This window comes from Callionymus lyra, chromosome 18 (genome assembly GCF_982586985.1).
Source record: "Callionymus lyra chromosome 18, fCalLyr1.hap1.1, whole genome shotgun sequence".
NCBI lineage: Eukaryota > Metazoa > Chordata > Actinopteri > Syngnathiformes > Callionymidae > Callionymus > Callionymus lyra.
This window is the reverse complement of record NC_141835.1, coordinates 14416782-14560960: the sequence shown is the minus strand read 5'-3', so window position 1 is coordinate 14560960 and position 144179 is coordinate 14416782. Positions and strand designations below refer to the sequence as shown.

Genomic DNA, 144179 nt, shown 5'->3' with positions numbered 1-144179 from the left:
AACACCATGAGATCATCCATATTCGCATCCCTCACCTTGGGTGGCTTCGGCCTCGGAGACTCGCAGCTCCACAGAACCGACGCTTTTAGTTTCATTCTTCGACGATGTGTGAGTTTTTGCGGCTCGCGAGCTCTCGTTCAGGCTGAGTCAACACGTCTCCGGAACCTGGTGTAAGTCCAGACATAAGCAGCCTTCATCCTCCAACTGTTGTTCTTTATGATCCGAACCTCCGCTCCGGCTCAAGTGCTCCCCCGGGACCCGGTGTCCCGGTCGGCCCCTCGGCTCCTTCGCAGGGTTGACGTCCACTCGTACGACTTTGTGAGAATGTTTGAATCTTTTTTTCTGTATTTTAACCCGGAAACATCAGGGGGCAAATCGAGCCCATTTACTATTTCCATGGTCTCGGGACAAGAGTCTATCCCAGCTACCTAGGGGTGCGAAAGGGACGATGCTAGATAGTTAAACTACACAAATTGTTCTTCAGTTACAAAAAGGGAATATTTGTGAACTCTGGGAGGAAACGCACGAAAAAACATTTAAACATATAAAGCTAGGTTTTGAAAACAAATTTGAATCAAAAGTAAAAGTTTTTACTTTGAATCTTGTTCGCAATTTAATGTTTTTGATTCAAAGACAAAGTTTTGGTGCAAAGGAAAATACATTTCGTAAAATTGAACAACAATGAAAATAATATGTTTACAATTGTGCAACTTCATTAAAAATTGTCTTTCATGCTGATCTACTTTTAGATCATTTTGTGGTCATCGATGATTCTCATAATATTGGGGAAACTTTGGGAGGAAGCCTCGAGGAAAAGGATTATCTTTTGGCCAGAAAATAAAGTTAGTTAAGGATTCAAGCTTTTTTAAAGGCTTTGAAATTGGAAAGATGTATTCAAATCAATTTTCTTTGAATAAAAACAAATAAATATTCAGAAAACTAACTTTTTTTTACACCAGAAATAAAGAAAATAATGCGGTTTTCTTTAAGGTTTTTCATAATTGTATTTCTTAATACTAAACTTTCACTTTTCTTTCAAACAAATCTATTTACAGACAATGTAGAGCCATTAAAAAACCTCACAATGCTTGTGGTATTTGAGAGGAAAACTTAAAGTAGGTTAAAAAAGAAAAAAAGAAATCTGAAATAAGTTTTTAATCTAAAGGAAAATTATTAAATCTGAAACAAGAAAGTTCTCAAAGAAGTCGGTTTAAGTAAACGAAAAACTGTTTTACCCCAGAAGCAAAGACAATAATAACATATATTTTTAAATGTATTCAGTAGAAAAATGTTTTCTTGGAGTTCAAAACTCATTTTTGGGAATGATAATAACCTGCATCTGGATTCTAATGATCATTCAATTTAAGGATTTGTTTGTTCATGACTCTATAATTTAAACGTCAATACGAGCCAGACACAGTCAAACATATGTGAGACAAAACAACAACACAGTAATAAAGAAGACCTCAGTGAGAGAAACATCTACCATGTTGTCTGGATGGAAACCTAAAGCTTCATGTCAATGAACAGAATTCCCTCTGGAAGCTAAGAAACGTCACCAGCCTGTAGCATCGCTGAGCTAATACTTGATACAAAAGCACTTCCTAGCATCTCCCTACAGTCTCTTAACTTGGACCGTGAGTCATGAGCGCATCGTAAAACTATACAACCCTGTGTCATCGTCGTTTACTGTAACAAGTACTGAAGCTAGACGTCCATAAAGTAGGTCGTCTGCAAATGTGTTCTGGTCCGGCTTGTGAGCGGAACTAACACCAGAGGTGCTATAAGAGACTCTACAAAGACGGAGTGATTCCAAAAAGGATGAGTAACTTGTTCTTGTAGAAGGTTCCGGGGCCACTGGGGACAAATGTGGTTGATATTCCTGAAATACAAATGTTCTTTTGGATTTATTTGACCGGAACTATTTTGATTCCCGTCTCTTGATGTTTCTTTCCTCACAGGATGTGTTTGTTACCCCCCGACTCTGAACCCTGATTTGAACCTTTAGCATCTCTGGGGTGGTAACTACAGTAGTATTACCATTTTGAAAGGGCGTACGTTAATGGCTACAATAAAAATGTTGTTCACGGGAAAAATAAACCTAAGAGATAAAAGTATTATTAAAAAAATTAAAGGTTGTTTTGGGCATTAGCTCCGTAACTTTAGCTTCATAACTCTATGAGAGTTTAAAGTCTGTTGTTCAAAACCTAATCATTTTCTTGCTAATGCTAATAACCGCCATATTTTATCAGAGTTACTTTGTGCATCACGACCTGTATTTAAATTAACTTTTGCTAAATGTTTGAATATCAAAACATCGTAAAAATCTCTTAATGAAAGTGTAAAAAGACATTTTGCTTTATTTATGTTTTTCGATTAAACTCTTATTGCGTAATTAAGATTTTTGGAATCTCTGAGGCCTCAAGTGTTGAAAGTTCTCTTTAGTTGATGGTTCTTAAATTTGCTGGTTGCAAAGAATTCCGAACTTTCTCAAGTTGTTCTGTTTATGGCTCGGACTTTTGATTGTTATAATTTCGAGGAGGGTTTTGCGATTTGTTTTGGATTCACTTCTGCAGCCAAATTAAAAAGCAAACAAATGGTAATTTTTGTTGTCTTTTGTTTTAAGGACTGGAGAGAAGTACGTCGAGGGCAAGCTAAGACGCTACGCTGTACATTAACACGATCAAGTTGAGTATCAAAGGTAAGTCCAAGATTTCAATCACATCAAGCATTTCTAGCAACTTAAAGTAAGCCAAACATGCTATTTTACACCTGCCAGTTAATTCCTACCCCAAATATCAGCCATTGACGTCCGTCCCTCGCGTCAGGTTGGGATTCATTTTCAAGCCAAATATTAGTTTTAATCAAGTCCCGCTCAGACGGAGCGTCTTAAATTGAGTTAAAGTTATCCTCGTTATCTGCTGCACTTTCTCACAGTCGGCCATGAGATATGGCTCCGCTGGGCTCCTCCGCTGTTATCCTGTTCCTTGAGAAAACATACAGAGCGGTAATCTGATTTATTTCCATCCCCTTTTCAAAACAAGTGTCTTGCGTCTTGGAGATTTGTGCCTATTAAAGATGCGCCAGAGGTTTCTTGTGTCGGCGTCTGATTCATGGGCCGTTGGCGACCGGTTATTTACACGGTAGATCATCATATCTTGGTTTTTAAATACACTTAAGTGTGATTCATGAAATGATAACACGCTGATGGGATTTAGTTTTAAGATACGGTAATGCTTCGAGAGATCCCTGGTGGCTTAGAAGGGGGTTTTCAAGTAGCGTTTCTAAAGCCCATAGACCAACCTATGTTTTCTATTTTATCGCTTCACTCTAAGTGGGACACGAGGTCTCCATCGACTAAAATCAATCAAACTTACTGACAAATTGGCAGAGAAAAGATGTCCTACCTTTATCTTTATCTTTAGACTTAGATAATGTCATCTTGTTCTTTCTCTTTATGTTCTTGTTCTTATTTTATTTTGATTTATTTTTTATGAAAAATTGCTGTATTTTCAGTTGGCTATTGGAAAAAAACAATTTCCCGAAAGAGACCTCCTGAGGGATCAATAAAGTTTTACCTTACCTTACCTTACCTTACCTTTAGTTCCCTTGGTGCTGCTGGTCCGGTTCACAAGAACACTGACCCTTAAATCAAAGTCGCCATTCACTCAAACCGACTCAACACGGATCACTTCCTCTTCCACTTCTTGACATTAATTGTTTCGTGGAAATAAATCCTTGGAACGGAAACTCCTTCCAAACAATCGCGCTCAGTCATAATGAGTTGCGTAATTGTTGATCAAAAGCAGGGTTACCTGACATGTGTGTTGCGTGTTGTCGTCTCCCCCCGAAGAACGGACCGGTCAAAAAAAAGGACCAGAATAGACGGGACCGAACCAAACGGCGTCACAGGTTGATTATGATGTCAAGTGGAACGACATTATACGCTCTGTTAAATGTTTATGTCTAGGAAATAATTCCATGTGTGCGAAAGAGAGGAAACGTTTGTTGAGCCAATCGACGAGCATGGAACGTGTTACACCGTATTAGAGCACAGAAAGCTTCTCTTTCAGCCCCGTCTTCACCACAAATAACAAATAATTCCAGTATTTGTCCTATTCGGATTCTGTTTCCCCATGTGTTTGAGTCGCGGCCAGGATATCTGCTCAGTATAACTCGCACGTTGTCGAGATGGTTGCTCAAGACGTTTTTGTTTTGAGTGCAATGAAGCTGATTATTGTAAGATTAACCAACACTTTTTTGAGTTGTTTTATCTTTAATTATTTAATAATTATATATTATATAATAATAATAACTTTCTTTAGCTATATTAGTAAGTAAGTAAGTAAGTAAGTAATTTATATTTATAGAGCCTTTTTCTAGAACAGGGTCACTAAGGGCTTAAACAATCAAAACAATACCCAATAAAATATATACTTAAAAGATCAGGATAACGCAGAGAAAAAACACCCATAGTCCCAGAAAATCAAGGAAAAGCCTGCACAAATAAAAACGTCTTAAGATGTTTCTTAAAGGAGTCAGTAGATCATCAAACACAGAGGGAGAGGAAGATCGTTCCAAAGCTTAAGAGCAACAGCCTGGAAGAATTTCTCTCCTCTGGTCCTGAAGCGTGTTCAGGAACCATCAGAAGATTCTGATCCACAGACCTCAGAGCCCGAGCTGGGGTGTAAGTCTGGATCAGATCAGTGATGTAAGGAGGAGTCTGACCATGAATAGATCTGAAAGTAAGAACCAAGATTTTAAAGTTGATCCTGAAAGAAACTGGCAGCCAGTGAAGAGTTTTAAGGATCGGAGAAATGTGAGTTCTTCTACTAGAGCAGGCCAGAATTTTATATCTATTCAATATTTTCCCCTTCCTTTTCAAGTACAACGTAAAGAAAACTGAAAATGGTATAGTAGTACAATTGCCCACCTGTATGTACATTAGAAGAAGGTCATGAATACATCTTTCTTATACACTGAAATATAAAGATACCTGGAGACATGCAAGTAGTCAGCTGCCCGCGGTTCATCCAAGAGCATGTTGGATTTGTGGTTCTTTGCTCATTGAACAGATGACAATAGTGATAGTCATTTAGGATCTCTCAGATTGTGGACCAGGTTTTGACTAGGTGGCGTTTCCAGAAGACCTTTAACAGGACTGACTCTGTCTATGTGTAGGCGAGCTAAAAGGCCTTCTACTATAGATCATGTTAAATGAAACTTCAAGGCCAAAAAGTAAAGGCATTCTCCAGGTTGGGACTGATTCTGAAACATTCAAATACCTCTGAGGGACAGACCCGAGGAGTCGTGCTGTATCTTTAGCAACGAGGACTGTCAGTCCGTCGTAAGAAAACAAACTACAACGTTAGCGTTAGCAATTTCCTGCCTATCCTTCTCGGAGCCTCCACCAGAGGAAAGGTTCCCACCGCAGCATAAATGAAGTGTAAAATATTTATTTTCACTAGTCATGTTAACTCGAGACTCCAGTTTGCACAACATAAAACTTTTGGGCTGTATCAAGTTCAGTTCCCTTGTGGGAGGTCAGTGTGTCTCTGCGTACGTGCAGAATGTGAGCTGGAAAACGTTCAGCCAGGACAGATTTTGTTTTCCTTAAAGGGGTAATAACCCAGGAGGCAACAAGTGAGTAGCTGAATGTGAAAGGGAGTCATTGAGCTGGACAGATTTCACGACTGTTTTGGGAAGCGAAGATGGGAACCGAGGCAATCGAAATCCCCCCCCTCTTGGGTCCTTGTGGTGGTAAAGCAAAGAGAGGGATGGAGGCCGACTGCAGACAGCCGGCTCTGTGTGAATCCTGGTCCCGAACAAGTCCTCCTCACAGCAGCTGGATCACGCAAGGTCTGTCCACGGTGTCTGGACGGATCCCACTGGGCTCCGCGGCCCCCGAAAACCCACACTGAAGCTAATATTTACTCAGTGTACCGTAAACACCAGTCTGCTTTTCTTGAATTAAGCAAAGTGGTGGCGAAGCTGTTAGCACCTCGGCTGATGAAGGAGGTTCGAAATTTTATTAAGAAATGTGACTCTTGGTAAAAAAAAAAACTTGGAAGATCGTGGATGATATAATTTACCTCTCAAAGTAAACAATCATCTGGAACGTACAGTATATTACTGTAAAAACAAATATGATAAATCAATTTAAGGAGCCTGTTTAAAACAACCCAACTTTTGGAAAATGATGGAGGGTGTATCGAGTGACACACCACATCTCTGGACACTCAGAAGTCCTTGTAACCCATAATAATAGCAAAAACCTCCTGATCGGCATATACAACAACATGCTGCCGAACCACATACAGGCCCGGGAGAACTTCTTTGAAATAGGTCAGATAGAAAAACATATTTTGTGTGGAAGACGTAGACAGTCTAGAGATACTGTATTGGATCTGGAAGTTGAAAGGTGAAAAACTGGACCCACTGGACATTTTTTGAGTGGAAGTTTTGTCTGCGTGGTGGTCGACAAAGCTGCTATATACTGGATCAATTGCCAAATCTATTTCAACTGGAGGGCCGCCTCGTATCCTGACTTGACATGCAGGAAAAGCATAACTGTTTCAAGTCCTGCCAGGCACCAGTTTGAAGGCCCCTGTTGTGGAACTACATTGTGGGTTGAAGGGCCCCTGTTGTGGAACTACATGGTTTGACACCTCTCTGGAGGAGCTGGTTCTTGCATAATGTAAGGAATTGGACTTGGTTTTTATTGATATTTTTAACTTGTTGTCGGCCACAAGTCTTGGAAGCTCTTGAGGCCCAAAATAACTTAAGGGTTGTGGTGGCTTGGGATTTGTCCCGGACACCTTGATAAGATGGACAGGGGTCACAGGAAGACCGCTGTGGAAAGGTGTCAGTATTCTGTTGTGTCTGTGATAGAAGTCAAGGACCCTTTTTTCCCCCCCGAAACCCGGCGTAACCTGGACAGTAAACCATCCACAAAACAAGCTCTTTAAACATGAAACACGATCAATGCTGCTTCACTCATGCTGTGGTCTGAAGTCCAGAGTGACTCATGTTAAACATTGATGAGCTAGCTTGCTAACACGATGAGTCACAGTCCACCAGCCACGGGGGTCAGACCAGAGCAGAGGGTCCGGGTTACCCAAATGATCCTGTCACAACAACAGTGACCGCAGAAGCTTCCGCGAATCCCAGAGATTCAGACTCGGACTCTGATTTTTGCATTTGATTTATTACAACGTTTTAGGTCATTTTCAAGGGAGACAGTATTCGAGTGATCCAAAAAAAACAACAGAGCCACTTGAACAACATAATACGAATACATGTATGCGAAAACACTGGCACTTTAAAATTGAGTTTTAATGTTTCATTTGTTTTCAATGCTCACATTTTTTTTTTATATACATTTGATCGACACACTGAGGTTTTATCCTTTTTTATCCTATTTTTTTGTCTATAGTCTTTTCTATAGTATAGTTTTAAATCAAATTCATATTAAAGATTGACTGACTTCACATCATTTACAAAAACAAATATCATATTTTACAAATATTTGATCAACTGGTAATATAAGTGACATCATTATTAAATATCAAGTTTTTATTCTTTCAAATCTATTTAGAAATATGTCAAAATAGTTTAATTATAAGAACGTTTTCAAATTATAACTGTTTTAAGTGCAATAAAAACCTCAATAATGACATCTTTATTAACATATATATCAGAAAAACAGTAAAATAAATTTGATTTTAAGGATTAAATGTCCTCATATTAGCTTCACTTTGGTGTTTTCAGACTCTTCCCCACATTAACAAAAAGTGCAGTTGGTGAAATATTCCTATTTTTCAGCATAAACTCAAATTTCATAAGTTATCAGCCCCTGACGTTGACTCTGATCTTGTTGTCAAAAGGCTTCAGAGTCAGACCATACGTGTAGTCCAGAGTCAGATCTTCCTCCGGACTTTTCTCGAAACTGCACTGGTGAAGCAAAATAGCAAAGAACAAAAACAGCTCCACCTTGGCGATCTGTTCCCCGATGCATCTCCGTTTCCCGGCGGAGAAGAGCATCACGTTGTTGGTGACGTCCCGGTCCAGGCGGCCGTTCCCGTCCAGGAAGCGTGACGGGTCGAAGACCTGCGGGTCCTTCCACTTCAAGGGGTCATGATTGATAGACCACTGATTGATGAAGACCACCATGTCTTTTGGAATGTGGAAGCCCTCGACGGTGACGTCCGAGGTGGTCGCGTGGGGGATGGTGACCGGGACGAAGCTGATGAAGCGCATGATTTCGTAGATGAAGGCGTCCAGATAGGCCAGGTTGGGTCGGTCCTCCACGGACGGCAGCCGCTCCCGCCCCACCACTTTGTCGATCAGACATTGCAGCTTGGTTTGGATGTCGGTGTGTTTAGCCAGGAGAAGGATCCCCCAGTGAAGGCCTGTGGAGACGGTATCAAAACCAGCCCCGATCAGATCGGCCACAGTCGATTCCGTGTAGCTCTTGCCGAGTCCCCTTTCATCATGCTCGTTCTCGGTCACCCCGATGATGGCGTCACTCATGTCTCTGGTCACGTTAGGGTCGAACGTTCCTCTACGCTCCTCCACCTTAGTGCAGACGAACCCGAAGAAATCCTTATTCAGCTCTTTGAAGTTCTCGAACACGCTGCGCACCGGGTTGGGGAAGGACTGGAGCCACGGCATCACGTCCACCAGACTCCCGGCGCCGACCGTCTGCCCGAACTGATCGACTCTATGCAGCAGATCCCGGAACTCGGCGTCCTCGTGTCCGTAACGTTTCCCGAAACACAGGGCGCAGATGACGTTGGCGGCCGCGACGGTCAGCGGGTGGGCGGGGATGAAATATCCTTTCTCGGCGCTGGCCTCGACGATGACCTTCACCAGGTCTTTGGCTTCGCCCACGATGTGCTGCTCTAAGGCTTCCTTGGTCTCAGTGTTGGCGGCAGAAAAAGCTCTGAGAGTTGACTGAGCAATCTTCCGGTGTACCTTCCACTCTTTACTGTAGGTGGAGAATGACAAGCTGTGGCCCCCAGAGACTGTCCTGAAGGATACAAAGTCCGGTCTCCCTGCAAACTCGGTGCTGCGCTCCACCAGAGCCTGGCGGATCGCCATGGTTCCATTCAGGACGACAATATCGCTGCCGCCCAGTCGTATCTGGTAGACGTTGCCGTACTTCTTAGCCATGTTGGCGAAAGAAATGTGCGGCATTTGGCCGAGCTGCATGGCGTTGCCCACCACAGGCCAGGGGATCGGTCCGGGCAGTTTTCTCCTCAGGGCCACGTTTCTGACCCAAAGACAAGCTTCTAGAAAAATCAGGCAAATAACAAAAGCGACCAGAAGCGGCTGAATCTGTCCACTCCATCCCCTCGCTTCGAACTCCAGTTGCGCCATCGGGTCCCCCCCACAAAAAATGAATCAAATTCACTGAGCTTAAAAACGCCTGCACTGGACAAGCTGCAGCGTTTGAGCGTTAACACTTATATATCTACTTGGTGGGAGGGAACTCACCATCCCTCCCCTCACTTTTTGACCAAGAGACCATTTTTAGATCGCCGTCCTTGTCAGATAAATCGAGCCAAAACTCACATGAAGTTGCAAACTGTGACCAGACTAGATTTTTAGAGCCGTCCTCGGCAACATTGATTTTCTTATCTTCACTAATCATTAGAAGAATGTTAAACTGTAGAAGAGTCAATGTACTATTTATAGATTTGTTCCTAAACTGAACTTAACTTGATGAGTTCAAAAGTCAATTTACTGCAAACAATGTTTGTTTGACATATGAATACTTTAAGAAATATACAATTTTACTCCATTTTAATCTAAATATTTCATTATTACTCCACTATTAATATTGAACATATTAAGTTTTCATTTTTTACTATTAATATCAACTTGTTTACATTTTATTGCATGATATAACATATTTTTCAATTTCTTTATGATAGGTTTTAAGCTAAATCCGTTAAATAGAAAAGCACAAAATTGCTTAAAGAAGAGTCTTGTTCTCAATTCCATTCTAATATATATTATTACATAAATATATATATATATATATATATATATATATATATAAAAATCGATATATATATATATATATATATATATATATATATATATATATATATATATATATATATATATATATACATATATACATATAGATAGATATATATATATACTAAAATGTTATTTATAAATGATGAATTTATTGCAAGAAAAACTGTATTTCATCATATTATTTTCCTTAGTTATCATTATATTAACACTATATTGTTAAATTCCTCGGTTACATATATAGTGTGTAAATTAAAAATATATATATTATTTGTATAATGTCCATAAAAGTTATTACGCAATATCAGTGAAAATTAAATGAGCATTTTACATGTCGTAGCAAAGCGCTTAATAATAGAAAAAATGCAACTTTATTATCTTTTTATTGTTAGTAATTGTATTTTTTATGGACTTCTAGAAAGATTTTAATTTTAATTAAAGTGTTATACAAAGAAATGTACTATAATAATCAGCATAGTCCCTATAATGTTGTTTGTTTTTTTACTTAAGAAAGGATCAGGATGAGAAAACATTAACGACAGATTAAACTTTGACTTTAGTTCAACCAAGACTCAAGAAAAACAAATACAAGCGTAAAAGAAAAACAGAAACAGTGATTTTATTAAAGTACTTTATTTCACATCCAATTTCAACTTGTAGCGTCACTTCAGATTTACAACCGAGATGAAACGACACACTTTTACACACTCTTTATTCATATACATATATATATATATATATTTTCATAGCTTATTTTCCCGTCACGGAGAGCCAACACGCCACTTCTTGACAGCTAAAGAATGCCCAAACATTCATTCAAGAGCGAGTAGTTTCTTGGCACAGTGAGGCGAACATGAGCGAGGGAGCGCAGTGGCATCTGTGTAGCTTTGAAGATGCTACTTGTAAACAAATATGCTTCTAATAATGCCTCGTGAGCGACTGCACATCTGCACTGTGTGTATTGTTGAGGCTTGTGTTTGCCACGGGGGACACGGGAGGGGAGGCGGGTGAGGTCGGTGGGGGGGGAGGCAGTGCTCAAACAGTAACAGGGGCCACTTGTGTAAATGAAACAGTTCCTCTTCGTATTATTCATATGCTTTGGATACAGTAGATAGTAGAAAGTTTATTATCTAACCTGAAACATAACATTCATATATAGGAAACAGATTAAATACACAGATGAACAATAGTGGACTCAGATATTAAGAAACACAATCAAGTATTTTATGGACACGGATTCTTATTTAGAGACATTTCCGAAGCTCTTTTCGTAGCTGAACCCCTCATGGGTTGAATCATCGTTCATTAGCAGCCGCACACATTTTTTATAGGTTTTATATTCTTGTAAAATGTCATAGAAAGAGTTGTTTTTAATTGTATAACACGTGGGTTCTTGCACTGAAAATTAAGATTATGGTCCAAGCTGACTTTAAGGTTCTGCCTCCTAGTTCAGTAGACACCTATAGGACCCCCACACCCGGGTCCACCAGGACTTAAGTGGTACATACAAAAAGACCCTTTTTTTTCAGTACTCACTGGTCATTGTCTCTGCTGAGGAAGTGACTTCTGGCCTCGAGTCAAAGAAGATCTTCACGCCGGGGAAGCCAGTAGTTTCCCCCGGAGCTTGGCGCTCACATAGAATTTGAGGGGCTTCAGCGTGAGCCCGTAGGAGCAGTCCAGGCTGAGGGGCTCCGAGGGGTCGCTGTGGATGCTGCACTGGTGCAGCAGCGTCGCCGTGAACAGAAACACTTCCACTTTGGCGATCTGGTCGCCGATGCATCGCCGCTTGCCCGTGGAGAAGACCATGACGTTGTTGATGACGTCCTTGTCCAGAGCGCCGTGTTCGTCGAGGAAGCGCAAGGGGTTGAAGACGTGCGGGTCCTTCCATTTCAACGGGTCGTGGTTGACCGACCACTGGTTGATGAAGACCACGGTGTCCTTGGGGATGTGGAAGCCGTCGATGGTGACGTCCGAGGTAGTGGAGTGAGGGATGGTGACCGGGACGAAGCTGGTGAAGCGCATCGTCTCGTAGATGAAGGCGTCCAGGTACGCCAGGTCGCCTCGGTCGCTGACCGACGGGAGGCGGTCCCGACCCACGACCTTGTCGATCAGGAGGTGGAGTTTCACCTGCATGTCCTGGTGTTTGACCAGCAGCAGGAAGATCCACTGGATGATGGTGGACACGGTGTCCTGGCCTGCCCCGATTAGATCTGTGACGGTCGACTCCACGAACTCCCCGGAGAGTCCACTCTCCTTCCGGTGTTCGATCTCGCTGATGATGGCGTCGCTCATGTCTCGGGTCACATCGGGGTCGAACGACTCGCGGTGCTGCTTCACCTTGTGCCGCACGAACGAGAAGAACTCCTCGTTGAGGTTTTTGAAATTCTCGTAGACGCTCCTCACCGGGTTGGGGAAGTTCTGCAGCCAGGGCATGACGTCCACCAGGCTGCCGGCCCCCACCGTCTCCCCGAACTTGTCCAGGCGCTTGAGCAGGGTCCTGAACTCCAGGTCATCGTGGCCGTATCGCGTCCCGAAGCAAAGGGCGCACATTATGTTAGCAGCTGCGACCGTGAATTCGTGGGAAGGGTCGAAATAGCGTCCGTCCGCACTGTTGCGCAGGAAAACCTGCACCAGTTCCATGGCCTCGGCCAGGATGTGCTGCTCGAAGACTCTTTTCGTAAGACTGTTTGCAGAGGAAAAGGCTCTGAGGGTGGACTGGGCAATCTTCCTGTGAGCTTTCCATTGTTTGCTGTAATTAGTAAATGTCAAGCTCCTGCCTCCAGAGATCATCTGGAACGAGACAAAGTTGGGTCTGCCTGCGAACTCCTTGCTGTGCTGCACCAGAGCCTCACGTATGGCCCGGTCCCCGTTCAGCACCACGATGTCGTTGCACCCGAGCCGTATCTGGTAGACTTTACCGTACTTCTCGGCCAACCTGGCGAAGGTGATGTGGGGCATCTGGCCCAGCTGCATGGCGTTGCCCACGAGAGGCCAGGCGAAGGGTCCCGGCAGCCGTCGCTTCTGCCTCAGGTTCCGGACCCACAGGCAGGCTTCCAGGCAGAAGAGGAAAACAAACGAGGCGACCAGAGCCGGCTGGACCTGACCGCTCCACTCTCGGATGATGCTGCTGCCCTGCACCCCGAACTCAGAGTCCAGTGCCATCCTTTGCCTTGTTCTGTCTTGAACAAAAAAAAAAAAAGCTAGTGAAGTATCTCCATCACCTGTGATGTCACTGCCTTCTAAGCAGAGAATGATTTCATGAAGATTTTGGGGGTTTAAGTGGCTGATTCCTGCGCCTCTCCCTCCTCTTATATGTTTTCAGTGGGTGGGCAGGGCCGAGGATAACTTTCATACTCCTCCCATCGTGGGAGCCCCGCGGACCCCTCTATATCATCCTGCACTCGCTCTCGCAGCAGCTCGGTCGGGAGCTCGCGTCGGAGGAGCAACTGGTGATCGAGGAGTCGACGTGTGGAGCCAATTTGTTCACTAATTGGAGGAGCAGCAGCGTTCGCACTTTGCTGAGTGTTTCATTCATGGTTTCTGGCTGTGGAGGAGGCAGCAGTGGCCGCACTGTTTACATAAGAACTGCTCCTTTCATGGGGGGGTCAACACTCCGGACTTATATCTGTCAGTGAGAGGCTGCGCTAAAAATACTTTTAATTTAAAATGAATACTATTGTGAAACCTTTTTCAATAGAATCACATCAAAACAAGATACATTTCTTCAATTAAAAACTGTTTGTTTTACATTTTTCTTTATATATTTATACAGGTAAGTGAAGAAAAAGTAAGTTTTTTTACCATTTATATTATGTAATAAAAAGTCGTTTTTAAACCTCTAAACTTTCAATGGTTTATAAACGTTTGAATAACCAGCATTTATTAGACTTCAGTTACATTTGAATAATCAATCCAAGTTGTTTGTTAAGATTTAGCTTTATTTTTTAAAAATAAATCTGTTAAATTGTTAAGACTTTATAGACGCCCTGTATTTAGTAGTATTCACCTGCATAACTCAAAACAAGAATATACTAATTTTAATCATATAAAAACACGTAGTAGTGATAAACTATATTTATTATAATGTGTTATTGAAGTATAATTTAATCAGGGCAATGAGGGGGCAGAGGCCCATCCCAGCTAGTTAGGAGGAGAGCTGGGGGTGCCCCTTAAATCTATCTGAGCCACAAGACTTTGAGTTTTTCCATTAACCTAACCACTTCTTCACTGTTCTCTCTAATAAATAATACTTTAATTTATTCCATAGTTTAAATGATGTAAATACTAAAAAAAAATATAAAAATATATATAATTATGTTTCTTTTAAGATGGCAAAAAATTACAAAAACAGTTTAATTGCTCTCATACCAGATTTATAAACAAGAGAACGAAGGAACAAATCATTAAAAAGAAAAAAACAAGGCCTGGTTAACTGTTGAGGAAAGTTTGTAAATAATTTTGCGAGAACTTGTTGACAAACTAGATTAAAAACTGTTTAAATATATTTTTTTAAGCTTGAGTTTAAGCTGCTCTTTAATATGTCTCTGTAGAGAAGTTTCCAATTTTGTAATGAACTGGTTGACGATATACACACTTTATAATTGATTTTCTCATTTGGCCCCTAGTTTCATCAACTGTGGCCCTCTTCGAAATAAAGTTGTGACCCCTCTGATGTATAGGGTCCCCCCTAAACTCACGTGTTTTCCCAATAGTCCCTTTCTTTTAAGTCACCGCTTCTTCAGCTCTGCTCGCACTAATACCGAGCAATTATTGGCATTTGTTTTTCATGTTCGTCAGTAGAAGGTCGGGCTTGAATTAACACCCGCGGGTTTGAAAGTCACGAACGCTCCGACTTGTCACGACTTCGAACTTTCAAACTTCCTTAAAAAGATCGCTTTCCCTCGCGGGACGAACGATTGTTTAACAGAGAGGGGGGGACCCTTGGTCGCGTTTTTTGTTAGTGTTGTCTAATAAAGACAAACATTTCTTTGGAAGGGCAACTTTGTTGAAAAACAAACAATAAAAAGTGAGTCACTACACGATGTTGTGTGTTCTTCGGGAAAGGAACCGTAATCAGTCCTGTGGAGTTTTTTTTTGCCTCAGAGCTGTTTGTCTTGAGAAAACGCACTGTGGCTGAAAACCAAAGCCTCCAGAATGATTCCTCGGTTAACCAGAGACATAGCAACGTCTTTGGATACGTCGCCTGCACCGACTGTTTCTTCTTTCCTCCTATAGGGGGAACCCCCCAACCCCTCATCTCCTGACCCCCATCCTCGCCCGTGTCTACTGCTCGCACACATGTGGCCACTCGCATCCCCATCATGCTAATTAGAGCCAGGTTTGTGGCCGAGGAAGGGGGTCGGTTTGAGGGGGGCTATAGGTTTTTTTTCTTGCATGCGTGCGGGGCCCGGTTCCTGCGGTAACTGGGTGTTGCGTGTGCATCTTGCGTGTGGCTGCCGTGTTTGGCTGTGATTACCTCTCGTAACCTGGCTGTGAAAGGTCGGCCCTGACCTGCAGTTGACTCTTAAGCTTAAGGGGGGCCGGCGGGCCTAACGTGTGAGGGGTCTCTTTTTTTTTCCCTTTACCCCAGCAGGGGGGCCCCCGCTTACCGCTATGGAGACGGAAACCAAATGGCCAATCGAGGCAGACCCCGGCTCTGGAGCTAATCATTGTTTACTAGTCTCATTTCCACTTCTCAGTGAGCTACTGTCACGCACAGCACCGACGGGGGAGGAAGGAAGCGAGGGAGGGAGGGAGGGAGGGAGGTCGGGGTGTGAGAAGGGGTCGCAGCCTTATTGGGGGGACGAAAAGGAATAACCAGGGGGTCCGACCTTTGAGCAGACGTAAACGCTCGGAGAGAACCGTGTCTCTGAGCCGAGGGTTTTACTGACTGGCAACGATGTTGTTTGTGTCAGAAGGTCTTAAGAAAAAGCCACAGTTTTCTCTCCATTTCTCGTTCGTGGACAATTATCGCGAAAAAAATGGCCTCTCGGCGGTAACCGGAGTCCGCACGATGGCGGGAGCGGAGACCGTGAGTTTCCCCCCCGAGGGATTTGAAACTCATCCCGTGTCAAGTCCCGCAGAAGCTCTGTTTTCTTTGGGTTGGCGAGCGACGGAGAGTTTGGGTGAGAAGTTAATCCTGGGAAGTGTTGCTTGTGCTGGGTTTTCTTCGCTGGACTGTCAAAACAAGACTTTCCATCCCAGTGTGATCACAGGATCCATTTATCTTCAGAGCAAGTTTCTGTGCGGATTCTTTACAGAGAAACATTTCACACCTAACTGAGTTTTGGTCGTAAAGTACGTGAAGATGCACTCAAATGACCGTTTTCAAAAAAAATAATTCAAAACTTATGACTTATATATATACTGTATATATATATATATATATATATATATATATATATACAGTATATATATATATATATATATATATATATATATATGCATACAATGTAGCTCACTGTGGGTTAGAGGTGCACCAGAACAGAACATACATTGGAAAACACAATAGTACACAACACAACAGTACGCAACACAATGGTTACCAACACAACACTAAAAGACACAATCGTCTCAGCACATCCATACGCAACACAACGGTAAGCAACTCAACGGTATGCAAAACAACGGGACACAAAACAATATTGAGCAACACAATTGTTTGCAACACAACGGTACCAAAACACAACGGTACCAAACCCAACGGTATCAAAACACAACGGTACTAAAACACAACGGTACCCAACACAACGGTATCAAAACACAACGATACCCAACACAACGGTACCCAACACAACGGTATCAAAACACAACGGTACTAAAACACAACGGTACCCAACACAACGGTATCAAAACACAACGATACCCAACACAACGGTACCCAATACAACGGTATCAAAACACAATGATACCCAACACAACGGTACCCAACACAACGGTATAAAAACACAACGATACCCAACACAACGGTACCCAACACAACGGTATCAAAACACAACGGTACCAAACACAACGGTATCAAAACACAACGGTACCAAACACAACGGTGCCCAACACAACGGTACCATAACACAAATGGTAGGCAAAACAACGGCACCCAACACAACGATAAGCAACCCAATGGTACGCAACAAAAAAGTTTACAACACAATGGTACACAACGCTACGCAACACAACACTAAGCAACACAAGGCTACGTAACACAACACTAAGCAACACAACGCTACGCAACACAGTGATACCCTGCACAAGGGTATGCAACACAAGGGTACACAACACACTGGTTCACAACAGTACACAACTGTTTGCAACGCAACAGTACGCAACACAACTGTACGCAACACAATGGAACGCAAACCAGTGGTATACAACTTAACAAAACTGTTAACAAACTGTACTCTCAAAGCGAAAAAACTCTAAACATATTTTTAAGCCACACAATACTAAGGAACACAAAGCTTGGATTTATTATTCAAAGCTTAACATGTTTTTGGGCTTTAAAGTAAATTAATAGAGAAAAGAAAGTTAGTTTAAGTGTCTCAGAATATACGTAGGTTAAGTAAAAGTTAAAGTAATGACGTTTTTATTTCAAAAGTCTAGACGCAGCGTTACCCTCGTGTGCGCCGCACAACTGTTCGACCAGGACATTGCTACACAATAGTGGTACAAATGTACTTGTTTGTGTGACATACATTGTCCCACGAAAAAACAACACACCCTGGTGTCTTCTTGACTTTAGAAGCGTTGGTTTGAGTCACTGCCATCCTTGTAAGCGGAGCCACTTCTACAAACTGGAGGAGCGGTTTCAGCGGTCGACCCGGGAACATTTCTGGACCTGAGCCGGGAACAGGAACAGCCCCACATGGGACATGTTAAATGTGAAGGCATGCAAGCAAGAGTTGCACATGGTCTTGATTTTATGAAATTGTTAAATATTGTTACGCTTTCAGGCGAAACACATCCCTTTGCCACCGGGGTCTAAAAAACACTGCCGGGATATCGCTTTCCAACGACTTGAGGGTTCAGGCCGGGTACAGTCGTGGGTCACGTTGATGCTGGTCCCCGAGAGTTGTTTTGACGAGCGACGCACGACTCTTGACTTTAACCGAGACGGATACTTTCCAGTCGCTAACGCAGCATAAATGACCCATAATTTGATGTTTGAAAAAAACGTTCAAATTAAGGCTGTAAGTTGAATTAACATGCTTCATTACATGGTATATGATGAATTACGGAGCTCGGAAAATGTAATGACGCGTGCAGAAGAAAGAGTTTGAGCTTCAGCTTTGACTCTTGAGAGAATAAAGTTGAACCAGTTTTTCTTCATTTAACAGCTTTGCTTGGTTACGATTAGTTAATTAATAATTACTGTTTATTTAACCTTTTTTTGTAATGCATTTTTATAATTGATAAATAAAGTTCTCTCTCCGTCTACATCCATTTACGCCTTTTAAAACTGACGCGTATTCAAGGTTGTTTACTTTTAGAAAACTATATTTTTACTTCTTTTTTTTCTTGTAAATTCCTACACATGTGAGTAACCTGTCACTGGCAGTTGATGGACACGGTGTGTTCTCGTGTCAGATCACTTTAGAATAATGAAATAGAAAGTTGCTGAATGGAACACATCTGAGTGGAGTTATATACACGGAACCCGCCGAGGTCAAGTGAGTCCCCTTGCCAAGATGCGATTAACTGGAACCTCTAAACCCACATATCTGTGTGGGTCACTGCCAAGTAGACAGAAACAGTGAGTGGCTAAGAATCACTGAATCCCACAAGGTCAAATGAGTCCCTTTGGCAAGATGCGATTAACTCATAGAACTACTAAACCCCTATATCTTTGTGAGTCAGTGTCAAGTAGACAGAAACAGGATGTGGCTAAGAATCACTGAATCCCACAAGTCCAAGTGAGTCCCTGTTCAAGGAGGCACCAAACGACTAACCTTCTAAATCTTTGTGGGTGACTGTCAAGTAGACCGAAGAAGGATGTGGTCAAGAATCACTGAATCCCACAAGTCCAAGTGAGTCCCTCTACAAAGAGGCACCAAACCACTAACCTTCTAAATGTTTGTGGGTCACTGTCAAGTTAACAGAAACAAAATGTAGTTCAGAATCACCGAATCCCACAAGTCCATGTGAGTCCCTGTGCGAAGAGGCCATTAACTCATAGAACTACTAAACCCACATATCTTTTTGAGTCACTGTCAAGTAGACCGAAGAAGGACTTGTGGGATTCAGAAAGAGGATGTGGCATAGAATCACTGAATCCCACAAGTCCAGGCGAGCCCCTCTAAAAAGAGGCGCCAAACCACTTACCTTCTAAATCTTTGTGGGTCACTGTCAAGTAGACCGAAGAAGGACTTGTGGGATTCAGAAAGAGGATGTGGTCAAGAATCACTGAATCCCACAAGTCCAGGTGAGTCCCTGTGCCAAGTGGCACTAAACCACTGACCTTCTAAATCTTTGTGGGTCACTGTCAAGTAGACCGAAGAAGGACTTGTGGGATTCAGAAAGAGGATGTGGCATAGAATCACTGAATCCCACAAGTCCAGGTGAGTCCCTGTGCCAAGAGCACATAAACCACTCACCTTCTAAATCTTTATGGGTCACTGTCAAGTAGGTGGAACTATGATGATAAGAATGACTGAATCCCACAAATCTGAGTGAGTCCCTGTTATGTAAATGGCCATACAAGACTTGAATTGTCAGAGTGAACAGATCAATGTGAACAAAATCCTTGTAAAACTGAAAAGTCATGTAATAAATTCTTCCCCAGAGTTGATGGATGAAGTTCACTTGAGGTCAAAACGTTCCCTCAGAAGTTGAGACTCTCAGAGGTTACAGACAAAACTTTGCTCATTTATTCTTAATGAAGTTATTGATTTGAATCGTAGCCTGGAGCTGCGTGATAGAACCCACCCCCGGACCGGAGCCATGTATTATGAACGTAATCGGGGGATATTTGTTTGTAATGGCGGCGTCTTTGCGTGCTGTGTGGAGCGGAGCGTGGATGAGCTTGCGTGCCATGCTGGCCTGGCGTGCGCGGCGCTCGGTCACTGAACTCCGGCCTCCCTGGGGAGGCGGCGAGGGAGGGAACAGGGGGTGAGGTGTAGCGCGAGATTAAAATGACACGGGGGAGAAAGCACAAGTAGAAATGTCTTCCAGATGACCCCGACTCTCTGAGTTCATCAAAGCTGAGACACCAACCGTTCGCTGCCAGAAATCAGAGCAACATTAGCGTGTTTGTTTAAAACTCCAGCAGCAGCTACGAGGCTCTGACTTTGACCTAAATCAACTTTGTCTAGTTTAGGGAAACTTTGTCCATCATTTACTGCACGATAAGCATCGGTTTGTTCTTTTACTAGTTAGTGAGTTTCATGAGCTGGAACTATGAATCATTGATTTTTTTCATATTTCTGGAGTTTTGTACAAAGTGACAACTTAGAGACATAGATGGTCAATAGTAATAGAATATTACAATTAAAATTTGAGCCAAGAAAAAATATGAATCTAATTAATTATTTTAATAAATAAATCAATAAAATACAGTATATATATATTAAAAACTATCTTAAAGTTGTGAAACAAACAAAATTAAAGATTTTAAAAAATGTTAAAAATCAAAAATCAAAAATGAAAATGTAATTTGTATTTTTTTGGACAAAAAAACGGAAGATATTCACTTCTATAAAAGAAAGGATTGAATATAAAAATAATAATATAAAATCTGAAAACAGAAGGGAAATAAATGTATAATTAATTTAAAAGTATTGATTTGCAACAGAAACCTGACCTGTTCCATCTGGTCATACCTCTCATATTATTATTATATTTTAATATTTTTCTTTTTCAATCGTGCTGATTTTATGCGACGGCTTATTTACAATTATTGTATTATTTTTTGTAATATGTCATTTTATTGTTTCCATTTTGTCTGTCGTGAAAGGTGCTTCCTAAATAAAATGAATCATAGTTATGATTGTTAAAAAAAAATTTTGGAAAGTAGTTTTTTTTACTAAAAAATAATAAATATATTATGTAAAGAGTTTGTAAATCCTTATTTGTGTACCCAAAATTATTTATTTCAAAATTATTTTCTTCAGAGCACACAAATTTCTCCAAAAGTCACAAAATATGAATTACTTTTCTTATTCTTGCTTTACTAGCGCTTGTCCCAGCTACATAGGGCAAGGGGTGGAGGACTCTATCTATCCTGAGCTGTGAGTGTTTGTCTTGTGGTCGAGGATACTTTTTAAAGTTATTATTTAGAAGAAAAAGATGTGTGACGGTAAATCTTTTTATTTAAGCGACTGATTTTTCAAGTCCTACTTGAGCATCAGAGCGAGCAGATGAAGTGTTTACACTCGGATACGGAGAGAGTGATTACAGCTCTTGGATCAGGGCGTCGGTGAATAACTCTTCAGAAAAGACTTCAATAGTCTCTCAGGTCCACTTCAGAAGAAAGAATGAAGTAAATCTTCTGCTCCCAACAGAACTTATTATCATGTTTTACATTCAAACTCCAAGTAAACACCAGAGACTCGTGGGGAAACGATTGCACGTTTAACCGCTTGCACGAAATCTCTCGACTTCCAAGTCTGAGTTTTTATAGTTCACGTGGAAGGAAATGTTTAATGTCTCGCCACAGGACCATGTTCTTCCCTTATGTCATACGAAAAAAAAAACAAGAAAGTCGGTCCTCCTAGCGCGCTCACGCTAATCCCGGGATTTAGGGAAAATCCTCCTTGAAAAGGAACACAAATTAGCTGAAAGTTGTGTTTGGTTACGTAAACACGAGGTGGATTTGTTCGGCCCCGCAGACCAGAGTCTGCTGTAATCCGAGTCCCGCCATCCCCGAGCTTCCCATGGTGGTGGACTCTGACACAAACAACCCTAAACATTGACCTTCCTACCCCGGCTCGCTCCGTCCCCGGCGCAGCCTCCCCTGAAGGTGATACATTTCCAAGCACAACAGTTTCTGTTGCGGGTGAACTTGGAGGCAGGGAGCGTTAGACAGACGGTCTCGGAGGAGTCGCCGGCTCCGATCTGTTCCACATGCTCTCGGAGAGAGGCACCCGGACCCTCACATCTGGACCGGACCACCTATGCTAGGTGACATGTCAGGAAGGCTGATGTGGGAGCTCATTTGTTGTGTGGTTGCTACACTAGAAGAGAGCGATGAGTGTTTTATGGTTCAGTGTAAATGTATTGTTCCCTCAAAATAACTCAATAAACAGACATTAATGTCTAAACCACCGGCAACCGAAGTGAGTTCACCCCCTAGTGGAACTTCCTGTAAATGCGACTTGACCATGCAGCGTCGACTATATCATAAATGGACGTCGTATCTAAGACTTCTCCCGTTTTTTCTGGACCAAAACAGTCTTCTGGACCAGCTAGACCCCAACAAGTTTGTCTCGAGGTTCTATTAAGGACCGAACACCTTTCCAGTGTGTCCTTCACCTCTTGCCCATACATTGAACATCATGTAGTTTTCAGGTGTGAGGTCCCAAAAGTGTTTGTTCAGTAATGAAAACAGTAACATACGTACAGTAAAAGTATAAAGACCCTTTTAAGAGGGGAAGGTGTCCAAAGTAATCCCACAGCCCCCCATACTTGACTCGACTTGTTGTGTTGTGTTTCTACTATCCCTGCTACCAACTCGCAGTAGGCCCGGGCTGTCATAACATAGCGCCGTTAAACTTGGAGGTCTTGACCGTGTCAATGGAACAACTTTTCGGACAGTACAGTAATCTTGCATTGAAAGTTTTGTTTCTTGTGTTGAGCGTCGCACTGATGACATCACACATCTGACCAATCAGTGGCCAGCAGTCAGTTGACGTCACCCTTTTATTGCTGGCTTGTCGCCCTTAGAACCAGAGCAGGGCAGGTACTTTAAAAAAAAGTATCTGCTTCTAAGTACTGAGCTGTTGAAAACGAAATACAAAGTGATGAGTCGAGTAGGGTAGAGTAGCTCTATCAGTTTTGTCCACATTTAGCTGCAAAGTGTTTTCACTCAGCCATTGTTTGATTTCTAGCAAACAATTGACTAAGCTGTTCAGCCTCTGGGGCTCAGTTGGATCAAAAGAGCAGTAGAGCTGGATGTCATCAGCAAAAATGTGATAAGAAACATCAGGAAATCTCTGAATGATTTTACCGAGGGGAATCAAGTACAGCAAAAACAATAAAGGACCCAGAACAGTACCTTGAGGCTTTTCCTTGATTTTCTGGAACTCCTGTTGTGTTATCAGTTTTATCTTGACCTTTAAAGTATATACTTTATTGAGTATTGTTTTGATTGTTTAAGCGCTTTGTGACCCTGGTCTGGAAAAGCGCTATACAAATAAAAATTACTTACTTACTTACTTACTTACTTACTTTAAAGTATATACTTTATTGAATATTGTTTTGATTGTTTAAGCACCTTGTGACCCTGGTCTGGAAAAGCGCTATACAAATAAAAATTACTTACTTACTTACTAAGACGTGGAAAAGGGGCGTTTTTTTCTGTGTCTCCAGGTTCTCGAATGGCATTGGAACCACTTTTTTTTTTTTAAACCTGGTCTCAAAATGGAAATATTTGACGTTGCTGTCTTTAAAACAACGTCGTCATTTCACAGCAAAGACCATTTTTTTTGCTAATGAACAAAAAGTCTTCACTCCCTTCTTTTAAAATAATGAGCAGCAAACAAGCGTCGAACAACACAGACCAACATTTTCTTTTCTAAACCAGAACAAAATGACGCAAATAAACGTCATGCTAGCATAACTTCATCACCAACTCCTCTATGAACTTTTGTCAAGTCCTCTTTTGAAGGATCACATCTTTATCGGAAAAACCCTCTTCTAAGGAAAACCGATATTCAAGAGGTTTTTTCATTACTCCGCGAGGTTGGCCCGAGGTGCCCCGAGGTGAGCCGAGTTCCCCCTGCGCCGAGTCTCCTAAGGTGAAGACTACATGCTCCCTCTCACTTTCCTGCGCGAGGTCTCTCCTCCCCGTCCGCCTTATTACCCCCGTCAGCCCTAATTCGGGTTGACGGGTCGGCTGTTGCATGACAAGACACATGTCTGGGCCCCTGCGTGAGAAGGCTAGCCTTCTCTTGCTGCGTTTGTTTTCTTTGCGTGACCATGTCCCTCCCTCTGTCACTCCTGGCACCTCCCGGCAGGGCCCCCCCCCTGACCCGGTCCGTGCCCTCATTATCTGGCATGTTGCTGGTTTATTTGCTTTGGCCAGCCACCCGTGTAAAAGGCACATTCTGACCACGCTCAGGAAGGGTCATCCTGGTGGAGTGATGTCAGAGGTGTGAGCGAAGGAAGGGGTGGGATTTGTAGGGGGGGCGGCGAGGGGGGTTCTAAAAAAGACTCGGAGACGGGCGGAATGCGGGACCCCCCGCCCCGACTCCAGCATCACCTTTTTTTGGAGGAACGAACCGAAGAAAGTTTCCCCGACGAGGACAAAAGGATCGTGGCAGTGACTGATTCCGTCTCCTGCTCCCATTGATTTAATCCAACAAGTGCTCATTCATGTCTCCGCTCATCCTCCCTTCCTGCCAACTCTCCTCCATTGTACTTTTAGTTTTGTACACAAAAATAGACAACAGTGTTGGGGACGAGACTAACACGAATCCGCAGCGGTAGTTCACGCAAGGTGAACTTTCTCGTTTGAACCTGTGCAGACTCCATCAGCACCTCCACAAAGACTCCACAAAGTGGGTCAGACACACTGGGACGATAACAGTTGAACCACCATGAAGGTCTACAGGGTGCTTGGATGACATCTACCTTTATATGGGATAGAATGAAAAATTTAAAAAGGAGGGGAAACTAAGGTCAAAACAGACTCGGTCATATTCAATTAAAACTCTTGGGATCGGTTTGTTTTTGTAACTGAGGTCTGGTCACGGTGGCAGTTTGTGGTCCTGCGTCTGCCCCGGGACTTCCTCCTAGTTGGATAAAGATGAAAAAAAAAGTTTGCTTAATGCCAATAGAGGAGGACTTTGACAATATAAGAGATTCCAGATGCAAAAGTTATAAATAAATACCGGATTTTCCGGACTATAAGTCGCAGTTTTTTTATATATTTTGGCAGGGGGTGTGACTTATACTCTGGAGCGACTTATGTGTTATTAACACATTATTACCATTATATATTTTCACATGTTATTTTCACACTAAACCGCGAGAGGGCGCTCTTGGCCTGCGTTGATAATTTCGACGTAGAAGAGGAAGCGCCGCATCTTCTACCTCCGGAGTTAGCGGAGTTGTTTAAAAGTGACACAGAGGATGAAGATTTCATCAGATTTTAGTTATTTGCAGTTACACGGATGGTTTGGTAAACTTCTTAGCATGTTATTTATGCTATAGTTATCTGAATAACTCTTAATATGTTATGTTAACATACCAGGCACGTTCTCAGTTGTGTAACGTAAGCATACCGTACAATTATTCAGCCTGTTGTTGCCTATTTTTATTTTAAATTGCCTTTCAAGATGAAACTGAAAACCAAGATGTTCTTGGTGTTGGATTTTATCAAATAAATTTCCCCAAAAATGCGACTTTTACTCCAGTGCGACTTATATATGGTTTTTTCCTTCTTTATTATGCATTTTTTGGCTGGTGCGACTTGTACTCCGGAGCGACTTATAGTCCGGAAATAAAATAAAAAGTAAATAAAATCCTACTATTTCCAGACCAGCAATACAAAAATTGACATTTACTTACTTTTTTTTAGTGACACAAGGGTCACAGGTCGCCAGTAAATCCAAATGGACTCTCTAATTCTAGCCACATAATTATTTGTCTACACGTTCAAAAAAAAATATGCACACAATCGCATATCCAGGTATAAAACTGACGCAATGACATCCTGCATGAGGACGAGAGCAACTTTAAAAGCTGATAAATAGTTTCTCATACTTTAACTATGACCCAGAGCTTGAGAGTTGGACAATCCACCAGAAAACTTTTTTTTATATATTCTGGCTCGGTTTTTTCATTATTGCAACAGACCAAACCAATCGATTTCCATCCTTCCCTCTCTTGTGAAAGAGACTGACAGCTGTGATCATAGTTGCTATGATGGAAGAGATGCATTTCATGCGTTGAAAAATAAGTCAAGTTGTTCATTTTTGTGTGACTATAGCGTCAGATTGATCAACTGCCGTCTTCCACGGAGTGTTTGTGTTGACAATCTTTCCATCTGATCTTATGAATGAGTGAATGTTCTGATTGGACGCCCGGCACAGATGGAGGCTGTTGCTGCTGGTAAACAGGAAGATGGTAAAACTGACTTGTTAGTTGTTGTTTCCGCGTGTAATTGTTCTGGCTCAGCTGTTCATTTACAGAACAAGTCAGATCCACGATGAATGATGCGCCTCGATCTGGCCCGATGAGTTAGTGTTCTCACACAAACCTGCCCAAGTCCTGTTGAAAGAGTGGATCAGATTTCCTCCAGGTGTTGCTGTGAGAGAAAGTGGTCGTAAGATGAGGCGACGATGATTCAGCAGCTTTGGTTCTGGTTTCACCTTTTGGTTTTTCTGTAAACAAAAATAGTCTTAAACGTCTTTGAGCTGTATTTGCTGTTAAACTTTCTATTGAAGGTGATTTAAGAATTCTAAATTATTTTTTTTTTAAAGATTATTTTATCTTTCTTTTCGTCCTCACTTTTTCTTAACTTTCAAAACGGTTGTATTCAGTTGCAGATATAGGTAATTATGTTGGGGTTATTTGTTTGTGATTAAAATTTAAATATGTATATATTTATGTATATATTATCAAATTTAAGAATATGCACTATAGTATATGTATTATTTTTATTATTAAAATGTTGTTTTTTTACAAATTCAATTAAAAAACGTTTTTGTTTGTTTATTTTATTTGTCTTTAATTCAGAATTTTTTAAAACATTTTATTGACTTTCAAAATCCTTGTATTTAGATACATTTTTTTGTAGATGCAGAAATAATTTAATTGGTCTTTTACTTCAAAAGTGTTTTCATTTTTTATTGAAGTAGATGCAAATACATTGTTTAAAAAACCAACAAACACACTGTTTTCTTTCCCAATTTCACATTTCAAAACAGTAATGAATAAAAATAATTGTTTAATTTATATTTGATATATACAATTTATATTTATTTATTTGTTTCTATATTAATAGTATTCAAAAGACCCTGATTTAGTTTTATAAACATGTTTCAAGAACAACAAAATATCTACGACTTACATGACAGGAGCAGTAATTTGTGCACTTGATGTCTTTATTCACCTAGTATTTGCACCAACAACCCAGGGGTCCAATTACATTTTTACACAACAAGACAAACATTAATAGGGGTGATAGAAAATGTACATACAGCGATATATCACAATATTGTTTCCTATGATACAGTTTCTATTTTTGTAGTTTTTTTAAAAATCACTATTTGTTTATAATAATAACTTATATGGTTTATAGTCCAATTAAGGGTGTTTTGAATAAAATAATTATTTAATTTACAATTAACATCCAAATATCCACAGCATTTGTTTATTTTTGTGTTGCAATTAACCTTCTGGCCACTAGATGGCAGCAGTCATTACATATTCCACAGCTAAAGGAACAATGAAATCCCGCTTGATTCCACTGTTGACTGAGGACGAGAGGATACTTTCATTCGACTCCAGCAGATTTTAAAGCTGATTTTGGGACATATTTTGGTTTCAAAACTAATGAAAGCAGTTAAAACTTCGTCAAGAATCATGTGGTCTATATATTCTGCAGCTACAAAGTCAAGTACTCGAACAATACTAGAATTATATCCTTTCTTCTACAGTATCAGAAAATATCGTGGTATCAACAGATTCTTGACAATACACACCGCTAGTTTATGAAACAACTGTGGCGTAATCACTCAAAGCTCTTCAACAACTGGTGTGTTCTCAGGGTTGTGTAATCGCTTCAATTTGTTTGCTGCAAATTATGACCATTAATAAAAGATCACACACTTGGACTGACTCGCGAGTCTTCAGCTCGCTAACGCTGAACGACAAACAAGAAACATTAACAATGAGCCGTGAAGGTTTTGAAAAAGTCCGCTGGTGTTTCCGGGAACAGACGGTTCGGGTGGTCCGGTCCGTTTTACTGCCACACATACAAACACCAGCTCTGGCACGACAGGACGCTTTGGCTAATTAGCTCGTGTGCGTAGCACGAAGGAATCTATATGTTGACACAGGAAGTGTAGAAACAACATTTGGATGTGAAGCAGATGATTTTGAAGAGTTCTGCTAATAAGAGCCACTCGACACGCGCTTGTGTAAAGATATTGACCGGATCGACTAGGAATATCTTTAGCTGAGTCAGCAGTTCTACCAAGAATGTCATTTTTTTTTTTAAAGCTGTGGCTACCCATACATATTGTGAAAGCGAATAAAACAAAAAATAACCAATTATAATGATAATAAATGTTTACATTGCTATAATTTTAATGTTTTATCAAAATAATTTTCCTAAATATATAGATTAAATTGCTAAGGTAAAACTTTAAAAGACTCATTCATTCCTTTTAGATCACTAAGACATTTGTTAATGGCTCCAATCGAGTGAAAAATAATATTATTTTGTCTGTAATTAATTTTGCTTCTGTAATACTCGAGCAAAATATGTATATACTTTGTTTTTAATATTTGTTTGATTGTTTCTCTGTCATGTTCATACGTATTAAAGCCCCAATACGTAGTTTTAAAATTGCGTTTCTGACTCCCCCTTCTGTCACAACAGTGTAACAGCAAATCCTCGTTTGTTGTGTTTTTCGCCATTGCAAATTTTATCCATGTACATTTGTTTAAAAAGTGATAGAAAAACATATAACTTATTAATTTTTGTGTTTCTGTAAAGTATTTGTCATGTCATTTTTGCACAGTAACAATTCAAACAAAATATACTTTATTTGTTTTGTTTTTTTAGCTTTTGTTTGGCCCGATATCAAATGCATCGTCGCCCAGAACCATTGATCTAATAAAGTCCTATTAAACCCAAAACCTCTGGGCCCAAATCCTGCCCATCATCAGATTGTATGTGGCCCCCCAAGAGTTACAAGTCGAACTGGTTAGTACTTTAAAGTGTATCAAAAACTCCATCACCTCTTTCCTCAGTTGGTAATCTGTAAAGATCTAACAGGCTCCAGAGGCTCACAAATAAGGCCCTTAAAAAGTCCAGAATTAATCTGGAAAATGTTAAATTCATCAAGAAAATATGCAGAATGAAGGAGAAAAGATTTAGGACCTAATTTATTTTTTATTAATCTGTTATTTTCTTGCTTTTCCTTTGCTCGTGTTAATTGTAAGTGACGGGAAATATGTATGAAGTGAAACTATCGATAATAAACTATAGAAAATAAATTATATATATTATTATAATTATATATATTGTTTTTAATAACATCATGGTGTAATTTTTATTTATAAAATTGTCTTCTTCGATCTTTCTTTTGGCTCGACGGCCCCTAACAAAAGTGTATAATCTGGCCCTTCCTATTATTCAGTTGATGAAAGTGCTCTTATGAGTAAGACTGGATTTTTTTTAAAAAACACAGATGTTCTCCTGGGTCACATGACGTCGTTCACTTGCTTTCTTGGTACCGAGAGACGTCCTGGTGATCCAGAACTCTGCAGTCACGCGAGGCTGCTCTCGTCTGGACCCATCATTTAAAAAAAAAAAAAGCTCCAGAGAGAAGAGCAGAGTAACTCGTGTGAAGGATTCATTAGAGGGTTTTTCGATCGTACGTATCTCTTCACGTGTCGTCTTGAGGGGGTTTTTTTTCCAACTCTTTCCTCCGAGATGGAATCAACACCAGCTCTCGCTTTACGGGTTCGTTACATTCGACTAATCATATTTCCTCCAGACACGCAAGCTTCCAGAAACCAGCCTTCGGGGGTTTGTAGGTCACTGGAGATCAGCGATTTGGCTTTTTACAGGCCAGGATTGGGTCCAGACTCGGTTTAATAAAATCCATCCAAAGCCCTCGATTCCTGCACCTGAAATACGCTTCCTATAAAAACCCTTCACACTTGGCCCGCGATGAGGACCAGAGTTGTTAATATTGTTGCGTTCAGAATATGGGGGGGTGGGGGGGAACTTTATTAAAAGATTGTTTTTTTTTTTAAACGATTAATTCGCTTTTAACAAACTTTCTAAACAAAAATTTGATCTTCACCTCGCATCTGTTTAGCTCGCGTGACGTTGGCCACGTTTTCGACGATCAAAGACGCTTTTACGAGATGGTGTAAAAACTGTTCGTCCTGTTCCTTTTGGAAATAACTCATCTTTGACGTATTTATTAAAATGTTGTCAGGGGTTCAACCACGGGGCGTCCCACACTCAATACTTCTACAGACCTACCAGGGACTAGAACAGAGATGGAGAGTTCAAATACTTTGATACTGTACTTTTTTCTTGAGTAAGTATTTAGTACTTTACTCTGATACAGTTGGCAGTTAGTACTTTTACTCTACTTTACTATAAAGTGGATTATGAATCGGTGATGATATATTTCCAGGAAAATAAAAATAGATGTGAAGGAGTCTAAACCCCCCCCCCCCCCACCTAGTGGTCAACGCTGGTATCGGTTCAGTTTTTCGTAAAAAAGTAAATTTTAATCATAAATAAATGGAAAACGTTAAAAATACTACAGCACGTACTTACTGACTTAAGTAGATACCAACAACGAAATAGCTAGCGGTCCACAGAACCAGCGTAGAACTTGTGGTTCTTATAAGCCGAAGTCCTCATCCCAAAAGCTCTTAAATGAAGAATTTTAAGAATATTTTTAAGAGATTTTTTTAGGGATTTTTTTATAGAATTTTAAGATTATTTTTAAGAGAATTTTTTTTAGAGAATTTCTGATGTTATTGTTCGGAAACCAATTGTTAAACTCTTTAAAACACAAGAGCACAAGATCTAACAGTCATTCTAGCAACTGTACTTTCGTCCATTTTCTAAGTACATTTAAATCGTTAATAAATAGAAAACGCTGAAAACTCCTACTGCACGTACTTCCTTTAAAGTAGATGCCGACAAAAAAAATAGCTAGCGGTTCTTAACTCGCTAGTCTTTTTAACAGTTACGTCGCCTCTTTGTTACTGAAGTTTTGAAAGCCAATCCAATATCTCGGCCATCTTGAAAAATCAGTCGTTCACCAGAAGAGCCAAATTTATAAACGGGAATATAAAAGGATAATCTTGGAGAAATAATTAACCCTCTGAAAAGTTTCTACCAATACTGAAATTAGGGTTCAAGGCCAGGCTGTAAATAGTTTTTTTTTAATTCAATAAAGGTCTGTTACCTTTGGCTGCTTGCACTTCTAGTCTTTCTGTAGACAGCCTCAAGTGGACACTCGAGGAACTGCAGTTCAACGTTGTCTCCCCTTTTTAAACTTGAATAGTTTAGAGCAGGTGTGAGCTGTTGCATTTCTTCAGGGGCCACATTGTATGCTGTGAGTGTTATGTTCGTCTTACAGGCCAAATTAAAGAAGGAACAAAACCTAAAAAATAAATTACACAATTATGTCATTGTGACTGTCAAGAAAAGCACCTTCATTATTATTATTGTTATTATTATTATTATTATTATTATTATTATTATTATTATTATTATCATTATTATTATTATTATTATTATTATTATTATTATTATGATCACATTTTATAAGTTAAGCTACTGTAGATATAATTTATAATTTATATATTTATATAAAATGTTAAAAAGAATAAACGCCGTGCTTCCTGCAATCCTCAATTGTTTTCTAGACTCTTTTTGGGGGAAAAATAAATACTGACAAAATGAAAAATAAAGCAGGAAAAATAACACCGGAACCAAAAAACAACAACAATGAAGTCATTTGTTATGTTAAACAAATGATTCACTCGATGTTAAAATGTATGTTAATATGATGTTAATATGATGTTAAAATTAATAATAAAAATAAATTATAAAACACAATTATTAGTAAACTATCAGTTGCATTCTTACTTTGACCTCTTGAGGGCCACGTGAATACAGTCAAAGGGTTGTGAAAAAGTTCTACTCAATCAATATTTTCCTTTTGACCTCTGGAAGTGTAAATGCAAGATATCAAATGAAAAAGAAAAATATTTAACTTTCTCATGACGCTTGATTTATTGCTCCTAAATAAGTACATTAAAGTTCTCCACACCTGCAGTTGCTGGTTCAGTCACCAGTGATATGTAGTTAATGTTTGCTCAGGGAACTCAAATGTAGCAAAGCTTCACACATGTACACAAGTGTGTTGTATGAGGAGGGCAAACATAAATCACATGTGTATGGCAGTCATTACCTCGCGTCCTGGCTGGCATGCTGCGGTCATTTAGAAGATTAATCAGTTAGAGATAAATAAACAAACGTGGATGTCACTTTCCGACTCCAAAGTTCAGCTGAAGGAAATAGTGTCCGCTCGGGATGAGACTCCACACGACTACGTGGAGTCAAACTTAAAGTGATAGTTCGCCCTGAATTATAATTACACTTATTTTCTACTCACCCTCATGTCGAGGTTTGTGATTATTTTCATTGTTATCCGTTCTATTTTGAGAGTTATAGGCTAAAATGTGTGTTTATTTTAATGTAGCGACTGGAGCTCGTGAGTTTTAGCATGTTAGCATTTAAGCTACTGCTACAAACAAGCTTAAAATATAGACTTTTAAATTATTTTTTGGAACTATTCCTCATGTCGAGGCTTCAATACAAAAGGGACGTCACAGACACGCAGTATTTGGATGTTTTTAAGTGTCTTTTTGGGTGAAGATAAAGAAAAATATGAACGAAATTGAGGTCCAGGCGCAACATTAGCACAGACATCTCTTTTTTTCCTATAACTCCAAAATTGAACAGATTACAGAAAATATTCCTTAAAAATAAACCCTGAGTCGATATAAGGGTGAGTAGAAAAAGAGTGGAATTTGAATTGTGGGTGAACTTACACTTTAAGCTTAGTCGATCAGAGTTTTCTGCTAGCTTAGCATGCTATCCCTTTCTCATAGCTCAAATTGGACAAAAGATAAACGAAAATTATTATTTTTATACTTCTACTTCTTCTATATTTACTTATCTTATCTACTTATCTTAATTTTTTTTCTTAAAACACACTATTATTCCCTGGCTTTTAACACAGCATTAGGGTCGGTTGCTGTTTTTAGCGCTTTTACTCGTTTTATTTGGTATTGTATTATCTATAAGTGTTTTTTAACTGTTCTAATTTTAGTGACATTTTTATGTTCTTGTAAAGCACTTTGTATCAACTGCTGTTGTTTTTAAAGTGCTTTATAGATAAAGTTGAGTTGATTTAGTTTTTGTTTGCTAGCTTTTTGTTAGCTAGCTTTTTTTTAGCCCTCAACTAGCATTGAGACCAAAAAAAAATTAATTAACAATAGCATTCACACACCCGGTCGACGATATGAGTTGAGTTAGTGTCGAGTTTATCACGAAAATGGCCGAAATTACAGTTGCTAGCAGGACTGTTAGCTCTTAGTGTTTGTTTTTATCATTTTCTTAAGAGTTTAACAACAAGTTTTCAAGAAAAAACATCAAATTAAATAAGTAGGAAATCAAATTGGTTCCAAAAGAAACTTTATTGTACAACCAAACTACCATTAGCGTTCCTAGCTATTAGCTTCCAATTAGCTTATCAGTCACTTCGTTAGCGTTTTATGGTAAATTTAAGAGCTCTTGGATTCAGGACCTCAGGTTATAAGACTCCCATAAGTTCTATGTTGGTTTTCTGAGCACGGCTGTTGAGCCTTTGGGCACCGTCTCAAAACCGCTGGCTGAGCTTTTAACGGGAAAAACAAGTCATAAATAAGGTGTTTTCCTCTGAGGTTCTTTATTGGACAAACAACATGAACAATGAGAGCACATCGTTGTCGTCATCGACTGCACGCTCTATTTCACGCAAGTCATCTGAGAGTTGTTAAATGTTTTCGGGGTCGGCTCGCACGCATCGCATCGCTATAGGTAGTCGTGAGCTCACTGCTCGGCGGCGGCTGTTTTCGAGGAGCTAATGGCCCGCAGGCGGCGTGCTAGCTGGCTAGCGCCGCGACCGCCTCCAAAAAAGGTGTTTGATTTATCAGTTAGTGCGGCCGACTCTGGAAAACATCTTCCGGCTGCTGTCGTGCTTCGCTCCAAACCACAGAAATATCTACAAACAGTATCGAAGGAAGGTTGTTTTGTTTTTTTTAGTTCCCGCGAATGTTTTGTCTCCATCTTACACAAACACGCCATTATATTCGTCCCCTTTTGTCCGTCCGGTGGTTTTTTCACAGATTTGTTTTTTTTATCCCGTCGTGCCACAGAGCAGACAGTTTTGCTACAACGACAAGTTGTGGTGTTTCTTGTTTACCGATGGGATGGAAAAACAACATGATGTCACCGACTGTATAGAACCTTCCATAACTGAGGATCGTTCACAGTTTGGTTGGTTTTCGTCCTCTTTTCTCTCTTTTCCCTCCAAAATCAGTCTCTAAGTTCTTTCTGTAGTTGACAGGCCTTAAAAGATTTTTAAAACTAAATAAAACCGATCTAGAAATATTCTTCTAGTATTCATCAACTTTATTTTGTACTTTTTTGATTAAATAATAATTGTTTAAAATGTTTTTTTTTCAAGTTTAAATCACTATATCATCCACGAACATCATCATCGTCTCATCTATGATTCTGTTTATCGCTATTATCTTTATCATTTGATGGGTGATTACATTTTTTTCAGGGGCCACATGTTGTGAGGGCCCATTGAGTAAAAATAAAAGGAGACAAAAGTTAAAAATCGAGTTATAGAATCAAGATAATATGTGTTTTTTTTTAATGATTTATTATATTTTATATAATATCTGATTTAAAAGCACTTTTTTATTAAAGAAAACCTGATTCAAAAGAAATTAAATCGGTTTAAGGGTCAATAAATAGTCAAAAAATGACATAAGTGAAGGACAAAGTGTCGTAGTCAAATGTAAAGACCACTAATGAATAATATAAATAAATACAAATTAATATTGTTATTTTCTCCGTTATCTTTGAACGCGTGAGGGCCACATAAACAGACTTAAATGTTTAAGTTAATATTCCTCCTCGTTGCCGAGTTGACGTGACAGCAGTTTTCTCTGTAAATAAATTCCAGTCTTAATGGAGAAAACGTGACATACATTCAGACTGAATCACTGAATGACTTTCACGTTGTTTCTCTGTGACTCAGTCCAGTCATCGGCTCAACACGACCTCCTCGAACTGCTGGATATTTGTTTTATGAATGGGAGAGAAACAAATGAATGATGAGGTCTGTTGCTGATGTTCATTCATCCTCTCTCTGGACCAGAGGATGAGTCAAAGCAGAGGAACGTGAGACTCAAAATAGGATGGGAGATGCTGCCCTCTAGTGGCCGGAATAGAGACGCCCAGACTCATCCGTTTTCTTTTTATATTTCCTTTCGTCTTGTGCGTTTACTTCTCTTCCTTTCTAGGCTTTAATTCCTTCTTCTTTTAGATAATTTCTCCTTTTCTCATCTCACTTTCACCATTTCCCTCTTATCTTCCCTTTTCTCTGTATTTCTCTCGTTGACCACACTTTGACTTTTTTTCTTTATTTGTCCAAATATTAAACTCTTATTTGAGCTCTCCTATTATTATTCTGTAGTTCACTTTTGATTCTGATTTTCACCACCATTTCCCGTTTTAATTTCTTCTTTTTTTCCTCCTAAAAATATCTCTTTTTTGTAATTAGGTGAAAAAACGGACTACATTAGACGCACACGATAATATCTAATCGATAATATAACCTTTAATTTAAAATCATTTTACATTTCTTTTTAAATAGAATTATTATTTTATTTTTTCTTCGGTTTTCTTAAAACTTTTCTTCCCAATTCATGACTTTTAATCGCCTCTAGAGGGAGACATTTCACTGCTTTCACTGAGGCCCTCGACAGAGAAAAGTTACATTTCACATATACAACTTGTAGCTGTTTTAAAATGAAAGGAATCATCATATAACAAATACAAAAATAAACACAGTTTATTTAAGTTTTGTATTAATATAGTTGACATTTTAATCATTAAAGAAGGATTTATGTCTTTCTATTGACTCACCTACACGTTTCACCTAAAGCTAAAGCTAGATACGCCTTACGCGGCGGTTGCTAACAGGATGCTAATGTGGTCATGGCGGGCCTGCGGAGAACATTAGCGCCAGCAGCCGTAAACCCCGTTTAAGACCCGGTCGCCGTCTTGTTACGCTCATTAATGGACTGTTTTATTGACGGCACGAGTTAACTGGAGGTCTTGTGGTTCCGTCCCATGATGTCATCCTCATTATTGTTTTAATAACGCAGCTCAACCCTAAGACCGTCATCATGAAGACGATAATGGTGCGGTTTTCGTGATGGTTTTTCTCCGATTGTTTTTTTGATAGTTTGAAGCAACGGTTCGTGAGAAAACCACGTGTTGCTGCAAAAAGAGAAACAGAATTAATAATGATGATCCTATTTGTATAGTTATGTGGAATATATATATATATATATATAATTGTCTCAAATATTTAATTGACACCAATATTGTTTAGTTACACACAAATAACGTGATTTAGAGGAGAATTGTGTACTGTATGTATGACTATGACAAAAATAAATAATAGTTAAATAGTCAGAACTGTGACAATAAATAATAGTTAAATGTTGTGAATTCATCTGTTATATTGTATATGGGAAAATAAATGACAATTTAATATAATATACAATATAATTAAAATATAAAATTATAATCCGTTTCTTTAATATATTATTAATTAAAAAAAGAAAAATTAATTAATTAAATTATAATTTTCAGTCAGAGATAAAAAACTCCATGCCGAAAAGACAAAGTATGTTTTAACACAAAATTCACCAAAGTAATAATAACAAAAGGCTTTAATATTTGTAATTTTATTTATAAACGCCTTTCAAGAAATTACTCCACCAAGATGCTCCAAATAAAAAAAATTGAAAAACTTGAATAAATCAAATTAAAAAATTAAAAAAACTATTTAAAATTGGCACGAATATTATAAAAAAAAAACAATATGATAAAATATCAATTCAATTTAGTAACGAAAATAGCATATTACAGTAGAACACATTGAAATAGTGAATGAAAAAGTGTGTTAACAGGGATTTTAATAGTTTTTTATATTAAATATTTAGTATATATATATATATATATATAATTAGAAAAATAGAATATATATCTATGTAAACAAAAAACAACCTTTAAAATGTTTGTATGTAGTAAATAAAATAAAAATGGAAAACAGTTGTTTGTGGTGTTGTAAAAATGATTCTAAATAATGTTTTAAGGTTTTATTTTCGGAATAATAAGTGACAATAACATAAAAGGTGGAGAATTTAGAAAGTAGAGCATCAGAGCAGGAGGTTCAGACATAGTTTTGTTGTTCTCCACGTTTGACAGCTCGATGGCGAACGACAAATGAATATTTGATGACGCTTAATGGATCTTTCCCACCAACATCAGCCTCTCCTCCTCCCCGGTGGTTTGGTTTCTACCTTCGTCCACAGCTGCTCGCCAGTCGTGCACCGGCAGCTGGCGTAACCCCAAAACTGACGCCCGTGAACTTGTCACGGTGAGGGTCAGCCGACCCCTGACGGAGCGACGACCTCACGGGGTAAATAAACACGAGGATCTCCTCGGAGCAGATTAAGATCTTGAGCTCGAGGAGATCCGAGCCGAGCCGTCGCTCCAATTAGACGAGCGACAGTGACACAGAACAACTCTCGCGATGACCTCATGCACTTCAGAGCAGACCCTGGAGTCCCACAGAGGGTCCTCCCTCCATGAGGGTGGATGGTTCCGAGGGGGGGGGTGTTGGACGAGGTTGTGTGTTCGCACCTGTTTTACACACACCGAGCGTGTTTAGGCCTGTAAAGTGTCGCAGCTGCCATCACGGCTATTTCTGGTTTTCTCTTTCTCAACATCGTACTCCTCGACACATGTGGGGAGTTCAAAGGTCAGATCGGAATATTTTTCACGTTAAAATGTGGGTTTGTTGTTGTCATGCTGGTTGATTCGAGATACCTACTTCCTGATTGGTCAAAGTGTGTCACGTGATGATGCTAATCACAATTAGCATTTGTGTAGCTTTGACGAAGCTAACCTGGTTCAACTGTGTTTGTGTTGACTGGGTTTATACGGCCCTCAAGAGGTCAAAGTACCAGTGCATCTGATAGTTAACAAACTATTTATTTACTAGTTTTATTTGATAGTTAACAAAGTTAGTTTACAAATATCAATTTATTGAATATTGAATATTGTTTTGATTGTTTAAGTGCTTCGTGACCCTGGCGCTATTCAAATAGAAATTACTTACTTACTTACTATTTTATATATATATATATATATATATATATATATATATATATATATATATATATATATATATTGTATTATTCATTTGTACATATAACAACACCATCACAGTTAAATAATTGTTGTCTAAGGACTTTTTTTAACATGGCTTTTATCACATTTTTAATTTTATGTACATTTAATTTACCTTATTTAGTTTGATGTTTAGTTAATGACATATGTGTCTATTGACTTGACGGCCCCTTGAAACACAGTATGTAATGTGGCCCCTGAGGAAATGGAATTGCTCACCACTGCGTTAAACAGTTAAATAGTCTTATTATTTATAAACATTTTTGAGGAAAATACCATTAACTTCAGTTATTTTCACCAAACTTGAAATGTCACTGCTGTTAAATGTTTATTCTTATCTGTTTTTACCCCAATATCTGTGGGTTTATTTCTAAATAACTGCGAGGAAAATATCAATTTGTTCTTGGTTTACAAACAAAACCTTCTTAGTCCATAATAATAAAAATAATGTGTTCCTCAGTTTTTTATTTTTCTGTTTTAGCTTCTGGAACATGTTAGAATCATAAAACTATCCTAATAACTCTCTGAATCAATTTTAATAAATAATATATGGTCAATAGAAAACAATTTGTGGTTTTAATTTAAATTACTAATGCTTTGCTAAAACACATTTGGCATTACTTTAGCTGACCTAGCTTAATGCTATGCGCATGTTAGCTTTTAAAATCTCTTTTTTGAAGCAGTAGTAGTATTTGTTTTAGTAAGAATTGCACACTCTACTTCCTGTCCCTGCTTTTTGTAGCACATGTATAAATAATGTGTTTACTAACATGTAGCATTTAGCACGATGATGTTGCATAGCTAAGTGGTTAGCTAGCTTGTCTAGGTCTTGTCTTTTCATTTCTGAACTGATGTTCTTCAACACTCACTAAGCTATTTTTAGCTTCTCGTATTCCACAGATGTTTCTGAAAATGTTCTCCTCCTCGACTGTTGGTGTCGGTTTGCCGATGACGAACGTGGAGCTGATGGTTTTACTGCCCGATTGTAAAACTCGATCAGCGAGCGGCTGGACTAGTTGACACGAGCGACATAAATCAGCCGCGGCGCGAGATTAGCTTACCTGTCAGCTGATGATATAACAGCTGATTGAAGCGCAAGACGTTATCTAAGACGTGGATTCACAGGAGTGTTTGTCGACTTCTCTGCTGTTGTGTGATGAATAAACAGAGGGAATTTCAAAATATATTAAATAAAAAATCATCAAATAATCATTAATATTTAAAAGCACGTTTCATTTGAATATAAAAAGAGAAACTTTTTTTTTAAGTACGATTTTTGAAGAAGATAATAACAAATAATAAAAAGTAATATTAACATAAGAAATACATCTAGTTAATACAATATTTAAAATATTATCTATTCATAAAAATGAGGTAAAACTTTAAATTAAAACATAGTTTATTTTAAAAAAAACACCTTAATCTTTGTTCATGTTTTGGTTCTTTTATTTGTTTTTTTCTCGAATAACAACAAAAGGGATACCACAAACACATTTGTTTTCAAACCTCTGGGTCACTTTGACCCTGAGAATACACTAGGGTTAATGAATGTGAGAAATGTAATTCAAAATACAGATCAGACAGAAGGCCATCTAATAAAAGTATATTAAATATATATATTATACAATAAAATTAAACAATATTTAAACAAATTTCTAACAATTATTGTCTGTTCATAAAAATGAGGGTAAGTTATAAATTAAAAGGTCATCTTCGCAATTCTTCTAATCTTTGTTTTAAAAAAAACTTTTTGAAATTTAATTCAAAATACATCAGAGTTCACTTTGCATTTGAATATAAAAAGAAAAACTGCTAGAAAATAAAATGTTTTAAGCTAAATTATCCTTATTAACAAAGAAATCATTTTTATTTAAAAAATATATATATATTATGGAAGGAAGATAATATGAAAAAATAATAATAAACAAAAAGAAAGTCATCTATTTAATCCAGAATATAAGTTGTTATATTGTTATAAATTGTAACAATTTTTTAACAATTCACTATTAAAAGGTTTGGGAAAATTATGATTCATTTTTTTTAAAACTTAAATCATTGTTTTTGGCCTATGAAGTACTTTTCGATGTCAAAATACATCTTAGTTCAGGTTTAAAATCCCAAATAAAGCGTCTACTTGGATACGTACGACATCAGCGATGACATCACTGCGATCACAGAGCCTTGTTTGTTTACTTAGGGACCGTCCACCTGTGACGACCGGGGTCGAATATTATCAACGCTCACGTCGAATCCCTCAATAGAAAACAGGCGCTCAGATTTCCTCCGTCAATTATTCATCAACCTCTCTCTCTTACAAGGTCGCGGCTCTCAGGCCTCCCTGGACGAACACAGCAGATAAACAGTCGCTAGGGTTTCAGCACCGGGGTGTGAATGGCCCGGCGGGGAGTCCAGAGATGAGGCCTCCAACAAAGGAGGTGCGAGAAGGTGTGAGTGGCGTGAAAGACAGGAATGTAGGGGAGCAGGTGATGGATGAGAGGTTGCTTACTTTGACGCGGAGGTGAGAACAGCACTGGTGGCCGTTTAGAGGCGCAATGAAGGAGGTCGTCAGGTTAATCTCCGCAGGATTTCCCGTGGACACACATTACACTAAGATCAGCAAACACTTAAATAATAATGATGTGCAGATGCGATCTCCACGGCGCCTTGTTATTCTTAACTCTTTATATTATTCATAACCGCCTTCATTATTCATAGTAAAGTCAATTATTCTTTTATAATTTAGCACGTGTTTTTTTTCTTTCTTTTTCTTCTGTCTTCACAGCGACTCGTGGAATCAACAACACATTTAATCCCTCAATTTGTTTGTGGACGGTGGGAGGAAACCAGAGTTCTTGTGGGCGAAAAGATCATACTTATACAAATAAAAATAGTTAACAGTATTCAAGACTGTATTTATGTGGCCACTATGAGGTCAAAGGTCATATAGAAAGTAACACTTTTATTTTATATTTTGTTTTCATTACTCATTACTAGTTCAACTCCAAGATTTAGGTGAATATAAAAAGAACATTTGGGGAATGTAAAGCTTTTATATCAGCAAAATAAGGATATATAAAATACAATAAAATCATAATTGTATCATATTTAGATTTATTTTTATTAGATTATTACTGGATTAACTCTTTTGTAAACTCACGTTGGCCCGGAGGCTTGAAAACAAATGTGTTTGTGGTATCCCTTATGTCGTCTCTGGGTCAAGGTGAACGACCTCCCTGGTTTCCATAAATACATATGGAGGTTCGGGACAACAGAAGGGATACCAAAAACACATTAGTTTTGGGCCTCCGGGTCAACTTGACCCTGAGATAAAACAAGGGTTAATTTTTTTTTATATTATAAATTATATAAAATTATAATATATTTTTTTCTCCTTTGTATTTGCTTGATAGCCCCTCATAACAGTCACTGTATAAAAATATTGCTAGTTTGATGCTACAGGTCCAGGATATTTGATGGTATTTGAAAGAAGAATTATTACGCTTAGCTATTGGTTTATGTTTTAAATCTATATAAGAGTCAAATGTAAGAATGACTTAAAAGTTTTTAGTTGAGTTTAGTCCAGACAAAATGGAAAATGCACCAATTGAGCTAGCACTGTTTTTTTATTAGCAGATGCTAGCTAGCGACTTGGCTGCGGCCAAGTAGTACTAGTACTAGTATTAGTACTAGTATTAATAAGAGCTGCAAGGATGACTAAACATAATTTGAAGCTCTTTGCTCCAATTTAAATACAACATTAGCAAACAAATACATTTAAATGAAATCAATAGAATCCTGGCTACAACAAACCAGCGCTAGCTAGCATCAGCTAATTCACAGCTCAAATGTTCCTACCTTTATATTTCCGGATAAAACAATAAATAAAACGTATAACATCCTTTTCAACTTTCTATGGTGGAATATTTAGGTAAAAATAGTGAGTTTTGATTTCCAGAATGACAGATTTTTTAAAAATGTTCTAAGCGTCTTGTCACTGTAGCTTAGTACGAGAGAAAGATGCTAACAACGCTAACTCATCCACATGTTAAAGAGAGGAAGTGTGTGAGAAAACTTAACAAATAAAAGTTTGATTTCTACTTTAATTAATAGAGGGATTAGTTTATATATTTTAAAAATAGGGAAAATAGTTTTAAAAATACATTTTGAAGTTGAAATCCTTGAATTAAGTAATAAGTTTGAAGGTTAAATGTCCAGGATTCTTCTTTCTTTTCTGTCATTTTGAAAAAAAAATGTCCTTCAGTCCTGCTTGAGTGAGAACAAGAGGATGATGTCACCAATAAAATCTCGCACTCACACGATGAATTTCATGGCGAGGCGGTTGAAGGCTGACGTGTTGAAACGATCGATGGAAATGTTCGTCCGTGTGATTACGAGTTCCGATCCATCCATCCGTCTCCGGCAGTGAAAGGGAAGTGGAATGACATCACTGTCTTTGTTATGGAGAGGGTCTGAAGAGCAGCTTGATTTGTGGCCCTGAAGCCTGGCTCGCTGCCCTGTGGTGAAGTGGAATCCTCGGGTCCAGACTCCACAGACCAGACGCACTTGTTGGACTCAACCAACGGGATGATGTCAAATAAATATGTCTGGATGTTGTTATCCTTGATTTGATGCAGGAGCAAAAAAAAAAAAAAAAGTCTGTCCAAGACCTTGACGACACGAAAGTGCTTTTTTTTTCGTCTTCAATCTTGATCCCAGTTGTTTTTTTTTTTAAGAGCTCTTTGAAATATCAGATGTAGTACATATGCCGGGCCTGTAGGTGTCGTGGTTTAGCTCTTGTGGCAAACAGTTGTGGAGCTTACAGAGAAGCCATTTGTATCTGACGATACGTACAGGGGCCAAAATATATTGTGATACTGTAGTAACAAAGATATATATGTAGTATTGTCGAGTACTTGACTCTGGTGTTGCAGAATATACAGACTACATGACTCTTGACGAAGTCGTAACTGCTTTCATTTGTTTTGAAACCAAAATATGTCCAAACATCAGCTTTAAAAGCTGCTGGAGTCGACTGTATCCTCTCGTCCCCAGACTATGGACCAGGATCTTACAGGATTTCAAAGTTTATTTAGCTGCTGATGACAGAATGACTGCTGCCAACTAGTGGCTGGAAGTTTAATTGCGACAGATAAATTAACAAACAGCTGTGTTAATTGTAAAAGAAATTGAATTTCAAACACACTTTACTGAACCATAACCCCACAAAAAACTATAGTATCACATAAATTTGGATTTGCAAGCCAAAAATGGAAGAATTTTTTTTTATATATCAGTTATTTGGTTAAATAAACGATACAGTGTTACGGAAAAGATGTCAATTGTCAAGATTTATAACCATATTGTTATTTTCTAACACCAATAGTACTGAGTATTCACCAACAAATAGAAATTAATTTTAGAATTTTGATATTTCCATTCATTTAAATAGGAGAACACACTGTTGTTGTTGTTGTTGTTACAGGATAATAGAAAATATGAACACATTTTAAACTGTTTTTATTAATGTTTACTTTAAATATCGGGCACAAGTATTATTGCATTACTATTTTTTTTTTATTCTTGGAGGTTCAATATATCTGAACTATCTCTTTGTTTGTCCTTTTTAATCAAACACTCACAGAGCAAATTCCTTAAACATCATTTGTACCATCATTAAAAGCCTCTTTCTTTTCTTATATTAAACACTGGCATCTTCAAAGGTCACAATATAATATATATAATATAAATACTAATAACTTGTCAGCCTTGAGTTCGACACATGTGAATTACACGTTGGCGCTTGTGTACACGATGATGTCATCGCGAGTCATTCAGTGAAAATGCAAAACTAACTTCATGCAAAAAAGATGAACTCAATCCACGCTCGGGTTGATATGCATGTTTTCTCTCTCACATGATAATCCAGACGTCCAAGATACACGTGAAAATCCATCCTCCGACGGAAAAAATAATTAAAGTAAGTATTAAATCACGTTTGAAAAGCCAGTAATCCATGAAGATGAACTGAGACTCGTCTTTGTGGGACAATTTGTGAAATTAAAAGTGTGTTCATTGAGAAGTTAATATGGAAAATGACAAATAAACAAATGAGGAAACACACATTTTGAAGAAAATAATGAAATTAATAACTCAATTTTATTTGTTTTATTAACAACACTATTCTATAATAGTTAAGTCGTCACATGATCATTCATTTTCATTGCGAGAATCATGTGAAAATGTTTATTATTGTAGATTTATTTAGTGTATTTCTGAAGTGGAACCTTTACTGATATGTTGTCAATTCAAAAAGTATTTTTTTAACTGTCGCTGAGTTCTTTACCAAGTTGTACACGATGACAATTTAAAATAAATATCATAATAAGAGGCGAAACCTCGCGGGTGACAGTTTACCATGTTTACCGTCACACTTCGCGACGAAAACAAACCTGAAATTCCTGCTGTCAATCACCCGCCGCCGCTTCTTTTCTTCTGCTAAATGAGAGGTTCTGAACGTCGGCCTTTCATCCGGACCTCAGTGTGAGCGAGACAATGGTCCAATCATCCCTGACTATGGGTCGGCTGCAGGTGGTCAGGAGCGTCCTGCTGAGTCAGCACATTAGCTTGTCAAAAGGAGCAGATTAGGAACCCCCCCCCCGCCCTCACCCCTCTTTTTCTTTGAAGCCCAGCTGAGCTTCGACTTTTACCTCCTCTCGCAACGTATCCACTCGTCTCTCTCTCCGACCTCAAGATAATCACCGAAGGTCGAGAAGTTCATGAAGCGAGGATATAAACAACTAGTTCATCAGAAATAAACCAACTCGACCCTTCGAGGACCGGAGAGACAACTCGATACGACTCTCAAACTTCATGCGAGTGACCCTGAAAATATTGTCTCAGGTAAAATAATGATCCGACTTTGTTGTTGTTTTTCTCCTTTATGCTCCAACCGGGTGCGAATCGCCTGTGGGTAGAGCAGGAGGGCAACAATACAAGAGGATTCACATAAAAAATGCATCTTTAATCTATACGTGGAAGCATGAATATTTGATAAACAGCCACGTATAGATAAGTGTTTTACAGGTGATTATTACAGACACAGGGTGGAATACAATGGGGATCAAAACAAGGTGTTTGACAGACATCTGATTTAAAATATGAAAGACGAGAGCCACGCCGGGGGATCATCGATCGGGCGCCACAGAGGAGGCCGGTGGCAGCGATGCCAGATGTTGTGGGGTCGCGTGGAGGCGAGGGGTGAGAAGTTCAGCTGCAGATGTGCTGAGAGCAGAGTTTGATTTCATAACCAGAGTCTCATTTACAGGAGTGTATGAACGGTGATGTAAATAATGATTACTTACATCCATTGTCTACATTTGTATCAGTAAAGAATATGCTAGTTACCATTTTTTTCCATGCTTAATTCTAGCTACATTTGTATCAGTAAAGTATGCGCTAGCTATACTTGTTTCTCTATGCTAAATTGTAGCTAGATTTGTATCAGTAAAGTATGCGCTAGCTACACTTGTTTCTCTATGCTAAATTCTAGCTACATGTGTATCAATAAAGTATGCGCTAGCTACACTTGTTTCTCTATGCTAAATTCTAGCTACATGTGTATCAATAAAGTATGCGCTAGCTACACTTGTTTCTCTATGCTAAATTCTAGCTACATTTGTATCAATAAAGTATGCGCTAGCTACACTTGTTTCTCTATGCTAAATTCTAGCTACATTTGTATCAATAAAGTATGCGCTAGCTACACTTGTTTCTCTATGCTTAATTCTAGCTACATTTGTATCAGTAAAGTATGCGCTAGCTATACTTGTTTCTCTATGCTAAATTGTAGCTAGATTTGTATCAGTAAAGTATGCGCTAGCTACACTTGTTTCTCTATGCTAAATTCTAGCTACATGTGTATCAATAAAGTATGCGCTAGCTACACTTGTTTCTCTATGCTAAATTCTAGCTACATGTGTATCAATAAAGTATGCGCTAGCTACACTTGTTTCTCTATGCTAAATTCTAGCTACATTTGTATCAATAAAGTATGCGCTAGCTACACTTGTTTCTCTATGCTAAATTCTAGCTACATTTGTATCAGTAAAGTATGCGCTAGCTACACTTGTTTCTCTATGCTAAATTATAGCTACATTTGTATCAGTAGAGAATATGCTAGCTACGATTGTTTCTCTATGCTAAATTCTAGCTAGATTTGTATCAGTAAAGTATGCGCTAGCTACACTTGTTTCTCTATGCTAAATTCTAGTTACATTTGTATCAATAAAGTATGCGCTAGCTACACTTGTTTCTCTATGCTAAATTCTAGTTACATTTGTATCAATAAAGTATGCGCTAGCTACACTTGTTTCTCTATGCTAAATTCTAGCTACATTTGTATCAGTAAAGTATGCGCTAGCTACACTTGTTTCTCTATGCTAAATTCTAGCTAGATTTGTATCAGTAGAGAATATGCTAGCTACGATTGTTTCTCTATGCTAAATCCTAGCTAGATTTGTATCAGTAAAGTATGCGCTAGCTACAATTGTTTCTCTATGCTAAATTCTAACTACATTTGTATCAGTAAAGTATGTGCTAGCTACAATTGTTTCTCTATGCTAAATTCAAACTACATTTGTATCAGTAAAGTATGTGCTAGCTACAATTGTTTCTCTATGCTAAATTCTAGCTACATTTGTATCAGTAAAGTATGCGCTAGCTACAATTGATTATGTTAGCTATAAGCTAGCTACATTTGTTTCATTATACTATAGACTAACCACACTTTTTTCTGTAAGTTATATGCTAACTACGCTTGATAATGTTTGCTTTATGCTAGCTAAACTTGTTTCTTTATGCTATAGGCGAACCACACTTGTGTCTGTAAGTTATATGCTAGCTACACTTGATTCCTTATGCAAAAGGCTAACCACACTTGTTTCTGTTAGCGATATGCTAGCTATACTTGATTCCATTAGCGATATGCTAGCTACGCTTGTTTCAGTTAGTTATATGCTAGCTATACTTGATTCTGTTAGCAATATGCTAGCTACACTTGTTTCATTATACTCTAGGCTAATCACACTTGTTTCTGTAAATTCTATTCTAGCTACACTTGATTCTGTTAGCGATATGCTAGCTACACTTGTTTCTCCAAGTTATATTCTAGAAAACTGTGCAAACAACATGCTAGCTATACTTTATATATACTTTACTGTGAGTATAACTTAGCTAGTAGTGTAATACTTTCGCAAATTTGCTAACCCCAAACTATACTCACTTTTTTGTGAGCTAGCAACTACTTGAAAGCATTTTTCACAAGGTTTTGAAAAATGAGTAGTTTTTTTTTTGTTTGTTTATTATCTGCTAGCTCTGCTCATTTCTCTTAACTATCAACTTGTTAAAATCGTTTCTGTAAACTACCTATGAGTCAAAAGATTATTTTGAACTACCTACCTGCTCTTTGTTAGCAATCTACAACCTGAAACTTTATTTGCCTTCTAACCACAATGATACGTTTAAACTGAGAGAACAATAAGGTAGATGGCTACACATAAAAAAAAAACCACAACACCTTTTATTGTTTGCATAAACCGATAATTAAACATAAATATAACAACATATAAAGTGTTCTGAATAATGTCTACATTTGCGATGCATCGCGTCTCTCAACCCCAGTAAACATGCTTTAGCGACGCTAACGTTTCACAACAACAGCCTTTTATTACGACTATATAGGTCGGCGGTGATTTAATATTCATCATATACATGTAAGAACAGCCATTAAACAAATGTATTGCGTGAATAATTTTGCGTTTATTCCTTGCCTGGCTCTGTTTTAAAACGGCAGTAGATCAGTCCGGACGGCAGTAAACGTTCATTCCCTCACAATTACCAGCGTTTGTTGATCCCAACGCTCCGCGGATGAATAAAACGAGTCCGTCATGAGGTATTACTTTAATAAACAACATGATCTCTCTTATTGATTCATTTTATAGCTCAATATGCTTTTTTTCAAATTAAATACAAATATATAGGTTTTTTTTAAACTGGCCCTTTAAAAGAAAACAATGAGATTTTACTTTTGGAAACAACTTCTAGTAAGACTTTAATGCCTCCAGGATATTATTTGTGCTGATGGATTTTCATTTTCCAAATTGTCTCCCCACTTGAAAGGAGACCCCCGTCACCTCCATTAATAATTGACACTTTAATACATTCCCTTCTCCTCGTGGCGGAGCGGATTCTTTGATGTGCGCCGTGTTGTTTTTTATCAGCGGCGTGCGGCGAATCGATTGGCGAGCTGATAGCAGCACAATCAAAGGGAATCCCGTCGGGGGGGGCAGTCAGCAGCCGGTCATGCATCATACTCCTGGAATGTGGTCAAGTGCTCGTCCGACTCGCCACATCTGGCTTGTCTTTCCTTCGCCGCTGCTTATCTGGGTTAAATATTCACACAAAGCTGTCGGGATGACATCATTGGCGGGCGCCGCGGCAGGAGGGGGGAAACCACCGCGGGGGCTTCTAACAAAGGAAATATAACGTTGTGCCGCTTCCATCTCTTTGTCAAGTCGAGGAGATCAGATCTTTCTAAATATTTAAAGGGATTTATTACTGTTTAATTAAGCCTTTCAGGGAGGATCTTGGAGATCGATTCCCAAATCCATATCTCGACGCTGTTGCACTCAACGCTGGTTGAAACTAAACAAAACTAGTTCAGAAGTTCAGTTTGTACTATAACAATTATTTGATTTAAGTAAACGTTGTGACCTGTTGTTATTCTTTGTATCCCCCATCTTTGACATTCTTCGTCCAATACTCACACACAGAATAAAATATAGAAACCTTAAAAAGCATCTGGAAGAAAGAACAACAAAAGGGAGGTCAACGTTGCCACAACAGGAGAGACGATCTGACACCACGGACTGGAACCAGGGAGCTTAAGTAGTTACAGTCGGTCCTGATTGTAGATTGGGTCCGGCTCGATGTCATGATCTGTGAATGGGAGTGAGCACGGAGAGGAAGTCCAACAAAATAAAAGCAGTATAAAAACAGAACATTATTAATCTTTTGTTCGGTAATAGCGATGACGACTGTTACAGTAACAAAACATTTCTCGGGGTTTGAGATGTTAAAAAGCTTCAACTATTTTTTTTTAAAGTTGCGCAAAATAAAAATAAAAAAAGTATTTATATTTGTCGTTTTACTTGTTTCTTAATAGCATTAATAGCGCAAAAGCTACTACTGTAATAGTAACATTTCTACTAATGTTACTATTAGATATTTGACTTGTATAGCAGAAATAATTGGCCTGAACTGATCATGTAACTGGGTATTCGTGGCGATTGCGTAAAAACTATATATGAGTAATCAAGGCACGGAAGTATATCAGTGAAATATTAAATGATTGAATTTCAAACTTCAAACGTTGAAACTTTGAATTCCTTTTTTTAGATTTGGATTTCATTTCAGGCGTTTCATTTAAAAATATATATATATATCATTCAATCCAAAAGTTTAAAAATATTGTCTTTTTTTTATTTGTAAACTTTTAAATTCGATTAAAAAATGTTGTTATAATGACATCAATTACCAAAATAGTATTGACCTACTTCATCGAACTTTTAGCCAATCATGAGACGCTCAGACAGTCATGTGACCGTTCAATCAGGTATTACTTCATTTAAAAGGCTAAGAAGGAAAAAATATAGAATTTAGAAAATGTATTTTTGAATGGTTGGCATTAGAATATCATACTTTATGTTTGAGAAAATATATTCATTATGAAATTATTGAATTTTCGTTTTTTAATCAAAACATATTCAGCCTTTAATATATAAATGATTTAATTCAGTTATTCAATAAAATTCAATTAGATATACAAATAATATAAAAAAATTGTGTCTATAAATGTTATATTTGAAAAATACTACCTTCAAAAGTATTTTTCGTCATCTCATCGATAAGGGTTGTCGGTGTTAAAGTCTTTGTCTATAGTCTTGACGAACCGAACAAAAGGTGAACACAACGTCATTAAAATTCCGATCTTCTATTTGTATCGGATTTGTGTCTCGGGCTCGTTACGAAAGAAGCCAGACGCTGTCAGACACATTTCTGAATTCATCTCGTACGTTCGAGTCGAGCCAGAGGACGGCATCGATTGCCACTCGACACCGATCGTGGAAAGCACTCACCAAGAAAAACGCGACGCTCGCTCATATCCTATTTACCCGCTCGAATAATGGCCGTCGGAGCCAGAAGACGAACTCCATTTTCACTTAGAGACCATTAGACTCTTTCCATCATCAATATCTCATAAGTGGGTCTCGCTCGCTCATGACCGGTCCAGGACGATGATGATGATGATGATGATGATGATGACGACTCGTCCAGTGTGACTGACGGCACTTTTGTTTTCCGTGGATTAAGCAATCTGACTTCATCGCCGTCCACCAGGGGGTTCACGTAACGCCGGCTGGAGGTCACTCCCGTGACCCCGCCTCGTCCAGAACCAGGTCTTCTTGACCAGAGCGTAAATTTTTAATGAAATATACATTAAGAGGAAAAATCAGCTGATATCTCAGCAGCTTCACGTCGAACCATTGATTCACTGCTGGATTCATTGTTGACATAAATCCTGGATTATTTGTCAACAGGATGATGTGTTTATTCCATGAGATTAAGAGGTAACTACATCTCCTGGATGACTGGCAGGTAATGACTTGTGTACGTGACGGCGGACGACTTTCTCTCTGCGGGCCCGTCTGTGACGAGAAAGGAGACCCGAGCGTGTCTGAGATCACAGGACGATCACTCACCCCGGGCTCAAATGACACCCAAATGCTTTGTTTACACATCCACAGCCGAGCCGGTGGCCCTGCAGCAGCAGACCGTCGCTTCCGTCACTGAGAAAACGCCGTCAACGCAGAGTCAGCATGACTTTTTATTTCATGCTTGTGTCGTCTGATATGATGTCACCGTTTTTTTGACCGATTTGAGTTAAAAATCTGAGCGTTTTTCTGTCTTTTTTGTGCCTCAGTTTGTTTTTTATTGTAAAGAAATCCGAAATATTTTATCGGACTCCTGAAGAGAAGTGGAAGATGAAGAAAAATAAATTGAGAGGTTAAAACGCATCTTAAGAAGTTAAAAAAAAGATCTTAAGAAGTTGAAAAAGATCTTAAGAAGTTGAAACAGATCATAAGGAGTTAAAAAAAAAGAAAGATTAAGAAGTTTAAAAAGATCTTAAGAAGTTAAAAAATATATATCTTAAGAAGTTAAAAAATATATATCTTAAGAAGTTTAAAAAGATCTTAAGAAGTTAAAAAAATATATCTTAAGAAGTTAAAAAATAGATCTTAAGTAGTTGAAAAAGATCATAAGGAATTAAAAAAATATCTTAAGAAGTTTGAAAAATATCTTAAGAAGTTGAAACAGATCATAAGGAGTTAAAAAAAAAAAATATTAAGAAGTTTAAAAAGATCTTAAGAAGTTAAAAAAATATATCTTAAGAAGTTAAAAAAATATATATCTTGAGAAGTTTAAAAAGATCTTGAGAAGTTAAAAAAATATATCTTAAGAAGTTTGAAAAATATCTTAAGAAGTTGAAACAGATCATAAGGAGTTAAAAAAATAAATATTAAGATGTTAAAAAAGATCTTAAGAAGTTTGAAAAATATCTTAAGAAGTTGAAACAGATCATAAGGAGTTAAAAAATATATCTTAAGAAGTTTAAAAAGATCTTAAGAAGTTAAAAAAAATATATCTTAAGAATTTTAAAAAGATCATAAGGAGTTAAAAAAAATATCTTAAGAAGTTTGAAAAATATCTTAAGAAGTTGAAACAGATCATAAGGAGTTAAAACAAATAAATATTAAGAAGTTTAAAAGATCTTAAGAAGTTAAAAAATATATATCTTAAGAAGTTAAAAAATATATATCTTAAGAAGTTTAAAAAGATCTTAAGAAGTTAAAAAATATATATCTTAAGAAGTTTAAAAAGATCTTGAGAAGTTAAAAAAATATATCTTAAGAATTTTAAAAAGATCATAAGGAGTTAAAAAAAATATCTTGAGAAGTTTGAAAAATATCTTAAGAAGTTGAAACAGATCATAAGGAGTTAAAAAATATATATATTAAGAAGTTTAAAAAGATCTTAAGAAGTTAAAAAAATATATCTTAAGAAGTTAAAAAAATATATATATCTTGAGAAGTTTAAAAAGATCTTGAGAAGTTAAAAAAATATATCTTAAGAATTTTAAAAAGATCATAAGGAGTTAAAAAAAATATCTTAAGAAGTTTGAAAAATATCTTAAGAAGTTGAAACAGATCATAAGGAGTTAAAAAAATAAATATTAAGATGTTTAAAAATATCTTAAGAACTTTGAAAAATATCTTAAGAAGTTGAAACAGATCATAAGGAGTTAAAAAAATAAATATTAAGAAGTTTAAAAAGATCTTAAGAAGTTAAAAAATATATATCTTAAGAAGTTTAAAAATATATATCTTAAGAAGTTTAAAAAGATCTTAAGAAGTTAAAAAAATATATCTTAAGAATTTTAAAAAGATCATAAGGAGTTAAAAAAAATATCTTAAGAAGTTTGAAAAATATCTTAAGAAGTTGAAACAGATCATAAGGAGTTAAAAAAATAAATATTAAGAAGTTAAAAAAGATCTTAAGAAGTTAAAAAAATATATCTTAAGAAGTTAAAAAATGTATATCTTAAGAAGTTTAAAAAGATCCTAAGAAGTTAAAAAATATATATCTTAAGAAGTTTAAAAAGATCTTAAGAAGTTAAAAAAATATATCTTAAGAAGTTTAAAAAGATCTTGAGAAGTTAAAAAAATATATCTTAAGAAGTTTGAAAAATATCTTAAGAAGTTGAAACAGATCATAAGGAGTTAAAAAAATAAATATTAAGAAGTTTAAAAAGATCTTAAGAAGTTAAAAAAATATATCTTAAGAAGTTAAAAAAATATATCTTAAGAAGTTTAAAAAGATCTTAAGAAGTTAAAAAAGATCTTAAGATGTTATTACAAGTTTCAAGATGTTATAAAACAACTTGAGAAGTTAAAAATGGCCTTGAGAAGTAAAAGAAAACCTCAAGAAGTTTAAAAGATCTTAATATGTTTAAAAAAAGATCTTAAGAAGTTGAAAAAGATCTTACGAAGTTATTACCAGTTTCAAGATGTTATAAAATATCTTAAGAAGTTGAAAAAGATCATAAGGAGTTGAAAAAAATATTAAGAAGTTTGAAAAAGATCTTAATAAGTTGAAACAGATCAGAAGGAGTTAAAAAAAATCTTAAGAAGTTGAAAAATATCTTAAGAAGTTAAAAAAGATCTTAAGATGTTAAAAAAAAATTCTTAAGAAGTTGAAAAAGATCTTAAGAAGTTATTACAAGTTTCAAGATGTTATAAAACAACTTGAGAAGTTAAAAATGGCCTTGAGAAGTAAAAGAAAACCTCAAGAAGTTTAAAAGATCTTAATATGTTAAAAAAGGTCTTAAGAAGTTTGAAAAATATCTTAAGAAGTTGAAACAGATCATAAGGAGTTAAAAAAATTAATATTAAGAAGATTAAAAAGATCTTAAGAAGTTAAAAAAATATATCTTAAGAAGTTTAAAAACATCTTAAGAAGTTAAAAAATATATATCTTAAGAAGTTAAAAAAGAATCTTAAAAAGTTGAAAAAGATGTTAAGAAGATGAAAAAGATCTTAACAAGTTATAACAAGTATCAAGATTTTACAAAACATCTTGCGAAGTTAAAAATGGCCTTGAGAAGTAAAAAAAAACCTCAAGAAGTTTAAAAGCTCTTAAGATGTTAAAAAAAGAGGTGAAGAATATCTTGAGAAATTCAAAAAACTACATCTTAAGAAGTTAAAAAAACATCGTAAGAACTTAAAAAAGATCTTAAGAGATCAAGAATATCTTGAGAAATTCAAAAACCATCTCAAGAAGTTAAAAATAGATCTTAAGAAGTTAAAACAACTTTAAAGATGTTGTTAAACATCTTATGAAGTTAAAAATGGCCTTGAGAAGTAAAAAATATATAGTATAAATCCCAAGAAGTTTTAAAGATCTTAAGATGTTAAAAAGATCTTAAGAGGTGGAGAATATCTTAAGAAATTCAAAAAACATCTTAAGAAGTAAAGAAAAATTCTTGAGATTTGAAAAAAGTCTCTAGAAGTTTAAAAAGATATAAGGATGTTAAAAACACCTTGAGAACTTGCAGAAGATCCTAAGAAAAAAAAAAAACATCTCAAGAAGTTAAAAAAGATCTCAAGAAGTTTAAAAAGATCTGAAAAAGTAAAAAAGATCTAAGGATGTTAAAAAGATCTCAAGAAGTTAAAAAAGACCTAAGGATGCTAAAAAACACCTTGAGAACTTTAGAGTTTAAAAATATCTTGAGAAATTCAAAAGAACATCTCAAGAAGTTAAAAAACATCTTAATAAGTTAAAAAACATCTGAAGAAGTCAAATATGTTTTTGGCAGCCTACATAGTCAAAAGAATCTTGCAAAATACGACTTGTCAGTGAAACTACTAGTAAAACATCTTGCCCTCAAGATCAATTCTCGATGAGGAAACATCGCGAATGAAACATCGATTCAGAAAAGGATTTGCAACAAACATGTCGTCTTGCAACTGTTATCTGCTCGAGGTGTCTCTCAATCATGCAATATTCATATATTCTCTCAAGAACCGATCGTGTTTCCTTGTACTTGAGGCCGAGCTCGAAGTAAAAGTCAATGAACCGCTCCATTGCTGAACACATTGATCCAGAATTTCTGAAGATATTTTTTACTTCACCAGATCTTTTTTTCTGTCTTCCATGTCCTCACCATGAACTTTCAGACTGTAGGCAACACTCAAAGACAGCAGAATATAATAATAACAGAAGAATAACATGTACTTTATGGCGCATTCTTTGCTTTTTAATCTTTTGTTCTTCCATTAATTAATTAATATAAATTGAAAAAGAAAAGTCAAATTCAATTGATTACTTATAGATATAACTGAGCCCCAGAGGATGAACTTCTTAGTCAATTGTTTGCCAGAAATCAAACAATAGATGGAGAGAAAACACTTTTCAGGCCAGTCTGTCAAACTGAGCCTGAGAAACCTGGGTGTTGTATTTGATAAAGACATGTCTCTAGTTCAACACTGCAGAAAACTGACCAGAAACTATTTCCTTCAACTGAGAAAACTCTCTAAACTTAGGAAAATGTTGTCACAACACGATCTGGAGCTTATAATCCATGCGTTTGTATCTTCTGGTGTATACTATTGTAACAGTTTATTTTGGAGTCTAAACAAGAAGGAGCTGTCTCGCAAGAAGTTAATACAAAACACAGCGAGAATTCTGAGCCGCTCTAGTAGAAGAACTCACATTTCCCCGATCCTTAAAACTCTTCACTGGCTGCCAGTTTCTTTCAGGATTCATTTTAAATTCTGGTTCTTACTTTCAGATCTATTCATGGTCAGACTCCTCCTTACATCAATGATCTGATCCAGACTCCTGTGTTTATCTTGTGTTGTCTTCGCCTTTTAGAGTTTTTGAATTTTATGTGTTTTTAACTGTGTAATGCTTTTGATTGTTCAAGCGCTTTGTGACCCTGGTCTAGAAATGCGCTTTACAAATAACTATTACTTACTTACTTACTTACTTATAGTTTATTAGTGTCAACAATTATTGTAAACTTATCACTTATAAATGTTTTTTTCTTTTCATTATAATGATTATGTTTTAAGTTTTTTAAATACAGAACAGAAATCCTTATTTTCCTTTATTGACAACAAAACTGTCAAATTAACCCTTTATTCCAAAATAGCAATGAAAGAAAAGAAAAATAACGTGAAAATAAAAATGCAACTATATAAAAAGTAGCATTGAAAGCTATTATAAACCCTAATACATTATTGTGATAATAAGAATATTCAAAATAATTCAGCGTAATTAAATATATGAATTGATCATTTTTACATAAATTAAATCAAATTATAACATATATATAGATATATATTTTTTACCTTAAAAAATGTGTCTATTTTCTCCAAATATTAAGGAATTTGTTGGATTGTGAGAATGTTTTTCTTTTCCATTGAAAATATATCGTTTTTTTAAAGCATTCTTCTAGAATAAAAGAATAATAGAGAATTAATGTTGACTGAAAATGTTATATAACCACTGCTACGCATGTGCATTAAAAGCATCATTTGACTTTCCTCGTGACACGTTTTTACACGGCGCTAAAAATACACCGAAGCTCTATTGAATTACGGGCTTTCCGGTTTTCCCCAAAGTCTGCCGAGGGTTTGTTGGATGAGTCACTGGTGGCGCTGGTCCGACACCAGGCCCTGGTACTTTCCTCGCAACTGACTAGTGTGGATTCCAAGTACGTGCCTCTTTCTAGGATAACTTCCTGTTCAATAATAATCAATAATCAAAGCATAAAGTTCAGTGTGACGTGTTGATTGACATCTCTAAAGAGATGTGGACGGTGATGTGTTTTTTGTTTAATGGCTCCTGCATCTTTCAGCAGCTCCTCCGGTTTCAGCTGGCGGCCGTCCTGGAACTGGACGAACAAGTGTCGTGATAATTATCCACGTTGTTAAGTACAAATCATAAGCGGAGGAATTCAACCGTCGACCCTTCTCTCGCGCGCAAACAAGGTGAAAACCCGACACTGTTCACAAGTCGAAAAGCATGACTCAGCCGATCCAGTTTCACCTGCATGGCGAGAACACGAAAGTCATATTTGGAGATCAGACGGCGCTGTGACATCATCGCCGCCGTGACCCGACAACAAACCTGCACTCGTTTGCAGGATAAAGGATTAACTTCCTCTTTGCTCTTCGTGCTCTTTGAACCGGAAAAGACTTGAAAGAGTTGCTGAGAAAGCATGAATTCGGGGGGTTCTCATCAAAGAGTTCTTCACCCCCTTTTAAACTCTTCATGCTTTGTTTGGGACTTTCTTATCAGACTTGTCTCTTGGTTGGTGGACAGAAAAACGAAAGTGACATTGAGAGAAGATGAGTCGTTTGCTCTGGTTTGAAGAGGTTGCCGTGGTAACTACTATGACACATGAGAGGTGTTAATAAAGTTGTGAAAGTACAAAAAAGCACCCGGAATTTAACTCAACACTTCAATTTGAATACATCTTAACGTTTTTAAGTTATTATTAATCATTTTCAATTAAAAAAATAAATGTTTTCTTCATTTATTTTAGCTGTTTTAACAAGTCAGTTAACAAAAAAAAGTGTTAAATCATGGAATTTAAAAATAAAAATCCATCAATATGTATTCTTTCTTTGGAATTGGGAACAATTTAACTTCCTCAGGGGCCACTTTATAAATGTGACTTTAAGTGGCCCTCAGGCCAATAGAAAAATGGAATAGAGCATAAAAATAAACGGACAAAAAAGATCCTAATGATAAAAAAACAAGCTAAATAAGCTAAACAGATGAAATATAATAAAGTCATTTTTATTTGTGAAGGCTTTTCCTTGGAACTCCTGTGTTGTTCTCAGTATTTCTTGACCTTTAAAGTATATATTTTATTGAGAATTGTTTTGATTGTTTAAGCGCTTTGTGACCCTGGTCTGGAAAAGTGCTATATAAATACAAATGACTTACTTACTTTTCTAAGAATTGACTAAACCATTTTTTTGAGGAAAAACAAGTACTCGCAAAAATGACAAGTAAAGAAAAAGGAAAGTGGAGCAAAGAAAAGGTAATTTTCTTGTTATATGATGAAATGATTAATACAAAGTTGTCAAATATCTATCAGAGAACCTGGTCATATTTGGCGTCCGGTGGTGCAGCAGGAGCAAAGAAGCCCAGACATTCCTTTGTCTCGACAACTCCGCTAGCTTGTTAGAATACAAGGGGATTCCCAGGTCAGGTCCTGGGTCTGCCCCGGGGAAATATCCCCAGGATGCAACACAAAAATATTTTTTCAACCAATTGAACAATGTGAGATAAAAAAAAATATTGTTTCAAACAATATTCATGCAACTGAGATTAATTCATTTTCTACAGTTTATAAATAAATAAACACAATCTTTGCAACAAGTATGTTTTATAAAATGTGGAAAATGGTTGATGATGATGTAAAAACTATAATTTTACTATTTTAATTCCTATAGTTTAATTATAAATATGATTGATGGCTTTTTCTCTCCCATTTTTATAATATTACAAAGATAAATTAAGGCTATGAGACTTTATTTTATTAGCTTTGTTTTCGGAACTTATATTTAGCTTTTACACTCCTTAATGTTTTTGTATTATGGCCCCTAAATGCAGTCACTTTTAAAAATGTGGCCCCAGAAGGAATGGAAAAATTTGAATTTAAATGTATGTATGTTTGAATGTATTATTTTCAATTTATTCCAACAAAAAAAAATGAAAAGTAAAATTATAAACAATATAAAGTTACCAGATTTCTAATAGATTTAAACACACAAAATTGGCACATGCTCAAAAGCACTAAAGCATCTTAAGAGGAAAGCGTAACGAAGATTATCAGTGACATCAGAATATTGTGAATTTGAAAGGTTGAATTTTGTTATATTTGAATAACATTTTTTAATTTTTTTATTTTTTATTTGAAGCCTTTTTAATTCAATGTAAACATTTTTTATGTTTATGCATGATTGGCTGAAAGTGGCTCGGTACTCGTTTGCGTTTATGTTGAATTCGATTTTTATTATTAAATTTAAGACTTTCTTTTTAAATATTTAATTTTAAAGGCTTTGAATTTTTTAATATTTAATTTAAAAGGCTTCGATTTTTTTTTAAATATTGAATTTAAAAGGCTTCGGGTTTTTTTTATATTGAATTAAAAAATATTAGATTTTTTTTTATATTTAATTAAAAAGTCTTCAATTTTTTAAAATATGTAATTTAAAAGGCTACATTTTTTTATATTTAATTAAAAAGTCTTCAATTTTTTTAAATATTTAATTTAAAAGGCTACATTTTTTTATATTTAATTTAAAAGTCTTCAAATCTTTTAATATTGAATTAAAAAGGCTTAGATTAATTTACATAGAATTAAAATGGCTTTGAATTTTTTTATATTGAATTTAAAAGTCTGCAATTTTTTTAAATATTTAATTTAAAAGGCTACTTTTTTTATATTGAATTAAAAAGGCTTCAAATCTTTTAATATTGAATTAAAAAGGCTTAGATTAACTTATATAGAATTAAAAAGGCTTTGAATTTTTTTTATATTGAATTTAAAAAGGCTTCGAATTTTTTAAACATGTAATTAAAAAAGGCTTCGATTTAAAAATAAATAAATATTGAATTTAAAAGGCTACGAATTAAAAAATATTGAAAAATTGAAATTAAAATTAAAATATAACAAATTCAACCTTTCAATATTTATAACATCAATAATTCAAACAATATTCTGATGTCACTGATTTACTTCCATAAAAACCGACATTTTGAGTCTAAAGAAAAGTGAATAGAGAATGAAATAATACAAATTAAATAAAAAAGAGAATAAAATATCAGGATATAGAGAAACCAACTTATATTTTTGACCAAAGGTTCTCTATGGAGAGTTTCCTCTTGGTTCTCCTGACTCTCCATCAGTCGTTACCTAAGAGCGTCATATCAGGTGAGCTCTGTCTCTTCCTACATTGTCGCAGGATAATGAAGAGCGATTAAATATGAATGCTAAGTTCATGGTAACATATTATATCTATTTATTTCATTTGTATTAATCCAGTTATTTATTCTCTAATGGAACCACCACAAATTCCTGTGTTGAGTTCACAGCTCTGGTGAGTACAATTATCTTCAGGTTTTGTTCACGAGTAACGGTGAAGTCTGAAATTGACTTGAATTGAATTTAAAATTGTGTTGGTTCTGACATGAGTGGTGCTTTTTGGTTGTTTTTTTAATATTGAATTTAAAAGGCTTCACATTTTTTAAATATGTAATTTAAAAGGCTACATTTTTTTTATATTGAATTAAAAAGGCTTCAAATCTTTTAATATTGAATTGAAAAGGCTTTGAATTATTTAATATTGAATTGAAAAATGCTTCAATTCTTTTCAATATTGAATTTAAAAGGCTTTTAATTTTTTAATATTGAATTTAAAAAGGCTTCGAATTTTTTTTTAACATGTAATTAAAAAAAGGCTTCGATTTAAAAATATATAAATATTGAATTTAAAAGGCTACGAATTAAAAAATATTGAACAGTTGAAATTAAAATATAACAAATTCAACCTTTCAATAGTTGAAACATTAAATTCAACCATTCAATATTCTGATGTCACTGATGTACTTCCATAAAAGCGACATTTTGAGTCAAAAGAAAAGTGAATAGAGAATGAAATAATACAAATTAAATAAAAAAGAGAATAAAATATCAGGATATAGAGAAACCAACTTATATTTTTGACCAAAGGTTCTCTATGGAGAGTTTCCTCTTGGTTCTCCTGACTCTCCATCAGTCGTTACCTAAGAGCGTCATATCAGGTGAGCTCCGTCTCTTCCTACATTGTCGCAGGATAATGAAGAGCGATTAAATATGAATGCTAAGTGTTGCAGCTCAAAGCTGAAACAGGATCTATTCTGGTCCAGGGGCAGCATGATTAGTAGCTGCTGATGGATGCCATTACCAGCCCCTGAAGCCGGACCCCCTCACAGCAGGACGCCTCTGAGCCATGGACAGTTAATTAAGTTTCAGATGAATCAATGCCTGTACAGCTGTGACGCCATTGTTGTCACACATGGTCGCGTCTGACACACACACAGGGAACAAAGAAGACAAACGTAATTAAATAAATGAACCTTTTTTATTACCTTAAAGTCGACAAATGCTTTATAACGTCAAAGATAAAAACAAACGATAGGTTCCACCTTAACTTTGTTTAGAACACAACTTGCCAGATGAGGATTTGCTGTTTGCTAAGTGTTTGAGTCATTAATATTATTTAATTGAATTGATGTTTTTATTTAAATTAAATGTATTGTTTATTTTTATCATTAATATTATTTTTATTTTTATTTTATGTATGTATTTTTTTTATTTAATTATGTTTGTGCCAGTTCATGGTAATATTTTTTATTTTATGAATCACTATTTATTTCATTAGTATTATTTCAGTTATTTATTCTCTAATGCAACCACAACAAATTCCCGTGTTGAGTTCACAGCTCTGGTAATCGTTTGTGATGTTCTCAGTATTATCTTGATCTTTAAAGTATGTACTTTTTTGAGTATTGTTTTGGTTGTTTAAGCGCTTTGTGACCCTGGTCTCGAAAAGCGCTATATAAATAAATATTACTTACTTACTATGATGGCGATGAGTGAGTACAATTATCTTCGGGTTTTGTTCACGAGTGACGGTGAAATCTGAAATTGTGTTGGTTCTGACATGAGTTGTGCTTTTTGGTTGTTTTTTGGGTGGGAGATTATGCAAAAAATGTAGGTGGAATATATTTTTATTTTTTAATTATAATAATTAATAATTAATTTAGATGTTTTGTATTTATTTGACTTGATTTTTATTCATTTATTTATATTAATTATATATTGGAATTTTTTACTTTATTTGTTTTCATTCATTTTATTTATTTTATCATTTTAAGGTAATGTATATTATTTTATGAATCTCTTTTTATAGCATTTTATTTTGTTTAATTGCTGTCCAAGTATCTTGGGCTCTTGCTCACGAGTGAGGATGAAGTGGTAATTGAACTGTTTTAGAAAGAGCTGAGCCAAAAGGTAAAAGCTCTTGATTTGTTTCCATTTGCAAAACAATTTTAAACTTTTATTGCTAGTGACATAAGTGGTGAGTTTTTTTGGTGCTTCATTTTCATGTTAAAATCTTCATCTAAATCTTTATTTGTTGTCTCTTGATAATTGAACTCTAAGCTAATGGCTACGGCAAACATTTTACCTGAAAAAAAAAAAAAAAATTAAGTAAAAAATTGGGTAAGCAAAAGTTAGCAACAATAACTTATAAAACCTGAATGATATCATTACTTTGACGCTGGCTTGGGCATCTTACTTGGCTGCTTCCTCGACAGCGCCTTCACTTCAATCCAACAAGTATCAAAAGAAAATCTTCCTCCCTGTTTTCTGATGGAAGTTTTTTGTGACAGCCTCGGGCGCCGCCGTGAAACGACACCTCATCTTTCTTTTTGGTTATAATTGTTTAATGATCGCCGCCATTAAATATTTACTCTCAGGTTATTTGATGTATTTTCTGAAGACAGCCACCGGGGGAGCCGCTGTTGAAATCATGATGAAAATCCTGCAGAAAAAAAAAAACAAGCATATCCACATTTTCAAAGAGCAGTGTGACGCCCGCTCCGAGGGTTTGTTTTCTCCTTTGAGGCGTCACAACTCGGGCGCTTTCATGACCACATCTTTCCGAGGCTTCATCCCTTCTTTTTTCTCTCTCTCTCTACTTCAGGCCCAGTGGTGTCCACAGCTGTTAGAACAGCCAGATTATCTTCCTTTGTGTCGAAGCTGTTGCTACACACTCTTTAAAGCTGAGGGAAGAACCAGCGTGATGCACCAGTTACACTCATTAATGGAAGCCTTTCGGATCTTTTCAGATTCCATCGATTGTTCCGGTGAAAGCATCACCTGCAGTCTGTGAACCCGTGAACTTGAAGGAAGAGCCTGAACCCAGAACCGCTGTCACGGAGACGTGTCCTGCTGGGAAGATGAAACGAAGGAGTCCCTAAAGCGAGGGTCAGTGTACACAAGCTTCTCGTTTGAGCGGGGACCCCCGCCTGCAGGAATTAATGAAGCCATGAATTAAACATGTCCGGCAATTAAACAAAACTTGGGCTGGTTTCAGTTAAAACACTGAAATATTAAGTAAACAGGATTTTTTGCCAGCAGCGGGAGAAAAACACAAAGAAACCAGAGAAATCAAAAGAAACCACTGCAGTATTGGTTTCTTTAAACATTAAAAAAAACATCAAAGGTCCCCAAACTACTACATGAACATTACCAGAGACACGTTTTATATACAACCTTTATTGTCATATTTACAAGTATATAAACCCAAAAGAGAAGCTTATTTAATTGGCTACTGGTTAATATCTCATCAGTATTCTTCACACACATGTGAAGTTTAAAATATATATGATTTAATTAATAATTTCTTTGGGAAATTTACCGTAAAGTTTAGCGAGAACTCTCCAGATTTAAGTTTGGCTCAAGAGTGGTGCTGTTATGACGCCTTTTGTGGCTTCTGATTGGTTCATGTTGTTTTAGGCCTTCCGTGATTGGCTAGATTCACGCAAAACCGGAACAATGTTTATTATGGCGAAAAGTAAGTAAGTCATTTATATTTATAGAGCGCTTTTCCAGACCAGGGTCACAAAGCGCTTAAACAATCAAAACAATATTCAATAAAATATAATTAAAAGGTCAACATAACTCCGAGAACAACACAGGAGTTCCATAAAATCAAGGAAAAGATCAATATTGAGTATTTAATGGGTCAATATAAGCGTGAGAAAAACAAATAATATTTTATTTAAGGTCAACATTTAGTTTTAAAATATTCTATTGTATTTTTTATAAGTCTTATCTCTTTTTTATACATTTAAAATTACAACTGTTTATGGTCTTGATTTTATCTGTTGATAAAGTCCATACGCTTTACCTTTGCGACACAATCCTCAGTTACTTTGTTGTAAAAGTCCTCCTTATTTTTTTCATTTTACTTTTGCTTAAGTCTCTCTCTAACGAGATGTGACATAGTTTGAGGAGGCACATTAGTTTGTGCCTCCAACTTTGCCTTTTCACTGCGGTGGTATTTCCGATCAGTAAAACTAAATAATTCCCTTACAAACATTAAACTTTAAATGCGTCAGCGAGATGTATCTGTGAGCATTATATTGGCGAAATTCAGAGATACAGCAACCTACGTGCGTCAATTGCATGTATCAACGCAGTTTTTGATGGATTGCGCATTGAGAAGTGAGGCACTGCCTCCCCTGACCGCACATACCTAATACAGTGCATGACAAAAGTATAGACCCATCTATTATAACGGGTACCTTTCTTTTTCAGAGTGGCTAAATAAGAATCAAGACTGTCTTGTTCTGTCTCAAATCGCACACTTCACTAAGTGCACTGCTTTACAGTGTACTTGAAGACAGTGCATGTACCTGAATTCAGACAAGGTAGTACTGTCTCAAATCAAACACTGCTGCTATACACTTACGGAAAATTACTTGACAGCTTCTTCTTTTACTACTTTTTAAAGCTGATCGCAACCGGCCGTTGGAACACTATTGCTGACAATGCTTTTCGCCAATATTAAGTTGTGTTTCATTGTGTTATTATTGTTGTTTGGTTGCTTTGTGGTTAAATCACTGTTTCCTCGAGACATTTACGCCGGTATCTCCCCCGAAGACGCGTCGTCAGTGACGTTACTTCCATTTAGCGACGTAGCATCTACGTCACCAAGATGGCGGACGTTAAGGGTGGAAAGTGTCCATCGATCTGCTCACACACTTCTGTACTGAAAATATTTAGTGTAAGTGCAATTTATCACAGATAGATAATGTAAAAAAATGATTTTGTATTTATTTATATCATTCATTACTCAGAAAAAAGGGCATTAATATACAATAAAATCTTAATTTCAGCATATTTTGCTTGATTTTATTAGTGTTCCCGTTATTTTCAGGCTTCTTTATTTTCTGCTCGACGACTCCTTGAAACATGTTTCAGGATCTAGAGGAGCCGACCTTCATCTTTCCAGAAACATGGAGGGTTTAAAAAAATAACAGTGATATGTCTCAAATCACATACTTCTCTTAGTGCACTGGCAGTTAGTATGCATCAGGTTAGTGTACGTACTAGCAAGTACGCAAATCCTGGACAGACAGTACGTTTCAAATCAAACACTGCGGCTTCGCACTAACCGGAAATGACGCGACAGCTTCTTCTTCTACTACTATTTAACCATGATTTCAACCAGTTGTAGGAACACTAGCGACACCTGCTGGCAGCACTTTTGCAAGTTTGAATCAAGAAATATGAGAAACGAAATATTGGCGAGATATTTACGCCGGTATCAGCACCGAAGACGTGTCATCCTCCTACTGCTGGCTGGAAATACACATGTAAGTATATGCATATATATATATAGATATATAGATATATGTGAGGTGACTTCCGTTTACAAAGTCAACGTCACTAAGATGGCGGCTGTTTATGGTAGAAAGTATCCATCGATCCATACTCAGTTTCGTGTACAACAATTTAGTGTGCATGGTGCGCTACATTTTGCATACTAAGTCAAGAATTGAGATGCACTTATGCACTAAAAAGTTTAAGTACGTAAGTATGCGATCTGTGTACAGCTCATGTTACGCCGGCGTCCATCAGACGTGACTTGTTGTTGTTGAATAAACGTATATTCTGGTCCACATTAACCTGATCAAATGTGAGGTTTAAGCTGCGCCCGGTTTAACGTGAAGGTCTCGTCAGGTCCAGCAGACATGTGAGGGATTACCAACGTGTCTTCCTGAGCGTGTTGTTGTTGTTGTTGTTGTGTGTCGGACGAGTAAACAACGCAGATGTTTGCACACAAACGCCGCGTGTTTTGTTCGACGTTAAATGCTGCCCCGAGTCGTCCTGGTCGAGGGGGAAAAAAACGCCAGAGAGTGGATGGTTTCGTCGAAAACATTCTTATCAGGTCAGTGGTCCGGTGTGATCTGTGCCACCGGGTCAGTGTTACACACACGCACACACACACACACACACAGATGCAGTTGCCATGGAACAGAAGCTGCCAGTTACCAGGCAGGCTTGACAGTGTTTGTGATGGAGGCGAGAGAGAGAGAGAGAGAGACGAGATATCAAGACAGAGAACATGCTTTTGAGGTTAGAGAGGGAAGTAGGGCATGTGATTGTGCAGCCATGTGTGTTCGCGCGCGCACGTGCTGTGGCGCACGTGTGTGTGTGTGTGTGTGTGTGTTAACGCCGTACATCTGATGTAACACAAACTGAAGCGTCCGCCACTCTCCCTTCCAGGAAAAAAACCCAAGGTTTGTTTTAATAATGCAAGTGTGTGCAGGAGTTCGAAGAAACCTGCGGAGGAGGAGGAGGGAAAAGTTCTTTAAAAGCACTTTGAAAAAGCTACTTGGATTGAACTGACGTGACCTTTTGGCACCGTGTTGTTTTTGGTTTGTTGTTAAAACTTTTCCCACTTGATAATCTTTTAAAAAAGGACAGAATGTAACAACTCCTCGAGCTTGAATTTATACTGTTTTCTTCAACTGAGAAACATTTCTAGGAAAATGTTGTCACAGTATGATCTGGAGCTTTTAATACTTGTGTTTGTTTCTTCTCGTCTGGACTATTGCAACAGTTTGTTTTCGTGTCTAAACAAGAAGGATCTGTCTCGCCTGCAGTTGATACAAAACTCTGCAGCGAGAATTCTGTCCCGCTCTAGTAGAAGAACTCACATTTTCCCGATCCTTAAAACTATCTATTTATTTATTTGTGAAGGCTTTCCTTGATTTTCTGAGACTCACTGTGTTTGTCTTATGTGTCCTGGCCTTTAAGCATATATTTTATTGAGCATAGTTTTGATTGTTTAAGTGCTTTGTGACCCGGGTCTAGAAAAGCACTCTATAAATATAAATTACTTACTTACTATAAATTCTTTCAAATTTCTATCGAATATTTATTTGTACCTTTAACTATGTATTTCTTTTTTCTATAAATTTTTTTAATGGATTTTTTGCACTTTATTAATAGCATTACAGTCACATTTCTTTGTATTTCATTATTGATGAATTCCTATATATATCCGAATTTTAGACCTCAACGATTGAATTAATCCCACATGTGGAAATAATATGTAGAAAATAATCAATAATTAAATATATAAATTGGAGGGAAAATAAATACTCACAAAAAGGACAAAAAAAGGAAATAAAGAGGAAACCTAATCTGAATCTTATGGTGTTATCAAATGTTATCAAATCAAACTTAATCAATTAAAAAATATATATAATAAAGGGTCAAATAGCAATCGGAGGAATTTCTTAATGATCATTTGACCTCATGAGGGCCGCAGAGACACAGTTAAAGGGCCTTATGTGGCCCCCGGGCTGCACTTTTATCAGGTTGGAGCCAGAGCAACATCACAATAAATCGTAATTTGGGGACTTTTGATTTATTTCTCTGCTTCAATTTTATTACACAATTCACATTGTTTGACAATATATATATTTTTAATTAAATGTATTTGATTAAAATTAATAAAAACAGACATTTCCAACATTGAAAATTGATGAACAATGACGATTAAATAAATGATTTTTCATCTATTTCGCTAATCAAATTATAATTTTTTAACATAAACAATTATTCGCACTTTATTATTTTTTATTTTTTAAATAAAATAAACAGACAGATTCCCAACTTAAATGTTTTTTATAATAAAATATTTTACCAGTATATGACGTGTACCTGTTTTAATTAAACTATTGACACCTTGTTAAATGAAAATGTGATTTTTTGTTTTTGAAATTATTTTCATAAACGTATACATTAATTTAAAGACTCTTGTGAGAATAAAAATGTGACTCGACTCGTGTTAATTCAAATAAAAACCTCTGAAGAAAGAACCATGAACTGCTTTGATCCATATTTATGTCATTGTTTGTCAGTAACTAGTTTAATATATTGTAATTGTATATTGTCGACTGTACGATTGTAACGCGAATAAGAACAAAAGGTCACGGCAGCCATGTTGGATTTGTGTTCGCGGTCACGTGAGGCATCTTTTGTGCATCACACTTAAGAGTAAATCAATCCTCTCATTAATACTTCATCTGTGTGGGCTCAGAACCAGACGGGGATTCTCAAGGTCCGTCCCATTCAGAGCGCACACAAGAACCAAGAACCCATGACTTCTCACACTGCTCAGCTTTGGGCCCCGGGAGGGAGGGGGGAAGGGTGAGGATGTGTGAGAGAATGCAGAGGGTCAGGGTGAGCAGCTGTCCAAGAGAGGGCGGGTGAGGGGGGTTATCGATCGCTGATGGCCACGGGGGGACGGCGGGGGGCGGATCATCAGCACCTGCACGCAAGGAGAGGAAGAGCCGAGTCCGAGTCATGAATACAAATAGATCTAAACTGACGTTCGTCAATTTTCCCGTGAAGTGTTTATCACTAGTTTAGATGCAATAAACAGTTCTTAGTTAATACAGAAGACGCCAAACAAAACATGTACATTCCTGGACTCACTCACTGTTGGGAAATGTCTCAAAAAAAGTGAAGGTTGTTTTTTTGGGGGGGGGGTTTTTTACGATACGCAGTCACTTCCTATAACTTCACTGAGACCGCAACAAGCAGCGTAACTTCCCTGGACCAATCTGCAAACCATCAATCATAAAATATTTTGTTTGACGAAATTTTAACCTATAATTGGAAAATAAAATGATTTTAGACACATATTTGTAAATTAAATTAATTAAGAATCGAATATTACACAATAAATTAATATTTTTATAAATGAAGCTTTATTTCACGATGTCATGGATTACCTATACTTTATCTTTTGCTGCTTATTTGTCTTTGTTTTAACAAAATATAAGATTTTTTTTAAGGAGCTTTAAATCTATTGAATGAAAATGATGTATGCAATTAAGTTATAATCTTACTTTTAAAATTCCTATTTATTTTTACGTTTTACCATCATATTAAAGGTTCTTTTTGTTTCGTAAATTAATTATTTTGCCACGATGGCCTCTATTAAGACATCATGGGATATTGCAAGAAAAGTGATTACGTTTTTTAAAGATTTTATTTTAATTTATTCAATTGTTTTGATTAATTTACAGCTGTTGTTAACTTTTTTTTTTAGTTTACAGCAAAAAAAACAATTTAATAACACAAATTGGACCAACAGATATTCCAACAGTGAAATGTATATTTATTAATATTATTTTATATTTTTTAGAAATGTAATTTACCAGAAAATAAATAAATATATTTATCGTTTTTTGTTTTGTTTTTTAACAATCTACTCAAACATAAATATGAATATTTTCTTATTAAATTTGTTGAAATACAGTAACCATCAGACGCTGGCGTGCAGAGTGGCTCGGATCCGTGTCAGTGTGCCAGTGAGCGAACAGCGTGGACGCGGTTTACTGCGACTGGGAATTTCCCGCCCACGTGTCTTCACAGGGGAGGCGGGATGAAAACAAACATCCTGATTGGTCCCCGCTTATGTCCGTCAAGCCGCGCTTAAAGGGGAAGTCCTCATTCTCACACTTCCACAGCGGAGTTCGCCGACGGTAACACGCGCTGCCTTAAGCCGCTCTATTTACCAACTCGCCGCGCCCCGCCCACTGTGGGAGGAGCCATATTGGCTCTGACGTTGAAAGCCGCGCGCTGCAGTTCCTGCGGCACAGAACGGAAGTTGTCGCGACGGAGATACGGACCGAACTTCTTTGTCGGATACTCAACTCGTGCCTGATTTATTTTTAAATTCCACCGGGGAAAACAAAAGTCTACCATCCACAGCTGGACTCGTGTTTGTGGTGAGTTTTTTTATTTATTCATTATTTTATTGTGGTGAATAAATAAAAACAAGCGAGATGAAGACGCGCCGGGCATGTGCGCGTTTGACAAGTGTTGTGTTGCACAGCTGCGAGTGTGTGTGCGCGCGTGTGTGTGTGTGTGTGTGTGCGCGCTCCTCCTCCTGTTGTGTCGAACTGATGTTTGACGAACTTATTCATGGACGCCAATTTCTTGTTTAGAATTATTCTCTGCACGTTACACAACTTTTAAAAGTGATGACAATATATAGTAATTGTCATTTAAACACCATTTTCTTTACACTTATATTCCTAATTATTATTAAAAAAAACATTTTTATTAGAGATATGACGTAGTTCAGATATCACTAATATAACCATGTTTTATTATTTATTGTTTGACACAAAAGTGTGAGTCGTCGTGTTGCAGAAACTACACAACCCCCCTCACCCTCAGCTGTGGTCGTCCGGGGGCAGCAGGGGGAGCTCCTGCCTGACACAAAACACCTCGACCTTCATGTTTGTCAAAAACAGAGCATCTCACAAGTGAGGTCCAGGCCTGGTCAGTCCTCCTGTCACGGATGTTGGCCAGAAGGAGTCATACTTCCCCCAAAGGCTGTTATTACTCTAAATGGTCCGTGTGGTAGTAGTCAAACCCCGAATTACGTCCCCATTGTGACTATGGGGATTTGCCTCAATTTTTTCACCGTTGTTTTGTTAACTTTCTGACCTGGTAGAGTAGGGCAATTCAATCTCTCGAGGGGCCACATTATATCTCTGCTGTGAGGGGCCCCGTCAAGCCTATAGGAAGAATAAAAAAAAAAAGCTTCTCATGATGGTGGGGAAAAGTGTGTTTTTATGACTATTTATTTATGGATATGGATACAATTTTTTGATACCGATACCTTCACTTCGGTTCCAATTTTATAAGATCAAGTCCAACAAAAAGAAAATGATGTTAAAAATAGTACAAATCTCGAGTTTAATTTGTCAACTGGTAAGTAAAAAATAACTTGCAATGCAAAATAAAACTTGCTAACAATTCACATATTACTCTGAAAAAATCCAGAGATTATCAAATTTCTATCAAGTTTGGGTACCAAAACTTGGCACCGAAATACAAAGTATGTTTTCGGTGATACCTAATTTCAGTCGGTGCCATAAAATAAACAAAGTTCAATACCCAGCCCTAGCATGACATTATTAAAGAAAACATTATTTTAACATGTAAATATGACATCAAAACAACTAAATAAATGTTCTTTATGTTGAGCTGAAAACTTGCCTACATGATAGTTTTCATGTGACCTCACAAGGACCGCATATATACAGTCAAACGGCCGCATAAGGCCCACCTGCCACGCTTTTGTAGTCTGCAGTAGACGCTCCATGGTGTCAAGTGAGGTTGTACAAGCGTCAAAGGAGAATCTCGCCCATGTACAGACCCGTACTGATGTTATTATTTTATAATAATGGGTCCAAATGGTGTGGAAGCCGAAGCCTCCAGTCCACGAAAACCCGAGCCTTCATTTAGTCCTATTTATGTAAATGTTGCCCTCGACCACGGAGAACGATGTGGTTCCATCACAGGCCTGACAGAACCATTTGTCTAAATACAATGTACTGAGTTTGCCGCCACAATTGCAGGCAGCGACGCCGCTTCCCCGACTCATCCCGACGTGTGGTTTTATTGATACGAGGGAACACATTACCCAGCAGCCACGGCGTCTCTGGCGCTAATGAAAGGTTGCGAAACAGGCCCGGGTTGATAAATGTTCTCTTTCTGTTCCCGCGCAGACCTCACATCTGTCAGCCCCCCCGCATGGACGATGACGAGGACGATGTGCTTGAGCCCAACTGGAAAACCACGATCGGGGAGATAAGGTGCGAAGAGAAGGGCGACCCAACGCCCTGCCCGGGCCTGGCACGGGTCAACGGCATGCTGCCCTGTGGAGTGTCGGAGGAACCAAGACCACTCTTTTACGGTGAGTTAGCTAGCGAGCTGGCAAGCCGTAGTCAAGGTTAACAACCGGGATGTCGTGATACTGTTACATCCATCGATGTTGTCAATTATCGATCAGTTGGCAAAAAAAACAAAAAACGGATTTCAATGGATCCTTTTATGGAAAGGTAAAGGAAGTGGTTTCCAAACTTCTTTTCACCTCTTTCAGTTCCATCGATTGTTAAGATAATAGCTAACGTTATCTTATCTTAAAAGTCCATTTTATCTTTTAAGTTTTCCCATCATATTAAATCTCTTTTTATCCGTCCCTTCATTATTTTGCCACAAAGGCCCCTATTAAGAGTCACAGTACATTATGTGGCCCCTGAGAATCTTGAAAAACTTTTTATTAGTTAAATTGTAATACTAATGTTACAGCTGTTGCCAATATTTTTGTTTGTTTCCAGAAATAAGAACACATGGGGCCCAGGGGCCATATGAGGCCAATTTGACTGAATTTCTTGGGCCCTCATGAGATCAAAGTAAAAGTATGAAAATTAATTAATGTTTTCTGACGGCTTACAATTGTATTATTTACTTAATTCCAGTCATTAAAGATCTGTATTCATTCTAAAAAAGAACATTGGTTTGTACTTTTTAGGGTTAAATATTTTTTAAAACAAAATGACGTAATTATTGAGGAAGTAATTATTGTGTTATGTTCTACGACGCTTCTAAAATAGGGAACAAAAACTAATTGTCTAAAGGACAATTGCATTTTTTTTTTGCCTGCTGTACGACATCGTCTTCTCCTTCGTTTTTTCAAAACTTCCCTCAGAACCGAAATTTGGTTCCGGATTACCATCTGGATCCAGGAATCCTTTGAGGGGTTTGTCATGCTCTGTGCAATGAGCTGATAGTGTCCTACTGCCAACCAATGCCCCTATTAGGCTGTTTGCTAGCAACGATATTTAAAATGCTAAAAAGAAATGGCATGGATAAAATAAATGTAGGACAAAAATATTGCCTAAAATAAAGACAATATGATTGTAAACAAGGTATTATAAATATATGATCTGCTTTGAAGGTATATTTAACAAGTAAAGCATTAAGAATTGCAGCGGAGAACCAGACTAGATGATCTACTTAAAGGCTCATTTGCCACCTACTGTTATAAAGATAAGAATCTCGTCTGGCTCACTTTTTTATCAGTTACAGCCGATGACACATCGCCCGTCGACAGCCGGCATGTGATCGGCATAAAGCGCATTTCCTTGTTGGTGATGGGAAGCGGTTGTAAAAAACTCCACGAAAAGTAGAAAAAAAGAAGCGACAACGTCGCTGCGCTGATCCGCGGCGGCGCCTGACAGTCGTGAGCCCGGCCAGCTTTTTTTTTTATGGTGTCTGGGAAGTGTACCCAGCTGCTTTGCTAGTCAAAAGGCGCCAGGCGGGCATTTGAGAGGACATGACAGGAGCGCTCACCTGTATCCACTGTTCCGAAGGGACGATTGTCTCGCCGCTCGGAGCCGACGAGTAAAAAAGAGTGACAGGTGTGACATGACGGGGTCGAGGTGAATCCAGTCAAAGACGCTCACCTTGAACCCCCTCCCATCCCCCCCACCCCCCCTCGCTGCTTCACAGGGAACGCCGGGTTTCGACGGCACTTTCCGGCAGACTTTGAATTGGACCAGGAAGCGAGACGACAACCAAACCCAGAGGAAGAAGAACCCAGGATGGAGCAGTTACCGGCGGCGCCGCTGGAGGCAGGCGGCGTGGTGGCCAGCATCGGCCAGAAACTCCAGCTGATCGGAGACCAGTTTCACCGAGAGCATTTACAACAGGTAAAAAACATTTCTCAAGCTATCTTCTTTACAACACGTAATATCAGGAGTCGCACCCTATAGCCGCGTTGGAAACCGGGTCAGAAATGAGTCATCCAGTGAACTTGGTGACTTGTTTCCACTCGAGGAGCTACACGTGCTATCAGTCACTTTCAAACTGAGCAAACAGTGGATAAATATTAATCAAATGCAATCAAATCAAAATTATTTTACGCAACAACGCTTGTGGTTGTTTACAAACGTATAACTATTGTGAAACCGGCTGACGCAGAACTGAGCACTCAGCATTTGTTTTCAGTTTTTAGCAAGTGTAGCTAGTTGGGCGTGAAAAACAATGACCTCATGTGTTTTGTCGGATGATTATAAAGTCAGAGCTGTCATTCAAATTTGACTTCCAAGCTAATTCAATTGAAGTATTTTAACAAGTTAAGATTATAAAGTTTCGCCATTTATTGGTGATCCTTTTTTTTGTAGACGACTGGATTAATCCTGTGTTCACACACCAGAGGACCGGGGCCTTGCACGCATATAACTGTCATTACGGTAGTCGTCGGCAGGAGCGCCTGAACAGGGTCTAAATTCTAGCCACGCAAGTCCAGTAATACAGGTTCTGTAGTAAATTCCGGAACGATGTGTAAGGATGGATCGTTTCAAATGTGTTTCGTCTGTACGACAAAATCCAGTGTGTGGTGATGAGTTCAATGAGAGGGATTGAGACGAAGAGAAAGATGGTGATGCTGTTGTTTAGTTTCAGTTCAGGGGGAAAATGTTACTGTAGTTGACAATTGTAAAGTTGTGTAAATAATAATCTTAGTTTGATTCGAGTTCTTACCATGTTATAAAGTTGAATAATCCAGTTTAACTATAATTAAAGAGTCTAAAAAACTCACTTTATTGCTGACATTTAAGTCTTGAAATTGTATTGTTATTTCGGTAAAAAAAAAGAGATAAGGAGCCACTCCTGGACAACTTGTATCATATCTAACCAGGCCACACGTTTGTAACCCTAGCCATGGAAGGGTTAAATGTCAAATGTCTCTCGGTTCTGCTGAGCAACTTTCACCCACTACCAACCCCCCAACCCCGCTCACACCCCGGACCCTCCCCCACACACACTCCACAAACTCCTGGTCCTCCCCCTGCCTCCTCTTCCTGTTTATCTCTTGCCCTTTTCTTTCGCTCTTCCCCTTCGTGCTGCGAAAGGCAAAGTGGCGTGAAGGATGCCTTGTGTCCAGCGCCGCTGTGGTCAGGGTGACATTGTCCGCCGAGTCGGCGCGTTACAACACGATCTCTCTGTTAGTGTTTTCAGCCCCAGGAACTTTTTTTTTTTCTTTCTTTTTTTCTGTTTGTTTCCAGACCGCAAAGTGCAAGTTTCTTGTTGTCGAGTTAAACACACGTCTTGGCTGGCACGTATAAACAGAGACGAGGCGACATGTGGAGGGAAAAGAAGAAAAAAAAAAAAAGCAGAAGTGGCGGGAGTCTGTAAACATGTTGTAACCTGACGCTGGACGCGTGAGCCCGAGGGGAACAGCTGTGGTTCCAGGGAGTCTCCTGTCAGCCCCGCGAGCCAGGAGTGGTCACACAGATACGCAAAATAAGGGGGTCCGCACAGCACCGAGGGTGGGGGGGGGGGCATAATGAGGGTCGGTCATGAGGGCTGAGGTTTTAGTCCAGAGTCCCTTTTAAAAAGTGCCTTGAGAAGCATTTTATTTTGAGTTATTTTTAGAGCGGCGGTGAATCATGATGGTGACAGACAGACAGTCTGGGGGGGGCGGGGGGGTGGTATCGTGTGGTTGTGTGTGCGACTGGGTCCACTGACGCACATCGCAGGCAGACCCGGGTCAGAGGATGGGGAAGTGGGTTTTCAGCTCCATCAGAGAGGGCGGACAGTGTGAAGAAGTCTTTTTAATCCACGGTCGTTGTTGCACAATAACAACCGTTTGTGTAGCAGATTTGTACAAGTTTTGGTTCTCATTTCAGTCACCGTGGTTTAGTCATGCAATGTTTTTGGTTATTGACATGACTCTTCATATTTTCATCTTGGTTGCAATTAGCTTTTTGTTGATGGTGCTAAACTACATGCTCTTTTTGCTTCCCCTATGGGGATTATCATCTGGTGATTTTCTGTACTTTCATATGGATCCAGGCAGTTTTTGAAGGATTTGTCGTTGACTAGCAAAAAAAAAAAAACTTTATAATCAAGTGTGTACATCTTTTTAACTATGTATCAGATTAAACTAGAGTACAAAGTTGAGCTAGCAATACCTGTTAACCAGTGTGTTATCTCAGGGGTCAAAGTGACCCCAATTCCCGAAAACAAATGTAATTGTGGTATCACTTGTGTTATCTTAGGGGTCAAAGTGACCCAAAGGTCCAAAATCAAATGTGATTGTGGTATTCCTTGTGTTATCTCTGGGTCAAAATGACCCGAAGGTCCAAAAACAAATGTTATTGTGGTATCACTTGTGTTATCTCTGGGTCAAAATGACCCGAAGGTCCAGAATCAAATGTGATTGTGGTATCCCATGTGTTATCTTTGGGTCAAGGTGACCCCAATTCCCGAAAACAAATGTAATTGTGGTATCACTTGTGTTATCTTAGGGGTCAAAGTGACCCGAAGGTCCGAAATCAAATGTGATTGTGGTATTCCTTGTGTTAGCTCTGGGTCAAAATGACCTGAAGGTCCAAAAACAAATGTTATTGTGGTATCACTTGTGTTATCTCTGGGTCAAAATGACCCGAAGGTCCAGAATCAAATGTGATTGTGGTATCCCATGTGTTATCTTTGGGTCAAGGTGACCAGAAGGCCTGAAAACAATAGTGATTTGTGGTATCACTTGTGTTATCCCTGGGTCAAAATGACCCGAAGGTCCAAAATCAAATGTGATTGTGGTATCCATTGTGTTATCTTTGGGTCAAAGTGACCCGAAGGCCTGAAAACAATTGTGTCACCTTGATCCCGAGGCAACACGAGGGATATCTCAGACACATTTGTTTTCGGGCCTTCGGGTCACCTTGACCCTTGAGATAACACTAGGGTTAACACTTCTGTCTGAAAAGACATCAAAATCCCTGTTGTTTTTTAGGGGAAAGAACAAAATAATGTATATATTTTTATTCTTTTGACCTGTGAATGAGCTGCTCGGTGGAGGTATGCGCTCTCTGATTGCTTTTCTTTCCCCCCATTGTTATCTAGCAATACAAGTACAACTTTAAATTAAACTAGAAAGGCACTTGGATGACACATACCTCTGCCAAAGGCACTCGTTTTGCAGGTTTCGTAAAAAAATATATTCATCAAGTTGTGAGTCCATCTTTCAGTAAATGGTTTGATTCCCTCGCATATCTTTTGAACTGGAGAATAAACTCATAAAAAGGGGATTAGGGCTCACGGGCAGACAGATAGTAAACATTGAGTCACGACAACATCTGGCTGCCGTGTCTTAGTCAGACGTCTTTTCCTGTCTAGCCCCCGTCGGTGGGTCACCGAGCGCAGACACTCCGACCCACTCCGTCTATATTCGCCGGAGCATCTCCGAGTGTTCCTCGTAAGCGCTCGCGGCCTCCGGCGATTGCGGGGATTAGGTGGCGATGGAGTGGCGGTGGATGCCGACAGATAAATTGCCCCTCTGTCAGAGAGGCCCTGGAGGGGGACTGGAGCCCCCCCTCCCGGACCCCCTGGAGGATTGCTGACATTAGCCAGTCTGCCATCTGAGACACGGCAGTAATGGCAGGAAAGAAACGCTCCAGTCTTGCACGGGGCGAGGAGCAGAGTTGGGTTTCATCCACATGTTTTTTAAAGATAGATGACTCCTGGTGCTTTCGATAGGAGGTGTTGAAAGCTGGGTTGGATGTCGTGTGTGAGTGTGTGTGTGAGTGTGTATGTGTGTGTGACTACATCATCCAATCTTCTCTTTCAGCACTCAAGAGAGATGGGAAAAGTGGCTTATCACTGGAGAGAAAACACACAAGTGTGGCTCTGGATAACTGCTGTAGTACCATGTCTTCATAGAGGACACATGGCAAACACAAGGCCGGCAGGCTTAATCAGGCCGGCTTGGTCGTTTTACGTGGCCCCTGCATGTGCGTTTAATGCAGACGTTTGACTTCTTTTTTTAACTCTTGTGTTATCTCAGGGTCAAGGTGACCCGAAGGCCTGAAAACAAAAGTGTTTGTTGTATTCCTTGTGTTATCTCATGGTCAAGGTGACCCAAAGGCACGAAAGCAAATGTGTTTGTTGTATTCCTTTTGTTATCTGAGGGTCAAGGTGACCCGAAGGCACAAAAACAAATGTGTTTGTCGGATCCCTTGTGTTATCTCATGGTCAAGGTGACCCAAAGGCTTGAAAACAAAAGTGTTTGTAGTATTCCTTGTGTTATCTCAGGGTCAAGGTGACCCGAAGGCACAAAAAGAAATGTGTTTGTCGGATCCCTTGTGTTATCTCATGGTCAAGGTGACCCAAAGGCTTGAAAACAAAAGTGTTTGTAGTATTCCTTGTGTTATCTCAGGGTCAAGGTGACCCGAAGACACGAAAACGAATGCGTTTGTTGTATTCCTTTTGTTATCTCAGGGTCAAGGTGACCCGGAGGCCAGAATAACAAATGTGTTTCAGGCCTCTGGGTCACCTTGACCCTCACAAGGGTTAAAGGGCAGAGATTTATTTTTAAATGAATAAAAACCTACCCATTTAGTGAAGCATAAACCTAATGTTTAATTTTTGTTATTTATTTTTGTACTGTATTATTTTAAATTGTCTTTATCTTGTTTTAAACCTGTAGCACTTTGAGATTTGTTGAGCGAAAGTGCAATACAAATAAAATCTATTATTATTATTATTAATATTATTTTAAAACTCAAACATACATCTGCAAGTTTGTAGGTGTGGAAGGAAGTTTAATAAGACAACCATCGAAAACCTTCGATTCCACTGCAAAAGTACTATTACTATGTTCCTGGAGACTTTGTTTAGTTTAGTTAGAAGACTGACTTAAAAGTTTTTGTTTAATCAAATTCCATTACAAAATAAACTTTATATGAATGTAATGTATTTCGAATCATTTAAGCATCTAACTGCTTTAGATAATCTCGGTAATCCACAGGACTCCAATAAATCATCACCTAATCTGTCGGAACACAATCCAACACCCATCGTGAGTCATGCAAACAAAAGCCATCAGAGGAAAAAAACTTTCAGATAATATCGTTAGAGAATCATCTTTGGTCCTGGGTTTTCTTATCCCTCCCGACATCTCCGATGTCACGTTGCTTCTCTCGCGATCCTTCTCGTCTGCTGCCTGACGTGACTAATCGGGAGTTTCGTGCGGTTGAGACGACCCTGTTTGCTCAAGAGATAAGGGAAAGTTGGTGAGCAGCTGCTGTGACAGGCGGCACACATGGGCCTCAGATAAAGCACGGCGTGAGTGACGACAACCCTGCATCTGGCAAGACTCTTTTTTTTCCCCTGGCTAAATTTAGAGCTTTGGGGTTGTTGTTTTTTTTTTTTGACAGTTGGTGGCGTGAGTCACGACTGTTGTGACAGAGCAGTGCACCTCTCTTTCGCTCACTCACTCGCTCGCTCTCCTCCGAGTGTGTTTGTTTCTCAGCTTGATAAAGTCAAGAGCGAAAGGTCGCTGCCACTGGATCGCTCCGGTTCTGTTTATAAAGATTAATTGCATCTCATCTAGCGTGTAGTAAACATAAGCTTTGCCGTGAGATAAATCCCTCTGTTTACTGGTTTGGACTGGAGAGGTTGTTTTTTTTTCCTCCTTTCTTTTTACTCCTCCTGTTTAGTGGCTGTAAATTAACCCCACTTTAATTCCAAGTTAATTTCAAATTAATTCTCTTAAACTAAGTGAACATGCCTAAAGCGGTGTATTGGCAAGAATCTGTCGATACAATTTGTATCAAGATACAGTGACAACGATACAATATATTGTGATACTGTATGAACAGGGTTATATTTGAAGTATTGTCCGAGTACTTGACTCGTTGCATTGTTACATGACCACATGACAGACCAGATTCCTTGTGTTATCTCAGGGTCAAGGTGACCAGAAGGCCCAAAATAAACATTTATGGGGGCCTCCTGGTCACATTGACCCTGAGATAACACAAGGAATACAACAAACACGTTTGTTTTCGGGCCTTCTGGGTCACCTTGACCCTAATATAACACAAGGAATAAAACACACACGTTTGTTTTTGGGCCTCTGGGTCACCTTGACAATGAGATAACACAAGGAATACAATAAACACATTTGTTTTCGGGGCTCGGGTCACCTTCACCCGGAGATAACACAGGGAATACAACAAACACATTTGTTTTCGGGCCTTCAGGTCACCTTGACCCTGAGATAACACAAGGAATACAACAAACACATGACATGTTTCTTTTAAATGTGCCCAAATATCACCTTTTTCAAAGCTGCTAAAGTCGACTGTATCCTCTCGTCCTCAGTCATCAAGGGGATCGTATCGGGGATTTCATTGTTGTTTAGTGGCAGCTGACACAACAAGTGCCGCCATCCAGCGGCCAGAGGTTTAATTGCAACACAAAAATGAACAAAACACCATCAATATTTGCATGTTAGTTGTAAATAAAAAAACACTTAACCACACTTTATCCAACTGTAAACCAATAAAGAGTTTATTGTAAACTCTTGAGTGTCCGTAGGTGTAAGAGTGTGTTTAAAGGGATGTAAACTTCTTTATGCCCCGGTGTCCTGTCCAGGGTGTCCCCCAACTCTTGTCCAAAAAAAACCCTCCCGCAATCATAAGGAAATCAATGACAGAAATTTAACTAATTTTTTTAATCCCAATTATTTTCATTTAATGGACCAGACCCAGCATGCTTTGCATTTCGGTGGCACCGAAGAGTTGTTGTTCTTCAGTGAGAAGTTTAAAGTAAATATGTTTCCTACTGGATTCCTCTTTGTTTACTGTTGTCGCTTTAAAGACTCCTCACTAAAAATACATTTTTAATTAAAAGTTGCCATTACGCAACTGTGTCAGACATATTTTTTTAATTGCCAAAGTAAATAGGGTCCGGGGGCCAACTGTGGACCTCGAGTTAATTCCGTAAGGCCCACTTGAAATAATCACAACATTTTACTTTAATTTTTGAAGTTTTCAAGACCACACGAGTCGAATTATGAACTTTGCATTGAAATCCGTGCAAACCTTTTCCGGTTATTTTGCTCAAAGACACGCAAACACCAGCAACGCGCGAGTGTATACGATCAATGAAGTCTTGCTCTAGGGCCGTTTTTAATCAGCGAATGAGAAAAAGTTAACAGCAAGAATTCAAATTCTCTACCCCCGCCAGTTCACTCGGTCTTCCGTTGTTTATTCTGAGCATCAAACGATCGATCGGTAACAAGCTCAAGGCAAAACTTCCACTTGTCTAGATTTTCTACCTGTTTCTGAGATGATGCTTTGATTCACGCCGGGCGAGAAGCTTATGCAACGCTCGGCAACGTTGGCTGATAAGAGACACACGGCAAAGGGCTTATCACGATCTGCTCCCTAAGCTGCTAACTAGGTCAGACTTTTTTTGGACAGCACCTTTGACGCACCTTAAATCTCAGACTTTTTGATATTTCAGGGTTTTTTTTTCACAACCCCCCAGAAACGAGTCTTGTTAAAATCATGATTTTTTTGTGTCTCTGCTGCCTCCACGCTGGAGTATCTCATGGGGGATCTCTGAAATCCTGTTTAATACAATCATCTTATCTCCATAGCAGAGATGATGTTATCTCTCTGAACGTGCTCGAGCCTCAGGGGGGCGAAGAAATCCTTAAGGATTTGGACGAAATATTCCATCGTTTCCTATAAATCGCTTGATGAACTTTAAGGTTTAAAGTCTGGACGAGATGGTTCGATGTGGCTAACATGTGTCGTGGTTCTTTATCGTTGCAGTATCATCGAAACCAAAGGAACCACGGGTTGCTGTGGTGGCGCCTGGCCACGGCCCTGATCGACCTCCTGTTCGTGGACAGGGGGTTCTTCGCCGGAGCAGCGAGGCGGAGGTGAGGGGGTCCCAACCACCCACCCACCCCTGCAACCCTCCCTCAAAGTCTGTTTCAATCGCCTCCACAATGGACTGGACTCCTGATGGCACTGTCAAATCTAACACGGGTCGCTCGTCTGGAGTGGGAGGTGAAAAGAGAAAACAGACGGTCACCGCAGGACGGAGACGACTTTTTTATTTTTATTTTACAAGATCAAGTGTTTCTTTATCTTTTCGAGAAGATGCCATGATGCCCCGAGATTCCTCCGCTGGACATTTTCACGATTTTTGCCATCCGTCCGGTGTGGAAGCCTTTTTTTTTTTTTGTCTTGCACCGTTTATTTTTCCCTCCCTCTGCAGACCCCGAGGATGCCTTATTCAATGTCTTCTGCCAGAAAGAGTATTCAGAGACCATGTAAATACGACGGTTTATGTGAGGAAATAGAAGTTACACTGGCGACCGAGTGGTTTGTACCAACTTCCAAAGAGGCGACTTCTGTGAACAAAAGCACCGCTAGTCTTTAAAACATCCCCTTTTTATGTAATCCTGGGTTGAATCGTGACGAAGATCTATGAAACGCATTCGATCACATGGACGGCAACATTAAATTGTGCCTAGACTTTTTTTAAAAGTGTATATTTCAACATAAATGTTTCTAATTGAACAAAAACGAATTCAAGCATCATAGTTTTACAGAGGACACAATGTATTCAGCGTTAATTATATAAAATATGATTATTTTATAACAAAACTATCAAAAAGTGTGATTATAAATGAACAAAAAGTTACTGCTGTCCATGTGCTCGATGATGTCCCTTAATGGAAGACTTTAGGAATCAATTTAACTCTAGATTTTAAAGCATTCTGAGATTACGGCGAATAGAGGATATTTTTCAAGACCCGTGCACTAAATGACATTTTTAAATCAGTGCAGAGAAGCACGGTGGTCTTCCTGGTGAGACTACCTTTTGTTGAGGATTTGAGATGGATATTCCTGCAGTTCTTCCAGTCCTTTGTTTTTGTTTCTTCTACCTTCCTCTCGTGTATTCTTGTGATTGTTTTCAGACCTCCATTGCCCTTTAAGTGGAGCTGTGGATCCACTGTTTTTGCACTAGACTTCACCCTGCGAGAGTTCCAACCAAGTCTGTCTTATATGAAGGTTTTCAGTTTCTCGCCGCAACATTTCACTCTTTTTTTTTTTTGATCGAAGCCCAGTTTTTCACCAGTTCAGAGCCGGTACCAGATGACGGAATAATTATCTGACAACCCCTGAAATATGTTGGCGATGAATTCAATTTTACTGGTTAAAATCAGCAGCTCGACTGAAAATATGCTTTTTAAACATTTCTAATTTTAACGTCATTCAATATGAATTCACGTCACAAAATCTAGGTGTGTTATAATTAAAAGAATATAATAGAAAAAGATGTATTAGCGAATCAACCACCAATTTTGTTTTAATGGCCTTGGTTTTGGGTCCGCCCCATGGCCTCCTCCAAGAAATAATCTTGTCTTCTTGATCGCTCCACACAAGCAGTGGTGCGTTCATGGTCAAATTAAAGTGTGAAATTCTAAGACCCATTGAATTAACAACTTTTGAACACATTTTAATTCACAAATAATCTGGTGTCGGCTCTACTCTGAGTCTCTGATGACTGAGCTCAGAAATGCAATTATATAGAAAAAAAAAACTCTATATCATGGATCCAGCAAAATACGTTTACGATTCTTTGGACTTTCCAAGCTTACATTGGCCGAAAAGTAAGGATAGATAAAAAAAAGGCAAGTTTTCCTTGCTTTGCAACTTTTAACTGTTCATTTTTTGGCGTCTCAAACTTCTCCGACTGGTGGACTGGGCTTCAGCAGTCACACATCACACCAATAATCTCCGCTAAGAGCCGGACTGTTGTGTTCCAAACACAAAAACTGCATAATCGATCTGTGAAACAGACTCAATCCTCTCAGGTGATTTGTTGTTTTTTTCTTTTGCACCGTTTTTTTTTTTTTTTTAACCTACCATGGGTCTTTTATTGTAGTTCAGATTAAGGACGTCGCTGGCTGTAATTATTGTTCCAACAAAGACACTGTCGAAGATGCTGTTTGATGTTTTCTATTGCTGAACAACACAGGCCAACCTTTGGACCCAAGGAAGCAATATATGAATATGAATCTATATATCAGGGGTCGGTTATATTTCGTCAAGTATATCACTGCGTAATCAGCTCCTTCTTCTAGAGATCTCTCAGGGATGTGTGCTGAGAATCTGTTACACGAGGATGCAGGAAACCTTTTTTTTTTCTTTCGTTTTATTTGGCCAATTTCAGAAATTTGGAGAAGGAGGGGTGAGGGGGGTCGAGGGGGGCGGGGCTGACGGTGGCTTCTGAGTAGTTGACAAGAGTGTTGTTGCACTGAATGAGGTTATAGTTTCCTGCGGATCCTGAACGCTGAGCCAGTCCCCGAAGCCAACCCCTGTCACGCCGCTACCCCTTCACCCCCCCTCCACCCCTCCACCTCCTCCTCTTGTCACATGGCTCCGTCACCATCATTTCCTTTTGTAATTTATTTTTTTCCTCTTATTTATTTTTTGCCCGCTTCTACTGTATACACTTGTGTGAGCGATGACCTCTCGTGTCTGTTTCCTGCCTTCGACCGCTTCGCGTGACGCATCCGGAATCATCCTTTTTTTTTTTTTTTTTGGTGTGGCCTCAATGAAAGACACTTTAAATTCATATTAGACTCGAAATTGACAACCTTCTCAAAGAGGGACAAACCTCGAACCCTTTCTAACCGTCACCACGAGACCCTTGATTTGAACCCCTTTACCATCAGTCTTAGGGAGGAGTTTCGGCGTTTTCAGAAGATAGGCCGATTTTCTGTATTCGTAATATGTGTTTCAGGGCGTCATCTTCAGCAGGATGTTACTTTTAATATGATTCATCACCTATCGACACGTCGTAACGGTTTCGCAACAACCACACTTTCTTTTTTTTTTGTTTTCGAGTCACAGGGTGTTCGGTTGGTCGTCTGTTCAATTCCCTTAATTCTTGTTTTGAGTTTGTTGTAATCAACATGCACTGGAAAGTACTTTGTTTCTGTAGATCCCATGGGTCCCAAACTGTGTTAATGTAAAGTATATACTCTGGATTGTTCCTCCTGAGCTTCTTCTTGTCACGTGTCAGGCACCGAACAAGAGGCCGGGGACGCGTTTTGATTTCTTTGAAAGGGAAAGGACGGAGATTCTGAAGGGTTGACTCGTTTCTTGTAAGCACCGGAAGTTCAAGATGTTCTTCTTCGTTTCGTAGTACTTCCTCAACTTACAGTTCTTCCATTAAATGTCGAAATTAAATTCAACCCCAGTCCAGCCAAATCAATTTGACCAAAGTTTTGGCTAGCAATTGGTACAAGTTTGATAAAAAATTGATACTTTTTAATCCCCCCCCAAAGGACATTATTTTGTCCATCAGCAATAACACATCCATCTAAACAAACGTCCATAAGTTACGAAACTATTGCCGCTAACGCTAACCAAGGTGTTTACCTATCAGTCCAAAATTAGAATTACCGTTTTAGTTACTTCCAAATTGCGCTAATCTTTTAAATACTGCACAGAGCAACAGCATAAGTTTATTCAATATAACGTTCTAAGAGTCATAGATGTTTTTAAAAAAAAATAAAGGCAACTTCAAAAACAAAATAGATGCTATGTTGTTAGCACTAAATGCTAACTCAAAACCTCTACTAACACTTGACCTCTAGAAGGCGGGGTTACTAGCAAAAATCCATCTTAAAAAGGTATTTGATTGGACCGGCTTTACCTGAAACATACTTTTATTTAGAGCTTCTCTTCAGAGTCTCCGTCGTAAACAATCCACCATCGTGCCCTGTAAAGTTTCGTTTTCGAATGACGTTCCAAAGCGCCACTAGCCGCCGCTAGTCCCATGTGTGGGACATGTATTTCACGGAAACCGTCAGTGTCTTGAATTTTTTGTAGTCCACTTTATAAAGATTTGAAGTTTTTAAAGGAAGGTTTTTCATTTTTAAGGGTTTTTTAAATAACATTTCTTCTCTGTGGTTTTCCTTAACTTTGTAAATTGTATTTTCTTAAGAAAAAAAAAAGGGGTCTATTTTGTAACAGTTGTTGCTTGTAAACTGATTTTTTTTTTACGACCAATGGGATCTTTTTTGACGTTTATGAGATCAAGGGCATTTTTTTTTTAAAGATGAACTTGCAACATTCCTTGCACATCTCATTGTGATAGAAAAACACAAGCAAACCAAAATCCATTGTGGTTGATTTTGCGACACGGTGTACATGTATTTCTAAAACCCTGGAATATGCCTTTAACTGCTCAGTTGTAAATGAAGTCTTGATTATCACACACTCTTTGTACCAAGAAATGAGACCCAGCGAAAATGTAGCATTTTTGTAAACATTGACTGTGTGTTTTCGAGACTCTACTGTGCACTCATTTTGTGTTTTATGTATTTTTTATTTTTGGTTGTTGATTATGGTATGGAAGTAAAGACAATTTGTTATGTAGTGCAATATGCTGTACATAAGGAGCTTTGCTCTACGAATCTTTTTTTTTTCTGAATTTCTTGTTGTTGGTACTTTTTTCAATAAAATCTTATTCATGTTTAATGGTTTGACTTTTTCTTTACACAGACAGGATTTATGTTTGTTTTTTGGCCGTATGGTTCCCTTATTTGGAACACATACTCAGTTCCTAAAGAAGTGGTTCTCAACTTCATGACCCACTATTGTCCCTTCTGGATGGCCTAGATACACCGTTTCTACAATCTCTGATCCACCATTTTGACTTTCCACTAACTTTAGACCGCCCCATAAGATAGAACTATAGAACTTTTTTTGGGGAGTAGGGTTGGGTAGGTTTACTGTAGGTTTTATCCAACAACCAAACTGTTAAAACACTTCCAATGCTAAAAAAGGACTTGCTTGAAGAACATATGACATTTTTTCGCAACTTTTGAATCCCCAAATAACTTTCAACGTATTTCCAAAGTCATCCACTTTGTCCAAGAAACCGCAAGTCGTGTACATTTCGTCAATGGTACCTGACTGATGGGTTTTCTGTCAGTATTATTTTTGGGAGCACATTGAGCGAATTGTGACTATATCTATGTTGCCACATCTTGTTTGTTTTTTTAGTAAGTCAGTAAGTAAGTAATAGTTATTAGTATTTAGGCCCGAATTGTGTGTGTTGGTTAGAGAGTTCCGATGCGGAGTGGTTTACTACTGTGTCTGTATTTTAATAATAATAAAAATAAACAATCAGGAAATTGATGACAAAAAGAGAAATAAGGCAATAAAATGTGTGTTGCTAACGGCCTGGTTACTTCCTTTGCTGTCAGAATATGTGCTTACTACTACTACTACTTGAGAGAAAACTTTAATTTGTTTTGTTGCAAGAAACAATCGACCCACACTTAATTTAAATGATAAGTAGCCAACAGCAACACATCTTTAAAAAGCTAGACATGAGCTGACCTTCACCTTTACTACACTGAGAAAATTGCATCTTGTTTTTTTAGGTCTAAAGATTTTCATGGAGAAATCTAACCCCAAGATGATGACATCATACTTTCTGTCATATTAAAAACACCACAGGACACTCGCACACTTGTTTGTTCGGAGCCATTGTTGGTCCTCAGCACCTGAAAACATCTGTTGTTGTTCCCCCTCGCACTGGCTGAATACATTAGGACTCAGGACAAAAAAAAGAAAAAAAAAAGGCTACGACGAAGTAGTGACTCCCTCTTTTCTTTTCCCCTCTATTTGTGTTGTGAGAGGAGCCCACTGGTGGATTAGAGCTCTGTTTGAGGGCATCCAGGCGTTTGGCAGAGACTGTGCCCATCACATCCCCCCCGCTGTGAGGTCATTAATTTACCGAGAGCAGCGGGGCTTCCAGCGCTCGCCAATACCTGCCTCACCCACACACACACTCATTGACACATGACAGCTCCGAGAGCCCATGTTTCTCAGTTAGCTCACACTTTATTACTGTCACTTCCCCCGAGTTAAAGGCTAACGCCGCTGAGCCTCCAGATTAGTTACACTGCAGCGACGTAGCCCGGAGCCACAGCTGTGATTGATTAGTCCTGACACATATAAAAACAAAAGATTAGCGTTAGATTTACTGGCCCATGCAGCACTCAAAACAAAATCCTACCTAAAAAAAAAAATCACTGCACCGTTCAATTCGACTGGATCGTCGTTGTTTTTGTTCATCGCAACTTTTGCAATGTGAGCGAAAGTAACTTGAAGAGTTTGGCTCGATGTCTTCTTCTTCTTCTGTCTTTTTGATGAACCCAATGTAGTGACCCATTGAAATAATTTAATTTTTAAGGAGATACTAATATCTCATCTCTATAGGAATGGTACAAGAGAGAATGGGAAATCTGGGATTCAACCCCTCAACCTTGTATTTATTGCCACAAATGCGTAGCGAAAAGTTCAACACAACAAAACCGAGTGTCTTTCACTATATGGGTCCGATTTTTAATCAACATTTATATTTCGGTAAAAAAAAAACAGACGTTAATACAGAGCTGGTATCAATGTACTATTATTAGATAGCATAGTTAGCATATACGATACATATCACGATACAGGGGCAACGATCCGATGTAAGTAAGTAAGTAAGTAATTTTTATTTATTTATAGTGCTTTTCCAGACCAGGGTCACAAAGCGCTTAAACAATCAAAACAATATTCAATAAAGTATATACTTTAAAGGTCAAGATAAAACTGATAACACAACAGGAGTTCCAGAAAATCAAGGAAAAGCCTGAACAAATAGAAACGTCTTAAGATGTTTCTTAAAGGAGTCAGTAGACTCCAGTGCAATACATCTAGGAACAAAAATATATTGAGTTTCTTTGTATATTGAGTGATCGAGTATTTGTATTTCACAAGAATGTTAATTGTTCATTTAAAAAAATAGATACAGCGCTGTTGAATATCGATACGGTATTGTGAAAGAATATCCTAATATTCAAGTGTATCAATTTTTTCTTACACCCATAATTATAAGCACATATTAATGATCAATTTATTGGGTAAACTATATTTTTCTATTATAACCTCTCTCTGATTCTTACCATGGAAAACATACATGGGCTGGTCATGTTGTTGTTGCGATAATTACACCAATTATTATTGTGGGCCACTTAAAATGACAGGGCTGACTAAATTTGGCCCCCGGGCCATGAGATAGACTCACGTGCAGTATAACATGTAGCAAAGACCTTTGGTCCCAGACTTTTGACAAGTTTTTTACTCGAAAAGATCTCAACTTTGACGGGCTAGCTTTTTGGTGCTACAGCTAGCACGTTTAGATTAGCCCATATATGACATCGTGAAGTGTCTTTCACCATCCTACTTGTGACACCATTTGATGCAGAGTGAGAAAAATGCTCTTTCTGTGAATAAAATCAAGCTTTTTTTTCTGTAAACATTCAAAACCGATTTGAAACAGAAATCAGACTCAACTATGTGGCAATATTTTGAATTTGTGTACATCAGTAGCTAAAGTATTACCAGTATTTCTCTTCTGTTTGTGCAGGAAGCATGAGTCAGCGTTACTAAATCGACACTTATCTTGATGTAATGTCTCAAAAAAACTAATCAGATCCAAAAAAAACCCACAAGACCTGTTTTCTATCAATTCACTTTTTGTTTTCGTCAGGTGATTCAAAACCCAGAGAGAGGGGGGGCGCCTCCTCCCTCTGGGCCTGACGCGTGGCTGCTCTATTGTCGAACGCTGTCAGGTTAAGTTTCACCCTTCACCGACACCCGACTCACCTGTTTGGCAACTGCAGCCCCTCCTCGCAAACGCCCGGGAGGCCGTGCAACAAAACAACAGTCGCAGTTGTGTGAAGGAGCTCAAGTGTTGTGTGTGTGTCTGGAGGTTTTTTATTTTTTTTTAAAAAGGGGAGTGAAGTTGTGCGGGGATAATTAAACATCTAGTTGTACTTGTAAAGATCATATGGCAGCTCAGGGGCGTCGTGTTCAGCGGCAGCTCCAGTAGTCCAGAACGTGCACATTAGGAGTAACTGGAGATTCTGAATCGTACGATAAGTTGTGCGATTAATCTGCTCCGTGTTGCCCTACAGTAGAGGGCGGCTGAGGTTTGCTTCAGCCTCCTGTGGCTCTTAACCAATACATGCAGCACAAGAGGAAGTAAAAAAGTTGTTTTTGTTTTAAATTGTAACAGTTTAAAATGTTTTATCTGATTGAAAAGTAACCACAAAGTGTTTTTTATCTTTTTGTTTGGACTTTTTAAAAAAACTTTTGGAGTATAGTTATTTACTCTTACTGTATAGTATAAAACATTTGCATTTTCCTTGCAAAATAACAATTATTGAATTAAAAAACACAACACACACAGGAAAAAAACGAAAAAAAACATGTAAACCACATGTTAATTTATCATTAGACATATTTTGTCTTGTAAGTAAGTAAGTAAGTAATTTTTATTTGTGTAGCGCTTTTCCAGACCAGGGTCACAAAGCGCTTAAACAATCAAAACAATATTCAATAAAGTATATACTTTAAAGGGCAATATAAAACTGATAACACAACAGGAGTTCCAGAAAATCAAAATAAATAAAAATGTCTTAAGATGTTTCTTAAAGGAGTCAGTAGACTCCAGCAATACTATTCAACCTGAATTATCACATTTAAATCGTGACAGTTCAGGTAACATGTGTAATAATCATTATTCTTTTATTTTTGATGATTGTTTTTGTTTGTGTATGTTCAGGCATCTTTAACTCTGACTGTAAACACAACCACTCGCTTCTAAAGTAAAGTGTAATTCTCATTATCACCTGAGTGGCAGTGTTGCGTTAAAGTACAGTCGGACGTGCATTGGACAAGCGGAGAAGAAGAAACGCTTCCTCAAGTTTGAGACGCCAAAAAGCGAGTTTTATTTTCGTATTGTTCTCTAAAAGTAAAAATGAAGCCATACAAATTTTAAAGCTACTTTTGCAACCGAGGGATGCTTCTACTTAAAGACTATACTTTATTTCACAGCATTTAAGGACTTTCTATATTGTCAGAAGTGAGTTATGACTTTGTGTGTATATTTTTTACGATTGCTTGTTGAACTTGTGAAGAATAGCCATATTTATTTATGAATCAATGTATTTTTACTTATTTAGAAGATTCAAAGGAGGCTACAAAAATAAGTGAAGTTGTTTACTAATGTAATGGTCTTTGGACATATATTCACTACATGATTTATAGTTGTGTTTGAGGTTTGAATAAAATGGAAGATAAACTGCTTTAGGATTTTATTTTGTGTCAACAAATATGATTAATTCATCAATAATTCCAGGGATGGAGCAGCAGATGGAAACTGAAGTCTACAGCGGATGAGAGACTCCAAGAAGAGTTTGCTTCTTCATCACAGGTGAGTCAAGGAGTTCTGATGCTTTGCATGTTACTGTACATGGAACATAAAAACATTGGTTCATTTCGCTATTGTTATCAGTTGTCCTGTCAAGCTTTGGATCTGAAAAGTAACCATCAAATACACAAATTATCATACAGTTCTTGTGTGTTGATCATGCTCCACATACCGTGTAAATGTAGGTGTTATTTTACCATATTAAGATAAATAGAGCTAAAATAAAATAGTATGAACAGCAAAAAAATGAATGTATAAATCAATTTCATCATCACCATTAACAGCAGTGCTTGGTGCAACAACATAGTTTGTTTATTACTATTTTCTCTAGTTTACAGGCTCATATTTTGAGTGAATGGCTGGTGTAACTTCAGAGATACATTTTTATTAAAAAGTAAAACACCTTTGAAGCAGTTATCCTCAATACAACAGAGGTTTTATGGAAGTTTATTTCCTTCTGTGCACCCCGGAAACAATTGCCTCACAGACCAATACTGGGCCCGGGCCCATTCTTAAGGGACTACTGATCAAGAAACACAACAATTCTATAATTTATTCAATGCACAAAGACATGGTACATGCATGTTGAGAATCATTCAACTCCGGGACCAAGTGTCAAAATAGTTGCTGGTTTTGCATGACCCAAATCATATCCAAAACAAAGTTTTTGCGAGTTACAGGTAGGTTGTAGGTTTGCTAGCTCACCTGGGATGTTGCTCCCCGTCATCGTGACCTCATGGCTGTCCTTAATTCCCACAACTATTGGGACATTTAGGACTAGAATCAGTCTCACATCTGGTCATCTGTCAGCCTATAACAGTTGACTTCAGAGGTCGGAGCCAATCTGACCTTTGACCTGCTTCTTCTTTTCGTTAACTTCTATGTATAATGGAGGTTTTCTTACTACATGAGACGCGAGGATGATGGCGACACACATTAGCTCAACTTAAAAAAAAGTGTTTCCAGCTCAGATCCTGTTCTTCATTCCACGTGGAAGAAAACAACTCTAATGATCCTTGATCTAGTCCAGGATTTACAACGCTCCTGACCTTTTGTCTATCAATCTGATGACCTCCACCTGCCACTAATTGCCCCCCCACCCCCACCTCCCCTGCTGCCTTTTCATTGAGGCTTTATCTGCTGCTTTGCCAAGACTGTTTGCACTTATTTACAGTCCTGTTGCTGTTTGGATTCGTGTCTCGCTGTTCCTGCCTATAAAACTCAACCTCGTAATTCCAATCTGCATCTTCCCTTCTGGGTTATTAACCTCTCTCCTGCCTCGTATAGTTCCTCCACCTCACTCCTCAAGTGTTGTTTTGACCTGCCCCGGAACACGTGCCGCAGTTTAGACCCAGAGTTGCTTCATAACTGGTATCGCATCAGTTGTTATCCGGTTATTATTATGTACTCTGAAGGGGCTGCTCACGCTTTATTTACTCTTCAGCTGTGCTAGCTTTTAACTGTGCATACAAGAGTGGCCATAAAGAGCAGATGGGCGACGTCATGTTTCAAATCATAAACTTAATAACTATTTATGCTTCTGCCCGCACAATTCCGATGCCTCATCTGTAACCTGTAACCGACATTCCTGTCGACAACGCAAGAAGTGTGTTTCATGACGAAGATTCGCGCTCATTTACAAGAGCGCTCTTTCAAATGAGGTCCCCTGCCTGCCTGTCTGTTTACCTCAGCCCCATGGCTCCTGTGGTCCTCTACACTTGGCTCAGCACTTAATAGGGAGAGAATTGGCTTTCCCTGCTCCAAACAATGGCTGCTCTGTTCGTCCCGCTGAAAGAGACACCCATTAGAACAGCGTCTATCTCTGGGGTCAGGCTCGGGGGTCACGCACAAGCACGGCTCTTGTTTATGTCTGCAGAGTCAATCAAAACACTGCAGCCTGCTCCGTTAACTCCTGCTCGCCCCGACTGTTGGGACGGAGGAGCGAGTGCTGAGCCGGCGATTTCTGATCTTCTCTACCTTGTGATATCACAGCAGACTCACAGTCCCCATTCTATTATGGGTTGTTGTTTTTGCTAGAGTCTGTATTTTTAATAATAACACTCTTGCACATGTGCAGAATATTCATGAACACGTGCGTGACTTTCATGTATACATTGGACTCTCATGCACACATGTGACTAACTGTATCCCACACATGTAACTCTCATGCACACATGTAACTCTCATGCACACATGTAACTCTCATGCACACATTTAACTCTCATGCACACTTGTAACTCTCATGCACACATGTAACTCTCATGCACACATGTAACTCTCATGAACACATGTAACTCTCATGCACACATGTAACTCTCATGCACACATGTAACTCTCATGAACACATGTAACTCTCATGCACACATGTAACTCTCATGCACACATGTAACTCTCATGAACACATGTAACTCTCATGCACACATGTAACTCTCATGCACACATGTAACTCTCATGCACACATGTAACTCTCATGCACACATGTAACTCTCATGAACACATGTAACTCTCATGCACACATTTAACTCTCATGCACACATTTAACTCTCATGCACACATGTAACTCTCATGCACACATGTAACTCTCATGCACACATGTAACTCTCATGCACACATGTAACTCTCATGCACACATGTAACTCATGCACACATGTAACTCATGCACACATTTAACTCTCATGCACACTTGTAACTCTCATGCACACATGTAACTCTCATGCACACATGTAACTCTCTTGCACAAATTTAACTCTCATGCACACATAAATCTCTTGCACACACGTAACTCTCATACACACATGTAACTCTCATACACACATGTAACTCTCATGCACACATGTAACTCTCATGCACACATGTAACTCTCATGCACACATGTAACTCTCATGCACACATAAATCTCTTGCACACACGTAACTCTCATGCACACATGTAACTCTCATGCACACATAAATCTCTTGCATACATGTAACTCTCATGAACACATGTGTAACTCTCATGAACACATGTAACTCTCATGCACACATGTAACTCTCATGCACACATGTAACTCTCATGCACACATAAATCTCTTGCACACACGTAACTCTCATGCACACATGTAACTCTCATGCACACATAAATCTCTTGCATACATGTAACTCTCATGAACACATGTGTAACTCTCATGAACACATGTAATTCTCATGAACACATGTAACTCTCATGAACATATGTAACTCTCATGAACACGTGTAACTCTCATGAACACATGTGTAACTCTTGTGAACACATTTTACTCTCATGAACACATGTAATTCTCATGAACACATGTAACTCTCATGAACATATGTAACTCATGCACACATGTAATTCTCATGAACACATGTAACTCATGAACATATGTAACTCTCATGAACACATGTAACTCTCATGAACACATGTAACTCTCATGAACACATGTAACTCTCATGAACACATGTGTAACTCTTGTGAACACATGTAACTCTCATGAACACATGTAGCTCTCATGAATACATGTAAGTAACTCTCACGCACACAATTAACTCCCATGTACACATGTAACTCCCATGTACACATGTAACTCCCATGCACACATGTAACTCCCATGTACACATGTAACTCCCATGTACACATGTAACTCCCATGTACACATGTAACTCCCATGCACACATGTAACTCTCATGGACAAATGAACACATGTAACTCTCATGCACACATGTAACTCTCATGCACACATGTAACTCTCATGGACAAATGAACACATGTAACTCCCATGTACACATGTAACTCCCATGCACACATGTAACTCTCATGGACAAATGAACACATGTAACTCTCATGAACACATGTAGCTCTCATGCACACATGTAACTCCCATGCACACATGTAACTCCCATGTACACATGTAACTCCCATGTACACATGTAACTCTCATGGACAAATGAACACATGTAACTCTCATGCACACATGTAACTCTCATGCACACATGTAACTCCCATGCACACATGTAACTCCCATGTACACATGTAACTCCCATGTACACATGTAACTCCCATGCACACATGTAACTCTCATGGACAAATGAACACATGTAACTCTCATGAACACATGTCGCTCTCATGAATACATGTAAGTAACTCTCATGAACACATGTAACTCTCATGCACACATGTAACTCTCATGCACACATGTAACTCCCATGCACACATGTAACTCTCATGGACAAATGAACACATGTAACTCTCATGAACACATGTCGCTCTCATGAATACATGTAAGTAACTCTCATAAACACATCTAACTCTCATGCACACATGTAACTCTCATGCACACATGTAACTCCCATGCACACATGTAACTCCCATGTACACATGTAACTCCCATGCACACATGTAACTCCCATGCACACATGTAACTCTCATGGACAAATGAACACATGTAACTCCCATGTACACATGTAACTCTCATGAACACATGTAACTCTCATGAACACATGTAACTCTCATGCACACATGTAACTCTCATGCACACATGTAACTCTAATGCACACATGTAATGCACACGTGTAACTCTCATGCACACATGTAACTCTCATGCACAAATGTAACTCTCATGCACACATGTAACTCTCATGAACACATGTAGCTCCTATGCACACTTGTAACTTTCATGTGTACATGTAACTTTCATGCATGCATGTGAGTAACTGTGTCGCACATGTGAGAATAACTCTGACGTACACATACAACTCTAATGCATAAATATGAGTTTGCATTAGAAAATCTCCTATGCACACATGACAATAACACATTAAACTCATAAATACATATCAATAAGTCACACACGCTTAATTCACATGTACAAATGAGAAGAATTCTTCCACTTGTGTGACAACAGCTAAAAAAACAAATGAAAAGCAGTGCTTGCCTCTCATTCGTGCATGTAAAACTAATAGGACGCACACGTGTTAGACATAAAATTGAAAAACCATCAGGCACACGTTGTAACCTCTCATTGAAATTTAGTAACGCACACATGAACAACTTTCATGCCAACATTTTCTCTGCAGTAAGACATAATTACACATGTGTCACTCTCGTGTAAGGACTAAAATACTTTAACAGTATCACTGCTGGCTCAAATAAATCAATCCGTTCAACGTCGGCTAATAATCAAATAAAGTGCGGCTCGTATTTCCACACTGACAGCGATTTGACCGCCGTACAATTAAAAGTCTGTTTTCTGAACCTCTTGCTGGTTCTTTTCTTTACTTTCTCTCTTCAGGAGAGGTTGGGCAATCGCCACACAGCACTGTGAGCTCCCTTTGTTTACCGAGAGCAACCCAGCAGAGCTCGCAGCTTTGTTGCGCTGCAGTCACTCGCAGCCTCACAGCTGTGACACGCACACACTCAACACAAATCTCTGACTCACAAACACTCGCAGTATCCTGTGGTCAAAGGGAGGGATTTGAAAATCCGCCGAGTCTGGCGCGTGAACCTGCTGAACTTGTCTTCAACCCCCCCGAGCCATTGTTCTCCCCACTATATTCTCAAAGATTGTATTTATCGAGAAATCTTCACGCTCGTTGGACCCAATTAGGAGCTGCACCCTGTCGACTTCTGCTGCAGAGTCTCCGGCGTGGAAATCCATGAGATTCAACATGTGGTTGAAGTGGAAAAAAAAAAAGCTTGTTGAGGAGGAGTGTTGCTGCCGGTTCTTAGACAAAGACAGGTCAACATGGTCTCCCTTCTTGTCCATGAAAGCAACCAAAAACATGACGACTGGTCCTTAAAAACTACATATTAGAATGAAAAAGAATCAGATCTTATTACGACCCCAAATGGTCTTTACCTTTTATGTTTATTTGATTTGAAATCCTGAGTCACCTCAACTGACTTCTCTAGACACTCGCTTGAGGCTACAGAAGACATTTTCGGCTCACAAAAGGTAGAGATTATGGGTCATGGCCTTTGTGCCCTTTACTCTTTCAATCCAGACTCATAGCCAAGGAGCACCTTCTCAGTTTATTTTGGCTTTTTTTTGGCATTTCCCATAACAAGTCCCTCATCTCTTCTTATGATGATCATCTCACCTCCTTTTCACTCATATCCGTGAACATCGACCTCACATTTTCATCTCTAACTTTATGTTGCTCAACTAAAAACTGACTTGTTTCATTAGCTCATACATTAGTATTATCTTCCGTGTTTTAGTAAGCTTGATAAATGTGCCCAGCTCTGTATAATCCCCTCCACAGAGATATGCCTGGACCTTTACAAAAGGTGGTTAAACATTAATTTATTCTAGTCTGGAATTTGGGGTAGGTTTGTTTATTTAGTTGAAAAAAGGACTGTACTCTTTATTCTTATAATAGCTTTGTACTTTATAAATCGCTTTTAAAATTCTATAAAAATAAATATATTAGACATTTTAAGTAATTAATAATAAATTGAGTAATCTTATAAAACAACACAACAACTTGTGTTGTGTGTACTAGATGTTTTAAAACCACGGAGCCAGACTCACCATCTGTGTTGTTACGAATTTAGTTTAGGCTTCGCTAACTTGTCAATCAAGTCCATCACGTTCAGACTTCTGTTGTTGCCAAAGTTTCGCTCCAATTATTAAGTTGTGCTTTTGCTAGCAAGGATGTTGTTAGTACATACTCAACCTCTCGTGACCAGGAGACGGAAGTTTTGTTTCTCCTCCAGACTCATTTAGTCCAATGATCCTATTGTTACCAAGATGAACCTGGGATGGGAATTCAGGAAAACTGATTAATGGGAAGGTGTTATAAAAATTCAACTCCATACAGTTTGTGCCGATAGTGAAATCAGCATTTAAGGCTGAAGCTGTTTATTTAACTAGGCTGTAAAGAAGTTTTTTTAGTGCCGTAAAAGTCTGTTTTTTTGGCTGGGTTTGAACTTGACTTCCGGTCTTTTTGCAGCCCAGCCTCAATCGAGCACTTCTGCATTGGCTTTACTTTTAAATACAGGATGTTGACTCTTGCTTGGGGCCCTTAAGTGGGCCATGAGGGCCTATTCTTTTGTCATAAAAAGTTTATCGTTCGTGAACACCAAAACACTTTTTTTTCTTTTTTTAAAAAATAAAACCAGTGAAAAGTCTTTATGTGGAATGTGGCGAATCTGAGACAAATTCGTATTATTAATTCCAATTAGCTTATCTGTTTGAGAACTTGCACGACCCTATCATCGCCATTGTTGTGATGCACTCTGTGACCCTTTTTTTTTTTTAAACTTGAACTTCTAGTGAGTGAAAATACAGTTCTTGTGTGTGTGGACAGCGGGCGTATCTAAAACTCTTGGAGACACAACGGATCGGCTTATCCGTGGAAGCGCCCAGAGTTCCCCTTTTGGTAGCGAAAAGTAGGCTATTATTATATTACGCTGTTTAGCAGATGATTAAATTACACACTTGTAAACAATAATCCAATCAAACTGTTCTGGTGACATAAAATCACAATTTAATCTTGAATTTCAGCAAAGTTCTTATACATAAGTGAACTCGGGGTCTAAGAGAAGAAGAATTTGTTTAAAACTTTCATGGTTTGAGTACAGAAAACTAAACCCTGCTTTGTTAACATCTGGTCAGCTATTTTTAATTGACACTTCGACCTTGAGCGTGTAGTTAGACGATGTGTGTTTTTTTCCACTGAGTCACAAGAAGCAGCGAGTCCGAGAAGCCGCACGATGGCCAATCCCGAGCAGGAGCGTCGCTTCATTGACAGTACGTAAACAAAGAAGGGTCATTGTCGGCGGCTAATTGGTTTCGCAGAAGTCGGGCGGCTTTTTCCCGAGGACACACGAGCAGCCGGGGCCCCGGTGGCGGCTCCGTAACGAGAGAAGATCCCGTCCTCGCCCGACACCTCCAGGAGCCTCCGAGCTACAGAAGTTATTAAAGCGCTAACCGCTGGCCTCGCGCCAGGGACGTCGGCTTGTTAGTCGCCTCACCTTGATAGCGGCAGAAGGATGAGAAAAACAAGTCGAGATCCAGGGGCGGGGCCCGAGAGGGGACAATTGCGTGAGTGTGTGTGTATACACCAGTGTGTCGGTCCACCAAACAGTAACAACTGCAAAAACATGTTAAACTCGGAGCTCTTTTTTTTTTTCCGAGCTCGTGTTTCACAACAGAGCGCCGGGTCGTCCCTCCCTTCTCCTTTTTCTCTTGACTTTTTTCTCTCGCTCTCCCTTCCCCCCCCCAGCTCCCTGGCACTTCATCCCTCCTACTCCGAGTCTCATTGGCCCCTGTTTTTCTCCACTCCCTCGCTATCTGTATGTCTATCACATATACAAACACACAAAACTTTTTCGACCCCCAGCCTCCCTCGTTCCTTACACCCTCACGCACTCCCCCCTTCTTTCCCTCCTCCTTCCAGGCGTCCTCCTCCCTCTCGCTGTTGTTTCTGACTGACAGTGCTGATTTACTCCAGGTTTGGACAGTGGCCAGCTCGTCTCAAACAACTGCACGAGCTGCAGAGCAGGGCAATAAACAAAGTCCTAGATTGGCTTTTCTGCTCAACTCTTGCTTCAGCACTTCAGCTCCACTTTATGTCTTTCCCTCCACACAAAAAAAAACAATCTCTAATGAGGACATCTGGGTATTAATAGCGGTGGGAAGATCGGATTTAAATGTTGATTATTATTGAAGATTTGTTTGTGAGAACAGCTTGTTGATTATGGCTTAGTATCGATGGAAAAATGTTGATACAAATACCGACATTTCTGAACGCTACTTTTTTCTATACCAATTTTACAAGATCAATACTAAGACAAATAAAGAGACATTACATGTAGCACTACAAGCACACTTCTTAATCATAAAACAAAGAAATCCCAGCGGGTGTTGCTTGGATTTACTCTGGTTTCCTCCCACAGTCCAAAAACTAACAGAGTTTGATTGGGAACTTGCGAAATTGTTCGTAGGTATGATTGTATGTGAAGGGTTGTATATTGTTGTGTGCCCTGTGTCAGACTTGCGTCCTGTTCAGGGTGTCCCCCCCCCCCCCACCTCTTGCTGAAGAATCTGGGATAGGCTCCAGCCCCCCCGCAACCCCTATAAGGTAATAAGAGGTAGACAATGAATGAATGAATATCCAGGGAAAAATACCATTTACAAGTAAGAAATGAATGTGATGTTCACTACATTGGCAACTTATCGTTTTTTCTTTAAAAAAAAAATCAAGACATTATTAAGCTTTGATCAGGTGTGTGTACCGAAAATAGTCCCCGAAAGTTTCTAGCCACAAAAGAACCCAAGTTTCATACTCGGCCCTAGTTATTATTTATGTCCTTTGGCATCATTCCATTTGTTGTTCGCAACTTACGTCATGTAGAAAATAAGAGTTGGTTTATCCATTGCAAACACTCTGTACTATATCCCCAAACCATGTTTATTGACAAGTGCTACACAGTCCAGTTGCTACTGATTGATATATGACTGGGAGTTTGCCTGTTGGATCCGTCTTCCAGATAAGATTGTGTTGATGAATCCCTTAATCTCGGATTGCTCCTGATTGTACTACAGGTGCTGTGGATGCGGGCTAGCATGGAATATAAACCTTTTACCCTTCAACTCCTTGTTGCCTTGAACTCGAGGTAGTTTTTTCTTTAGTTTCCTTATCATTCTCGCTGTACTTCTAATAGGACCTCCACAAAGGCAAAATGATGACCCATGCAGATCAAGTGTGTTCCAGGACTATCAGCCACCCTTGTCTATTCAGTGCTGTCCACTCTGGTGGCTCTCCTCCACCGACCCTTCTTCCACATCTGGAAGCATCAGCATCACCTGTTGGCCCACTAAGGTCGACCATGCTCAACCTTATTTCTTGCAGATTTCTCATAAAAATGAGGACCTGTTTAGCGACAACTGCCTCTCGAGACAAACCATGACTGAACTGGTACATCTATCTCAAAGCTAGTCAAATGTGCAAGTGTACAGGTAGGAGTACCCCCAGACTAGAACCTCAGATGCACTTGGAGCTGGAAGTTCCTACACTGGTTGAACAATCCAGTTGTTAAAGTTGTTCAGTGAATTCTGATTCGACGAAATGGTTTGCCTTAACTTTTCATTCCAGCGCCTCTTTCATGATTTAAAGCGAACACGTTTGGATGTAGATTAAAGCGCTTCTCTCTCTCGGTTTCTAATCTCCTCCCTTTAGGGAAGGATCGTCCAGACGGTGGCCGAAACAGTTCTGCTCGTTTCTTCTCGCATAATTCCATCACAGGCATCCGCCGTTATCTCTGAACAACGATTGGCTAATACCAGCACCCAGAGGACTGACAATAAACTCCTGAACTCACAGTTTTCAAAGAGGGAGTTTTAGACATCTGGATTTGAGAATCACCAGGGAAAGAGGGGGCTTTCATTATCTCGTCTCTGGCTGCTCATCATTAACCCCGGGGTCACCTCGAGCTGACAGGGGACGGGTATGAAAACTCTGTGGAAGACAAACAAGTACACAGACTCTCTAGTAATACCGGGGAAACGACACAATAGAGTACTTGAGTGAGGATTATTTTGATATATGTGCTTTAATCTTATTCCATTTTATTTCAACTTCATGAATTGTTTTGGTCGCAGCATCAAAAACAGGCGATCCTGTCAGACGGTCCCTGCAGAGGCGCATCAGGGGAGCGCGGCAAAACAAAACAAGACAAGCCATTCCAGCGAGCAGATTCGCTCATGAATAATTCTCTTGCGAAAGAGACAAATTAATATCCGATGCAGACAGAGACAAGAGTGGGCTGGAAGACAATCACACAACATGCAAAACTCCCATGTTTGTTTGACAAATCCATCCAGAAACCATTCAGGGAAAACACTCAACATGATAATAATAACAGTGAGTGTGATGTCATGGTGCTCGCTGAAGAATCACAAAAGACTGTCAAGACACTTAAAATCTCATCAATCCAAGGAGAGCCGTGAACTTCAGCTGTTGTTGTTGACCTCACAGCCCTTCACCCTAACTATCACCTAAAAGATTAGATTAGATTCAACTTTAATGTCATTACACTTGTTCAGAACATGGCATCGAAATGCAGTTTAACATCTAACCACAAGTGCAACAGTACAAGTAACAGATAATATTTACAGCGAAGATAAATATGTATGCATATATATATATATATATATATGATGGTATGAAAGCGACTATTGCTGATACTTGGTGATGCTTTTTCATGGTGAGAGTTCAACATTGTGGCTGCTCGTGATCTCATGTGGTTCATTTGCAATTAGGAGGATGTCCTGGGGCAGAGCCCCGAGGTTTGCCACTTATACCTTCTTCAAACATCTTTGGTTATGTTGCTTTAGCGGTGACTTTTAGGGGTTTCTCACTCAACAGGCCCAAATCAGTTTAGCAACCTGATGAGCAACTTAAAGTGAAAGTGAACCAAGATATCTAACGTCATTTTCGAATCACCCTCATGTTATGTTAAGTTATAGGCAGAAAATAAGTCCATTTTAATGCAACGAATAATGCTGAGTGATCGTTGCCAAAAAGATTAACTTAAAAACGTCCAAACTTCCTGTCAACTTGACCTATTCTACAAATAAGAAGACGACATCCCAGCAGTCACCGGTGGCAACCATGGTTGTTAAAAAACATTTGTGGCTGAAAACATTAACCCGATCAAGTTTTCTTTCCAAGAACTTATAATGACTTATAATTGACTTGTCGATCTTCAGCTGGGAACGGAACAAAATCCTTCAGCCGTCTGAGTTACTGGCCTAATAAAATGAAAATGAAACCGGACTCTGATAGTCTTTTTATTCCTGGAGGAATCGATATTTCTCGATTATCTCTGTGATTGCCTCCGTTATCAAACACTCACCATGCATATTCCTTTTCTTTAACATCATTTTAACTGTTACAGAAAAGCCTCTGTATAATTGTCAACGTCAATAATCAAAATTTCTTATTTTAATTGTAATTTTCATGGGTTTCACAATAGACTTGGCCAGATTTGATTGATTGATTGATTGGTACACACTTATATGCGCCACATTGGTACATATACATATATCACAAATAACTAGGTGTAGGAAGTCCTTACTTTATTCCATAGAAGATGGCTGATGCTAACACAGAGTCGTAGAAGATCCTCAGGAGTCTACAGTTGACCCCAAATGACCTTCTCAGCAGTAACCGTTTGCTTTTAGGTACTTGGCTGATGCCACCTTCTCCCTCTCAATGTTGGTACCCTGGTGGTTCACTGGTGGTGGAGAACGTTAGGGTCTATAGAAATTCACCGCAAGCTTTTTGATTTTTACCTCTGATCTGGAGGTTGGTTCTGTTGTCACCAGTCAGAGAGATTTATCCCCTTGGCCTTGAGTTAGCATGTACCGTCCCATGTGTCCTCATGATATTTGACTGTAACATGAAGAACAATTGCAAAAAATAAGATGAGAAATAACACTTTTATTCTCAATTCTTGCTTGAGAATTGAGCAGCTCTTGCATGTAGTCCCACAGAGACAGTCATCTGTTGGAACTGTTCTTCATAGGCTGGAGGTTCTCCTCAAATTGTACACTCCGGCTTGACAGGGCAATAAAATACTTTCAATTCTAAGTTTGATAATGTAACATACACGTGATACTCAAAACCAAATACGTGATTATGTGAACTCTTGTGGTAGTCGCCAGGAAGACGGATGGAGCCGACATGGTGTCATGTGACTGTGGTGTGAGGTGTGGCGATGATGGGCCTCGACTGGAGAGCAGCTGCCATGTCTGAGCGAGACGGCGGTGAACTCTGTGGTCGTCGCAGACGCAGCGCGGCTGCCGAACACTCACCACACGAGGCGAGATTCGGCAGAGCTCTCGACTGTAGCCTGACCACTCAGCAAGCCACCAGCATGCTATGTTATTACATCTTATTAGGCTTTATAACACGCGAGGATGCTTTGACATGTAATGAGCTGACAGCTTGCAGTTTTCGCTGCAGAAACAGAACCCACAAACCCCTCCGCTATCTTCGCCTGAAAAGATGTTTACACAGTCTGTTTTTTGTTGATGCCTCCTGGTTCTGTTTTCAAGGTTTTCTCAGGAAAACAGTGAACGCTGATCTGGCTGGAAGTAGATAACACGGATGTAAATAACTCCTCGCCTTCAGCTCCTTTGATAACAAGTGGTCTAACACCATTGTTTTCCAGCACATCCCGACCCGTGACAGCTATCCTTTGACAAGATCACGGCTCGGACTGATAAAAGTTGGCGGAGAGAGTTCTCTATCGTGTTTTCTCACCTCCAGCATGTCCCTTAATGGGTTTACACCGAGAATCTCACAGATTAATGGCATTAGGCTTAATAAATCCAGTCATGGGTGTGATAAAGATGAGACCAGGGGAGTCTAAGCCGCGGTCGGTCTCTCCCCGCTGCGCTCAAACACGGGAACGCCGGGCTAATCTGGTTACCAGCCGAGAGATTTCATGCTGGGAAAGAATGACATCAGCTCACTGAGCCGAGGTAAAAGACAGACATAACAGTCCTCGGAGCAGCCACGAGGAAACAAAGTCAACTTAATATAATCTCTTTTGTCTAATCGGATATAAAAGATTGTTGTTGAATAGTAAACAAAATCAGGCGATCATCTTCAGTCCTTTATGAGGACGTGTGTTTTAGGATACATTTTTAGCAGCCCTTATGAAGAGTAACTAAAGTGTTGATTTAAGTAAGGTAAGGTAAGGTAAAACTTTATTGATCCCTCAGGAGGTCTCCTTCGGGAAATTGTTTTTTACCAATAGCCAGCAATTTTTCATAAACAATAAAAAATAATACATAAAAAATAAAATAAGAAGAAGAACATAAAGAGGAAGAACAAGATGACACAATCTAAGTCTAAAGACAAAGCCAAAGAACATAGGACAAGGAAAGAAAAACAACAAAGACAAAGGATACAAAGACTAACATGGAACAGAACATCCAGATACTCTCACTCCACTCCTGCCCCGAACTCAGAATTGTACAATTTAATAGCCCGAGGGATGAATGAGTCCCTGAGTCTATTTGTTTTGCACCTGGGTAGGAGCATTCGTGCACTCATTCTGCTTCTCTGCTCACTGATGACAGTGTTCAGAGGATGACTGTCATCATCCATGATGGACAGTAGTTTGTTCAATGATCTCCTCTCAGCAACTGTCACCAGTGAGTCCAGCTTCATTCCAACCACAGAACCAGCCCTCCTGATCAACCTGTCCAACCTGTTGACACTCCTCCTGGACACATTTCCACCCCAACACACCACAGCATAGAACATGACACTGGCCACCACAGACTGGTAGAACATGCAGAGGAGCTTCTTGCAGATGTTAAATGATCGAAGCCTCCTCAGAAAGTACAGTCTACTCTGAACCTTCTTATATACATGGTCTATGTTGCAGGACCAGTCCAGTTTACTGTCCATCCACACACCGAGGTACCTATAGTTGTCCACTATCTCCACCTCGTCGCCTCTGATGGACACTGGACGTGGCTTTGTCCTGGACCTCCCGAAGTCCAAGACCAGCTCCTTGGTCTTTGAGGTGTTCAGCTGCAAGTGGTTCCTCTCACTCCAGTCCACAAAGTCACGTATCAGACTCCTGTACTCGTCTTCGCTGTTGTCCCTGATGCATCCAACAATGGCAGTGTCGTCAGCATACTTCTGGACGAGACTCAGCTCTGAGTTGTAGCAGAAGTCCGAAGTGTAGATGGTGAAGAGGAGAGGGGCCAGTACTGTCCCCTGAGGTGCTCCTGTACTGCACACCACAGTGTCAGACTTGATGTCCTTCAGCCTGACATACTGTGGTCGATCAGTAAGATAGTCCGTAATCCAGGAGACCAGACCAGGGTCCACATGCATCTTAGTCAGTTTGTCCTGCAGCAGAGTGGGTTGGATAGTGTTGAAGGCACTAGAAAAGTCCAGGAACAGGATTCTCACTGAACCGCTTCCTTTATCCAAGTGGGAGTAGGTCCGATGCAGGAGGTGAAGGATGGCATCTTCCACACCAACCGCTGGCTGGTAGGCAAACTGCAGGGGGTCTTGCGCATGCTGGACTTGTGGTCTGAGATGTTTGAGGACCAGCCGCTCCAGTGTCTTCATCAGCTGCGAAGTCAGTGCCACCGGTCTGTAATCGTTCAGCACACTCGGTCGGGTCTTTTTAGGGACTGGAACGATATAGGAAGTCTTCCACAGAGTTGGTACTTTCCCCAGCCGTAGACTGAGGTTGAAGACATGCTGGAGTGGCTCAGCTAGTTCAGCAGCGCAGGTCTTTAGCAGTCGAGCAGACACCTTATCAGGACCAGCAGCCTTCCCTGGACAAACCCTCCGAAGTACATCCTGTACCTGGAGTGAGGTGAAGCTGGGAAGGTTGTGTGGAGCTGGGGGGGGCACAAGAAGGTGGGGCAGGTCCTGAGGCGGGCAGCAGTGAGGGTGAGGTGACCTGCTCAAACCTGTTGAAAAAGTTGTTCAGACCATTTGCCTCCTCCACCGTGTCCACTGCAGTCAGAGAGGCCTTGGTCTTGTGTCCAGTGATGGTTTTAACACCATCCCAGACCTCTCTTATTTCTTCTCGGCTCAGCTTCTCCTCCAACCTCCTCCTGTAGGTGTCCTTTGCCTCCCTCAAGCATCGCTTCACCTCCTGCTGAGCTGACCTCATGGCGTCCCTGTCCCTGCTCCTGAATGCCATCTTAAATAGATCTTTGACCTCAATTGTATCATCAGTATGTGTCTGTTACTGCAAAACTTTTTATTGAAATAATTACATTAGACAATCTGCTTAAGCCCCGCCCACTGAAAACATTTTTTTTTTCTGGAGCTAAAATCTTGCTTACCATAACCACGCCCACTTTGCTGTGGTTGGTCAAGCTTGAAGTTGTCACTGCATATCATCAATCCCTGAAGTTTCCAGGAACTTATTATATAAAGAAAGAAGCATGGTGTTCTTCGCTGCTGCAGGAGGAGTGAACTCCATTAAAACGTCATAATGGACCCCGCTCTCGTAACCTCTCGTTTGCCGAGATTTCAGACTGGGGGAACTTTATGAAGTAATAACTTCAAAACATGGTCATGATGAGAGACTTACTGCATCTTGGCCTATACAAGTATATGGTAATATGGATGGCATTCTACTTATGACCAGGCTTTTACCTAGGATTCTTTTTGTATGGAAGGCGATAGAAAAATACATTTATAGGGTGACTTTGAGGAAGGCTGCCTAAAAATAAAGTGCCCTGCAATCTATGACAGCTTTAACAATAACTTCCTGTTTGCTTAAATGCATATCTAATTCATAAACGAATACATGCTAGCTTAACTTTCCTTGCTTTGCTGTAGTGATTATGTTTTTAAGGCTATTCAAACTTTCACCTGTCATATTAATGTTTTTGTTATTTCTCACTTGTTAGCTTGCATTGTAAAAATACACTGTGGTAGTCGGACTTAACGTAGTATTAGTATTAGTCGAGGACCTACTGTCTTGATATTTAGTTGTTGGGTATAACCTAAATGTCTCGAAAGACCAGATAGTTTGTCGTAATTTAACCGTAATAATTTTCTCCCAAGCGTTCATGGTGGTCTTCAGGAAAAAGGGCACTTTTCCTTACAACCACTATCACACTTTTTGATCCTTCAGGAACAAAATCTAAAAGTATTAAGAGAAGTTTTTCCATAAAAGCACACAACGGTGTCTCATGCATCCCATGATCCTTTGCGTGATATAGATTAATGTGCGTGTGTACTATCAATTTCTTAAGAACTGTAGTCCAAGCATTTGTGAAGAAAAAAGCGATTTGTTTGGCTTATTTTTAAAACTGAATGACTTCTAAATGCGCAGAGATCCTTTTAACAACTTTATTAAATGGAAATGCATAATAAGTCCCTCTTTGTTGTGTCCAATAACCCTTCCAGAATCACCAAATGGGACAAGCACATTTTCAGAGTCTATAAATATTCTTGGCACATCAGCAGCTTTTCTGTCCGAACTCCGAGAAGTTGTGGTTTCGCAATTGGGCCGGTTACCTAATTCTCTGACACGGCGTATCATTTAGCAGGCCCATCTGAGACGCCTCATTCAATCAAGTTTTCTTCTCCATCCCGAACCGATCTCATGTAAAAGCCGTCCCACCTCGGCAAATAGAGGGCACCCACGGATGAATGGGCGCCTGCTCTCACGGGGCCCCGAAACAATACTGACTCCTACAATGCCTTTAGCTGGCACACAGATTTCGGTAATTAGACTGTGACTGTTGCTGGCAGGGGGCCCGGGTCAACGCCAAAGGATTCGGGATAAAGGCGATGTTCCCCAACACACACACACACACACACACTCCGAGCGCTTAATGTTCTCTCCTCCTACTACTCTGCCATGTTTGCCCCTATAAGCGACTATCCCATAACCCCTCTTCGGCCCCCCTTCCTCTATTCTCTTGTGTTTTTATGGGTCTGAGTCAGGGTCCCGGGGTTTGTTGGGTTTGTTTACCATTGGTTAGTTTGGGGTTTTTGAGAGGGGGGGGGGTGCAGGGGTAATTACAATGGTGGGGAAAACAAACAGAGGATGGAGCGAAATGGAACTTGGCCTGTGGTCACATGGGAGCTATTTATTCATTATCGGTCCAATGGGAACGTTAGTTTTGCTTCGCTCCGGGATGTTTAGATAAAAAAAAAAAAAAAAGAGAAGACAACGTAATGTCAACCATTAAAGCTGCTGATTCATCACTATGCTGTAAAAATAGACTCTTCCTCTCTCACAGTGTAATTTGGAAGAACAAGCCGGCACGCTCTGGATTTGTGAAGCTGTGGGTGCAGTTGCTCGTTCCCTCTGTGAACTCGGCCTGAACCGTCGACGAATGCCCAGTTTTTTTAGGTTTTTTTTTTACGATCTACGTATCATGGTCAGTCACCCCAAACCAGCGTTGGGCTGGCAGCGCGAGCACTCAAGTGGTTAAGCAACACAAACCATGCAGATACGATCTTGAACTCTTCAACTTCAATCAGTCTCACTCTCGTCCTGTCAAGTCTTTTTCTTCTTCTTCGTCGAGGAGCCGAGAAAAAACAGCTGTTTTGATTTGTAAACAAGTGCCGTGCGGTGGGTGAGTTTGACCAGTTTGAGAATGGAAAAGTCTGGACATCGTCATAGATCCGCGTTTTCCCCCGGGGAGAGCTGAGCGATGGGGGGGGGGGAAGGCGGCGGCGGCGCTGGCAAATCCATGCTCTCACGCACCCCTTAGATTAAAACATTAGCAATCACAAGCCGGCGACATGACAGGAGCGCCCTCGGAGCCTACAAGCCCCTCCTAAAGCCTTTTGACACGGGAGGTCACGAGCAGAGACTTGTGCGCCGCCCCTACTCTCAGGGATCTGCCTCTCCTGGACTTGTTTACACGTCGTAATCAGTTTGAAAAAATACCAACAATATGGAGCAACAGACGGCAGATAATAATCTTAGGGGGCGAATTGGAAAATCATCTGTGGCTGTTGACACAGACAAAGTTTTGCATGTGATGATCTGGAAAAAACGTTTATTTTTGTTAATCAAATGTTTACAAGAAGGAGAGCAGATGATGGTGATCTAGAGGTTTCAGTTTTTTTTCTCCTGGTTTGTGATTAACCGGACAATATTTAAACCTACAAAATCATACATATAAAACACCCTATATAAATACACTTGTATACAGGTGGTTGGTGTTTATTTGGATTTTATGGCTTTAGAATTAGATACAAATGTGGTGTGAGTGCATTCAATTGTGGACTTAGATAACGTTTTGACTGTTATTTCCTTATTTGTGCCATTGTCTTGGTTTTTCTTCAGCCGTTGTGACTCGAAACTGAAACTAATATTTCTTCATGATGGTCTTTATTGAGTCACGGAAATGCGAAAAAAAATATGCCAACTCAATAAAGCACTGAGGACATCAACTCCAAACATGTTTTTTTTTTATAAATGGTCGCTGTTCGTCTCACTCCCTCTCAGAGAACTCATAGCTAGCTTGTGCATTTAGTTGCTTTTTACTTTCACCTTCACACCTTCAGTATATCATCACATTCCACACAATATTAAAGCTCTTCTGCTTTTAGAAACTGTTGAAAATGTTTATTATTTTATTATTACTTAGTGTGTATATACAGTATATATATTTATACTTGTTTTTCTTTGTCAGAATACAGTAATCAGTGGAAGAGTATCTTCTACTTATATATTAATTAAATATGTATTTAAAAAACAATTTTTTTTAGTTGTCATTTGCGAATACAGAAAAAATAAAATAAATAATATATTTTCAGTGGTTGAACACGCAAGTATAATTAAAGCCATGTTTCCTTTAGATATGAATAACAAAATGTTCAGTTTTGTTGCAACTTATACTTCAAATGTTTCTCTAGTTTTCCTTTTAAAAGCGTGTCAAGTTCAAAGTGGTTTCAGATGGTCTCGGCGATAAATCAAGCCTCAAGTGAGCAGGTGGACTTGAGTCGTAGGAGTTTCTGCACGAGTTTCTTTCCAACCCTATGTGAGGTCACAGGAAGGACGGAGCTGGGTTTATCTGTCAGGGCGTCAACTCTGGCAGAGTTATCGCACATTTTTGCTTCTACTTTTTTAACGGATGAAGTTTCAAAAACGGACTACTTGAAGAGGAATTATTGAAGTATAGAAACTCTCGCTGACCTTCTCTATCAACGCATATCTGAACGATTGAGGAACAAGAGTGACTCATTCTTGAACAGTGGCTAAATGTAGCATCGAAGTCACCAAGAGTTAAGCGACATAAATAAAGTCTTCTTTGCAAGTGTAACCCACAGGTTTTTAGGTTGAAATGAGGCACTAAATTGAAATGTTTTTTTTAAATTCTAGTTTATGTAACCTTTGATGAAATTCATACGTCATACAGATTTGTTAGCTTGTGAAATGCTATGCTAACAGGTTTTTTAAAACATAAAAAAGACAATCAAGTGTTAACATTTGTTAACAACTTCTGTGTATATTCCAAAATATACAGTATATCTATTGGTTGACCGTTCACCCGCGCTAGCTTAGCATTTCTTATTTTCTTTAAAAGACAAATGGTTGGAATCTTGTTCTATAGATAGATAGATAGATACAGTAGATTGATACAGTAGATAGATGGATAAATACATCGATACAGTAGATAGACAGAAGACAGTTGGACAGAAGATTTCTTATACTTTTTTTCTTTTTTATTATTTATTAGTATGGAATGCATAAGGAAATATAAGATAAACATGTAAAAAGCAAGACATACTTCTAAATATTGTGTGTACAATAGAATGACAATACATATTTCGGAAAACAAAAATCTATAATAATCCATGAAACAATAAAAATAATTGTAACTATTTTTAATATCGTGTGTACTATCAAATTATAATACATTTTTTAATAATAGGAACTCAACACAAACCCCCCCACAATGATTTTAACTATTTTTCATTGGACAGCGTATGTAAACACAGATATAAACATTCACTTTTAATTCATGGTTTCATATGAAACAAAAAAACACCAAAAAACATTAAGCAAAATCATATCATTATAGTACAGTATAAATGAATTGTGTTAAGATTTGTAAAGTACAGGTTTTGTATTTATATTTATTTATCATTAACATTTGATACAACTCCAGACTTGGATATTTATAGATGTATTAAAGGGTCAATTTTGTAAAAAAAAAATCAAATATTTATATAATTTTGTTGTTCTCTGAGGTACTGTTGAATATTACTAAGTCAAAATATTTCCACTCATGTTTACTCTGGGCCGATAAACACAGCCAGAAGTCCACATGTGGCACCCGGCCCGCAATTTGCGATAGAGGTGAAGAAGAAGATGTTTTCGTCAACTTTGACATCGAGGAAGTCCTTCAACGCTCCGATCCATCTTCCTGCTTCGCTCTCAGTGGCCGACTGTTTGAGTTGGCAACACGAGCCGATATCCACGGCAGCCCCTCGTGTTGCAATGTTTACCGACGTCCGTATTAATTCAGTGTCATGCTGCAGTATTTGAATAATGAAAGCTGCACCAGCTGGGCCTCTCGGAGACAACAGACCTCCTCTCCCCTTTTGCCATTTTTTTTTTTTTTTTTGTCCGCTCGACATCTCGTCTCACGTGGTTCTCACACCCCTGAAAAAAAACCTCACGCTTTCAATTCGCGCCCGTGAGGTTGGAGTGCGTTACAATGGCTCGCACCGATTCCCCCCGAGTCCAGAGAGCAGCCAAGTCATGTCGCTGCATGAGACAAGGAGGGTTTGTGTGTGTGTGACGACATGTGATCTTCAGCTGCCAGAACGCACTCGATTATTTCGACTGTAAACAAGCCCTCGCCAGCGCGTGTCTGCTGAATCGATGTTGTGCGCTGGAAGTTGTGATCCACAAAGAGTTATTTTTTTTTCGTGGAATGGATTTTATCCGTGCTAGTAAGCCGGTTTATTCGCGGAGCCGGACTGGCAAAGTGTTGACGCCCGAGGGTTGATCGTGGAAGAATTATCAATACGGGGTTAATGATTTGACCTTCGGGGACTCTCGGAGTAAACCCCCTCCCACCCCCCCCCTTTGCAAAGAGTGGCACTTTATCTGCAGGGCTTGGATTCTACCCCATCCCCCCCTTTAACTTTTCCTGAACCTCCAGCGTTCCCCCCGCAGTCCGAGCCTTTATCACGGGTAATGCTACAAACACCTGGTCCATAAGTCTACCTCGACCCCCCCCCCCCCACGCTTGAAGGCCCGACTGGCAATACTTTAATCATCTTAAGCTCTTTCTGTTTATGTGGAGAAAAATACAAAATAGACTTTAAAGTTACACCTGAAGTTGACTTTCTAGTGCAGTTGTTGGTAATTCATTTTTTTCTAAAGGGGTTCATTATATGCTTGTTCTGAAGAGACATCGAGCATCAGGAAGCATCAATGTTACGGTAAAAGTTTTAGTTTATATACGACTTGCTGGTGAAAAATAATTACACAATCGTTTAGGAGATTATGTTATTATGATGGACTCACTGGTGACAGTTGCACAGAGGAGATCTACTGTCCATCATCGATGATGACAATCATCACAGAACACTGAATGCTCCTCCCATGATGCAACACTAATAGACTCACGGACTCATTCATTCTTCGTGCTATTAGGCTGTTTAATTCTGAGTATGGGGGCAGGATTCGAGTGAAAAGGTGTTAATCTTTGTATTTTTTGTCTGTATATTAAATAAATGTTTGAATATATAAATACTGTCATTAAAAAGCTATAAAGATAAATGTGATAACAGCCGCACAATCAAAAATGTAAATATAATGGTTAATTAAAAAAACATTTTAATAGTAATGACATTTTTTTAAATTAAATTGTATGTAAGTAAGTAAGTAAGTAATATTTATTTATATAGCGCTTTTCGAGACCAGGGTCACAAAGCGCTGTACAGGTGAATGATTGTCAATGTAAATCGATAAATATGTGAGAAAAACTTTATTTGAAAAATATATTTTAAAATAAATCATATCTAAGGAAAAAATAAACAAACTAAAAAGACATTTTTAAATATATGAACAACAAATGACAGAGTAATTTAAGGACATACGTTATACTTATTCTACTGACTTTAAATAAATAAAAAAGGACAAGAAATTATAATATTTATATTATTAAAAGTAATTAAATAAAAACCTTTTATTAGGCTAAACAACGGAAAAAAAGGTTGGCTATATATAATTTTTATTTTATTATTTTCATATCATTGTGTAATTGCATCGATTTTTATCATCAGATTACTAAACATTATTTTAATTTAATTGTCTATCATTTCATTGATAATTTTATCCAAATATCATCTCATCACTGCTATTCTAATGTGTACATTACAAACACTTGGACAAGTGGACACTAGCATTATACACAATGCATTTGTTGGATAATATTTTCATTTGTAGTGTTACAGTTGTTCCGGCTCTTGTGTACTCAATTTGAACATTTCACTGTGGTTGTTGTTTAATCAAGTCCTGAAGTACAGATGTGGTTTTTTATTTTCTGCAACAGCTGCTTTGTTGCTTTTTTCAAAAACGGCAACAAAGCTGCTCCATGAGCTCAAGACATCTGACAAGTAAATTAAATCATCTTCAATCATGCGAGCTGGACACATTCATGTGGCTGCTTGAACCTTTGACTCGTCGTGAGCTTCAAATGAAATCACTTCTAGTGTTGAAGTGTGTGTGATGGATTTGATGATGCAGGGCGTCAAACTCACGCCACGTTTGCTGTGAGATATAGTTATAAACGACCTGTAACATCATTTCATGTCGACACTGAAACTTGGAACGCTTTAAATCCCGGAAAACTTTCCTCTTAATTCAAGCAAACGTTGTTACTGAGGCTCGGAACCTGAACGCAAAGATGGAGACGACAGGTTATTGAATCATTCCTTGTTTTTGTTTTCTCGCAGTAAATCAAGAGACTTAAAACTGTTTTGGCTTCACAATTAAGAGAATTCTTCCACACTTCTCTCACCAGAGTCGTTCTTAATCCCGTCCCCAAATTTCACTTCCACTATCCTGGATTAAAATGAGCTCATGCTGCAGCTGGGGAGAAAGAAGTGATGACTCTCTCCTCATTCAACGCTGTTTTCTGTTTACTTCCTGTTATATGAAGCAAATTAAATAGTTACATCTGACCAATGCCCTTCTTGTAAATCAGTCATTCATATTTCACTACATTTTTACAGGAAAACAATAGCTTTTTAAACTCGCGTCCAAATTTTGCAAGTCCCCCCATAATGTACTGCAACAGTTGGCACACCTTTTGATTCTAAGGTTTAAAAAGATAGTTTTCATTTAAATTTGTGATCACAGTTATTCTTAACTGGTGGGTCAGAACCCTAAAAGTCATAGTCATTAAACTAATTTTATTTAAAGAAGTGAAATAAAAAACATTACATATTTATTACACTTTAAAATGAAAAAAGGGTCATAGGCCATAAAATAAATAGTACAATAGTTAATTTTATATACACTCCATTTAAAAATGTCATACAAAAGCACTTTATTCTTGGAAAAATATTGAAAAAAAAATCCCCTTAATAAAAGAAATAAATGATTAAAAAAAAAAATCTTCAAGCTATGATCTTTAGAAAGTTATAGAGATTTCAACTAGTAATTAAATTGTAAGTCAGTCACATGACACACGGTAAATTAGTCTGTATTGGCAAATATCTAGCGATACAATACGTATTACAATACAGGTACAACAATTCGATATGTTAATATATATTGCGATACTGTATACAAGGAGTACCTGACTCTGGCTTTGTACAATTTACAGACCACATGACTCTTGACGAATTTATTTTGAAACCAAAATATGTCCAAACATCAGCTTAAAAAGCTGCTGAATTTGACTGTATCCTCTTGTCCTCAGTCATCGCCGGAATCTCATAGGATTTCATTCAGTTTGTTAAGCTGTGATGGACGTAATAACTGCTGCATCTAGTGGCCGGAGGTTTAATTGCAACGAAAAAAGAAAAAAAGAAAACTTGAAAAAGTAAATAAATCTAATTTTATTATTTTTTTACACACTTTACCTAAATATAAACCTTAAAAACCATGATAAAAAATAATATATAAATTAAAAGCAAATAACATTTTGAAATCAATACAATACTGTTGAATATCTTAGTTTCATAAAAACATTTTCACGATATTTAAGTGCATCAACATTTTCTCACACCCTTTCAAATTCTTCAATATATTTTTCATCAACTCATTAAAATAGTAATATTGTGAACGTAAGTACAGGATGTGATGTCATACAGGCGCTAGCCATTAAGATAAATAGCCACTACCGTTGTTTATTAATGTCAAGACCCTGACCCAGAGTGTACTGCAACAGTTACATAAGATTTTATTAGAATTCTTCTCTGTTTATTTTTGATCCATCTTTATATGTATTTGTCTTTTATCAAGTCAATAGCTCACTCGCCGGGTGTAAACATCACTCTGGCGACAGATAAGAAAATCAGATTAACGTAGCCATTAGCCCAACGCCGCGACCACTTCCCCTAAATCCACTCAATCACCGCCTCCTCGTATAATCTCAGCATCTGCTCGGCAATTACTCTATAATACAGTACATCCTGGTCTTCCTCTTCCCTTCTTCCTCCCTTTCTTTTATTGTTATCCTCCGCCGAGCCGGTTCGGGGAGTTAAGCAAAACAAGCTGAAGTCTCATCCCGGCCAACTTTTACTGCCGGAGGAAGCCAGGCCGGCCTCTGAGGTAATCACGCCACCAGGATAATTGTGCTCTGTAAAACACCGGCTCGATGTTTACGTCCAGGCCCAGAGGGAAGTCATTAATGCCGTTTTAATTAAGGGTAATAAAGCTGTGTTTTGCCTTTTGGGGTGGAGTGGCCCCGACTTGATCTCTTGTCCGCTTCAATTAGGACTTCATTGCTCTCTAAACATGTTTTCACAGCCAAGTGGGAGAATGAACTGATCACCTGTCATGTCTTCATGTTGGTCATTTTACATTTTAAGAAAACAAGCTCTCGACTCGGGGGTCAATAGTACTCGTGTACATGGTTACTAGGATAACAGGTCAATAATCGTTTTAAAAACTCAACTATCTGTTGAATTTTATTTTCTCTCCTTCTCTGCGCTAACTTCTCACCAACATATGCATGCCTACAAGTGACAGGCAGCAGCCAATGAGCTGTGTGTGTTATGGTCATGTGGTGTGGTGTCAATAAAGTTCTGAGATTTTGACAACTCACAAGCTTTTAGGACTCATGGAGTTATACTATGGTGACTCATTAAGTAATACTATGGTGATTCATTAAGTAATACTATGGTGATTAATTTAGTAATACTATGGTGATTCCTTTAGTAATACTGTGGAGCCTTGTGGATTAATACTATGGAGCCCTACTGACTAATACTATGAAGCCTCACAGAATAATACTATGAAGCCTCACAGATTAATACTATGGAGCCTTAAGGAGTAATACTATGAAACCTCACAGATTAATACTATGAAGCCTCACAGATGAATACTATGGAGCCTTAAGGAGTAATACTATGAAGCCTTAAGGAGTAATACTATGTTGACTCTTTGAGTAATACTATGGAGCGTAGCATAGCGGAGTAATACTGTGTTGACTCATTGAGTTATACTATGGTGACTCATTAAGTAATACTATGGTGATTCATTTAGTAATACTATGGAGCCTTGTGGAGTATGGCTAAGGATCTTTGCTGAGTAATACTGTGGAGCCTTGCGGATTAATACTATGGAGTCCTACTGACTAATACTATGGAACCTCACAGATTAATACTATGAAGCCTCACAGATTAATAATATGGAGACTTAAGGAGTAATACTACGTTGACTCTTTGAGTAATACTATTGAGCATAGCGGAGTAATACTATGTTGACTCCTTGAGTTATACTATGGTGACTCATTAAGTAATACTATGGTGATTCATTTAGTAATACTATAGTAAGTAAGTAAGTAATTCTTATTTGTATAGCGCTTTTCTAGACCAGGGTCACAAAGTGCTTAAACAATCAAAACAATATTCAATAAAGTATATATATTTAAAGATCAAGATAAAACTGATAACACAGTGGAATAATGCTAAGGATCTTTGCTGAGTAATACTGTGGAGCCTTGTGGATTAATACTATGGAGCCCTACTGACTAATACTATGGAGCCTAGCTGATTAATACTATGTAGCCTTAAGGAGTAATACTACATTGACTCTTTGGGTAATACTATGGAGAATAGCGGAGTAATACTATGTTGACTCATTGAGTTATACTATGGTGACTCATTAAGTCATATTATGGTGATTTATGTAGTAATACTATGGAACCTTGTGGAGTAATGCTAAGGATTTTTGCTGAGTAATACTTAATATGTTGGATATATTTTAGTGCCTATTTGATGTTGTTCTTAAATAATTAATTACTTTTGTCTGATAACTACTGGAAGGACTTTGCTCACTTGTAGTCAGAGGTGTTTTAATGGCGACAGAACCCTCCAGTTGTTATATCGCCCAACTGCACATAAGCAGTTACAAAACCGTTACAAGCCTCGGAAAATGTGTTAACATTGAGACCTTTACTCTCGACACTTTAGCGACAACCTGTAACTCTTGATTCTTAGTTACTGTGTTTCAGACTCACTCCCTCTCAGTGAAATCATGGCTGCAGCTGTGTGCTGCTTTTCTGACTTTGCATATTGCTTCACTCATTTAGTATCTCCTGACACATGTGCAGGTGGATCTGGTCTGTGTTTGTGGTCCTTCTTTAAACTACCATAATGACAGTAATATGAGCACAAAGCGTGGTGGTGGAATTATCTCAATAAGATAAACGTTGACTACGTTTACTTGAAATGAATAAGGAGTTAAAATTAGTTGTGAATGAGAAGTGGAACAAAAAAAAAAAAAGGTCCACACAGATGTGCTGAGTCATACGTGAGTCAACCTGAGTGTGTGTGGGAGCGTGTGAAGGAGGCCTTTGTGTGTTCAAAAGTTTATAGACAAGAGTTGTGTTAGTGCAGAGCGGTGAGACAGGATGCATCTTGACATGTGTGAAGATGTTGAGGTGACCGGGATGGTGTCACAATTGAGCGATAGACAAAGTTGTGTATCTGTGTGTGTGTGTGTGTGTGTGTGTGTGTGTGTGTGTGTGTGTGTGTGCTGCCAGTGACTCACAAGAGAAACTCAGACAGAGTGGAGTCGTGTGTGTAATCTGATATATAAAGAGATGAAGATGATAACAGACTAGAGATGGATATTATTAAAGTTGTTTTTTGATACTGGTACTTTTTAAAACGGTGCTTGAAGAATAGAAAACATGCCAAATTGTACACAAACTTTCTTTTTGGCAAATTAGGAAATAATACAGTTAAAGCAACATTTCTGTACATGTTTCTTGTCATTTTTGAACCTTTAAAACCCTGTATAAGTACAGTAAACATGAATAAATATGTATACAATTGTTGTACTCGCCATTGAAGTCTGCGTTGAAACTTTAACGATGACAATCCCTCGACAATGACAATATTTCACAAGTGAACACATGCAATCCCATTGGACGAGAGGATACAGTCGACTCTATCAGCTTTTAAAGTAGATTTTTGAACATGTTTTTGTTTAAAATCAAATCAAGAATCATGTGGTCTTCAAATTCTTCAACGCCAGAGTCCACTCCTGGACATAACTATGAATATATCCTTGTTACTACAGTATCACAATACTGTATATCGCATAGTTGTCCCTGTATCATGATACACAGATATTTTATCGTCGGATTTAACCGTTAAATGCACATTGCATAAATACACATTTTTAATAATGACAACGAACTGAAAAGTGTTAAAAATGTATTTGTGACGGTTTGTTTATAAAAGTGAGTACTGTTCAGTTATAGTGTTTTACATTTTGTTATATCCTACACTCTTGAACGCACCATAACAATCCCTACATCTTTGAATGTATCATTTGTCATTCAAATATGTAAAGTAGTTCAAAGAATGATCATTCCATTTTAACATTTAATGTATAAAATCCTAAAAAACATCACATTTGCATATTTAAACATGCATAATTTGCAACCTACCAAAGCTAGCTAAAAGCATGTTGTTAGCCTGAATGTTTCATATACACCCACATTGTTGCATCTCCCTGAACTCTTTAAAAATGCATCCACGCATCTCACTCGTAACTTTAGAACGTGGAATCAGGAAACACATTAAGCTAATGAATCCTGACACGTATTTTTTTTATTCGCCGCGGCAGCGAAAAAACAGTGGACTTGAGTCATGGCCGAAAGCAGCAGCGACTCACAAAGAATAACACAGAGGGAGCGACTACACACCGATATGAGTAATGGCAAACAGCTGCTCGGCCTGGCCACTAAAAATACACACGTGTGCGACAGGTGTGTTTGTGTTGGTAGTAAACGTGTGTTCTGCCTAAAGCTGCGTGAAAACACGTTAAATGTATAATAAAATGGACTCAATCGGTTACTATTAATGGACGGGTGAAACCTGAGAGCTGCTCACAACGTGGATCCTATGTTACCAGAAAATCAAGAAAAAATGTTCGATCTTAAATTCCTCGACCTGGGTTTGAGTTCAACCGTTGACCTTTCTGTGAGAGTTTGTGGGGTGTTCCACTGTTACTCTAGGTATGAAATGATTGGACATGTCCAGGGTGTCCCTGGGTCTCACCCCAAGTAGCTGGGATCGACTCCAACCCTGTAGGGAAGATGATTTAATAATAAAAACAATTTTTTTAATTGATAGGTGATTGACAAAAGCAGAACAATTTGAATTTAACAGAATAAATAAAATATGAATAAAATGTTTTTAATGGTTTAGATTAGGTTATTTGAATTGAGTGAATCAATAAATATTTACAAATGTTTTTAGAAACATTAATTCACACAATCTTGATGATTCAAATAATATCTAAATTTGAATCAAACTTTTTGAGTGCTTAAAAAAGTATTTTCAATGTAATTTCTGAAAAACCTCACACCTGTAGTTAATACATTCTAATATTCACGTAATAATTATTTTATAAATGCTAAATTAACCTAAAGAATGCAAAATGTGCTAAAGCATGCTGACTTTGTTTGTATCCAGTTCTTATAATAATAATAGTGTTCATTAATTGAAAGAGTCTTAAAGAGTGTTTAAGATAAATAACCAAAGCAAATTATTTAATCATTATTTATATTGATTTAAATTTACATTTCACTACAATTTTTTTTTTTTTAAATGACATCAAATTAAAATGTAATAATTTTAGTTTGAATCATCAAGATTGTTTTAATATATTTTGTTCATTATCCTGTGTAATTATAAATTTAAATAAATGATGAATTCTGTCATATTCACATTTTTCTCATTTAGTCTTGTTTGAGGGTTATAAATATAAAAAATACATTAATTTTTATTAAAACAAGAACTCAAACCAAAACCTGAATTTGATCCAAAATAGATCGAAATTTCCTCTTTTTTTTAACGTTTTTGAGATGTTTTAATTAAAATAAAGTTTATTTGTCCAAGTTAATCTTTCTACTGGTCTCGAAAAGCGCTATATAAATAAATATTACTTACTTACTTACTTACTTATTATTATTTTTCTTTCTTTTCTAATAAGGCAGGTAGCTACAGTGTAACAAAGTGATAAAGACGTGCTAAAGTATGCTAAATGCTCACTTTGTTTAATCTAGGTTTTTCAGAACATTTTTTTAATGTTTTTCAGAAATAAAAACCATCAAAACCGTTTCAAAAGCTGATCTTTCTCAACTGTGGTCACATCGACTTTCTTGAGTTTCCTCTCCGCGCACCGCTAACAGGATCTTGCGCGGCCTGGTTTGGACCCCATGCAGCAATAACAATCATCCGCCGTCGCCAATATTAACTCCAGCGAAACAGTGTTTACCGCGGGTGTGTAGGTGGTTGTGATATGAACGTTCTCAGCCTCTGTTGTGTGATGGAAACATCAGGGGAACCCGTAGCGACCACAAACTCATGACCTTTTCTTCTCAGACACGAACAAGCAGTAACTGTCAAACAAAACAAAAAAAAAGAGTTTGTTTGTCACACAGGAATATTGTTCAGGTGTTAGAACACAACACCCATCTGGGGTTTGTTAAAATGTGTTTGTTTTTTGTCAGGTGAAACATTTCATCAGGGTTTTTTGTTGAAAAATGTGTATTAAGTTTATTGACATTTCATTTTTTAACTCTAACATTGTTCCATAGTTAGATGTAAGTAAGTAAGTACATTTTATTTGTCAAGCAACTTTCTAGACCAGGGTCAAAAAGCGCTTTATCAATCAAAAACAATACACAGTTAAAATATATACTTTAAAAGGCCAAGACGCATAAGACATAGCTTAGCTTTGCTAACTACCTCATTATTGAGCGCTACTGTGTAAGACGACATTTCGCTTTTATCCCACATACCTGGAAAAAGTAGTGAGAGATAGATGAATCGTGACAATTACTCATAAAAGCAGACTTTAATCTACAGTTTCAAACAGGATCTTGAGGTAAATATCATTGTCAATTTAGTAAAATGAGATTTGCAATGGTTTGGACTGCTATTCTAGAAACACATCAGAGCATAAAATCAAAAGCAAAACTTGACACAAGCTTTCATTTTCCTGTCTTCTGCGTACACAGGTTTCCTTTCTTGGCTCTGAAACCTTAAATTTAGCTCTCAGTTTCTCACCTCAGACTCTTTCTTGTCCAAATCTTTTTGTTGTTTTGTAGATAAAAGGCTACAATCAAACATTTTGACTTTCTATAAACCATAGACCCTCCCCCCCTAAGGAGATTGACAGACTTTTTAGACGACCGGATATACTTTCATTGCCTGGAACCAACAATCGCTTGGGATGATTGCGCAACATCAGACACCTTAATGTGTTGGGTGTGACGATACCTTAAGGATACTGGCTAATAAATAAACAAAAACTAGGATTGCTAAGTGAGTTAGCTTTTGCTGTGAGAATACCCACTGGAAGGTTGGTCTGAAACTACTATGCCATTTTTCATCAAGTTGAATTGCTTGGTAATGTAGTGTGTACTAGTAATGTAATGGTGTTCTAGTAATGTAGTAGTGATACTACACTATAGGCCAGGGATATGACTTTCTATGCGTTTCTAGCTAACACGTTTCATGGGACATCTTTACATCTCTATGGACCTATAGATGGTGGCACCTAAAATATTCCCCCCCCACCCGTAAAAGACAAAGGCTTTTACGACCTCTTTGACTAAGTAGCACAACCCCTGACGCCATATCCTATTCAGTGTGAACAAACTGTAAGGATACTCTGCATTGAGTCAACAAAGTTTTTGTTAAGTTTTGAGATTCATCCGGAAGGTTTTCCTCAAAAAGTACAATCCCATTTTTCGCACCGATTGTAAAATAAGATGTAATGTCGGAGGTGGTGCTACCGTAGGGGCGTGGGATACCACACGTTTGCTTAAATGTGTTTGTAGCAACAGGTTTTTATAGGAAATATCTGTAGTATCAAGTTGAACATAACCAATCAGAACCCAGATTTTTATCTTCCGCTAACTGTATACCCACCTCAGCAGTTTGACCCACTTTTCGTATCGCCAAATAGTGTTTATTTTTAAATCTCGTCTTAAAACACACTTTTATTCCCTGGCTTTTAACACAGCAGACTCTCAGCTGTTTTAAGTGCTTTTAACTTGTTTTATTTGATATTCTTTTTACCTTTGTGTTTTTTAACTATGCTTTCTTTTATGTCACTGTACAGCACTTTGTAACGACTGCTGTTCTTTTTAAAGCGCTTTATAGATAAACATGATTTGAGTTGAGTTGAGTTTAGTGTGACCGCACATTAAGGACAATCAGTATTGAATTAAGTACGGTTAAAGTTTTAAGAATGCAAAGTAGTAGCAAAAATAGTGGTTGATAAGTTAAACCTTTCCCTATGGACGGTTAGCCTTGAACTACAATCCCACTTGTGACACCGATTGTTACATGAACATGTAATACCGGTGGTGGGTCCTTTGTGAGAAGAACAAGTCGTAACAATTATGGCAGTGTGTATTGTTTACATACCAAAGTAGTCCTTCATGCAACACCACTTGTTGTACAATGCTAAGAGCTAACAGAGCAACACACAACACAGGTGTCAGTCTATATGTAGAGTTTTTACCCGTTTAGAAAAATGTCTTTGTTTGGTCGTTTTCGACATCTTGTTCCCCCCCCCCCTTAAAAATACTGTTTGTGATTTTAGTCCAACGAAAGGGATTAGGAAGAGCCGTCTTAAATATTCTGACTGGTTCCCCCGAGGCCGACTAGCGAGGACAGATCCCTGCTGGAGACCAAGTCTGCCTGTCTCTGAATCACAGCGTTGTGTGTGTGTGTGTGTGTGCGTGTGTGCATGTGTGTGTGACAGAGAGAGGGAGCATGTTTATGTATCAGACGTTGTTTGTGCTCTTCATCTTATCTTGCTGCCTTTCCTGTCTTTTCATTCTCTCGCTAGTTCCTCTTAAAGGTGCAGGCGAGTTATTAATAACCATTTCCTGTTTGCTTATTGGCGTCTGTCGTGATTGGTCGAAAGGGTTAGGCGCACCTGAGATGGGTCGTTGAAGCGTCTATGAAGATTTTTAGAGAAAGTCTCCATGCAAGAAAGTTGTTTATAAGTCCACGCTGTGACATGTCTGCCGGCCATATTGTAACGTGAGCCGTCTTCCGCCCGAGTGGATGAGTCAAATCTTCCATGCTGTTGGGGGTTTTTCCATTTCTTCCTGCACGGGAACTGATCAGGAAACCGCGTCTTCCCACAAATGAGGTTTACTAGAAGTTTCTTGAGGTTTGGAACCCAAACCAGCAGGTGGGAACCATGAAATAAAAGACGCTGGTGTTATTGTTGGTGTGTGTTTGTTGTCATTGTGAAGTCGGTCGCTCTGGATCACACACTTGGGAATTGCACCACCAAACCAATCACGGGAAATGAAAACTTTCAGTTGTCCAGCTCAACATAGTATGCTTAAAGTTTTGGTTGTTAACACTTGCTTTGGTTAGCATGTAGCGTGGTCTAACTGTTCAGGATGTAGAGCCGGGATTTTTAAACTACTGCGACATGTTACTGGGTCGCACAAAAGATACACAACTTATTTAATGACGGTTGTGTACATTTTGAAGTGTCTGAACGAATATGGGACTTTACATTTTGTTGTGTTTGTAGATAACCAGTTGCCCTTTTTTAAGAAACATGTTTTGAAAATAGTTGGTTTTTAAATGGTTGCTATTGCCAGCATGCTAATATTAGCATGTTTGTGGCTTGTATTTACTTGACTTACTAGCATCATAATAAAAGCCTGCAGCAGGCATGATACCTTTTTCTCTGTGTGTAAGGGTTTGATAAAATGGTTTTAACGAAAATTCTGGGCCTAATTCTGGCTGCCTCACCATTCTTTACGGAGTTTGTAGAGCTTTGGTTTCCGACCACCGTGCCACACGAGGCATCTGTTACCGGACCACACATAAAAAAATTGTATTCGTTCTAATCGCTTTTTATTTCACCGAAAATAACTCGATTTTGCGGAACGTAACATTTGGGTTGGGGACCCCTGTTTTAGAGTACTTAGCATTTGTAGCAATCAAATGTTTTTTGATGATAATAGTAGGCCACATTTTCATCCTACTTCTGACACCATACTTTACAGTAGATCAGTGAATCCCTAAGCAATTTTGTCAGTTTGTGGAACGTAACATTTGGGTTGGGGACCCTCGTTTTAGAGTACTTGTCCAATTGTACATGAGGTCTGTCTTTGAGTTCAGAAAAGTTGATCTCCAATGGTTAGCAATAGTAGCACGGTAATATTAGCATGCTTGTTGCTAGCGTTGACTTGATTTCAAGGGGAAAAAATGCTGATGTTTTTAAATAAAAAAATAACTAGCATCAAATTCAACATCTTCTGCAGATATAGTACCTTTTTGTCTAGTGTAGGGTTTCAATCAAATGTTTTTTGTAGGCCACATTTTCATCCTACTTCTGACACCATTCTTTACATCAGCAGTGATTCCCGAGTTTTGTTAGTTTGTGTAACTTATCTGTTGTACAATTCTTGTCCAATTCTGAGCAAGGTCTGTCTTTGAGCAACAAGTTTATTCTAATCGTTAGCATTGGTAGCATGCTAATATTAGCATGCTTGTTGCTAGTATTGACTTGATTTAAAGTGGAAACAGGGCATAAAAAAACTGTAGTTTATTCAGTATCAATTTCCTCTGTAAGTAAGGGTTCAATAGAATGTTTTCATAGAAGAACCAGGGTTCAATTCTGATGGATTCCACAACAACATCCCACTTCTGACAACTGCTCGTGGGAATTTATTCCACACATTTTTTGCAGCTTTGCCTTTAAACCTCCCGCTTTTGATCAGCTGACTCACACACACACCTGTGACCACAGAACACCGCCCAAAGTGGCACTTTTTCAGGCTAATATCCTGCGTAACAAAAACAGTGGAACGCTACCGGTGGCACTTTGTGACAGGAAGCAGCTGTTTGGGAAGAGTTACATCAACAAAGCATCTCCTGAAATATCCTTTTAATCCTTCATATTCCCATTAGGGGGATTCACTCTCTTGTTGTATAAGGGAAACTGAGGACTGTTATTAGAATTTTGGAGATTCATTCGGGGGCTGCTGAAGTTGTTAAATAAACCATGTGACAATATTTACATTCTGGCAAAAGCCTCGTGAGTTGCGGCGACTCCGGAGAGCAGATTGTGTCACGGCGACTGGATTAGTTGTTCTCGCTTCATCATCAAACATCTTCTAAAAGCTTAAGTGCCGACACTCGTCTTCCTGAGGGAAGACAGGATCGTGTGCGTCAAAAGTTCAGGTTTTTTGAAGTCTCTGCGACCAAGCTCGATGCTAATCATTCCTTAGCAACCTTAACCTCTCGTATTCCCCCGGTTCGGCCGTGGATTTGAACCTATTGACTCGACGGCAGCTGAAATGAATCTGCATCATGAGTTCATGAGGAAACTTTGCCTTCTGGGCGGCGGCCAGTGTTGCTTTCTAATCGCCAGATGATTCAGACTTGAGTCATCGACGTTTGGTAGCGCCGCTAAAGGTGGATCTGTCGTGACACGGAGGTCTTGTGGAATCTCAGAAAATCACCAACAACATGTTTATCACTAAAATTGAAGAGAGGAGACACAGAATGACAAACTCAGTTGATTAAGACAAGTTTGTTTTAGTCTATGTTGTTTTTTGTTGTTTTAAAAAAAAAAAAAAGGCAACAACAATGCTAAAAAACGACATTAAAAATGATTTTCTTTCTACTGGTTAACAATCTATTATTAATTAAATATTATAAATGAATGTAAACATATTTACAATTAATTACAATTTAATTTATTCCTACATTTCACCATTTAATAAACTATGTAAGTCAAGTCAAAATGTGAGAGGAACCCTTTCATTTTGTTAAGTTAGTGAAGCAAAACCTTGTTATGGGTTATATGTTTAGCAGTTAAAAGTTATTGAATGTCTTGTCAGTGTTTTATTTTTGTAAACTGACCGGATGCACTTTTACTTTTATAACTGATTTCCTGCCTGAACGATCCGGTACTTCAACATGTCGCGGACAAAACAAAGCCAATTCTATTTCAGTTGCCATGACAACAGTGCTGAAAAAATATGCATTTGAAAATTGTTTTTATTTCTGTTGATTTCTAATCTATTAATTACTGTACAAATATTCACAATTAATTATGATTTAATGTTTTCTACAAGTGAATAAATCACTAAGAAAGTTTTCTGACTCCCTTATACTTACATACTTAAAATAGGAAACATTCTTTCAGTTTTATTTTCTTGCTTAGATTTGTTTTTTTATTATTTTTTATGGGTTTTTTTTTCTGTAATATTTATATACTTGTTCAGAAAAGAAAAAGAAAGTTTTTTTTAAACTTTTTTTCTTTAAATAATCACCTGATAATGAATAAATATTAAGTCCCACCATGTCTTCATAAACACATTTTATTTTATAATTATATTTAAATTATATTTTGTAATCAGTTGTTATGTGTTGATCGGGTTTTACTTCAAAATAACTTCCTCTGGTGTTTTTTTGCACGTCATTACTCAGACAAAGCCACGTTACGATGAGTTGTTTCATTATTGGATCGAGACAAAGCGAACATTATTAACCGCTCGCTAGTTTCTCCGCCTCCTTTTTCTCCTCCCTCCATCTCTGCGAAGGCTGTTTTCATTTCACAGTGGGTGAGTGGCAGCCTCGACCCCACCTGACCCCCCCAACCTCACTTTTTTTTTTGCTGATGTCAGCATCTTGCAGCAGTTTTTTTTTCTTTTTTTTTTTTTCAACAAAACAGCAGTGGGGAGGGTCAGAGCCGACACACTCTTAAAGGGCCGGCACATGTATTCAACTGGTGGTGCTTTTGTTGTGATATCTGCAGGTTGCGTAATGTCGATAAGCTTGTTTACCCTCGCCAGGTGGATTCTCCACGAAAAGCGTCATTTGCCGCTTCAAAGTCGCGCTGACCTTCGCTAAAACAGTAGCCGCCTGTGACACGTCGTGGAAAAACACAAAAACAGGTTTAGGTATGAGATGCCCGCTCACACAAATCTAATTTATCTTAATCTAATTCAATTTCATGTGTTGTCCTAATCAGATAGATAATTCATCATTGGATTATGTCGGAACATCAACAGCCGTTTAGCGTGACCTAGATTTTATCACAATGCTGCATGACAAATGGCGTCAGAAGTGGCACGATAATGAAGCATACATGCAGATACACGTGACCCGTGGACCTACTTGGACCGAGTTAAGGACCCGAGAGATGGTCAATGACCGTATTTAAACCTTGTGATGGAAGATGAGTGATTTAGTTTATTTTTCGGGAAGGGACGGGGAAGTTAAATGCCAGGACAACTGATGATTCACGATGAGACCGACCGACGAAGACGAATGTGATTCATTTTTACTGTGAAATCTATCGACTCATTACTTTAATGCATTTTACAAACTGAAACAACTTACCATTTAAATAATGAAAGTAAAAGTATTACTAAAAGATACATTTGGTTAATATTAAATTGATTTTGATTAAAAAAGAGTACAGCTAAAAAAAAGTTTTTGGACAGATTTTTTTGTTCATTTTTCTTTATACTTTAAAGCAGCAATGCCTAAGATTAGTTTGTAAGTAAGTAAGTAAGTAATATTTATTTATATAGCGCTTTTCGAGACCAGGGTAACAAAGCGCTTAAACAATCAAAACAATATTCAATAAAGTATATACTTTAAAGATCAAGATAATACTGAGAACAACACAGGAGTTCGAGAAATTCAAGGAAAAGCCTGAACAAATAGAAACGTCTTAAGATGTTTCTTAAAGGAGTCAGTAGATCCATCAAGCGCAAAGAGAGAGGAAGATTGTCTGGCTCCCCCGGTGACAGAACAGTTCAACTGCAAAGTCGTGGCTCCTTCGTTGCGCAGTTGTCCAATTACCACATGTTTTTTTTGTTGTTTTTTTAAGAAAAAAAGAATAGATAAAAGGCATGGTTTTATCTTCCTTGTAACATCAAAAAGTCTCTTAGTACTTGAATCAAAACACTGTCTCTGGTTGAAGTTGGTGGTCACGTAGACCATCAAAGACTCTCCAGGCAAAGTTCTGTAGCGCAGAGCATAGTAAAAAAATAAATAAAAAGACTGTTGAATGAAACAAACCGTCACAGAAAATATTGAAAATAATACATAATGCTGCTTTATGAACAGTTGCCTCTGGTATTGAATTAAACCTAAACCATACCAACCCCGTTTTGAGCCTGTATACTAAACCCTTGAGGCGTCTCCGGGTCAAGGTGACCCGGTTTACTGAAGGCCGCCGCTGCATATGTATTTCAGGAAGCCCAGGGAGGTCGTTCACCTCGACCCAGAGAAAACAAAAGGGATACCTCAAACACATTTGTTTCCGGGTCATCTTGACCCTGATATAAAACAAGGGTTAAGCTCTACGGGAGGAAACCGGAGTGACAAGAAGCACAAGGAGAAAATACAGATGTATTATAGAAAGTTTTCTTAGGCTTAATCAAACTCTTAACTTTCTTTTGGGCCTAAGTTCTCACTTTTCCACGGCCGATGTCTGACCCACACATCTGTTACGTTAACCTCGTCGTTTCACCACAAAATGTTACATACGATCTTTAGAAGTTAATTTAGCTTCGGTGGTTTTTTACAAGTCGCAACTCGTGACAAATCGAATCAAACGTCATATTGTTTTTCCCATGAATGTCGTCTGTATACGTTTCTCTCCGGCCTTCGTGTCACCTCCGAGCGATGACTGATTCATTTGCTGGTCCATGTCGCTCCACGGCTGACGGCAATGAAACCCCTTCTGCCGAAGCAGCTGACGTGACATGTCGGATCGCCGGGGCTCGGGAGCGTCACATGTTGAGAGGTTCCTTGGGCTTCGTTTGTTGAGAAGGAACAGAGATCTTTTTTATACGACTTCTTATTATATCTGCTTCGCCAATGCACCGTGACTTGCAACAGTCGTCCGTGTCTCAATGATTAATGCAACGATCATAAGACGACGCTTGCAACATTTGTGGTTTCTGTCCTGTGTTTTGGAAGAACACTCTGGGCCGGCCGGGGAGTCATAACAAAGATTTAGCAAGAGCCGTTTAAAAACCCTCCTGAGCATGAATCTGCATTTAAGGGAGATAATCTGGATGCTCACACAAAGCCCACTGAGGTCACAGTGCTGGCATGTCGCCTGCACCTGACCCGGCTTTATTGCCCCGGCGTGCCCCCTTTTGGCTGATTGTGTTGTGTGGCGGGTTTTTGTGTGAACAGCTGGGTCGAAACACTCCCGTCTCCAGAGTCATCTAATACGGCCTGGCTGGCCCCGAGGTCTCCTTTCCGAGGGGGAACACCATCCATAAAGAGCCTCTTATCTGCCTCCCTCCCCCCCTCTCTGCAAATAAAACCCCAGAGAGACTCCGACTGTATTCTAGGCCCCGCTCAGATAAAGACTCACATCAAAGACGGAATCATCCAGGGTTTTTGTTCAGCCTCAAAATGAAATTATAACACAATGAATCAGTCGCACAAAACGCCGCCCACGTCTCGAAAAGTTGTAGCGTTTGATATAGGTTACTTAAGGCCCCGGCTCAGCGGCAGTCCCACTGAACCTCCAGGTGCTTTACACTCCATCAAATTCAATCAGTCACACTTGTTGATTTAAAGGGGCCGAGACTTAAATGTTAATGTTACAGAGATATGGGGGTGAATCACACAAGCAGGCATTATCTGACAGTGGCGCCAGTGTGTGTGTGCGGCTACGCTACACTGCTGACCGGGGCCCGTCATGAGATTTCCATCAGGGTTTTGATTAGCTGGTTTAGCGCACGTGCGTCGTAAAGAAGACGGACTTGGATGAAGATGGATGTCTTTGACCTCCCACCTTATGTAAGAGACTTTCGACAAGCTCTTGGCTGCAAGGAAACTTAAAGAAGACTTTTGTTTTTTGGGGATTTTTAAGCAAACATGCAGCATCCAAGACTCAGAATGAACGTGCTCAAGGGTTGCGGCAGAACCACCTTCTTTCTTGCATTGTAGTAACTCACACCAAAAGAGGTTTCTTACAATCGGTCACTTTTTGCATTGACTTTGGCATTGTGTACAAGTACATTTAAAAATGTATTGATGCTACTGTCGGGTCCATTACATTTTTTTTTTTATATATGACCAGCCATTTTACTAGTAGAATATAAACCAATAGTACACTTTCGGAGCCATAAAACATTTCAGTTGTTGATGTATCAAAGATTGCTTGATAAAATTAGTGAAAGGTACTGATTAAATAAATCCAAATGTACAAAGACCCATTGGATACTCTGGACCTCCCTATACGCTGTGAAGTTAGTGAAGCAAAACTGTGTTCTGGGAGGGTTAGAAAGTAAGATTTTAGTGGCACGATAATGAAGCATACATGCAGATACACGTGATCCGTGGACCTACTTGGACTGAGTTAAGGACCCGAGAGATGGTCAATGACCGTATTTAAACCTTGTGATGGAGGATGAGTGATTTAGTTTATTTTTCGGGAAGGGACGGGGAAGTTAAATGCCAGGACAGCTGATGATTCACGATGAGACCGACCGACGAAGACGAACGTGATTCATTTTTACGTTGAAATCTATAGACTCATCACTTTTATGCATTTCACAAACTGAAACAACTTACTCTTTAAATAATGAAAGTAAAAGTATTACTAAAAGATACATTTGGTTAATATTAAATTTACTTTAATTAAAAAAGAGTACAGCTATAAAAAGTTTCTGGACCCATTTTTTTGTTTATTTTTCTTCATACTTTAAAGCAGCAATGCCTAAGATTAGTTTGTCTGGCTCCCCCGGTGACGGAACAGTTCCACTGCAAAGTCGTGGCTCCTTTGTTGCGCAGTTGTCCAATTACCACGTGTTTTATTAAAATAATAAATAATGTTGACCAACCATTTTTCTAGTAGAACATAAACCAATAGTACACTTTCGAAGCCATAAAACATTTCAGTTGTTGATGTATCAAAGATTGCTTGATAAAATGAATGAAAGGTACTGATAAATAAATCCAAATGTGCAAAGACCCATTGGATACTCTGGACCTCCCTATATGCTGTGAAGTTAGTTTTCTGGGAGGGTTATAAAGTAATATTTATGTCTCATTATTAAAGGTGATTTGATATCTGGTTAAGAGGGTTTTATTTTGTAAATTGACCAAATGCACTTTATTTTCATAAATTATTTCGTGCCTGAACGATCCGGTACCGCCACAAAATAAAGCCACTTTTTTTTCAGTTGCAAAAGAAAACGCCTGCATTTTGCTCTGATTTATTTGCATTACTTCCATTTTGCAAGTGGCAAACATAACCCACTACCCCCGGTACTGGAGTAAACAATCATCTCAAGGCTGGTAAAACATATTTTACCTTCGACCAGATTGTCGAAGGACGTGCTGATCGAGTTCTACGCCCTCTTGTGCGGTCACTGTAAGAATCAGGAACCAGAGTATGTGGCTCTGGTCAAGAAGTACAAGTCTGATAAAATCCTATTTTAGATGACAACACTACACAACAACACAACTATAATGACAAATCATAAATAATGACTAGAAACCACTTGGCAACTTTTCTTTAATCAAACTTCTTGGAGTATTAAAAGTTCATAACAGAAGAAAATTGTAATATGAGCGTTGGAAAGGGTGACCTGTATCTCTCAGAGATAAGGTGGGCTCAGTCAACCAGGAGAGACTCAAAGTAGAATTTTGCTTGCAGAGAAGATTTCACTTGATTTGATGAGCTGCAGGAAGTTTCTGTGAAGATGAAAGTTTGGGCCTCTTGGCTTCGACTGATCAATTCTTGTCTCAAGATCTGTATTTTTTTTGGCTTTTGTCAAGTCTGGTGAAAACAGACATGTTGACGTATAAATAGACCTAATTTGTATGGAAGACAAAGCACTCAGAGGCTGTGGTCGCTACAGATGTTCCTCTGCGGCTGTTTGAAACTTTCCACTTGACTGTTTGTGGACGTTGCCAGGAGTTCTGAAGAGCGTCCGGTGTCACTCTGGCCCTGCGGTCGCAAGCTTGTTTTTCTATTCTTCGGGCCATTTCGTGCTGCACATGTGATACATGACGCCCTGTGTCATTCTCTGCTCTTGGAGGCCTTCCAAACGCCTGCAGGCACCTGAACGCTCACCCAGACGGACCACAACAATTGTTTCACATCCTATTCGTCTGCTCCGAAAACCTGTTTTTCCTGACTTTAACAACTCAGAAATCAATTCCGTCAGACGGCTCTAAAGGAAACAGCGAAGTTATGTTTGATCACACGCGGCACAAAAAAAGGGAACTCTAGAGTGATCATAGGCAAAAGGTCATCATGAGCAAAATATCGTAACAAGTTCCTCAAAAACAAAGCACTTTGCTTAGTCACCTTCCCATATATAAGCAGAAAATACGAGTTGACTTGACAGCTTGCTTTTAAAGGTGAAATATATTTACTTTAAGTTTTTCTTGATTATAATTTCATTATCTTGTATTGTATTCACATTTTTGTTGTCGCATCTATATATTTATTTTTTATTTGGCCTTTAAATTATACCAAAAAATACATGGGAAAACCTATTTTTATCTGCCTCTTACTTCAAAGAGGAAGTACAAATTGTAAAAACGTCCATGTCACATGTTTCAACCTCAAGGTACTTGAGTCAAATTGGGTCCCCCAAAGTACTTTAATATGGTTAGAGTAAGCTTAAAATTGGAGGATATTTTCTCTACAACATGTTTGAACAAAGTCTCTCAGTGGAGCTTGGAACGCCTCGATACTACCACAGAAGAGCAGAAAAGGGTTCACTCTTGGGTGAGGGATGCAGCGAAGGGTGTTGAGTTGACCCGACAAGAAAGTTTTTAACTGGAATTTCCCTTTGGTCGGATACATTTCCCTAAATGTCTCACTTGCTATAACGCAATAATCCAAAGTCTAAATAATATGTTCCGAAAGAATAAGTGAGTTAAGTTCCAGTGGCTTCACCATATGACTTTGTTAGTCATTATTCCATTATTCCAGGCGTCTTGACTTCTGGCGAGAGCCAATGGTTGCAACGATCCTCTGCCAAAATCGCTACTTCCCCCCCAATGGTTGGCCCTTAAGTCGATTTCTGGAACAGGTGTGACTGGTTCGACTCCCTCGTCAACATCTGCATCAATAAAGCCCTGATTCCGCCGTCATCATCTGGTTTTCCGTTTTACTGGATGAACCCGTCTGAGCACAATTACGATAATAAGCGTCTTATATTGCGAGTCATTAGAAGGGGGCCGTTAAATGACAGAGGTGGTAACCGCACTGTGACTCAGCGTTCACACACACACACACACACACTCACACCAACACACACACACACACACTGCAGCGATTAACGCTCATCCTGCACGGTAAAGAGGAGCGTTCGTGTCCCGGCATGTACCCTGACCTCAGCGGAGAGGATCCAGACGGTAATACTTCGCCGAAGTCCCGCCGCCAATGCAGGCGATTACATTGACTTTAGCAGTAAAAAAAAAACAACTATACTTTATTCAAGAGAGACTTTTTCAACACTAATGATGCCGAAGAGGTGAATGACACGCTGCTTTTCGGTATTGTCTCTCCGCCAGCTACGTCTCCACACGAGACATGAAAGACATCCACTTCAGAGAGCTCGCTTGAGCTTTCAACTTCAACATCCCCCCCCCCTCTCCTGGGACCCCGGCTCACTGTCAGAACAAAGTAGCGCCGCATCCTCACGGCATCGCTGGAAACACCGACGCCGGAGTGTGTCGGGCGAGCGTGAGAGAGGCAAGTCTATAGGAATTTATTTTTATGCGTCTCAATAGTCCCAACTATTAATGTTATTCCTTGTTTGGAAGCGAGCCTGTTACTGTTTGACATTTGAAATATCCGGATTCAAATATTATGGTTGTTGTGGGGGACGAGTGGTTCAAAATTCATTGTCTGTAAATTGTATCGACTCAGGTTAGCTTAGCTTGATTGTTTCATGACTCAGGCGTGTCCAGAGCTCTGGGCTGTTTGAAGAACCACGTTATTGTCAGAGTACGATGTCTGACAGGTGGTTCCAGAAGTGAGATGGTGAGATGTGACGCTGTGTGTTCATCGCTTGTGTTATTGTCACTAAAGGTTACCGTGGCGTGTCTTAACACAACTTTACTACTACTACTACCGTATTTTCCGGACTATAAGTCGCAGTTTTTTTCATAGTTTGGCGGGGGGTGCGACTTATACTCTGGAGCAACTTATTTGTGGAATTATTAACACATTATTACCGGTATATCATTTCACATGTTATTTTCACACTAAACCACAAGAGGGCGCTCTAGGCCCGTGTTGATAATTTCGACGTAGAAGAGGAAGCGCCACATCTTCTACCTCCCGAATTAGCGGAGTTGTTTAAACGTGACACCTGATGAAGATATCATTGGATTTTAGTTATTTGGAGTTACACGGATGGTTTGGTAAACTTCTTAGCATGTTATTTATGCTATAGTTCTCTGAATAACTCTTAATATGTTATGTTAACATACCAGGCACGTCAGGTCATGTAACGTAAGCATACCGTACAATAATTCAGCCTGTTGTTGCCTCTATTTTATTTTTATTTCAAATTGCCTTTCAAGATGACATGTCTGTTCTTGGTGTTGGATTTTATCAAATAAATTTCCTCCAAAAATTGCGACTTATACTCCAGTGCGACTTATATATGTTTTTTTCATTCTTTATTATGCATTTTATGGCTGGTGCGACTTATACTCTGCAGTGACTTATAGTCCGAAAAATACGGTACTGTACTACTTTCGTTTCCACCATCACGGTACGGCCAAGCAGATACTGTTTCAAAGTGAGAGCGGTCGACTAAATGGGGGATTTCTTATCTAACTACTTCGAGAGGAAGTACGGTATGTTCCTTCAAAATTCTGTGGTCTATGCACGAGGTCCAGTCTGCGGTCCGTGGCTGATGAACACATGGAATCAACCCATAATGTAAAGTCCTATATTGTAGCTGTTCTTCCTGTTTACATCAAAATGAATGTAAGCGTTCTTTCGTGGTCAGATCTTATGCTAGCCCGACTCACAGCGAGTTGGTAGAATGGGCCGGTGGAAGCACAACATAACAGAGTAGAGTAGAGCCGAGTTGGGTTGCTGCTGATAGTTGACCGGTATAGTTAACTCTCCTCAATATGACCAATGCACTCGCTCTTTTAAGTGTTCCGACACTATTGTTTGTGTCGTTACAGTGCACCAGACCAGACCCAAAGGATTTCCTCTTTATCCTGTTCTTGAAATATTTCTCAAAATATATAACGTTTCCTTTGCTAATTATCCAAGGATCTGGTAATAAAAGTTAATTAGAGGAATGTAATTTATATACATAATAATATGAAGTTATTTTCAGAAGTGTGTAACCAAATGATGGGTTGACACGGTACCGGTCAGTTGTGTCAGTCAGTAGCTAAAAAAGGTCGGTGACCCCTTTTGTAGTGGGACGTTTTACCATGTCAGTCTTATCAGTCCGTATCCGTCCTCATTTCCTCTTTTTTTACTTTCACTTTTGAGTGGAAAGTATTCTTTTGTCATGGTTGTTGGAAAAAAAAAAAAGAACAAGTGGTTTTGTTAAGTCATTTCACAAAGCAGAATATTTGAGTTTAATGTAGTGGAACGAAACCAGCGATGTTTAACCATATTAACTGGAGTGGACAAATGAAGCACTTAATATATGATAATAAATAATAAATGTCACTCTTGACTTGGTTGTACAAAAGAATGACTCCTAAAACTAAAGAATTGAGCCGTGGTGTAAGTGAGGTTGTTCAGGTGCCGCTCACAGCAGGAGGCCGTCGACACTTGGCCTGGTTCTGCTCAAGTTTATGCCTCCTAAAAGGAAGCGTTTTCCTCGCCACTGTCACACTGTACTTCACTTATTGTTGATTTTCTGCAACCCTTTTTTTTCCCTTTTCTCTAATATAGTCTTACTTTAACTGTTAAGTGTCTTAAGATAATTTCTCTAAGATATAACATTTGCTTTTAATGGATCTACTGACTCCTTCAAGAAACATCTTAAGACTTTCTTATTTGTGCTTTTCCCTGATTTTCTGGGACTCCTGTGTTTTTCTCGGTGTTATCTTGATATTTTTAGTGTATAGTGTTTAGTGAGGTTTTTTTTTGATTGTTTAAACGCTTTGTGACCCTGGTCTAGAAAAGCACTATATAAATATAAATTACTTACTTACTTAGAGAATGAGTGAGTGGTGTGATGACTCAAAGGTATGAAAGAGTCCGTGGAAGATGACTTTTGGCTTGGCATGTTCATAAGGATCATTAAAAAAAATGTATTTTGTTTATACCACAGCTCTGCAGATGTTCAGTGGTCAGGGTTTTGCAACACAGAACCTCAAGGGTGGCCCTTGGCCAAACTACTATGAGAGGGAATAAAGTAAAATCAAATGCAGATCACGAAACAGGTTGACCTGAGCATTGCATGGGTGAAAGTCAAACAAAGCTTTCAAGCTTCCAAGTGTATCTCTGCTGTACTTCTGAGGCCTGGAAAGAAAAGGCAGTCGTTGACCCCCTGAACTGAACCCCTTCTGCCCACGCAGGCAAACAACCAGTGTCCTTGCCAGCGGAAGCTTCCTTGAAGATGGACACATCAAAGAGCGGAGTCGTCCTCGGTGACCCGCCCGTGACCACCATGACTGGTTCTCTAAACAAGTTGGAGCAGCAAATCATGACTCTGCAGGTCAACGCTCCCCACCGCAAGAAGAAGAAGAGGAGGAGGAGGGGGTTTGCGGCGGCGGCGAGGAGGTGGTTATTTTTCCTCTACAGCACCTGCACTGGTTCAGTTTCACACCAGCTTCCTCTCACCACTTCTCCTCAGATGGAAGGCATTAGGAGCTGACAAGCGTGACTCCGATGCAGCAGAAACAGTGAGGGGTAGAAGACGAGAGCAAATCCACGAGCTCAACCGGCAAAGCCGTGCCACAACAATACTGCCACCTGGCTCAGCTGGGTGTTCGCTCGAAAGGAGGGGGGAGCTCCAAAAAGAGGTGGAAAAAAAAGAGGTATGAACTCGCCCAGGCGACAGGAGGTGGGTCTGGGCCTGTCACTTAGCTTGATGCATTAATCTGTTGACAAGCCCAGCTGCTACGTCTCTCGCCCGGCCTCCCGAGTCAGGGCCGCCCGACTCCGACTGTAGCCCGTTACCTGAGGCGACAGAAGCCTCCTCCCTCCAGCAGGCTCTGCTAAATTATAGCTTTTCCTCAGCGTGCGGTACTTGAGGCCACGCATCTGTGTGTACAAATGGGTTAACACATAAACACCAGTACATGCACTAACAGCCAGGAGTGGAAGAAATCCCACAAGAAGACGCTCAATTATTGTTGTTTTTTTTACCTGTTTTCTAGAGGGAATCTGTTCATCTGGCAGGAAACGGTTTACAGCTGATGTTTTACCGTAAAAAGAACCTGATGTTTATTTTATGTATCCTTCCTTACCCTTAAATTAAGTGTGTTTTATTTATATTTTATATTGTTGTTGCTCCTCGTCCTGACAACAAATTACTGTGCAGTTGATCCGTCAATTATTATTATTATTATTATTATTATTAAAGGGCACATAATGTGACGATTTAAGTGTCTCTTAAATCTCTATTGTACTCATCAGTATGTTTCTTTTTGCACAAAACTCTCATTTAATAAAGATATTTACATTAGAAAATGCGCCTAAGCCCCGCCCACTTGAAAGGGTCTGTTTTGGCTAAAGCAATATCTTGACCAAGCAACCACACCCACTCTGCTCTGATTGGTCAGGGGTCAAAGGTTGCATATAAACGAAGTAATACAAAAAAAAGGTTTGCTGCTTCATTTACACATTACAAAAACAAAGAAGAGCAGAAGCAAGTCTCATCATGTTTAAATAAGGAGGATTTGTGTCACACTGAACATGCAGGTTGTGTTTAACTCTTGGTGAATATTGTTATTTTTAGTAAATATGAATTCTACTCCAAACTTTGCGCACATTACTACATTGCACTTACTTACTGTGTTACGTTTCTTGGAAGTAGTCTTGGAGAAGACGTTGTTTCACATGTGGTGGTGAATCCAGTCTTGTTGTTAAAACAGTATATTGATGCCATTGATGCATTAATCCATCTGTGTTGTGCCAATTTGTGGTTTAAGAAATGACTGGTTAATTGGAAAATTACTCTGCAAAAGCAAGACTAACAAAACAAATAGTTTTGTATTCAGTTTAGTGTAAAGAAAACAAGATAATATTTCTTGCACTTGTTTTAATTGGACAATTTATGAGATGCCCTCCAGGCTTGGCTGTGTGAAAGCAAGCAAGACCTTTGGAAAATAGTGTTTGTTTCATTATTCTACTACACAACACGCAATGTCGATCGTTTGTACCATGTGATGTATTACGTCATCCCAGTTTGGTTTGCTACTTCATATTAGCATTATCGCTTCCTTGTCCGTGTGCAGCAGTTAAACATTTAAAAAGTACACAATTTGGTTAAGAGCGAAACAGAGTGTTCCTTGACACCTTTCAATCAAGCTGTCAAATCTAAAAATATGTATGCAAAAGGTGACATTTGGACGAGCGGAGAAAAAAAAAGGAAGTGGAGCACGCTGATCTTTCGTCAACTTTCTCTTGAGTTAAAACAAGCTGAGCGTTGATCGTGCTTGTGCTCGCGGAGAAAAAAACGTGACGTTCTTGCAGCAGGAAATGTTTGCAGAAGTAGAAGAAGGGATGTGTTTTGATGAGTGTGAGGAAGCACAAACAGATTGGATCTCAAAATGCAGTCACGGGAGACTCTTGTTGACAAAATGTGGCCACCTGTGATCATGATGTGCGTGAGACTGGATCTCTGAAGAAAACCTAAAATCCATACTTGGGCGCTGTATCTTAAAGTGAGAGTTGAAATGTCACTCATTTTCTACTCACCCTCGACTTAATGGTAATGTAGTCGTTTTTGAGAAATGTATGTTTATATGAAGGTTGCAAACGTAGCTTAATTTTATTTTGTCCAAAATGACACCAACATTTTTTTTAAATACCTCCATACTGCTCATCTGTAACGTCCATTTTATAAGTAAGGCCTGACATGAGAAATTCTAGCTAAAAGGCTAACATGTTACACAGTGTTTAATGTTAAAAACTATCTTAAAATGTAGACTTTTTTTTTTTTTTTTTTATATAAGGTGACCCAGAGGCCCAAAAATAAATGAGTTTGTGGTATCCCTTGTGTTGTCTCTGGGTCCGCTCCCATACATATGCAGCGGTGGTCATTCACCTTGACCCAGAGACAACACAAGGGATACCACAAACACATTTGTTTTCGGGTCACCCGTGTGTCTTTTTGGGACGAAGAAACGTGAGCTAGATTGCAACTGTTTTATGGACAAACATTTCTGCCTATGAGTACAAAAAAAACACAGATTACTCTGAAAATAATCCCAACCCTTAATCGACACGAGGGCGAGTAAACAATGAGTGAAGTTTGAATTATAAAGTTTGAACTATCACTTTAACTGTGAACAAAAACAAAAATGTGTTCATTGTCTCTCGCTGCGTGGGCTTCAGGTTCAGTCTGTTCCCTCTTGTCAATTTAATAGTTTGTATTTTTTTTTTTATTCAGATTAAATTCTGAGCCAATAAGGTCAACGTAACCTCCCTACAAACTTTGGCACAGGTAGAGATGGCTAACCAAAACACTTTATGAGCTCGCCCCGGGCGCTCTGTGTTGTTATTTAATCATTGATTTTCCTGAAGGATATAAAAAGAGATGGAGTGAAGTTAAGGAGAAGCTAATGAGTTCATCAGAAGGACATCTGGAGAAGTTAGAAGACACAGGTGAGACATTTCCAGTTTCAAAAGTACCTATTTCTTACTATAAAACACGTGCAAGTGGAAGGTAATAAATTCTGGTTTTGTAGCTTTAATGCTGGCTGACAACAGAAATAGCCACAATGATACGTCCAAAAAGCTTTACTCTGACTCAGAGATGTGACTTTATTCGACCCCCCCCTAACATATTAAAGCTCTCTTGATAATACAGCGTAAAAGCCTTCCAATATTTCAAGATAGAATACACAACCTGTCTCACTCTCCCATTTTCCCACATCCCGGCGTTGTCCTCAGAACAAACAAGAATACTTTAATGAAGAGGGACATGTGTATAGAAACGTCCTATGATTCACGCCACTCTCACGTTATTTAAGTGAGCGCTGAAGATAAGAAGAGAAAGATGTCGCAGCAGAAAAAGAGTCAGTGTTCTTGAGGTCTGGTCGGGGGGGTCTTTGATGTGGACCCGCCGGTGCCCACACGTCCAGCCCCCTCTGCTGCCAGGAAATTACGACGCCGTCCTCCGGGAGCCGCACTGGCTTCTGGGAGAGGCGGGTCTGTTTGATGATCACCAGAGGGACGGCGATGATTCTCAGGCTTTTATCTTCCACTTTTTGTTTGTGATTCATCCAGACGGCCGCGCAAAAAAAAGGCTGACGTCTTCGCGAGGCGAACTCGGACAATAAACATGTTTTTCATGGCGGTGGATAAAACTGAATTCGTGCACTTGTCGGATCAAGTTCATATTTTTGAAGCTTGTGTAAAATCGGGACGATGCTACCTAGCTACTTCAGATGATTGGCTAAATTATCCACAAGTATAAAGATGTGCCATAGTCTTTGGTGCACTTTGACCCGGAAGTGAATTCACAGGGAAAAAGAAATTCTGTATTCGATGATCGATCCTACGATACGATACGATATATTCACCTTCCGATACAATATATTTTAATACAATTGCATTAATACAATTGCGATTTAAGGGGACACTGAATTCTTCTGAGATCTTGTGATTCTTCTACACTATTTTGGTTTACTTAATAAATCTCAAAACCAAAATTAGTCCGAACATTAGCTTTAATAGCAGCTGGTACCTGTATCCTCTTGTCCTCAGTCATCGCTGGGATCTCGCAGGATGTCATTGTTCCTTTAGCTGTAGACGATGTTATCACTGCTGCCATATAGCGGCTGGAAGTTAAGTTAATTGAAACAACAAAATGAACAAGCTCTTGAAAAATTGATACTACTACTGATACAAAACCACAATCCAACTTTTGAATCCCCTTGAGACATCTTTTGTTATTTTTCAGTTACCAGAAGATCCGTAGCGCGACCCTTAAAATCCATCTACATCTGTGTACGCCCGGCACGAATGATCTCACCAGAGGGTGATGCAACGCAATGTAACGAGGTGAGAATTTATGAATTTAGAGTCGTAAACCTTCGTAGGTCATAAATATCACAACAAAAAGCAGATCCGTTCAAATTCAGGGATTAAAGAAACATTCTGACTTTGACTTTTACATGGTAACAACATTATTGCTGTTCCTCAAACCTTTGAATGGAATTCTCCCATACATACTGAGCACTAGAGGGCAGTATTTACACTGTTGCTTTTTTGTTTATAATTTAGGAGAAGAAGAAGATGACAATTCAGGAATTAGCTGAGCTAACATTAATGGAGTTCAAGGGTTATTTTCCGCTGTTCCAAAAACTTGTTCAACAAGCCAAGACGTTTTAATCGTATGAAAGGTGCTGTATTGATTTGATTGTACACTTTTTAAACGGGTGTTGTGACCCGAACTCCTTAATGCAAGTATGCATTTTCTCAGTGCCTTTCTGGTTACTTTTTTGCTGTTTTTGTTGTGCGTTTAAAGGAACTATGTGACAATGTATACATGTGTTAGCTGTGATGCTAACATGTGTGATGTCACCAGTTGCTCATGTTTTATTCAATTGTATAAAACTTACAAGTACATATTAGAGTATTCCTATTGTTTTCTAACTTGTGAGTGAAATAATATATATATATTTTTTTATCTACTTATCGTAGTCTTTAGCAACCAAACATTCCTATAGCAACAAAATGCTAATCTGAGAATGATCTGTTATTGAGTTCCTTTATAACTTTGATCAGTTAGTTCAGCAATTAATCTTGACCTTTAAAGTATATACTTTATTGAATATTGTTTTGATTGTTTAAGCGCTTTGTGACCCTGGTCTGGAAAAGCACTATGCAAATAAAAATAACTTAATTACTTACTTACATTTTAAATGCATGATGAGCTGAGGAAACCTTAATTCTGCAATTTTGACAGTGTTTATTAAGTTAGAAAGTAAGACTGGTTTTATTTTACTTAAGTCTCTGGCTCTGGATATAAAGTGGTATTAATGACTTGGTTAAGTGACAAGTCATATCTAAAAAAAGGGAGGTCAATCTGCCAGGGGCGGGTCTAAAGTTAGTGGAAAGTCATAGTGGCCTTTTCTTAATGATCGGCTAGTATTTTTTCCCAGCTAGTTAGGGTGAATAGCAAGGGACACTATGGCCAGAAGGCCGTTCCATTAAAGGGGACTCGCATCACACATTGACAATATCATCATTACACATCTGTATGGTCGACTCAAACCCCAGAGTTGCCTAAAGCTTCCTTCTTTATTTAAGGCAAGGGTCACCGACCTGGTGCCTTTGGGCAAACCTTCCAAAGGAGAAGCCCTTGGTCCTGTTAAAATATATATCTTTTTTATAAAATAACCGTCTTATTATGTTTGATTTTGTGTTTCCTTTTTTGTTGCCCCCCCCAGAAATATAGGTAATCATCCATAATAATATATATCTAGAAGTGTGACCCTAACTGGAGTGGCTCGCAGTTGCAACAAGGTTGCAAATGGA

General features: G+C 38.6%; 2 protein-coding genes and 2 pseudogenes across 2 annotated transcripts; 2 read left to right on the top strand and 2 right to left on the bottom strand.

The window, feature by feature from the left end:
- Positions 1-7191: 7191 nt before the first annotated feature.
- LOC148060601 (cytochrome P450 1B1 pseudogene) lies at positions 7192-9425 on the bottom strand (annotated as a pseudogene).
- Positions 9426-10715: 1290 nt separating this feature from the next.
- LOC148060600 (cytochrome P450 1B1 pseudogene) lies at positions 10716-13284 on the bottom strand (annotated as a pseudogene).
- Positions 13285-69957: 56673 nt separating this feature from the next.
- bmf1 (BCL2 modifying factor 1) lies at positions 69958-84199 on the top strand. The gene is made up of 4 exons (XM_087780185.1): positions 69958-70084; positions 71879-72066; positions 73665-73864; positions 81782-84199. The coding sequence occupies exons 2-4, from the start codon at positions 71904-71906 to the stop codon at positions 81893-81895; spliced, it is 477 nt and encodes a 158-aa protein (XP_087636311.1). The 5' UTR covers positions 69958-70084; positions 71879-71903; the 3' UTR covers positions 81896-84199.
- Positions 84200-90817: 6618 nt separating this feature from the next.
- LOC148060598 (uncharacterized) lies at positions 90818-142716 on the top strand. The gene is made up of 5 exons (XM_087779692.1): positions 90818-90959; positions 91236-91310; positions 138044-138248; positions 138322-138505; positions 142600-142716. Exons 3-5 carry the CDS (start codon positions 138085-138087, stop codon positions 142615-142617), a joined length of 366 nt encoding a protein of 121 aa, XP_087635818.1. The 5' UTR covers positions 90818-90959; positions 91236-91310; positions 138044-138084; the 3' UTR covers positions 142618-142716.
- Positions 142717-144179: the final 1463 nt, after the last annotated feature.

Bases quoted from the DNA above. Each gene is read 5' to 3' on its own strand.
- bmf1 (XM_087780185.1), top strand. From the start codon at position 71,904: ATGGACGATGACGAGGACGATGTGCTTGAGCCCAACTGGAAAACCACG. The intron at 72,067-73,664 runs GTGAGTTAGCTA...GCTGCTTCACAG, and splicing joins ACCAAGACCACTCTTTTACG to GGAACGCCGGGTTTCGACGG. The intron at 73,865-81,781 runs GTAAAAAACATT...TTATCGTTGCAG, and splicing joins ACCGAGAGCATTTACAACAG to TATCATCGAAACCAAAGGAA.
- LOC148060598 (XM_087779692.1), top strand. From the start codon at position 138,085: ATGGACACATCAAAGAGCGGAGTCGTCCTCGGTGACCCGCCCGTGACC. The intron at 138,249-138,321 runs GTGGTTATTTTT...ACTTCTCCTCAG, and splicing joins TTTGCGGCGGCGGCGAGGAG to ATGGAAGGCATTAGGAGCTG.